General features: G+C 46.3%; 2 protein-coding genes across 3 annotated transcripts; one reads left to right on the top strand and one right to left on the bottom strand.

The window, feature by feature from the left end:
• Positions 1 to 23085: 23085 nt before the first annotated feature.
• Positions 23086 to 66934, bottom strand: MIS12 (MIS12 kinetochore complex component). Of its 2 annotated transcripts, none has more exons than XM_069226679.1 (2): positions 66802 to 66934; positions 23086 to 23941 (listed from the first exon to the last, which is right to left on the bottom strand). In XM_069226679.1, exon 2 carries the CDS (start codon positions 23906 to 23908, stop codon positions 23231 to 23233), a length of 678 nt encoding a protein of 225 aa, XP_069082780.1. In that variant the 5' UTR covers positions 23909 to 23941; positions 66802 to 66934; the 3' UTR covers positions 23086 to 23230. The 2 variants fall into 2 exon arrangements, with proteins under 2 accessions (XP_069082780.1, XP_069082779.1); XM_069226678.1 differs by lacking the exon at positions 66802 to 66934 and adding an exon at positions 66395 to 66504.
• Positions 66935 to 67041: 107 nt separating this feature from the next.
• On the top strand, positions 67042 to 140689 carry DERL2 (derlin 2). Its single transcript, XM_069226677.1, has 7 exons — positions 67042 to 67241; positions 71825 to 71890; positions 123506 to 123579; positions 128530 to 128623; positions 129356 to 129551; positions 134038 to 134128; positions 140209 to 140689. The coding sequence occupies exons 1-7, from the start codon at positions 67149 to 67151 to the stop codon at positions 140312 to 140314; spliced, it is 720 nt and encodes a 239-aa protein (XP_069082778.1). The 5' UTR covers positions 67042 to 67148; the 3' UTR covers positions 140315 to 140689.
• The last annotated feature ends 3490 nt before the right edge of the window (positions 140690 to 144179 follow it).

Genomic DNA, 144179 nt, shown 5'->3' with positions numbered 1-144179 from the left:
GGTCTCTGTGATGAAGTTAGTGGAGCATATCACGCGGAGAAGGTGAGCATGCAATTCATGAGGCGGAGCGAAAAAGGAGTACTGCTTGTCATGAGAGTGTTGAGCTCTCCATACGTCCACTAAGGACCAGGGCTGCAAATAGTCTGTGAGAGCCTTCGCGTTGCGAGTTGCCAGGGAGGCGAGGATGTGACCTGTCCAGTATTGGGTCTAGGACATAGTTAAAGTTGCCTCCCACAAGCCAGCAGATGCCCGCCCACTGGGCAATGAGAGTAGAGAGAGAATACAGCAACACGTGTTGGTCCGTATTAGTGGCATATAAGCTCTCCAGCACTATCAGTTGCCCATCTAGTCATCCCTGTAAGACAAGGTAGCGCCCATTTTTGTTGTTAAGGGACTAATCAGCAATGAAGGAAATCCCTGTTGGGGGCGTGGCTACCTAAGCCAAGGTGGCGGACGCACTCTGAGGAGGCTCCGCTAGTAACCCCCGTTATCTGTTATTAATCCTCACAACTGGGGCAATCAATCAGCAGTCTCGCCTGCATTGATTCCATTCCAACAACTGCCCCTGCCCTCCTTTTCCCATTACACAGTACAGAAGAGCTGCCTTGGCTGCCGGAGCGTAGCAAGTGGATGAGGCCCCCCAACCGGGATGCGCCACAGCCTGTCTGGCCCAGATTCACAACCTGTGGTGGCAACATCGTTTCTGATGGTGGGTGGCTGAGTTCTGAGACTCACTGACATCGTGTCACTGCAGCCTTCAGTTGTAGGGCACCGTCGTTGGAGCCTGGAGGCCCGAGGACCAGGAGAGGAGCGGTGAGGCCCGCCAGTGCGGTGCTGGTGGGCGTGGGACACGGGGGGAGACGAACTGCTGCTTTGCGCACCCCAAACTGCCTCACCTCTGCATCGAGGGGACTGCTGGAACTGAGCCCATGCACCGCCTTGTCGCCATCTGCCTTGGACTTTCTACAACTGGGCCTCGCTGCCCCCTCCACCCTGGCTGCGGGTGGGAGCGCCTGCAGTCCAGCTTTATATGGCTCTGCCACAGTGCCGCTGCTGCGAGGGCAGCGCTGGACCCGGGGTCCATGTCGGGCCTAGACCAGTGCCACCACAACACCCTCTGTGCGCTGCCCTTGCACGTTGCATTCATGTGGCTGGAGTGAAGACCGAGAGGCCATAACAAATAGAGACGCAATACCCCCCAGAGTCAGGCTGAAAGTGCACTCTGGGCCAGAGCAGCCATACCCTTGGGCCTTACTTGCCGCTGTACTGAGCCGGGGACATTTTATATGTTCTAAAATCTGGACCACACAACCAAGACATGCCGGCAGACCCGCGGCGAACACCTGACACTTAAGCGGTGCTAACATCTGACAGGTCAACAGGTGGCATGACGGCGTGGTGGGCCTAGGCCATAACATTACTAAAACATGGCAGCTCTGCTCCTGAATTATCACGGTAGTCTCTAACTGATATGATCTTTGACTTCGAACTACACATCTAGACCACTCAGCGGTGGATGATGTGGTCCTAATTGAATTGAAGACACATCCATTCCAACGCTGTACTGTCTGGCTTTGTGGACCATATTCTAGCAGATTAGCGGAGGCCACAGTGTTGGGTGGTCAATGTTGTGCCCCCCCCCCAATACGTTTCTAAGACCCCTCGATGTAAAGACAGCTCAGTGACCTCCGGATACAGGGATACCGAAGATGGTCGCCTGCGAACAAGTAGGCAGAACGCGCAGCCTTGCCCTGCGCTGCTATCCACCACACCTGGCACAGAGGTGATGACACCCACTACATAGGTTCCTCTTACGACAATAGAGGGCAAACGTGACACAGTGCTTGCTGCAACTGAACACTCCAGAACATAATTGGAAAGTCGATCATCGCAAGCTAGTGGACTGGGGTGCCCTGGTGGAGCAGATTCTCATGGATATACAACCATAGACTAGGGATCTTTCCTCCTCTCTGCAGACACTGCCTGAGCATGTCACTGTCCAGGAGCATAGGGTTGAAGATGCTGAAGGGCGGTCCAGAAGGAATAATTTACATGTTGTTGGCCTACCGGAGGGCAAAAAAGGCTGTGATGCTGTCCAATACATGGAACAATGGCTGAGGGACCTACTTGCTTCACATACCCTCTCACCATATTTTTCCATTGAGCTGGCACACTGCAAGAAAACCTCCACCCAGATCTCAATCCCACCCAATGGGACTGAAACTAGATCCAGATAGATAATGCTCACATTATGTTTTTCCCTGATTATACAGTTATAGTTCAGAGACAGCAGAGCTCTTTTGTGGCTATCAAAAAGCAACTCTGAGAAATTTATATGAAATACTCGTTGCTCTTTCTGGCAAACCTCAGGGTGATTGCTGGGGGTGCCATGCACTTCTTTGACACCCCTGACAGTGCCTGCCACTGGCTGTACATATGCAGTCCCCACAACCTTTGGGCTTCCTTCCTCTAAGGCGCTGGCAACCACGGGTAGACCGTGCAGAATGTGCCACCAGAAGCGGTTTATGCCACACCACTCTACTGCACCTAAAACTGCACCAGACCTGGAGTCAATTATTGCAGAGCGATCCTAGGCACTGCAGCATGCTGCCACTCTCACTGATGGAGCGTGACTCTCTAGCCCAGAAAACAACAAGCCTTACCCTCTTCTAGTGATGAGTTCAGTTGCAACGTGGCCCTCACAGGCGGAGATAGGGCCCCCACTGGGGGTGACCCCACAGACGGCTGATGATCTCATATGGCCTGTACATAACTCTGATACCACAATCGAATCCCTACAAAAAGTGAGCTTAACTCAATGTTACTGGTTATTTTATACTCTACTCCAGGGACTCGCTCATGAGTAATGTCACCATGCTCTTTAACTTTACTGTCAACTGTATACCAATGCCGTTAATGACCGTACTTCATTGATCTTGCCTTAAAGAGACAAAATGATGTCCTGAGATGTTGATATATTGTGGGATTTGTTGCCGCTAGTGGTGATGCACTCCCCCCGCACAAGTGTACTTCATAGCATGCTTATATTTAGTTACAAACTGGTTTGGGCGGGTGCCTAGTTGGTGCATTGCTCTAATGGCATTTTAGTTACTATATTAATCGTGTTGTGTTATGCTGCCCCACACCAGCTACACTCCTCACTCATGATTGCTCTCAACGTTATTATGCTTATACTCTCAGGTGTCTGAATCCATATGCATTGGGCGGGGCATGCGTCAGGGATGCCCGTTGTCTCTGCAGCTGTTAGGCCTGGTGGTGAAACCTCTGGTGGTCTATCTTCGTACCTTTGGCCATGATTGGGGAATCCCCCTAGGAGATGGGATTCACTCAATGTCGCTATATGCTGACGACCTACTAATATACTTAAGAGATGCGTTGGCCGTACCTCATATGGAACACCTCCAGAAACCAAGTTGCACTCCATAAACTGTATCAAACAACGGATAGAGGGGGACTGGCGATACCTAACTTTGAGCACTATTACCTAGTGTCCCAGCTGTAATGGGTGGCACTGTGGCTTGTCACAGCTTCCTGATACTGCTATTCTCCTGCCGCCCTAGAGCACGTATAGGGTCCTTAGACTGTTTTATCCCTGTACTCGGCTACCACCACCCCACCCGACCCTACTGAATGTGGCATATGACTGTTTCAGGCGTAGTCTTACTCTGACAAAGTCGACAACTCCTTATGCTCCGGCTTTGGCACTGCTGAGCACACCGAGTGGAGGCCACTTCACCACGGCGGTAGATCTAACAGTGTAGAGTGCAGTGGGAATCTACTCATTGAGTGATCTTTATGATGACGGCTCACTTTTACCTTATGAAACACTGGCGCACAATGCCGGGCTCCCCAATGGACAGTTTCTCCTACACACCTCAGTCTTGGCCTCACTTCGACACAAATGGGAAGACATCACAGATGACCCCCCCATGCATCTTACCATCCAGTATCTCCACATCATGGGTCAAGGTCGCCACCTGACACGTTGGCTGGCTGCCTCGCTGTGATCACACACAGCGCTATTGCATGTATCCATGCATGGACGTTGGGAGACACAGATCCAACATCCTTGTTCAAACAGAGACTGTTCCACCCTACTGGAAAGCCCCGAGCAATATATCGTGAAACACGTGGTTCCATTTGATACAATTATATATTGTGCACCAAGCCTATCTCACCCTGCACAATATAAACAGATATTTCCATTGCACTACTACTACCTGTCCCCGCTGCACACTAATAGACGCGGCCATCGTGCACATGCTGTGGGCATGCCCACATCTGGCGTCCTACTGGACTGGCGTTACCCAACACCTTGTTCACTGTACAGACAGAGCACTCCATAAATAGATGGGAGGTGTGTTCGGTGGGTCTCTACTGCAGGAGTAAGAAACACAGGCCCATATTTATACTTTTTGACACAAACCTGTGCTCCCCTGGGCATGGCCATTGGGCACAGTGGCATGTAGGGGGGCCCAAGTTAGGCCCCCGATGCCACTTAAAAAAAAAAAAAATTAAACTTACCCCAACTGTACCTACCTGGGATGGGTCACCCCCATCCATGGGTGTCCTCCGGGGGTGGGCGAGGGTGGCAGGGGGCGTCCCCTGGGGGCAAGGGAGGGAACCTGTGGACTTCTTCCATGGTTAGAGACCATGAAAGGGTGCCCACATGTCCCTTAAAGCCTGCCCTCACCCAGGCGTTAACAAACGGCGCACATCAGGCTGGGCGCCGTTTTTTAAGGCCCGCCCCCTCCTGTGCGTCAAAATGACGCGGGAGTATAAATAAGGCGCACAGGCCTTAAAGTCATTTTTTGGATGGGAACGCCTACCTTGCACGTCATTAACGCAAGGCAGTTTTCCGCATCCAGAAAATGACGCACATGGAGGGATTTTGACGTTCACGGGGTCGGGCATCATTGTATAAATATGGGGCAAGGTTTGAGCTAAATGTGCGTCAAAATATTTGAGGTACATTCTGCGCAGACAGAGTATAAATATGCCCCCCCAGTCACTTCTTGATTCATAGACCTAGGGTTAATCGCGGCTAAACACCTAATAACATGCAAATGGAAATCACCCACTCCTCCACACCTTGTGGCATGGATATGTTGATTTGCGAATTGGGCACAGGCGGAGCGGGTGGCCATACACAGGGAGGATACAATAGGACATTCAGGCCCAGATTTATACTTTTTGATGCAAAACTGCGTTTGTGCAGTTTTGCGTCAAAAGTATAGCGCCGGCATGCACCGTTCCAGGACGCCAGCCAGGAGCCAAATATATGGAATGGTGCAATCCAGCACAAAGGGTGGGCTAGCTTAAAAAAAAAATTACGTTAGCCAGGTGGGGGTGGCAGGATGGGAGAAAGGGGTTTTACACCAAAAAATTACGTTAGGCTGAGTAGAGTGAATGCAAAGCCATCTATACCACACGACTCCCGTCATAAAAGGCAGGAGTCATGCCCACCACTCCAAAGGCCAGCAGAGGGGACAGGGGTCCCCTGGACATGGCCATTGCACCCAGTGCCATGTAGAGGGGCCCATTTTAGGGCCCCCAAGGGCACTTTAAAAAAAAATTTAAATACTTACCTCTACTTAACTATACTTACATGGGATTGGGTCCCCCATCCGGGGTGTCCCTCTGGTGTGGTGGGGGTGTTCCTGGGGCTTGGGGAGGGCACCTGTGCACTCTTTCCATGGTGTTTGACCATCAAAATGGGTCCTCAGGTCCCCTAATGTCTGCCTAGGCCCAGGTGTTAAATAATGGCACTAAGCAGACTTAGGGGGTCATTCCGACCCTGGCGGTCATGGACCGCCAGGGCCGGGGTTGGAGGATGCACCGCCAACAGGCTGGCGGTGCATCAAGGGCAATTCTGACCACGGCGGTAAAGCCGCGGTCAGAAAAGGGAAACCGGCGGTTTCCCGCCGGTTTTCCCCTGCCCCTGTGAATCCTCCACGGCGGCGCACGGCATGGGCACTGCAGGGGCCTAACAGGGCCCCACATTGATTTTCAGTGTCTGCCTAGCAGACACGGAAAATCGCGACGGGTGCCACTGCACCCGTTGCACACCAGCAACTCCACCGGCTCCATTCGGAGCCGGCTTCATCGTTGCTGGGGCTTTCCCGCTGGGCGGGCGGGCGGCCTTTTGGCGGTCGCCCGCCCGCCCAGCGGGAAAGTCATAATGACCGCCGTGGTCTTTTGACCGCGGTAAGGTCTTCTGGCGGTTCCCGCCAGGCGGGCGGCTTCCGCCGCCCGCGGGGGTCAGAATGACCCCCTTAGCGCCATTATTTAGGCTTGCCTCCCTCCTGTGCACCATTTTTGCACAGGAGGATAAATAAGGTGCTAGGGCATTAGAGTCATTTTGTGGATGGGAACACCCACCCTGCATCTCATTGACGCAAGGTGGGTGGGTTCACACATCCAAAAAATGACTTTAACTCCAATATTTTAACGTTAGACTAGTCTAGCGTCAAAATGTAATTATGGAGTTAAGTTTGTGCTGAATTAGCATAAACAAATACCCTAATTCAGTGCAATCTGGGCCTCAGTGTGCTGGCAACCGCTTGGGGGGGGGCGAGAAACTTTTGCTGTTGGAGCTATATTTCATTAGTAAAATAGGGCCACAGATTCCGCAAGAGGTAATGACCAACATAAGGTATAGACCTGCTGACAAGGCCTTGCAAATCGCTGTCCTGTGTGACTGAGTACTTCCATGTCCACTGTGTCCACTTATGAGTTGGCATTTGCAGGACCTAATGGTGTCTGGGCCCGTTGCAGCAGTTAAATTAGTTTGTTTGCCGTCTGTGGCGCCACCTGCAGCTTTTCACACAGGGGCAGTGACATGTCTAAGCCAGACTATCTTGGGGGTGCCCATCCAGAGATGAAGTCTATGTTGGGCGAAGGGTCGCTGCCCACGGTAGGGCCACCCTCCTGCTCTCAGACGCCTGGTCTGCAGTAGCAATCATTGCAACCCTTTTCTGTCTGCGGCCACAATGGCTGTGGCCCAGACATGCCCAGCGTCAAAAGGAAGCAGGGTGGCGGTTGATTTCTCCGGGCTCAGTTGACCACAGGAATACCCGCAGTATCACGCCCAGTACCGAAGACACCCTCAGCGCCGCTGAACACCTGCACTTCCAGATCCACACCGATCCAAACACCACCCTCAGAGGGACCCTCGTTTACAGACCCCCCTGGACCCTGACAGCAGTTCAGCGACTCCATCTCAGACGTCATCAGCACGCACGCCCTCGCATCCACAGACTAAATACTACTTGGGGACCTGAACTTGCACCTCGAGAACACCAACAGCAACTCCACCACCCTGCTCGACAACCTCGCCAACATCGGCCTTAAGCAGCTCATTAAGACACCCACCCACTCTGCTGGTCACACGCTCTACCCCATTTTCCCCACCAGCAAACACATCTCCTTCAGCCACACCACCAAACTCCACTGGACCGACCACGGCTGCATCCACTTCTCCTTCAAGAAACCCACAACACACCATCTCCCTCAGCGGATTCCCCACCGCAGATGGAACACGGTCAACGAAGACCAGCTGATCACCACCCTCTTCCGGAACCCACCTATTGACCCCACCGACACATCAGCACGCAACCTCAGACAATGGATCGACGACTTTGCCAACATTCTCGCCCCGATCAAGAAACCTTCTAACAGATGCACTGACAGAAAGGCCTTCTGGTTCATTGGCGACCTCCAAGAATCCAAGCAAACATGCCGAAGACTCGAGAAAAAGTGGCGACAAGAACATACCCCGGACAACCACACAGCCTTCAAGAACGCCATCCGCAGACACCAATTCATCCGAACTGCCAGAAGAACCGCCTTCAAAGAACGCATTGACAACAACGCTCACAGCTACAAGTAGCTCTTCAACATTGTGAAGGAAAAGACATCTGCAACTCCCTAGCCATCTTTTTCTACCGCAAGATCACAGACATCCATGACAGCTTCAATACCCAGACCCCCCATCAACCACCAACACCACAGACTCAGCGCCCCCCAGCAACACCAGCCTCCTGCTCTCCAGGACCCACGTCAGTGACGACGACACCATCAAAATCATGAACACCATCCACTCCAGCTCACCATCCGATCCCGCCCTCACCACATCTTCAACAAAGCGAGCTCCATCATCACACCCCAACTCCGGAAGATCATCAACAGTTCCCTCGAGACCGCCACCTCCCCGGAGAGCTGGAAACACGCCAAGATCAATGCCCGTCTCAAGAAACCCAAGGCGGACCCAAAGGACCTCAAGAACTGCCGACCCATCTCCCAGCTCCCCTTCCCAGCAAAAGTCATCAAGAAAATTGTCAACAAACAACTGACCCGCTTCCTCGAGGAGAACAACACCATGGACCCATCCCAATCCGGATTCCACAGCAGCCACAGCATCGAAACCGCCCTCATCACCGCCACCGACGATATCAGGACCATACTTGATAACGGCAAAACTGCGGCCCTCATCCTCCTGGACCTCTCGGCCTCGTTCGACACCATCTGCCACCACACCCTACGCACACGCCTCAACAACGGAGGGATCCGCGACGGAGCCCTGGACTGGATCACCTCCTTCCTTACCGGCAGAACCCAGAGAGTCCGCCTCCCTCCATTCATCTCTGAAGCCACCAAAATCATCTGCGGCGTACCCCAGGGATTGTCTCTCAGCTCGATCCTCTTTAACATCTACATGGCTCCGCTCGCAAACATCGTCCAATCTCACAACCTCAACATCGTCTCACACGCCAATGACACCCAGCTGATCCTCTCCCTCACCAAGGACCTCGCCACCGCCAAAACCAACCTCCACAAAGGAATGAAGGCCATCGCCGAATGGATGGAGAACAGCTGCCTGAAACTGAATTCCGCCAAGACTGAGGTCCTTATCCTCGGCTCCACCCCCTCCGCTTGGGATGACTCCTGGTGGCCTGCCACACTGGGAACTGCACCGAAACCCACCGACCACGCACAAAACCTGGGATTCATCCTTGACTCATCGCTATCAGTGACCCAGCAGTCAACGCAGTCTCCTCCTCCTGCTTCAAAACCCTCTGCATGCTTCGGAAGATCTACAAATAGATCCCCACTGGAACCAGGAGGACGGTCACCCAAGCCCTTGTAAGCAGCAGACTGGGCTACGGCAACGCCCTCTACGCAGGAACCATGGCCAACCTCCAGAAAAGTCTGCAACGCATACAGAACGCCTCCACACGCCTCATCCTGGACATCCCCGGCCACAGCCACATCACAGCCCACCTCAGAGACCTGCACTGGCTCCCCATCAACAAGAGAATCACGTTCAAACTCCTCACCCACGCTCACAAGGCACTGCACAACACCAGACCAGAATACTCAACAGATGTTGTCCTTCTACACTCTGACAGCTTCGCTCTGCTGACCTTGCCCTCGCCACCATCCCATGCATCGACAGAACGACCGCCAGCGGCAGATCGTTCTCCCACCTCGCCGCCAAGAAGTGGAACACTCTTCCCACCCACCTGCGACAAACACAGAACCTACTTACCTTCAGGAGACACCTCAAGGCTTGACTGGTTGTTCGAGCAGTAGCAGCCCCCGCAGCGCCTTGAGACCCTCACGGGTGAGTAGTGTGCTTTACAAATGCCTTGAATGACTGATTGACCCAGCCGTCGTTCCAGCCAGACCCATGTCTCTGAAGGGTCTCCAAAGAAATGAGTTCAATCATCCGCCACCATTCTCAACTGTGGGGGGAAAAAGAAAGCATACTTGAGGCCCAGATTACGAAGCTCCTTTTCACACTAATGGTCAGTTGTCTGTTGCTAATTTTTACCATGATTTTTACAGGAAGGGGAAGCAGCGAGAAGGGGCAGAAATATTGCTTATGTCATGAGGATTGTCAGTAGGTTATTTTTTTAACAGGGGGATTACCCTGGTGGATTTCCACTCCATTGAGACACTACAGCAGCTAATAAAGTTGTTGTAGACTTTTTGCAGAGATTCATATAATGCAGATGCAGTAACTCACCAGACTACTAAAGGGTCTGCTGGCAAGCCAGAAGAAAAAGAACTAGCTACCAATTAAAACTGTTCTGAGGAAAAAACTGGGATATCATTGCTATTCGAGTGTAGAGATGGGATAGTCACAGTATTGGCCGGACCCTCGCTCCCATTTGTGAGCCCCAATGTAATTTTTTACACATTATCGCTGAAGAAAGTGCCTAGTTTATCACATAGTTCTTGGGAGGGCTCAATTGATTGCGAAATGTAAGTAGATATCATTAGAAATTTAAATATCACAAAAGCTTCCATCAAGGCATTCCTGGCAGTGACTATATGTTCTGCAAGTGGGGCTTGCATTAATATCCGCACAGAATCCTGCCATCCATTAACGAACATTGTGATAAATACCTCACCATAGCACTGGCTCACTCGGAGCCACCTGCAGACCAAGTTTTGCAGCCCGGTGATCCATGGTGGGGTACGAAAACGGCAGAGGAGCAAAGAGGTGCCTCACGATAGCCTGCCTGCTGGGGAAGTGCTGGGTGCTGGACTGTGGGGGCTGTCCTGGAGGCGGCGCCCGGGGACCCCCGGCATCGGAAAGAGGTACGGGCAGAGAATGGGAGTGGCTGTGAGGGCAATGGGGGAGGCTGGCCCGCAGTGGGCACAGCTCCGGCAGCACGGGCCTTTGCCATGCAAGGAAGCGGCATGGGCCACACATGCTTAATACCTGCTTCCGGAAGACACCCCGCGGCTGGGAAGCCGAGCGAGCAGTGTCTTGGAGAATGGGAGAGCCGGCAGCAGCCTTGAGAGAAATAATCGGCAAGCCTCCTGTCGGGCCAACGATATGAGATGAGAGGATCGGCAACCACATAGCCCACAATGAACTGAGGCAGCCTCTTCCGCACACTGTGCACTGGGCAGCACACATCTTACGCTGCAGAGCTAAAAGAAACACAACGGTGATGCCTGGGGCATGGGGGCAACCAGTGGCTAGTGGGCCTGTGACTTACTGGAGTGGGTTGTGGCGGGCCCCAATGGAGCAGCGCCAGCACAGAGGCCTAAGTTGGTGACCCCTGAGACAGTACACATAAGGGATTCAACAGTAAGCCGAACAGTCCAGATTGCTCACCACCTCGAGTGAGACCGGGGGTCCTGCAAAAGGAATAATGCCCATGAACTGTTAGGTGGAAATAACTATATTGCATCTGGACCACGCAGGGTGGCGCGGACCTTGGCTTTCTGAGCCTCCGCCTGCTGAGGTCTCCTACTAGGCACTAACTGCGCACAAATCAGATTGCAATATTGGGGCGTACAGGTGACATCCCCAATAAACAGGCCATGCTGAGGTGGTGACACTTAATGAATAGACAGCAGGGCTCAGGAAGATGCAATTTCTCCAGCTTCGGTGGAGCAAAGGCCATACTCCCCAGAAACCTAGCAGGCAGACAAAATGGGGAAAATGGACAAACAGCAAATGCGATTGAATTTTGAATCAAGGAGATCCGTGAGGCACACGCCGGACTCTGCATTAATAGCCACGTTACTGGCTATGTAAAGCAGTCTCCAGTCCATAAACAGGAAGATTGAAAATAAACCCTAAGTGTGAGAATGGACAAAATGGCAGTGAAGCTCAACAAGCAATCCTCTTGGCTTACAGAAGTGGAACACAGAATTTTCACTACAGAGGATGATGTAAAAACTGTAAGTGATAAATGCCTTGACATGGTACGAGTCCTGCAAAAAAGAGGACCTGGAGGCAAGATCACGCATAAATAATTTGCCTGAATCTACGAACACGGGGAAGATGGAGTCGTATGTTGAGGACATGCTGACCACTGTGTTCGGCGCTGAGAACCTGTCTCACCTGCTGGTGGTGGAAAAAGCGCACAGGTCCCGCATGGTGCGGCCACTCCCGGAGCACCTCCGCACCCGATCGTTGCAAAACTCCTGAACTACCTTGACAGGGACACGGTTCTCCAGCTGGCACATGAAAAATTAGAGACTATCAGGGCAACTGAACCACTTTCTATCTAGATTTTACATTGGCAGTGCAGGTGGCCTGGAGAGAGTTCCTGCAGTTAAATGAAACCTCTTGAAACCTGGAATTCAGTATGCCATGCTATATCCTGCTCACCTGCGTACAGATTTTCAACGGAAGCAACGACACCTAAAGCAGCCAAGAGTCGCTCAAATCTATTGGCTCACGCAAGCGAGGACAATTCATGATGGACTCAGACATTCGGGAAGCTTAGATGCTCTGACCTCATCGCTTCTACCCATCAAGGTCCTGCTGCCCGCCTACATCGCGGGACAGTGGGATCCTCCCCCCTTCACATAGGGGGAGACATGACAGTTTTGGTTATAAGCCCATAGGGTGGCACTATTGTACCACGTCACCCAGCCACCTCCGTCCACCCAGAAGATACCGGGAACGCGAGACCACCTCCCTCCCCTCTCAGACAGAAGCCCCCTACATGGGATTACTAAGTGTAGTAGATTTTTTTAGTTCAACTGGAATGTTTTTTCAAGGGTTGGAAAATGCCCTTAGCGCTGATTATAGTCTGAAGTGGGAGGGGGTTTGTTGGGGGGATGTTTACATTTATGTTATATACCGCATATTCATAGCACCTGTCATTAGATATCCCTTAAGTCCATTGTTACATATCCAAATAGCTGTGTCACATTTTCACTCATAAAATGGTTAAAGACGCAGGAATGATCAATTTAATCACATGGAACATAAGAGGACGTAACCATCGTAAAATCAGGTTGGTCATTAGGCACAACATACATAGTTTTTTTATTTTTTTTTACAAGAAACCCACTTGGCGCGCTTCAATGAGTGGAGCATCGGCATTTAATGGGCAGCACATTGGATAGTATTGTCGTACTCCACACATGCTAGGGGAGTGGTAATCTTAATTAAATGAGGGTCTCCTTCATGTCACTAGATTCTTTTGTAGGCGGCCAGGGAGGAATCGCAATTGCACGGGGCACCCTGCATGGCTTCCCCATCACACTGGTCACCATGTATGCACTTAATATAGATGACCCTGCTTTATGACTACATAGTCACACATACATTCTTAAGCCTCTGACATTAATCTATGGGGTGGGGATCTGGATACATATCTGACTCCCATCACAGATCAGTTAGATTTGACGGACTGGCAAGGGAAACAGACAGCGAAAGTGATCCGGGAGGGACTGCAGAACTATGGAGGCTTCATAAAGGCACGTTCACATCGTCCGTACATGGCACGTGGTCCCGCCTGGACCACTGGCTCATATCGAATGCAACGTGCTCATGGGTGAGTGAGATCAGGCACCTATCTAAGACACTGTTATACCATACACCAGTAGTGTTATGCTTAACCCCGCCTTGGACGATCCCCGCTCCATTTATATGGAAATTCCGCACCACAGTACTGTAGGTCCGAAAATCAATCACAGAGTATTTTGAACAGAACAAGGGAATGGTGACTGGGAAGGACACACTATGGAAGGCCTTTAAGGCCACCATCAGGGGGATCTGTATTGCCATTTGGGTCAGAGTTTTAAAATCAATACTGGCACAATTGCAGACAATTGAAGACAAATTGAGCCTCATTATGACTTCGGCAGTCCTTTCATAGGACTGCCTGAAGCCGCAGCAGGCAAAAGACTGCCAGTATTGGAGGTCTTTTGCCTGCCATATTATGAGTTTTCCGCTGGGCCAGCAGGCGAAAACAGCGTTTTGTCCCGCTGGCCCAGCGGAAAACTCATCACAACATTGACCGGCGGCAATGTTGTGGTGCGTCGGGTGCGAGAGCACCTGTTGCGCATTTTACTGCCCGTAATTCGGGCAGTAAAATGTGCGACAGGACTGTTGATTGGGGCCCCTGCACTGCCCATGCCAAGTTCATGGGCAGTGCAGGGGCGCCCATGGGGCCCCCGACGCCCCCTTTCTGCCAGCCTTTGCATGGCAGTGAATCCGCCAGGCAAAGGCTGGCGGAAAGGTGACTCGTAATCCCCAGGGCAGATTGCGACCACCGAGACCGCCAGGCTGTCGACAGGCAGGAACCTGGCGGTGCTGGCGGTCGGACTGTGGCCCATCTGCCACGGTCATAATAGGGCAGTTGGACCGCCCTGTTTGAGGCAGTCCGACCACCAACGCGAGTGTGGTGGTCTTGAGACACTAGTAAGGAGGGCCATTGTACTCTGTAGAACATAGTTGCAAAATAAATCCTGATGCGGGCACGTTAGCGGCAATACAAGACCATTCTACAGATTTCATGACCTGGCTTCATAGGAGGCGCATCATTTGTCCAAGAGACACGTTGCCCGAGCATTTGGCGAGGGAGGTAGACCTGGCCACAGTCTAGTCAACAGACCGCAGCCGCTGAAGAATCTAGACCCTATTCTTAAAATTAGAGATGGTGAGGCACATACTACACCTTATTTACTCTCAGCTTTCAAGGATTTTTAGGCCACATTATACGGTGTTTGCGAAACTGCCACACGGGGGGGAAGTTGATGAATATTTGCAAGATGTAACCGTGACTGTAACAAGGGCAGCAGGAATACCTCCTGCAACCCATAATGATAGATGACATTAAAGGTGCCATTTGCACCCTTCCAAATGGCAAAGCCCCTGGTCTAGATGGGTTGATGGGGGAATTCTACAAGATCGCAGATCTCCTGGGCCTGCACCTCCTAGCTGTATATGAGGACGCTTATATGAAACAAATGCTGCCCCCCACGCTGAGGGAGGCTGTCATTGTGACCCTGCTGAAAACAGATAAACCCCTGAAGTTTTCTGAATCATATCGACCATTATCGCTCATAAATGTAGATACAAAAATTCTAGCTGAGATCCTGGTTCTACACCTCCAACCTTTACTCTGAAATCTGGTCTTATCAGATAAGACCGGGATTATCCCTTCCAGTTCCACCACACATAACATGTGCACTATATTTCCTCTGTTGCATCAGGAGGACCCAGCGATTCAGGCGGAGGAGGTCCTGGACGCTGCTAAAGCCTGCGACTCTATTGCCTGGAAATATGTTTGCAATCATGCTGCGCATGGCCTTCCCAGAGCTTTTCCTCCGTTGGATCAGATTATTCTATAGTGCCACAATGGCCCGGGTTAGAGTACCGTATTTTCCGCACTATAAGGCGTAGCTAAGAGCCTTACATTTTTTTCAAAAATTGCCCATGCGTTTTATAATCCGGTGCGCCTTATGTGTGCACTGAGTTCCAAAATCTGTATAAATGTTGTTGTGCGACTTTGGTAAGCGATTTGCTTAATTGACTGCCGGACCATTTTTCGCTGACACAGGGACGTAATACGTAAGCTGGCAGTGATAAACCAATCAGAGAACATTATGTAATACGTACAGTACGTACGTTTACCTTCTCCACTCCTCCGGTAGGTTGACTACCGGTATGTTGCAAAACAACATTTGTTTGTCTAAGGACCCCCCAAAATGGCACCACTGAAGAGACATGCTTACGAGGCACAATTCAAACTACAGGCTATCAGTTACGCGGTTGTAAATGGGAATAGAGCAGCTGCAAAAAAATTCAACATCAATGAATCTATGGTTCGGAAGTGGAGGAAGCAAGAAAATGAACTGCGCCAAGCTAAGAAGTCGAAACAGAGTTCCCGCGGGAACAAATCGAGGTGGCCACAGTTAGAAGACCAACTTGAACAATGGATTATTGAACAAATAACCACCGGGAGAAGCGTCTCTACAGTCACCATTCGACTGAAGGCAACAACGATAGCACAAGACATGAAGATCGAACACTTTCAAGGAGGTCCGTCTTGGTGCTTTCGTTTTATGAAAAGGCGTCATCTCTCCATCCGTGCAAGAACTACCGTGGCGTAGCAACTGCCGGCGGATTACAAAGAAAAGCTGGCCATCTTCCACACCTACTGCAGTAACAAGATTACCGACAAAAAGATCCAGCCCAACCACATCACCAACATGGACGAGGTCCCCCTCACTTTTGACATCCCCGTGAACCATACTGTGGAGAAAAAGGGGACCAGCACGGTATCGATACGCACAACGGGGCATGAGAAGTCGGCTTTCACTGTTGTTCTTGGTTGCCACAGTAATAGACAAACTACCACCTACGGTCATTTTTAAGAGGAAGACGCTGCCAAAAGAAAAGTTTCCAGCTGGAATCATCGTTAAGGCCAATCAAAAGGGCTGGATGGACGAGGAGAAAATGAGAGAGTGGCTGAGAGAGGTGTATGTAAAGAGACCGGATGGTTTTTTCCACGCATCTCCGTCCCTGTTGATCTGCGACTCCATGCATTCCCATCTTACCGCTACTGTGAAAAACCAAGTGAAGCAAATGAATTCGGAGCTTGCCATCATTCCTGGAGGATTAACAAAAGAACTCCAACCACTGGACTTTGGTGTTAACAGGGCGTTCAAAGTGAAGTTGCATACAGCGTGGGAACAATGGATGACAGACGGCGAACACACCTTTACTAAGACTGGGAGGCAGCGGCGGGCGAGTTACGCCACCATATGTGAATGTATTGTGGATGCCTGGGCTAAGGTATCTGCCTTAACTGTTGTCCGAGCTTTCGCGAAAGCCAGCATCATTGCTGAACAGCCACCTAGCAACGAGACTGACTCCGACAATGATGAGAGAGAACCCGGCATGTTTGATGACGAAATTGCCCAGCTGTTCAATTCAGACACAGAAGATGAGGACTTTGATGGATTTGTGGGAGAAGATTGATTAAAAAATAATGTGAGTGTATTGTTCAATAGTAGAATAAAGATCAATTAAACTAACTGTTTTGCTTCCGTTACCTTTTTACAACACTATGAACACCTTTTTTTGTAGACCCTATGTTTTAGCATGCGCCTTATAATACGGTGCGCCTTATGTATGGGTTAAGTACAGAAATAGATCCCTTAATTGAGACTGCGCCTTATAATCCGGTGCGCCTAATGGTGCGGAAAATACGGTAAATGATTGTGTATCAGATATCTTTACTAATTCAGAGCGGAACAAGGCAGGGCTGCCCGTTGTTGCCCTTGCTCTTTGCATTGACGCTGGAACCCCTGGTGAAGAACATCAGGCAAAAACTGGCAGACTCAGCCCTGAGGTTCAGACGACTCAGCATCTCCCTTTATACTGACGACATGGTCCTATACGTTTGAAACCCGTCCCTGCATCTGTCCCCTATAATCTGAGAGTATGTTCAATTTGAATACTATTCGGGTCTATTGATCGACTGGTCGAAATCGGTCATTCTCCCAGTCACACCTACTACATAGCAGTGTGCGCTGGAATTTCCGCTACAGTAGGATACACATGCAGTTAAATACCTAGGTATCTGGATACATAGGGATCCAGACACAGTGATGCGAGTGAACTATGGCAGGGCTGTCTCCAAGTTAGAGGAGGGGGGTAGGTAGATGGTCCAAATTGCCACTGTTGCTAGCAGACAGAATAGCTGTTATAAAGATGGTAATATTACCTAGCTTTTTATACCTCTGTAAATATTCCAATAGTCCTGCCTGTGCACTTCTTCATAACACTATGGGGTCTACTGCTTACACTAGTATGGGCTGGGAAGCATCCAAGGATTAGCTGGGATATGCTTACCCTATCATATGCTTCTGGAGGGTTTAATGCACCAGACTTTTATTTATACTAAGTGCCCAGGCGCTCTTTGCCCACTATTGGTATGTAGCTCATGAGTACATTCTGCACGTCGCCATCGAGCATTACGATGCACACCGGATTTCCCCTATCTGCCATACTGTCTTATAAGCGAGAGGGTATCCCTTGAACCCAAACTAACACATTTCAGTCCACTTCTGTAGCGTGACGCTGCCTGGCGATATGGGCAGGGAAACTCCCATTGTATGCTCCTGCAATACCCCTGAAACATCAGTTTCTCAGGAAGATAAGGGATATCACACATTGGTGGGGATGGGCATAAGGACAATGGGCAATGCTTACCCAGATGGTAAATTCATAACCCTCATGGACATCGAGGAACCCTGGGGGAGATCCTCGTTGTCGATATTCTCCTATTACCCACTACGTGCGCTCCTTATACCCGCAATTTCCAGAGGAGCCACCTCCACTATAAGTCACACTAACTAGCACCACGCAGCATCACCTCATTACTAAACTAAATAACGCTGCACAAATTGATAGAGAGTGGGTAACCAGGAGGGCCCTAAAGGGCTGGAATGCAGCTCTCCCAGAACCCATAGCAGAAGCAGACTGGAACTATTGCTATCAGCAGTTACACTCAATCACATCTAACTGCAATCTGTGAATTACACATTTCAAATGTATGCATCAAATGTACTACACCCCTGCAAAACTGTATAAATACGGACTAAGAAGCTGATGCAAATTGCATGCAATATGGTGTTGGAGGGCTGACTTTCTACAGCTGGCCTGGTCTTGCTCTGCAGTACTGGCATTCTGGGTGAACTTAAAGAAAACTCACTGACATGGTACTGAAAACGTTTCAATGTGATCCATCTGTATGCCAGCTAGGGCTGATTAAAGACCTCCAAGTTGTGCACCAACGATTTGTGTCAATGGCCTTGCTGTTAGCCAAGAGAAGGATTGCACTACGTTGGGAAAGCAAGATCAAGCCCACCACCAAAGCCTGGTTGGCGGATATGACATATTGTCAAATCACAGCTAAATCTATATGCAGAGGAGCTGCTGAAGGCATTGCAGCCCACAGACATTTGGAGCCCTCTGACTACATACTTACTGTTGCAATCTGAACACACCCACGATTTCAATGACACTAGCTCTCTTTAGCGGGTTGGGTGGCGGGACAATGGGCGGAACAGAGATAAACGCTCTTTGATACGTAGGTGATTATTATACGTGATCATTTATGGTGGAAATGCGGATAAGGTTCTTTTGTGTATTTTCAATATTTCTATAGTTGCTTTGTTCTTAATGTCAAATGTGCTGTAACATTTGAAATACCTTCAATAAAAAATGTTTAATATAAAATATGTTCTACAAAATAGCTGGATTTGGTTACAGACATTTTTGGTCTATAGACTGTAAGCTCCTGTCTTCATTTATGCTTCTCATTTACATCATAGTGAAGTCTCCATACATCATCTTGACGTTTCCACCAGTTTTGCTTCGTTTAGAGCAGCATTATACCAGAGTGCACATGGTACCATGGGTTTTGAAATGTAAGGTGATAACAGAAGGGAACTGTCCAGGGCCCTATCTATCCATGCAGTGTATTGTCAATAGTCTTTGCTGTTGGATAATGCTGGTAAATTGGTGCATATGAGTATATTGCCTTCAGGAACAATTCCAGGGGTAGCCTGGACCACTGTTCTGCAGGGAAGGTTCACGTACCTGGTACACAGTATGCCATCCTGTGTCTTTTAACTTAACAACAAAATAGATAAGTGATCAGTCCAACCCATCTGATTCAACTGGGACGCTTTTGTCAAACTGGGAGTGGAAAAGACTAAGTCCAGAGTGTGGTTCACAATGTGGGTGAAGCCAACCACTAACTATGTTAGTTATAGTGATTTTATCCCATTTAAGAGGGCTAGTGTGACCAAAGAGCCCTTCTCTTCTGCCCAAAGGTTAAAATCCCCTAGAATCATTTACCAAATAATGTTTTACTGGAGGAGGGAGCAGAAATTCAGCAAAATTGACTGCAAAATTTGCAGCAGCGCTGGGTAGTTCATAACAAACTACACACAAAGCAGACTGTTTTGAGAGATATGGAAATCATAAAGCCTACCAATTTTTGAGCATCTGATATACTTCAGCTTGACCTGCCTTAGGTCCATCATTTCAATCATATGTGATTAATAAACATCCAGCCGGTCCGCCCGTCCTGGCTAAATGTATGGCTTTAAAACTAGGAAGACAACCCAAACAAAGCTCTGGCCTAGAGGACTCATTTGTATTTTTATTTGATAAGCTATAATCAAATTGTGAACTTAGCACAACCAGGAGCATGTCTGGTGCTGTCAGCAGGACAGTGTACAGACGGGTTTGCCTTTGGTAAAGGGCTAGCTCCTTCTTTTTACACCTCGAGTCACTGAGTAAAATCAACTATTTCCAGGATTAACAATCTTTAAGGTAATTAGTTCCCTGCTATATTCAGGGACATTCCAGCAGCTGCAAGGCTGTCTCATGTCTGAGGCGCAGATACAGATACCTGTTTGGCAGCCACTTTGACGGTATGTGTACTCTAAGTTCTTGTCACATTATAAACTGGATGTTCAATTTTAGAATCTATCATTTTTTGGCACTAAGATTCTGTAAGTTGCATCTGGTTGAGAGTTTTAGTGAATTCATTCAAATCCATTTAAATCTTCCATTCTCCTTGTCTGGACCGCTGTGTTTTTTATTTTGTTTTTTCATTCAAAGCTATATCTTGGCTTGGTAATGTTCTCTAACTTAAGGCCTAGGGACAAGGAAAATAGTAATGTTCAGATACTTCGGGTAATGTCATTATTCCGATTTTCTGTTCTGCATTCTAAGTCTTACTCCTTTCCATCCTCCCTCCTTTGCACAGCTTTGTACCTAGGCTTGAGCATTTGTCCCACAATGTGGGATGGGCTATGTGTCTTTTTGTAGGGCAGTGTATAGGAGGGTTTCTGTATGTTCTCTTTAGTTGGTCGTAATTTAACTGTGTCAGCAGGGAGGCAAACCCCCCCGACCCCCCCCCCCCCCAAAAAAAAAGAGGCCTGGGGCGAGAAGAGAAAACAGTAGTACTGGGATTACCTCAAGTAATCTGGACAAAATAAATTGCTACAAGGCCTACTTGGAAAAATGTGCATTTGTGGTACATTATGAAGGCTGGGCCTTCTTTAGGGTTTTAAATTATTAGTGAACGACCAAGTGCAATTTCTTGGCAGTTGAAATTATTATCATGATTGGGTTAAAAAAAACATATAAACACTTAAATTGTGGAACGCATTAGAAAGTACAATAAGCATATACTACATTCTTATGACAATGCAAAAACAAAAATCAATAACTGGGCAATAATTTGTACTATGACTACCACAAGACGTTGAGTAGGTGTTACGGTGTTTCACAACACCCCCTCACGAACTACTGTCCTCACACTACCGAAAATATAAGCCTGTGAGCTCTTGCCGGTTTGTAACTGTTATCATAATGCAAACTCTGTATGTTAAAAGTAAATTGCAAACCTCTCAATAAGCTACCTGTGTGGTTTCCCAAGTTAAGGAATTTGTGAATAAGTAAAGAAAACGATGTCTCCTTTAACAGAGAATTTTGGAGTGTGTAGACTGCATGAGGCCTAGTGGGAAAACTCACTCTACATGTCTAGCCTACACTGCGCCAAGGCTCTAGTTGCTAAAACATTCAAAATTACTTGAACGAAGTTCATTACATTAACAGGAACACTGTATGCGGCTTTGCTTTTTTTAAGCATTATGAAGTCAGTCAATGTGACAGACATGTATATGAAAGCCATATTTTATAGCCAACAAAATTAATTACATTTTTGAGATGCCACAAATAACTAACATTTTACCTAGGTGGTTAAAAAATGAACATAATTTCCCTTAAAAAATAACGAGAGGAGGCAAATAAAAAGTGTATCTATTACTCTATGTTTCTAAAGGAATTCCGAGATAAATGCACTTGATAATACAGGTAGTAACATTGGTCGCCAGCGCTGTGCTATAAATCAATTGCTCAAGTGCACGTGCCTTGGAAGAAAGCATTGCCTGTACAGGCATCGGAATGGTACTTGATTGTATAGATGTTACCATATCACTGTGCTGAAGCTGGAGAAAGGAAATAAATGTTGAGAGAGAAGTAGGCGGCACGTGAGGACGAAACTTGGCTAAAAGGCTAAAACATAAAAACTCCAGATACATGCAATAAAAAAAGATAGCTCTAGGGGTGGATCATCTGCTGCACAGACTTGCATGTAACTTAAAGCTCACAAGTGCAATGCCACCAGAGGTGACTAAGCCATCTCAACCACATGAAAAAACGTATTAAAACTGTGTGAAGTACTAATAAAACCTATTATTTAAGCAGCAAGATTATATGGTGCGCACTATGTTGCCATTATAATTTACAGTAAACAAAAGGCTATTCTGAATTGCTTTACCTTTTCTACAATGCTTACCAACTATAGTTTTTTTAATCAAAACTAGAGTTAAACTAATGAAAACCTTGAACTCCCCTGAATACGTATTTGTAAAACAGACATTACATTTTTGAATTATTACTTAAAGACCACTAACAATGTAACCACTTACGTAGTACCCGTGGCCACAATATAAATGGAATTGATGTGTGCCTGTCTTTCTAACATAATCATTGTTCATGATAGCAAAGTTTCTCCTACATTTGGCAATTCAAAAACCTAAAAAGAAAGAAAAAGGAATGTGTACAGCGTTACTGATACTATCAGTGTTTTCTATGAACGGGATGTACTCTCAGGATAACACAATTCCATCATTTATTTTCTCTTGGACATTTGACAAATGCCTGCAGCTGTACCTCCAGCTTACTACGCATAATATTTATCAAAAAGTGCCATTTCAAATGTGTACAAATAGTATTTAAAATAACTCTGTAGCACGGGTTTGGACACAAGCCCACAGCAATCATTTTCTGGATTGCACAACCATATATATATACACATACATATAAACGTGAAAACATTTTTGTATTGGAATGTTTCAAAACGCATTTCTTTAAACAAATTTCACATTAACTAAAAATTTGTTTTGTTGGACGGCCATCATCATGCAAGATTCAAATATCAACAAACCTATCTACTTCAAATGAGGCACTGTGGCTGAAACTAATTTTCAAAGCATGTTATTTTCATTTCTTTGTTCCACTGTGAAAAGTGATTCTCTCCAATCACATACCATCAGACGTGCATTAAATCTTGAAATATTAATAATGAATTTAGTTTCCCTGTCCCAAACACTAAAATGCACAGTGCAGGCGGAAACAATACAAATGTTCTTCTCATGATCCTTGTTTTTGCATGTTCTTTAAGTCAAGAAAGCACTAGGTCATCAGGGCATCACTCATGCTATACGCAGAAGCAAGATGACTGACAAGCTTTGGTTTTGCGACATTTCTTTTCCACTCTTTCCAGGGGCTGGCTAGTGATGCACAGTATTCAAAATAAAAATAAGTTTATTGTAACTCAAACACCAAAGTTCACTTTTTACAATCCTGTCTCAGATGCCTCGTTTGTATGCTCATTTGGCTGGACGAAGATTCGTTACTTTTTAGTCTCTTGTTTTTTATGTTAACCTCTTCTCGTTTTTGTTTGAGGCTCCTCGAGGTTTCAGCCATTAAGAGTAAGCTTTCTTTCAAACTGCTCGTGCCATGCTCTCTGCACACAGTGTCCAGTCCATCCATCCACTGCACCATCTTTTCTAGTTCAGCCTGAACCACCCTCTGCTCTTCCAATTCAGCCAGAAGGGCCTGCTTTGCCAGCGTTTCGTTCCTACATTGCTGCTGCAGTTGCTCGGTCTCTTTTTGGAGACGCTCAACCTGCTCCTTGGTATAAGGATACCGCTCATGAACCTTGTCACTAGGAAGGAGAGCATTTTTAGGAATGCTAAGCAGATTCAAAAGCGCATTTTCTAACTTCTCAAATAAGTGATTAAAACAATCGTTCATGAAGCAAAGATACTTCTCTGTGCTTTCCCGGACCTGGAAAGGGCTAATTTTACTGCTCGGGAAACCTTCCAATTTCTTCAGGATCACCTTTTCAACCACCAGCATGGTTTCAAAAAGGTAGCCCTCAAAGGCAACATAGATTCGATAAACACATGTTTGAGGTGTAAATCCAAAAAACTGAGCTTCATAACACATTGGATTCACAGACATCGCACTCAAAAATGGAATCAAATACAAGGAGACCTGTAAAGAAAAAACAGGAATACAATGAGTTTTCACAATAAGCCAGCAATCATTTCACAGTGTACGTGTTCGTCTATGTAACAGTTTATGAAGAGCAAAACATGGAAACAGAAATTGCTAATTTCTACTAAATAACAGGGATGCACTAATATAACAGACTAGAGGTCAGATTTTAAAAGGGAATTTTCAGAGAGAATCATCAGCATCTATGTTTTCTTCGATGGCTGGCTCTGGTCAGACTGATCAACAGCTGCAGGACAATTTATACTTATACTGGATAAACCGTAGCCAGCAATCTCTGAGGTGCAACTTACCTCTAATGCCTTATACAGCGGTGTTTGCGAATAAAGAGCACTGGAAAGGAAGGACTTTTCTGAATGCACGTGTAATATATTGTAGAATCGTAAATTCTTGCTTACTTTTGGTCAGTAAACAAGCTATAATCAAAACTTTAGTCTTAGCATTGAAGCATGTAGCATTCTTACATTTTAGAACTCTGGTCAGTCTTGGCATCATACCAAGACTGAGAATGTTAGCGATGCCAACACAACGTTTGTTTTTGATGAAAAATCTTTTGTCGTACAGGTTCACCTCACAAGTGTATGCCTACTCGTCCAAGACCTGTTTGTTTATCTCCTAATTGGAGACATGACACTGAATGTAGGTCCTCTCGCTGTTCAGCTGCTTAAAGCTCAAAATAAAGTTACATAGTTTTTTGATGTAAAGATCCGAGCAGTCAAGCACAAGCTGGTGACTTCAGCAGTGACATATAGTATGACAAAGTAATAATGGTCTATGATGCAATTTAAGGGTCAAAATCAGCATGGTTGTCTCCATATTTTATCATTTAAAATTAATAAACAAGTTTTGGAAAAGCCAACGGATCTGGGATTGACTTCTGTCTAGGCTTGTTTCAGAGCTGCTTTTGGAAAACATCATTGATGTGGGAGGTGCTGGGCCCTCGCCAATACTAGAAAAAAAAAAATAGAAAAAAAAAAAAAGAAGTGTAAAGGCAAACATATTGTTTTAGTCTCAAAAAGCACACCTTTCTCTAACACTCCTAGTATTAAAGGATGTGTTTTGTATGGATGTGTTCCTCACGAAAGATGAAAATGCTACCACACACAGTGGAATTGGCCAATGGCTAAAGTGGGCTGACCAACAGCCCCAACAACAGACCAAAGGATGAAGTGAATGATTAAATAACAATAAAACACAAAATGAGTACACGTATCATAGTGTATAATTAAGGCAAAATCACAACTCACCCTCCAAAAACGTGTGCTCCTCCATCGACTTCAATGCCACCAAGCTAAATGGTTTCACTATTCGTAAGGCTACGTTTTAGAAAGGTGTTACTGGTCTTGGTGCAAACAGGCATTTCAAATGCTCTTTGTATGAAATTGGAGTATTAGTTGAGGAGTAGATGCCTACCTCAAGTAATAACCACAATCCTTGTTAGGGCAAATTACTAAAATCACTAAACTAACCTGAGCTCAAACCCCTAGTAGCGATGGCACAGGGCAGCCAGGTTTAACTTAGAGGCAATAAGTAAAGCATTTATGCAGTGCTAAAAAGTAACAAGGTCAAAACACAAGCACTAAATGATGAGCTATGGTAAACAACATTCTTAGAGGCACTATGTAAAGTATTTATGCAGTGCCATAACAGTAATAAGGTCAAAACACAATACAAGAAAAATCCCAAACCAATTTAGAAAAATAGAGAATAAATTGTAATAAATAAAATGACACCAAAACAACAAATCAAATAAGGAACACTGGAGATACACATCTTTAAACTTTACTTAAAACAAATAGCACCAAAAAGAGTTAAGCACCGACTGCGGTAATCTGGTTGGACTTGACTTGTACTTAAGCGCAAGTTAAGGCTGATGGAGACGGAGCAAGGGTTAGATACGGAAACCAGGTTCAACTCGGTTGGAAATGTATACCTTCTGACTAAGCCTCATGAGATCGAAATCAAAAATCCTCAGTGGAGGATGGCAGAAGGCTGTGGCCAAAGAGAGCTCTACGACATCGGACAGCAGCAGGACGAGGACCCGGTGAAGCCGTTGACTTCTGACAACTACAAGCAGAAGACATTTGAATTTTGCGCCAAAGGAAGGTCCCTTGCCAGCCAAATACTTTTGACACCTTCGCCTGATGAAGATTTCTACGTTTGGACTTGGTCACTTTTTTGGAGCTCAGATTCTTCCATTGGAGCAAGACTGTAGCTGAAAAGGGCTCCACGAAGCCAGATACCGTCTCTTCGACGTCCTGCAGAATCAAATTTGCTGCTGCGGAAAATCTTTGGATGGGACCAACTTGAATCTTCAGCCCAGAGGGAATGCACTTTCGTCAGATCAACTTGGCAGGTTGGTCCCAGTCCTCCAGAGGACTTTGAAGCCACAACGTTTCACTGTCCCATGTTGCTGGATATGTTAAGAATACATTTTGACACAGCCAAGGGTACCAGGACCTTTTGGGACGTGGGGTCAAAACTCACTTCAGCAGAAGCCACCGGCAGGGTCCAGTGGAGGTTCAGTCAGATCTGGTCAGTTGCAGGAAAGGCCTTTTATAGATTGTCTGACCCTGAAGTCTGAGCAGGAGGTAAGCATTATGACCCCTGAAATCCACTTCTGGCTCCAAGAAGGAGAGCAGATCCAGTCTTCTAGGTTCTTCTCAGATCTCAAACAGCAGGTTTAATCCTCTTCCAATCTTCCACAGGGTTCTAAGGAGGAAACTGTGGGTGCCACATTTATGCCTGGGACCAGCATGGTGATGTGGGTGACTCCTGGCCCCTCCCTAACCAACATCGGACAAGTTGCTGAAGGTAACCCTGCCCACTTTTGTAGCACGTCTTTGTGCCCTAGAGCAAACAACCCCACAGTGTCCCTCTATGTCTAAATCCAAGATTGCAAAACATTTATTCCCCTTTGTAGAGCCTGTGTGCCCCCTCCCCAGAGGTGGAGCCCGGGAAATGAGCCCCCTCTCCTCTATGATCACTCTAAACCTGTTGTGGGGACAATCCCTCCCCCACTGGGATTGGTGCTTGCCTAAATAGGGCAAACGAAGAAGTGCTCTGCCTAGGAGTCAGGTTGCATTTCCCTGTGATAGTGTAGGCCTCTTTGAAGTTAATCAAAATACTAGTCACCACCCAAATGTTCATCCTGCCAGAGGAACAGAAACATCTTCCCATTCACAAAAAAGACATTTTCTGTTATATTTATTAAAAACACAACTTTGCTTATAAATATTACAAACAGTTAAAGAATCAAATTTGTGGCTGTTTCCTAGCTGGAAATAACATTATTATTGTATACTGCATACCAATGCTTTCCTACAGAACAATTAGTTAGCCTTGCTACAGTGAAAAGAGGTTTTGAGGCTTTCATGCTGCAAAGACGTGCAACATTACATTTCTACATATCCTACTTCTAAATACCATGCACCCTGCCTTATGGGCAGTGCGACCGACTTAGGGGTGACTTATTAGTATTTAAAAGGAAGGCTTAGGCCTGTCAAAAGGGGTTATTTTGACAATTCAGGTACGCAGTTTAAAATTTCACAGCGGGCTACACTTGGGAGGCTTCCAGTCATGTTGCACTGTTACTGCAGTGGATGATTCAATGGGTGCTGTAGTCCACTAGTGGCATTTAACTTACAGGCCCAGAATACACTTTGTGCCAGTGGTTCTTAATCTTTTGATTTCTCTGGACCTCCAAAGAATCATTACTGAAGCCTGGAAGCCTCCACTGAGGGATTAATGGAAGCTGGGGCCCACCAGCCTAAGCGATTCATACAATTTAAACCTTCAAACAATAAACAAAAATACAGAAACATATACATCAAACAAATGCACAAATATTGAAATATTTTCTTTAATTCACATACAGAAAAATTACAAAAATTAATTTTAATTTAAAGTTTGGAGCTCTTCTAAATTAATTTAATACCCTGGAAAAAATATTCAGAGCCTTCCAAAGTGATGTCAACTCCTTCCAGTTCTATTACTGGTGTTTCTCCTTTATTGTGCACTTCTGCACAGTTTAGTACACTAACATTGCCCCCCATTCTATCAAGCTGGCATCTATGGTTAGCATATAATGAGGATCAAACCTGAGAAGAAATCACCTGGACAAGGAGTCTGTTTTTAGACACCACAGAAATTGAAGTGAAATGTACTCAGGTGGTGGTTTGGGCACCAAAAGAAGTTTGGAAACTTTTTCAAAACCTTTCGCTCCAGAACTACAAGGAGCTGACGTTGAAAAGTATCCAACCAGCAGTTCCTTGGGATCTGATTGCATTATGTTCGATCCAGGAAAGAGTTTTCCAGCTGTATCATGCATTTTACTGTCCGGTTTGCGATGGGTAAAATGCAGTTTAGTGTGTATGAATTCCAAATTGCGATTCGGTACACGTTACCGAATCACAATTTAGAATTGCAAATATATACCCACTTGGTATACCGGAAGGGGTATGTTCAGGACGACCCTTCCTAAAACTGAATCACAGCGGTATGTAAGAATGTTTTGTTTACAATATGCGGTCACAAAACATTTGCATTTTACCACATGGTAACCCATTCGCAAATGGGAAGGGGTCCCCAAAGGGACCCCTCTGCCTTTGTGAAAATATTTTTAAGAGCAGGCAGTGGTCCCAGGGACCACTGCCGACTTTAAAAAAATGAAAAGTAAACTTTTTATTTTTTTAAACGCATCCAGTTTTCCTCCAAGGAAAATGTGCTACCTTTAAAATAAAATAAAAAAATAAATTGCTTTATTTTAAAGCAATCACAGACATGAAGGTCTGCAGACCCCAGGCCATCATCCCTGTGATTTTTCCATTTCCTAATGGGTCGCAAATTGCAACCTACCTCATTCATATTAATGAGATAAGTCGATTTGTGACCCATTAGGAAACGCTTAATGAAATTCAATGAGTTTCATACATTAGAAATAGCGATTACCTAATTGCAATTTGCATAGAATCACAATTAGGTAATCGCTATTTCTAAAAATGATACATCTGGCCCAAAGTCGCTTTTCAGATTGGGACTTGGGAATGTTTTCAAACTTCCCTACTTCCAGGCCCTAGCAGAGCTAATCTACTTAGTGTATATAACCCATGTTCCACTGTGGTTGGCCTGAAATTTCTTCTATGTCATGGTCCACCGCAGGCATAGGCCATCATTGGTGCTTTACGCTTATTGGCACTTTTTCTTCTTAAATCTTTAAAAATTCATATATATATATATTGTTACCCTTGGGGCATTTTTGTCATTTTGCGTATTAAGTTTTTATAAATTGAAGGGTGGACTTTTACTGTATAGTGGTTTCAACTTTTTAACTGTTATGGCACTTCTAAAATGGTTTACCTGTCTGCTCTGTGCCATAGCCACCAGGGTTTGATCTCAGGTTTAAATTAAAGAACGTCTGAAAGGGCCTAGCAAGACAGTGACTTTATTACTTGTGGCAGACACCCAGACACTAAACCATTTTCTCACAGATAGTATATGCACCATATAGACACGCTCTCAAAGCCATGTTAGCTCAAACATAAGCCTCTTTCACAGCAGATTCTGTCTTTTTAGCCGTAGGATCTTTGTTCATACTTTCCTCAACCATGGATGTACCCCCTGAAAACTGGCTACTAAGGAGTCCATTGATACTAACTCTGGGATTTGTTTCATCCATCTTTCCCAACCGATACATTTTGGACATGAAGCATGAAACTATTTTATCTGTATTGTTCCATTCCATAAAAATAACATCACTGCAAAGTTGATGACTAGGTCATCTAGGTGTCTGCACCTTAACAAATTGTCTCAACACAGGTTCAGAAGAAACAGGGGGCATTTCTTCAGAATGAAAACCCATATTTACAACTAACTGTTCAGAATCGCAGAAACAGATCTCTGTCAAAGTATTTCCCTTCAAGTCCTACACTTTCCTACATTCATGCCAGCCAAAGTTTCCAAAAGAACTCTCCCAACTTTCTCCTCAAAAGACTCTTTATTAGTTCTTTTTCAAGCCTCTGCATGAAAAACAGACTTTAGAAAAAGACTTACTTGATTGCTGATGAGCTCAGGGGACAGAGTACACCCCCATGCCCTCTGTTACTGCTCCCATAATGAAGAACCTTTCTCTGCCCCCTGCACAGAGAGGTACTGAGCTGTTTAGATAGATGTCCAGGCCCAGCAGGGACCCCTACTCCTACCTTCTACTCTCATTCACGAGACATAAAACAAGGTCAGACAAAGCCTATAGGATGCACCTTTATAATGCGAGAACTCAGCTGTTGGCTTTGACAATGTTTCGCTGTAAAGCACTTCTTCAAATAAGTAAAATCAAAATACTGGAGAAAAAGCAAACACATATCTTCTGATATCTTAAAAAACCTTTCACTCAAACTCTGAACTGAATATTGAGAAGAATAAGCGTCAGAATTTAAAGGGAAACACTTCATACGGCCTAATTTACTTTCCAGGGAGGCGATTTACTGGTCTCCAGGACACCAGCTGAGTACAGCTGGTGGCCTCTGCCCCAATGTCATGAAAGCCTTTGTGAGTCAAATGCTGTACTTTCACACAACATTTGGTGTACAGGAGATAAAGGAAAAACAAACAACCCTTAAAGTCTGCTTTTCAGCCATACCAGAGCAACACTATTCATTGCTGTGCATTTCCAGGCAAGCTGCTGGGAAGAACAGTGTGGGAGAATATTTGAGGGATGATGCAGCACATGAGAAAGAGAGCTATCAAACACATGCACTATCACAGAATGCTGAATGAAAAAGGAAATAGTTCCTTAAATAGGGGCACTGGAAGGATACAAGACACTCAAACAAAGTATTGTAAAGAGGACATGCTCTGGGAGGGAAAAACACTAGAACAGGAAGGCAAGCCTTAGAATAATCAGCAAGCAAATGTAAGTGACTCTTAAGCCAACCACAAGTAAGCAATGGGTGGGATCTAAGCCCGTTGTAAGCTTACAATAGGTCTTTAGCAACCAGCAGACTTGACATAAAAAAAATAAAACTGTGAAGATTGTGTATGAGCTTTGCCTATACTACATCTGGGTAGTGAGGAGGACACAGGGGTAATGCTAGTGTTTTCAGAACTGTAAATTGAAATTTGTGGGACTGAAGAAGTGTTTCAACAGCATTCGTAGGGGAACCAAGATGGCCAACAGGACATCCTTAAGAAGCTCTTTCTCCCCATCACATCATCCCGCAAACTCCTGTTGCATCCTGCTATATCTGGGGATCTCCATGCTTGTAGAGCCTCCTGCAAACACTGCAGTCGCCCCTGGGGGGAGACGGGGGAGAGGAGCCCCCACCATGGCCCGAGGCCGGAGCTGTCCACTGTAGGAAGCTGGCTCTTTATCTGGTATACCAAAATGAGAAGTACCATGCAAAGAGACCAGGGGTTCCCTTACAAGTGGACAAAGGGTTGCTCTAGCAATCCCAGTGTGCTCTTTTTTAGGGGGTGAAGTGGTTGCGCAGCCTTGGGCTTATCAGAGAGAAGTGTTAGACATTTACCATAGGCACACAGTCAACAAATGAGACACATGACTCAATAAAGAGATCCACACCAGTTTACAAAAGTAACAAGTATCTTTATATATATCTATTTAGGCACCAGAATCAATACAATTAGTTAAGTTATGCAAAATAAATACTTTCAGGTTTCAAAAGTTGACAGTGCATTTTTCAGAAGCTGCAATGTTATCCTAGGGAGCAAAAATGAACACTGCATACAGGTATAGTACAGCGACGTACAGGACCAATCTTCTGGCCTTAAGGTAAGTATGGGGTGGGAACTAGGCAGCACCAACAGGTCACCTCAGGCAGCACTGAGGCAACCAGGTGCAGTACAGCGATGGGTGTCCAAAGTTAGTCTATAGGGATTAGTCCGGTTAAAGAGAGGCTGCAGGTTTGCACTGGGAGGCCAGTCGGGCTGAACCAGCACATGGGCTTAGCTCCCATGATGTTCGAGGACACCTTAGGGCCTCTTCTTGACGATCCAGTTGCGACAGGTGCATGTAGAAAGCAGGCATGTTATGTGGTGAACACCTATGGTGTCACCTTATACCAGGTCCAGGTATCCCCTATTAGTGAAGTGTAGGCTGGGCCTAGGAAGCCAGGGCTCTCTAGGAGGAAGCTGTGAATGAGCAGCCAAGACTTATCTAGGAGACATGAAAAGCGTATGCAATACCACTATTGTCACACAGCACTTACACACATGAAAGAACCACACAGTGTTACAAAATTAAAGGTACTTTATTAATAGTAACTCAATACTGAATAGGCAATCCCCCAACTGGAGGTAAACAAACACACTATTATATACACATTAGCAATCAGTAAATATCATAGAAAGCAATAGGCACTGGTAAAAGCAATAACAAGTAATGAGGGCCCTAGGAGAAAGCCATACCATATACTAAAAAAAAAGTGGAATGTGAAAGGCAGTCCCCCACCCAAGGAAGTGGAATCAGTAGAAGGGAGCTGGAGGAACTAGGAATCCCAAGTGATGAGTACCAGAGCGACCCCCAGCGACCAGGAGAGCAGAGGTAAGTACCTGGTTTTCCCTAAAATCAACAGGAGGACTTTGGAAAAGGATTATGCAAGACCCAACCAAGAGTGGAAGAACCCAAACGTGGATCCTGAGAAGGAAGGGGACCAAGTACGGTTCGAGTTGGAGTGTCCAGTTGTGGCAGTAGTCACTACCCACCTTTCTGTGGATGCAGGACCAGGTCGACGGCGGACGAAAAAGGTCAGCAGTGCAGCACAGGAGCTGAAGAGGAGTCCCAAAGGTGATTCAAGTGATGTCCCACATCGGAGGTCGAGATGCAGTCGGTCAGTGGTGCTGGAAAACCACCAACAAGCTTAAGACAGAGAAGGTTTGCAAGGCTGAAGGACCAGCAAGGTCCAGGGGACTCAACACAAGGAGGGGAGTCCGGGGTGACCCTCAGCAGCTAGAAGAGTCACAAAAGGAGAAAGCAGCCCCCACAGGCAACCCACTGGCAGTAGGCACAGGAGTCGCAGTGAGGCCCAGTCAGCACAATTGAAGAGGAGTCCCGCGTCGCTGGAGCAGCAGGCAGGAAAGCAGTGCTGGGAGCCGGGGCTACACGGAGCCTGACGATCCCTTGAAGGAGGAACAAACAAGCCTTGGCAGCTGCAAGAGTCACGTGCACCGGGGTACTATCCTGCAAGGCAAGGCAAGGGCTTACAGTCTCCCAAGTTGGACAGCTGGTAGAGAGGACCAAGGGGATCACTTCAGACCACCACCTGTGATGCAGGATCCACGCAGCTCTGTAGTAGAGAAGATCCACGCAGCCGGTCGTCGTTGCAGTTGGTACCTGCAGATGCAGAGGAGTGACTCCTTCACTCAAAGGGAGATTCCTTCTTACTTCTTGTGCAGGCTGAAAACTTCAGAGGATGCACAGCTGGGGAAAATGTTGCAATTGCTAGAAGGAGCCAGAGAAACAATGTTTCAGAGTGAAGTTGTCGCTGAAGTTGCAGATTGTCGGTTCATGGAGGGTCCAGTTGCAGTCCCAGAGGCCAAAAGATGAAGAAACGACGCAGAGGAGGAATCTTGCACTTCAAATCACAAGACCCCACCCAAGAGGGAGACCCTAGATAGCCCAGGAGGGGGACTGGTCACCTATTAGGGTGACTACCCATGAGGAGGAGGCTGTGAGGTCACCTATCTGACCTGGCCACTCAGATGCTCCGAGGGGCCTCTGCAAACCTTGGATTCAAGATGGCAGAAACAACTGGCCGCCTGGAGGAACTCTGGGCAACACCCCAAGGGTGGTGATGGACAGGGAAGTGGTCACTCCCCTTTCCTTTGTCCAGTTGTGTGCCAGAGCAGGGACCAGGGGATCCCTGGACTGGTGCAAACCAGTTTATGCAAGAAGGGCACTAAATGTGTCCTTTAAAGCATACTGGGGGTCTTGGGGAAGCCACCCTTCACAAGCCATGAAACACTTATTTCCAAGGGAGACAGTGTTACCTCCCTCTCCCACAGGAATTCCTTTGTTCTGCCTTCCTCTGCCTAGACTGGTTAAGCAGCAGGAGGGCAGAAAACTGTCTGAGGGGTGGCAGCATCATGGACTGCCCACAAAAACCCCAGAAGGCTGGTAGGAGCAATGCTGGGGGTTCCCTAAGGAGCTCCCAGAGTGCATGGAACCATACAATCAATACTGGCAACAGTATTGGGGTGTGATTCAGACATGTTTGATACCAAACATGCATATGTTCGGAGTTATGTAGGTCACTACCTGTGTCCAGTACACAGTTAAAATGGCTTCCCCGCACTTACGAGTCCAGTTTAATGGACCTGGCGTTTGTAGGGGCACATCTACTCACGCAGGGGTGCCCTTACACACAGGTACCTGCACCCTGTCCTCTGAGTTAGGAGGGCCAGCCATAGGGGTAACTTACGGTGACCTGTAGTGAAAGAGTGCATGTACCTTTTCACGCAGGCTGGAATGGCAGGCCTGCAGACACATATTTCATGGGCTCCCATGGGTGGCACAATACATGCTGCCGCCCATGTAGAACCCCTAGTGCCCCAATGCCCTGGGTAACTAGGTACCATATACTAGGGACTTATAAGGGGGCACAAGTGTGCCGATTGTGGGATGTACAAAGCCCTAAGCAACCAAATTTAGAGTGAGAGAGCACAATCACTGGTTAGCAGGATCCCAGTGAAAACAGTCAAAACACACTTACAGCAGGCAAAAAGTGGGGATAACCATGCCAAAAAGGGGAGTATTTTCCTACAATGCAGAGATGTCTTGAGGTGTTGGTTTTCTCCACTGGGAACACTCGGGGTTGAGGGAGCCTGCAAACAGGGGCTGCAGGCAGTGTCTGAGTCTGCGTGGACAAGTCCAGGGTGGGCTTTGTCTCTGCATGACCACACAGGCACAGATGGCCCACTTCAACTCAGGCTAAGCGGCACGGTGCAGTGGTGCTTTCCGATGTCGGGTTTTTGCAGTCCAATGTTCTCTCAGGTCTCTTGGGGTGCCTGCAGGATGTGGGGAAGCAGCTCCGCTGCTCCACAGTTCCTAGGTCCTTTGTTAAAGGCAGGCAGTCAGTCCTCCCAGGCCTTTGGAGGCACAACAGCTTGCAGGACGAGGCGACTTTGAAACAAATAGATGGGAACAGCAGGCAGGCAGGGCAGGGACCAAGTCAGATGCTTCTTCCTCAGTCTTTGCTTTTGTGGCTCTTTGTGTCCTTCTTCTTAGGTCAGCAAGAATCTGCTTTACTGGTGCCAGGGGCTCCCCTAAAATACTGAATTTAGGGGTGTTTAGGGGAGTATAGGGTGGCGGCCAATGGGCTACTTACCCCTGGTGTCACTACACCACCTATATGATCACTTTCTGTGGGAAGTGGTCATAACTCTCTCCTAGAGTTCCTAGTTCTACCATCACCAAGATGGCACACTGTGAAAAGTTGTGTCTACATCAGGCAGCGCACCTTAGGGGTGGGACTGGCCTGAGAGGAGGATACGTATCTCTGACTACTCATTTTCCCACCTGTCCAGGTGCCAAATGGGCCCTGTGGCCGGGGGGGGGGTTGGGTTGGCATCCCTCCTTTGGGCGAAGCCAACTCTGCACACGAAGGGTGGTGGGCTTCTTTGAAGCACCCTGCATTGGAATACAGTTTTGCAGGTCATCCTGTTGGGTGGGGTGTGTAAACACCTCTCCCAGAGCAGGCTTTGTTCCTGACCACCCGAGAGCAAAGGCCCACAACACTTGGGCTTCAGAAACATGTCTGTGGTGGCAGGCTGGTTAAAACTAGTCAGTCAGCACACCAGTAGCTGGCAGGTTTTCAGATGGCACATCTAAGGTGCCCTCTGGGTGCATTTATTAATAAATCTACCACTACCACTGGCATTAGTGAGGGTTTATTAATAGGAGATGTTATATACCAAACATCCCTATGTTCAGTGAAGCCATCATGTTGCAGGGGAACTCGTACTGACCAGTGTCCAGCACATGTACTTTAAATGGCTTCCCTGTTCACTCACTATGTATAAAAAACGAAAGACATAGGGGGGCATATGTGTTGTTGCAGGGTTGTCCTAACATCTAATATAGTGCAGCCTGCCTTAGGGCTCTAAGGCCTGCTGTAGGGGTGACTTACATATATTGTGCACAGTGTTAGGGGAAAGGGAACAAAAGGCTGTGTGCCATGTTGTGTTTTCACTTTTAGCTACACCAAGACAGGCATCCTGCAATGGCAGTCTGCATGTGCTAGGTGAGGGGTCCCGAAGGATGACACAATACACGCTGCAGCCCTTGAGGACCCTCTTTGGTACTCATGCTGTGGGTACCAGGGCTACCACTTAGTAGGGACTTACAGGTGTGCCAAAAGTACAGCCAACTGGGGAACAATTGCATAGTTGTAGGGAATGAGATATTGCACTGTGGACCTGGTTAACAGGAACCCAGTGCACTTTTAGTCAAAATTCCATCAAATACCAGGCAAAAAGTGTGGGTGTCAATAAGGGTCACTTTCATACACAACCCTCCCCCCCCCAAAAAAAAAATAGACTATCCTTTCCCAAGAGAGTCTTTATTGTCTAAATGGAAAAACCTGGAAAGTCCATCTGCACTGGCATGGCCAGTTGCAGGTGTGTGTTCCACTGTAAAGTCCATTCCCTGTAGGGAGATGGACCAGTTTGGGGTTTTCACCTTCCATTTGTATCAGCCATCCGAGAGGCCTGTGGTCAGTTTAAACAAGGAAGTGAGAACCAACCAGGTATGGCCTCAACTTCTTCAGGGCCCGGCCACAGCAAAGGCTTCCCTCACGATGACACTCCAACGCTGTTCTCTGAGGAATAACCTCCTGCTAATGAAAGCAACAGGTTGGTCATGGCATTCACCACTGGTTTGGGCTAGGACTGCTCCTATCCTATGTTCAGAGGCATCAGTCTGCGATCTGACCTGCTTTGAACTATTTAGAGCTTTGAGAATGGGTGCTGAGCACATTGCTTCATTCGGAGTGTCAAAAGCCTTTTGACAGCTCACTGTCCGGTTTACTTTCTTTGGTATTTTCTTGGAGATCAATTCTGTGAGGGATGCTACAATGGTAGAATACACCATCACAAACCTTCTGTAGTACCTAGCCAAGCCAAGGAATGCCCTGACTTGGGTCTGGGTGGTTGGAGCTTCCCAGTCTAGAATGGTCTGGATCTTGGGTTGTAGTGGTTAACCTTGGCCTCCACCTACAAGGTGACCCTAGTATACAACCTTGCCCTGTCCTATCTAGCACTTGTTTGCCTTGATAGTGAGGCCTGCACTTTGCAGAGCGTCAAGAACTTTGCCAAGGTGGATCAGGTGATTCTGCCAAGTGAAGCTTTGATATGCTGCACTAAAGGCTTCCAACCTAGCAAGGACTTTATTCACCAATCTTTGGAAGGCGTAAGGGGCATTCTTCAAATTAAAGGCATGGCGGTGAACTGGTAATACCCATCTGGGTCGAGAATGTTGATCTTTCTTTTGCTCTAGGGGTCAGACCAATCTGCCAGTACCTGATCAAAAGTACTGAGAAAGGTGGCTGCCCCTAACCTGTTAATGTGTTCATCTACTCCTGGGACAGGGTGTAGATCTGTCTTGGTGACAGCATTGAGATCTCTATAGTACATGCAAAACCTCAGCTCTGATTTACCTCCCTTGGAATGAGGTTTGCAGACTAGTGGCCTGATGTACACCAGGGATCATCCTGGAATCCAGACTCAACATGGACTGCCAAATCAGCTCAGTCACATCCACCTGCTTCCACACCCTCCGCCACCTATGCAAGACATTCAAATGGATCCCCCTTGAACACAAAAAGACCATCACACACGCCTTCATCACCACCAGTTTGGACTACAACAACAGCTCTACGCCGGGATCAACAAGAAACTCACCCACAAACTACAGAACATCCAGAACGTCGCCGCCAGACTGGTCCTCGACCTGCCCAGACACTGCCACATCTCTCAACACCTGCGAACACTTCACTGGCTTTCAATAGAAAAAAAGAATCACCTTCAAGGTCCTCATCCACGCACACAATGCCCTCCATGACACTGGACCAGCCTACCTGAACAGTCGACTCAACTTCCACGTACCCCCACAGGACCCTTCGATCAGCCCAGCTCTCTCATGCCGAAGTACCCCGCATCAGGAAATCAAGAACAGGGGGATTCTCTTTCTCCCACATCGCAGCCACAGCCTGGAACCCCCTACCGCTACACCTCAGACAGCCTCCCCCCCCTCAATTTCATGAAGGAGCTGAAGACATGGCTTATTGAAGAACCAAGTCACTCCTGGGTGCTATACAACACCCTCTCCCCCAGCGCCTTGCAACCCTTTTGGGTGAGTAGCCGTGCGTGATAAGCCCTGATTGACTGATGTACTAAAATGCAATTCTGAATTTCCTAAATAGCATCTTCATGGAAATTGCTATTTAGGAAATGCCAAATGATATGTATAGAGATACTGATTTCCTAATATTGATTCCTACAAGCAAATCGCAAATAAGGAATTACATTACATTTGTGTCAATGGGCTAGTTTTGCATTTCCCAAATAGCGATTTCCTATTTGGAAAATGCAAAACCAAAGATGACAACGGACAACAAAATATTGGTGCACATGTAGAGCACATATTTGCCCAAGGGGCATGTGTGCTCTATTGCAATTTAAAAAGCATTTGGGGTGCTTTTATTTTTTAAATATTTTTTTTAATTGCTCATGTTTACCATAGACTTCAAGTCTATGGTAATTTCACTTCCTAAATGCCCAAATCACATTTAGGAAATGCTTTGTACATCAGAATGGGAATCACAAATAGGTAATCCCTGTAGAAATCGCAATTTGCATTATCCTAAAGGCCTTGTACATCAGAAAAGGACGTTTTGCATTTCCTAATGGCCCGAAATACAGATTCGGACCGTTAAGAAATGCAAAAGGGCTTTGTACATCTGGCCCTAAGACCACTGGGCTGGCCCAGGGACTGTCAGAGGGCTCAATTACCCCTAACTCCAGCATCTTGCTTACTTCAGCTCTGATGCTATCCTTCACTTGGTCAGACTGTAAGTATATTTTGCTTTTGACAGGCATATGGACACACCTGATAGTCTGATCAGGAGTGAGGGAAAAGAGTTCAGCATACTGCTGAAGGACCTGCCTGCAGTCAGCTTGCTGCTGTCTGAAAAGACCACTCCATCAATTGACCCATCTTTGGGGCTGTGAGAGAGGAGGACCAGGAGAAGCTTATTATCATCTTCCTGACCCTCATTAGTAACCATTAGCATGGCCACATCAGTCCTGTCATAAAAGAGTTTTAGGCGGTTTACACTGATGACCCTGAGAGAGTTACTGGGAGTGCCTTGATCAACCAGACAGGTGACCCCACTCTTCTTCTTAAGGATAGGGTAAGGGTCACTCTATGTGTCCTGGACGGCCCTGGGAGCCACAAGCTCATGTACCCACACCTTCTGCCCTGGTTGGTACTCCACTATGACAGCCTTGTGGTCAGACCAGTGGTTCTGGAACTCTAGACTGGCCTCAAGGTTTTTGGATGCGTTCTCAATGTACTCAGCCATCCTGGAACGTAGGCCAAGCACATATCCACAATGTCTTGCTTGGGCTCTTTGAGAGGTCTTTCCCAGGATTCCCTCAGTAGACACAATGGTCCCCATACAGGATGACCAAACAGACTTTCAAAGGGAGAAAAACTCACTCCTTTCTGTGGCACTTCTCCATACGAGAAAAGCAAGCATGGTAGCAGGATATCCCACCGTCTGAGTTGTTCAGGGAATCCTGCAATCATGCGCTTCATGTTTTGTTTTTTTAAATCTCTCCACTAAACCTTGCTTGTGGGTGACAAGAGGTAGTGAACTTATAAGTCACTTCACATTCATCCCAAATTGTTTTAAGGTTTGCAGGCATGAAGTTACTATCTCTCTAGGATACCACCTTGTAGGAAGTTGGCTCTGTATGTGCTATTTCAAAGTAAGGAATAGCATGCACAGAGTCCAAGGGTTCCCCTTAGAGGTAAAATAGTGGTAAAAATAGATAATACTAATGCTCTATTTTGTGGTAGTGTGGTCGAGCAGTAGGCGTATCCAAGGAGTAGTGTTAAGCATTTGTTGTACATACACATAGACAATAAATGAGGTACACACACTCAGAGACAAATCCAGCCAATAGGTTTTTATATAGAAAAATATCTTTTCTTAGTTTATTTTAAGAACCACAGGTTCAAATTCTACATGTAATAGCTCATTCGAAAGGTATTGCAGGTAAGTACTTTAGGAACTTCAAATCATCAAAATTGCATGTATACTTTTCAAGTTATTCACAAATAGCTGTTTTAAAAGTGGACACTTAGTGCAATTTTCACAGTTCCTAGGGGAGGTAAGTATTTGTTAGTTTTACCAGGTAAGTAAGACACTTACAGGGTTCAGTTCTTGGTCCAAGGTAGCCCACCGTTGGGGGTTCAGAGCAACCCCAAAGTCACCACACCAGCAGCTCAGGGCCGGTCAGGTGCAGAGTTCAAAGTGGTGCCCAAAACACATAGGCTAGAATGGAGAGAAGGGGGTGCCCCGGTTCCGGTCTGCTTGCAGGTAAGTACCCGCGTCTTCGGAGGGCAGACCAGGGGGGGTTTTGTAGGGCACCGGGGGGGACACAAGTCCACACAGAAATTTCACCCTCAGCGGCGCGGGGGCGGCCGGGTGCAGTGTAGAAACAAGCGTCGGGTTCGCAATGTTAGTCTATGAGAGATCTCGGGATCTCTTCAGCGCTGCAGGCAGGCAAGGGGGGGGTTCCTCGGGGAAACCTCCACTTGGGCAAGGGAGAGGGACTCCTGGGGGTCACTTCTCCAGTGAAAGTCCGGTCCTTCAGGTCCTGGGGGCTGCGGGTGCAGGGTCTCTCCCAGGCGTCGGGACTTTAGATTCAAAGAGTCGCGGTCAGGGGAAGCCTCGGGATTCCCTCTGCAGGCGGCGCTGTGGGGGCTCAGGGGGGGACAGGTTTTGGTACTCACAGTATCAGAGTAGTCCTGGGGTCCCTCCTGAGGTGTCGGGTCTCCACCAGCCGAGTCGGGGTCGCCGGGTGCAGTGTTGCAAGTCTCACGCTTCTTGCGGGGAGCTTGCAGGGTTCTTTAAAGCTGCTGGAAACAAAGTTGCAGCTTTTCTTGGAGCAGGTCCGCTGTCCTCGGGAGTTTCTTGTCTTTTCGAAGCAGGGGCTGTCCTCAGAGGATGTCGAGGTCGCTGGTCCCTTCGGAAGGCGTCGCTGGAGCAGGATCTTTGGAAGGCAGGAGACAGGCCGGTGAGTTTCTGGAGCCAAGGCAGTTGTCGTCTTCTGGTCTTCCGCTGCAGGGGTTTTCAGCTGGGCAGTCCTTCTTCTTGTTGCAGGAATCTAATTTTCTAGGGTTCAGGGTAGCCCTTAAATACTAAATTTAAGGGCGTGTTTAGGTCTGGGGGGTTAGTAGCCAATGGCTACTAGCCCTGAGGGTGGGTACACCCTCTTTGTGCCTCCTCCCAAGGGGAGGGGGTCACAATCCTAACCCTATTGGGGGAATCCTCCATCTGCAAGATGGAGGATTTCTAAAAGTTAGAGTCACCTCAGCTCAGGACACCTTAGGGGCTGTCCTGACTGGCCAGTGACTCCTCCTTGTTATTCTCATTATTTTCTCCGGCCTTGCCGCCAAAAGTGGGGCCTGGCCGGAGGGGGCGGGCAACTCCACTAGCTGGAGTGTCCTGCTGGGTTGGCACAAAGGAGGTGAGCCTTTGAGGCTCACCGCCAGGTGTGACAATTCCTGCCTGGGAGAGGTGTTAGCATCTCCACCCAGTGCAGGCTTTGTTACTGGCCTCAGAGTGACAAAGGCACTCTCCCCATGGGGCCAGCAACATGTCTCGGTTTGTGGCAGGCTGCTAAAACTAGTCAGCCTACACAGATAGTCGGTTAAGTTTCAGGGGGCACCTCTAAGGTGCCCTCTGGGGTGTATTTTACAATAAAATGTACACTGGCATCAGTGTGCATTTATTGTGCTGAGAAGTTTGATACCAAACTTCCCAGTTTTCAGTGTAGCCATTATGGTGCTGTGGAGTTCGTGTTTGACAGACTCCCAGACCATATACTCTTATGGCTACCCTGCACTTACAATGCCTAAGGTTTTGTTTAGACACTGTAGGGGTACCATGCTCATGCACCGGTACCCTCACCTATGGTATAGTGCACCCTGCCTTAGGGCTGTAAGGCCTGCTAGAGGGGTGTCTTATCTATACTGCATAGGCAGTGAGAGGCTGGCATGGCACCCTGAGGGGAGTGCCATGTCGACTTACTCGTTTTGTCCTCACTAGCACACACAAGCTGGTAAGCAGTGTGTCTGTGCTGAGTGAGAGGTCTCCAGGGTGGCATAAGACATGCTGCAGCCCTTAGAGACCTTCCTTGGCATCAGGGCCCTTGGTACTAGAAGTACCAGTTACAAGGGACTTATCTGGATGCCAGGGTCTGCCAATTGTGGATACAAAAGTACAGGTTAGGGAAAGAACACTGGTGCTGGGGCCTGGTTAGCAGGCCTCAGCACACTTTCAATTGTAAACATAGCATCAGCAAAGGCAAAAAGTCAGGGGGCAACTATGCCAAGGAGGCATTTCCTTACACAACCCCCCCCCAAACGAAAGAGGATGAGACTAACCTTTCCCAAGAGAGTCTTCATTTTCTAAGTGGAAGAACCTGGAAAGGCCATCTGCATTGGCATGGGCAGTCCCAGGTCTGTGTTCCACTATAAAGTCCATTCCCTGTAGGGAGATGGACCACCTCAACAGTTTAGGATTTTCACCTTTCATTTGCATCAGCCATTTGAGAGGTCTGTGGTCAGTTTGAACTAGGAAGTGAGTCCCAAAGAGGTATGGTCTCAGCTTCTTCAGGGACCAGACCACAGCAAAGGCCTCCCTCTCAATGGCACTCCAACGCTGCTCCCTGGGGAGTAACCTCCTGCTAATGAAAGCAACAGGCTGGTCAAGGCCATCATCATTTGTTTGGGACAAAACTGCCCCTATCCCATGTTCAGAGGCATCAGTCTGCACAATGAACTGCTTAGAATAATCTGGAGCTTTGAGAACTGGTGCTGAGCACATTGCCTGTTTCAGGGTGTCAAAGGCCTGTTGGCAGTCCACAGTCCAGTTCACTTTCTTGGGCATTTTCTTGGAGGTGAGCTCAGTGAGGGCTGTCACAATGGATCCATATCCCTTCACAAACCTCCTGTAGTACCCAGTCAAGCCAAGGAATGCCCTGACTTGAGTCTGGGTTTTTGGAGCTACCCAGTCCAGAATAGTCTGGATCTTGGGTTGGAGTGGCTGAACTTGGCCTCCACCTACAAGGTGTCCCAAGTAAACCACAGTTCCCTGCCCTATCTGGCATTTGGATGCCTTGATAGAGAGGCCTGCAGATTGCAGAGCCTTCAAAACCTTCCTCAGGTGGACCAGGTGATCCTGCCAGGTGGAGCTAAAGACAGCAATATCATCAAGATAAGCTGTGCTAAAGGACTCCAAGCCAGCAAGGACTTGATTCACCAACCTTTGGAAGGTGGCAGGGGCATTCTTTAAACCAAAGGGCATAACAGTAAACTGATAATGCCCATCAGGTGTGGAGAATGCTGTCTTTTCTTTTGCTCCAGGTGCCATTTTTATTTGCCAGTACCCTGCTGTCAAGTCAAAGGTACTTAGAAATTTGGCAGCACCTAATTTATCAATGAGCTCATCAGCTCTTGGAATTGGATGAGCATCTGTCTTGGTGACAGAATTGAGCCCTCTGTAGTCCACACAAAACCTCATCTCTTTCTTTCCATCTTTGGTGTGAGGTTTGGGGACTAAGACCACTGGGCTAGCCCAGGGGCTGTCAGAGCGCTCAATGACTCCCAATTCCAGCATCTTGTGGACTTCCACCTTGATGCTTTCTTTAACATGGTCAGATTGTCTAAAGATTTTGTTCTTGACAGGCATGCTGTCTCCTGTGTCCACATCATGGGTACACAGGTGTGTCTGACCAGGGGTTAAGGAGAAGAGTTCAGGAAACTGTTGTAGGACTCTCCTACAATCAGCTTGCTGTTGGCCAGAGAGGGTGTCTGAGTAGATCACTCCATCTACTGTACCATCTTTTGGGTCTGATGACAGAAGATCAGGGAGAGGTTCACTCTCTGCCTCCTGATCCTCATCTGTTACCATCAACAGATTGACATCAGCCCTGTCGTGGAAGAGCTTAAGGCGGTTTACATGGATCACCCTTTTGGGGCTCCTGCTTGTGCCCAGGTCCACCAAGTAGGTGACCTGACTCTTCCTCTCTAGTACTGGGTAAGGGCCACTCCATTTGTCCTGGAGTGCCCTGGGAGCCACAGGCTCCAGAACCCAGACTTTCTGCCCTGGTTGGAACTCAACCAGTGCAGCCTTTTGGTCATACCAAAACTTCTGGAGCTGTTGGCTGGCCTCAAGGTTTTTGGTTGCCTTTTCCATGTACTCTGCCATTCTAGAGCGAAGGCCAAGTACATAGTCCACTATGTCCTGTTTAGGCTCATGGAGAGGTCTCTCCCAGCCTTCTTTAACAAGGGCAAGTGGTCCCCTTACAGGATGACCAAACAGAAGTTCAAAGGGTGAGAACCCTACTCCCTTCTGTGGTACCTCCCTGTAAGCGAAAAGCAGACATGGCAGGAGGACATCCCATCTCCTTTTGAGTTTTTCTGGGAGCCCCATGATCATGCCCTTTAATGTCTTGTTGAATCTCTCAACCAAGCCATTAGTTTGTGGATGGTATGGTGTAGTGAATTTATAAGTCACTCCACACTCATTCCACATGTGCTTTAGGTATGCTGACATGAAGTTGGTACCTCTGTCAGACACCACCTCCTTAGGGAAACCCACTCTGGTAAAGATACCAATGAGGGCCTTGGCTACTGCAGGGGCAGTAGTCGACCTAAGGGGAATAGCTTCAGGATACCTGGTAGCATGATCCACTACTACCAGGATATACATATTTCCTGAGGCTGTGGGAGGTTCCAGTGGACCAACTATGTCCACACCCACTCTTTCAAAGGGCACCCCCACCACTGGAAGTGGAATGAGGGGGGCCTTTGGATGCCCACCTGTCTTACCACTGGCTTGACAGGTGGGGCAGGAGAGGCAAAACTCCTTAACCATGTTGGACATATTGGGCCAGTAGAAGTGGTTGACTAACCTCTCCCACGTCTTGGTTTGTCCCAAATGTCCAGCAAGGGGAATGTCATGGGCCAATGTTAGGATGAACTCTCTGAACAGCTGAGGCACTACCACTCTCCTAGTGGCACCAGGTTTGGGGTCTCTGGCCTCAGTGTACAGGAGCCCATCTTCCCAATAGACCCTATGTGTTCCATTTTTCTTGCCTTTGGACTCTTCAGCAGCTTGCTGCCTAAGGCCTTCAAGAGAGGGACAGGTTTCTTGTCCCTTACACAGCTCTTCCCTTGAGGGTCCCCCTGGGCCTAAGAGCTCAACCTGATAAGGTTCAAGCTCCAAAGGCTCAGTTCCCTCAGAGGGCAGAACTTCTTCCTGAGAAGAGAGGTTCCCTTTCTTTTGCTGTGTTGCAGTTGGTTTCCCAACTGACTTTCCTGTTCTCTTGGTAGGCTGGGCCATTTTTCCAGACTCCAGCTCTACTTTTTCACCCTGTGCCTTGCATTGTGCTCTTGTTTTCACACACACCAGTTCAGGGATACCCAGCATTGCTGCATGGGTTTTTAGCTCTACCTCAGCCCATGCTGAGGACTCCAGGTCATTTCCAAGCAGACAGTCCACTGGGATATTTGAGGAGACCACCACCTGTTTCAGGCCATTGACCCCTCCCCATTCTAAAGTAACCATTGCCATGGGATGTACTTTTCTCTGATTGTCAGCGTTGGTGACTGTGTAAGTTTTTCCAGTCAGGTATTGGCCAGGGGAAACCAGTTTCTCTGTCACCATGGTGACACTGGCACCTGTATCCCTCAGGCCCTCTATTCTAGTCCCATTAATTAAGAGTTGCTGTCTGTATTTTTGCATGTTAGGCGGCCAGACAGCTAGTGTGGCTAAATCCACCCCACCCTCAGAAACTAGAGTAGCTTCAGTGTGGACCCTGATTTGCTCTGGGCACACTGTTGATCCCACTTGGAGACTAGCCATACCAGTGTTACCTGGATGGGAGTTTGGAGTGGAACCTTTCTTGGGACAGGCCTTGTCTCCAGTTTGGTGTCCATGCTGTTTACAGCTATGACACCAGGCCTTTTTGGGATCAAAGTTTTTACCCTTGTACCCATTGTTTTGTGAAGAGGCTCTGGGCCCACCCTCCTGTGCAGGTTTTTGGGGGCCTGTAGAAGACTCTTTACTATTTTTAGTTTTGGTTGTCTCATCACCCTTCTGCTGGGGAGTCTTTGTGACCCCTTTCTTTTGGTCACCCCCTGTTGAAGTCTTGGACACCCTTGTCTTGACCCAATGGTCCGCCTTCTTTCCCAATTCTTGGGGAGAAATTGGTCCTAGGTCTACCAGATGCTGATGCAGTTTATCATTGAAACAATTACTTAACAGGTGTTCTTTCACAAATAAATTGTACAGCCCATCATAATCACTTACACCACTGCCTTGAATCCAACCATCTAGTGTTTTCACTGAGTAGTCAACAAAGTCAACCCAGGTCTGGCTCGAGGATTTTTGAGCCCCCCTGAACCTAATCCTGTACTCCTCAGTGGAGAATCCAAAGCCCTCAATCAGGGTACCCTTCATGAGGTCATAAGATTCTGCATCTTGTCCAGAGAGTGTGAGGAGTCTATCCCTACACTTTCCTGTGAACATTTCCCAAAGGAGAGCACCCCAGTGAGATCTGTTCACTTTTCTGGTTACACAAGCCCTCTCAAAAGCTGTGAACCATTTGGTGATGTCATCACCATCTTCATATTTAGTTACAATCCCTTTGGGGATTTTCAACATGTCAGGAGAATCTCTGACCCTATTTATGTTGCTGCCACCATTGATGGGTCCTAGGCCCATCTCTTGTCTTTCCCTCTCTATGGCTAGGATCTGTCTTTCCAAAGCCAATCTTTTGGCCATCCTGGCTAACTGGATGTCCTCTTCACTGGAGTTATCCTCAGTGATTTCAGAGTTGTTGGTCCCTCCTGTGAGGGAACCAGCATCTCTGACTATTATTTGTGGAGTCAGGGCTTGAGAAGCCCTGCTCTCCCTAAGTAGGACTGGAGGGGGGGAATTTCCCTCCAAGTCACTATCTTCATCCTCTGAGTTGCCATCCTCAGAGGGGTTGGCCTTTTCAAACTCTGCCAAAAGCTCCTGGAGCTGTACTTTGGTAGGTTTGGGGCCCATTGCTATTTTCTTTAGTTTACAGAGTGACCTTAGCTCTCTCATCTGTAGATGGAGGTAAGGTGTGGTGTCGAGTTCCACCACATTCACATCTGTGCTAGACATTATGCTTCTAAAAGTTGGAATACTTTTTAAGAATCTACAACTGGTTCTAGAATCTAATTCAAACTTTTAACAAACTTTTAAACTCTAAAAGAAATGCTAAACAGGATCTAACACAAGGCCCTAGCAGGTCTTTTAAGAATTTAGAAAACTTTTCAAATTGCAAAAATCAATTTCTAATGACAATTTTGGAATTTGTCGTGTGATCAGGTATTGGCTGAGTAGTCCAGCAAATGCAAAGTCTTGTACCCCACCGCTGATCCACCAATGTAGGAAGTTGGCTCTGTATGTGCTATTTCAAAGTAAGGAATAGCATGCACAGAGTCCAAGGGTTCCCCTTAGAGGTAAAATAGTGGTAAAAATAGATAATACTAATGCTCTATTTTGTGGTAGTGTGGTCGAGCAGTAGGCGTATCCAAGGAGTAGTGTTAAGCATTTGTTGTACATACACATAGACAATAAATGAGGTACACACACTCAGAGACAAATCCAGCCAATAGGTTTTTATATAGAAAAATATCTTTTCTTAGTTTATTTTAAGAACCACAGGTTCAAATTCTACATGTAATAGCTCATTCGAAAGGTATTGCAGGTAAGTACTTTAGGAACTTCAAATCATCAAAATTGCATGTATACTTTTCAAGTTATTCACAAATAGCTGTTTTAAAAGTGGACACTTAGTGCAATTTTCACAGTTCCTAGGGGAGGTAAGTATTTGTTAGTTTTACCAGGTAAGTAAGACACTTACAGGGTTCAGTTCTTGGTCCAAGGTAGCCCACCGTTGGGGGTTCAGAGCAACCCCAAAGTCACCACACCAGCAGCTCAGGGCCGGTCAGGTGCAGAGTTCAAAGTGGTGCCCAAAACACATAGGCTAGAATGGAGAGAAGGGGGTGCCCCGGTTCCGGTCTGCTTGCAGGTAAGTACCCGCGTCTTCGGAGGGCAGACCAGGGGGGGTTTTGTAGGGCACCGGGGGGGACACAAGTCCACACAGAAATTTCACCCTCAGCGGCGCGGGGGCGGCCGGGTGCAGTGTAGAAACAAGCGTCGGGTTCGCAATGTTAGTCTATGAGAGATCTCGGGATCTCTTCAGCGCTGCAGGCAGGCAAGGGGGGGGTTCCTCGGGGAAACCTCCACTTGGGCAAGGGAGAGGGACTCCTGGGGGTCACTTCTCCAGTGAAAGTCCGGTCCTTCAGGTCCTGGGGGCTGCGGGTGCAGGGTCTCTCCCAGGCGTCGGGACTTTAGATTCAAAGAGTCGCGGTCAGGGGAAGCCTCGGGATTCCCTCTGCAGGCGGCGCTGTGGGGGCTCAGGGGGGGACAGGTTTTGGTACTCACAGTATCAGAGTAGTCCTGGGGTCCCTCCTGAGGTGTCGGGTCTCCACCAGCCGAGTCGGGGTCGCCGGGTGCAGTGTTGCAAGTCTCACGCTTCTTGCGGGGAGCTTGCAGGGTTCTTTAAAGCTGCTGGAAACAAAGTTGCAGCTTTTCTTGGAGCAGGTCCGCTGTCCTCGGGAGTTTCTTGTCTTTTCGAAGCAGGGGCTGTCCTCAGAGGATGTCGAGGTCGCTGGTCCCTTCGGAAGGCGTCGCTGGAGCAGGATCTTTGGAAGGCAGGAGACAGGCCGGTGAGTTTCTGGAGCCAAGGCAGTTGTCGTCTTCTGGTCTTCCGCTGCAGGGGTTTTCAGCTGGGCAGTCCTTCTTCTTGTTGCAGGAATCTAATTTTCTAGGGTTCAGGGTAGCCCTTAAATACTAAATTTAAGGGCGTGTTTAGGTCTGGGGGGTTAGTAGCCAATGGCTACTAGCCCTGAGGGTGGGTACACCCTCTTTGTGCCTCCTCCCAAGGGGAGGGGGTCACAATCCTAACCCTATTGGGGGAATCCTCCATCTGCAAGATGGAGGATTTCTAAAAGTTAGAGTCACCTCAGCTCAGGACACCTTAGGGGCTGTCCTGACTGGCCAGTGACTCCTCCTTGTTATTCTCATTATTTTCTCCGGCCTTGCCGCCAAAAGTGGGGCCTGGCCGGAGGGGGCGGGCAACTCCACTAGCTGGAGTGTCCTGCTGGGTTGGCACAAAGGAGGTGAGCCTTTGAGGCTCACCGCCAGGTGTGACAATTCCTGCCTGGGAGAGGTGTTAGCATCTCCACCCAGTGCAGGCTTTGTTACTGGCCTCAGAGTGACAAAGGCACTCTCCCCATGGGGCCAGCAACATGTCTCGGTTTGTGGCAGGCTGCTAAAACTAGTCAGCCTACACAGATAGTCGGTTAAGTTTCAGGGGGCACCTCTAAGGTGCCCTCTGGGGTGTATTTTACAATAAAATGTACACTGGCATCAGTGTGCATTTATTGTGCTGAGAAGTTTGATACCAAACTTCCCAGTTTTCAGTGTAGCCATTATGGTGCTGTGGAGTTCGTGTTTGACAGACTCCCAGACCATATACTCTTATGGCTACCCTGCACTTACAATGCCTAAGGTTTTGTTTAGACACTGTAGGGGTACCATGCTCATGCACCGGTACCCTCACCTATGGTATAGTGCACCCTGCCTTAGGGCTGTAAGGCCTGCTAGAGGGGTGTCTTATCTATACTGCATAGGCAGTGAGAGGCTGGCATGGCACCCTGAGGGGAGTGCCATGTCGACTTACTCGTTTTGTCCTCACTAGCACACACAAGCTGGTAAGCAGTGTGTCTGTGCTGAGTGAGAGGTCTCCAGGGTGGCATAAGACATGCTGCAGCCCTTAGAGACCTTCCTTGGCATCAGGGCCCTTGGTACTAGAAGTACCAGTTACAAGGGACTTATCTGGATGCCAGGGTCTGCCAATTGTGGATACAAAAGTACAGGTTAGGGAAAGAACACTGGTGCTGGGGCCTGGTTAGCAGGCCTCAGCACACTTTCAATTGTAAACATAGCATCAGCAAAGGCAAAAAGTCAGGGGGCAACTATGCCAAGGAGGCATTTCCTTACACACCTCCTCAGGGAAATCCACTCTAGTAAAGATACTGAGTAGGGCCCTAGCAATCGCAGGAGCAGTATAGTCCTATGGGGTATAGCTTGAGGGTACCTGGTGGCATGATCCATCACCAGAATTAATCTGTTCCCTGATGCTGCTGAGGGGTCTAGGGGGCCAAGAATGTCAACCCCTAGCCTTTCAAAGGGAACCCCAACCACTGGAAGTGGAATTAAGGGGGATTTGGGTGGCCACCTGTATTGCCACTGGCTTGACAGGGGACATAGAAGTTACAAAACTCCTTCACATTCTGGGACATACCTGGCTAATAGAAGTGAGTTAACAACCTACTCCAACTTTTGGTCTGGCCAAGATGCTCAGTTAAGGGGATGTCATGAGCCAAAGTCAGTAGGAACTATCTATACACCAGAGGAACTACCATTATCCTAGTGGTACCAGGTTTGGGGTCTCTGGACTCAGTATGTAGGAGTCCCTCCTCCCAATATGTTCTGTGGGAGTCTCTGACATCTCCCTTTTCCTGATCAACAGTTTGCTGTGGCAGGCTCTCGAGAATGGGACAGATCCTCTGTCCCTGGCACAGCTCTTCCCTATAGGGTCCCTTGGACCTAGGAGCTCTACCGTGTAAGGCCCAAGTTCCCGGGGCTCAGTTCCCTCAAGGGCTGATAGGGCTTCTCCCTGAGGAGAGGGGACCTGAGATTGTGTCTTATCAGACGTCCTGCCTTCTTTTCTCTTGGAGGGGTGGGCCATTATTCCAGCACTAGGCTGACTACTGCAGCAGGAGCTGCAGATGCACTAGGGAGATTATTTTTGGAACAGGCAGGTCTCTAGTTAAGTTCAGTGCTCATAGGCTTTGCAAATGAAGCACCAAGCCTTCTTGGGATCCCAGTTCTTACCGTGGTACCCACCCTTGCTGTGTCTTGCCTTAGGCCCACCTCCTGAACAGGTTTTTGAGGGCCTTAAGAATACTGTTATCTTTAGAATGGTCACCATCTTTCCCTTAGGGGGGCTTAGCAACCCCTTTCTTTTGGTCACCCCCACCATGAGTTGCCCTGGATACCCTGGTCTTGACCCTGTGGTCTGCCTTCTTTCCCAATTCCTGGGGAGAAATTGGCCCTAGGTCTACTAGGTACTGAAGCATTTTTTCAGAAACACAGTTACTTAACAGATGATCTTTCATAATAAGAGTGTAAAGCCAATCATAGTCTTGCACCTGGTTCCCTTTTAACCAGCCACCCAGTGTATTGACTGAGAAGTCAACAAAATCAACCCAGGATTTACTAGAGGTTTTCTTAGTCTCCCTGAACCTGATCCTCTATTCCTCAATTGTGAGTCCAACCCCTAATTCAGGGTATCCTTCATGCGGTCATAGAACTGAGCATCTGCCTTAGTGTCCCCATACTTTTCTGAGAGCAGCTCCCAGATTAGAGAGCCCGAATACTTTTGGCTAAGTTTCCTCATTTTACAAGCTTTCTCAAAGACTGCAAACCACTTGGTGAGATCATCACTTTATGTATTCTTGGGGAAAATCCCTTTGAGGATCTTAGGGTCAAAAGCTTCTCCTTTATCCCTATTTAAAATGTTGCTGCCACCACAGATGGGTCAAAGGTCTATCTCTATCTCAGCTTTTTCTTATTCTATAGGTAAGAGTTTAGACTCCAATTCTATCCTCTTAGCTACTTTCTGGAGTTCAGCATCTTCGATGTCTCCGTCTCCTAAGGTACTATAAGAAGTGCACCCTGTGGTGGTATGGTCAGAGGAGTTGTGGAGGGATTCCTCATTCCTCTTACTCCTCACTCTCATGGGGGGCTTCTTTACTTGCCATGGCTCTATCATTTTATGCAAGCAGCTGCTGCAGATGTGCTTTTGTGGGTTCCGACCCCATGGCAAGTTCCCATGCTTGGCAGAGGGCCTTAAGTAGGGCCAACTTAAGGTTTTGTTAGGGGCCGAGGTTGAGCTCCTGAGATGAACATGCTACCTCAGTCATGGTTTTAAAGAAGTTGGGACCTTTTTAGAAACTTAAAGAAATCTATGTATACTTCTAGAGGGCCTAACTAACTAAAGTATATTTACATTCTAAACAGTTTGAAGCAGAGGACTTAACACAAGGACCTGACAGTAAATTTTAAACAATTTAGAAACATTGAAAATTGGTGAAAAAAATGTTTCCTAACTAAAGACAATTTTGGATTCCTTAATGGTACAACAGATTAACCAAGTGGTACAGCAAATGTCAAGTCTTTAACCCCACTGCTGTGCTACCAATGTACGAAGCTGGCTTCATTTGGTATACCAAAATGAGGTATGCCATGCAAAGAGTCCAGGGGGTTCTCTTACCAGTTATCATGGGTTTGCTCTAGCAATCGCAAGGTGCTCTTTTTTTTACAGGGTAGTGTGGTCAAGCAACCATAGGCTTATCAGAGAGGAGAGTTAGACATTCACCATAGGCACACGGAGAGATCTACACCAATTTACAAAAATAACAAGTACCTTTACACACACACACACACACACACGAATCAATACGCTCATGTAAGTACGGTTCGCAAAAGAAATTCTTTCAGGTTTCAAAAGTTGACATATTAGCGCCTTTGAAAAAATGCACTGTTATATGGAAGAAAAACAAATACTGCATACAGGCATAGTACAGTGACTTATGGGACTAATCTCAGGGACTTAAGGTAAGTATGGGGGTAAGGTCCAAGGCCACACCAACAGGTCACACTGGGCGGCACTGGGCAGCCGAGTACAGAGGAGCAGTACAGCACTGGGTGCCCAATGTTAGTCCATGGGGATCAGTCTGGTTAAAAAGAGGCTGCTGGTTTGGACTGGGAGGCCATCTGGGCTGAACCAGCAAGTGGGCTCTGCTCCCACAATGCTCAACACGTGGGACAGCTTAGGTCCTCTTCTCCACAGGTCAGGGGTGATGCATGCAGAGGTGTCTCGAGATATCAGGTTTTCTCCACTGGGAGCACTTGCGGTTGAGATCTGCAAACAGTATGCAGGGGTCAGTAGGTCCACAGTGGGGAAGTCCAAGGTGGGCTTTGTCTCTGGAGAGCCGGAGGACCACGCTGACATTGTTGGCCCACTTCAGCTCGGTCTAGGCAGCACGGGAGCAGTGGTGCTTTCCAATGTCATTTTTTTGCGGTCTGGAGTACTCAGAGGTCTCTTGGGGTGCCTGCAGGATACTGGCAAACATCTCCACTGCTCCAGAAGAGTTCCTGGCTCTTTGTTGAAGGCAGGCAGTCCGCCTAGGCTTTTGGAGGCACAACAGCTTGCAGGATGAAACAAGTTTGGTGCAAATCGACAGAAACACCAGACAGGCTGGCAGAGCTGGGGCAAGTGAGGTGCTTCTTCCACAGTCTTTGCTTTTGCAGCTCTTTGTGTCCTTCTTCTTAGTGGGTCAGCAACAATCTGCTTTCCTGGTGCCAGGGGCTCCCCGTAATACTGAATTTCGGGGCATTTATGTGAGTGTAGGGTTAAAGTCAATAGGCTACTTACCCAAGTCACTACACCCCCATATGACCACTTCCTATTGGAAGTGGGTGTAGCACTGTCCTAGAGTTCCCAGTTCTACCGTCACCAAGATGACAGACTTTCAAACGTTGAGTCCACATCAGGCAGCTCAACTTAGGGGTGGGACTGGCCTGAGAGTAGGGCACACCACTCTGACTACTAATTTTCCCACCTGTCCAGGTTTCAAATGGGACCTGGGACAAGGAGAGATCGGCATCCCTCCTTTGAGCAAAGCCAGATCTGCATACCAAAGGCAGTGGGCTTCTTTGAAGCCCCTTGCCTTGGAATGGAGATCTGGAGGTCATCCTGTTGGGTGGTATGCGTTAACCTCTCTCGCAGAGCAGGCCGTTCCTGGCCACCTGAGAGCAAAGGCCCTCACCATTGGGGGTCAGAAACATATCTGGTGGTGGCAGGCTGGCTAAAACCAGTCAGTCAGGACACAGGTAGTTGGTAGGTTTTCAGGGGTACCTCTAGGGTGTCCTCTGGGAGCATTTATTATTAAATCCATCCCTGGCATCAGTGAGGGTTTATTAATACCAGAGGTTTGATAGCAGGCATCCCTATGTTCAGTGAAGCCATCATGTAGCTGGGGAACTCTTACTGACCAGGGTCCAGCACAGTAACTTAAAATGGCTTCGCTCACTGACTAAGAATCGACAAAGACATAGCAGGGGCATCTCTGCTTTTGCAGATATGTCCTCACATGTAGTATAATGCACCCTGCCTTAGGGCTCTAAGGCCTGCTGTAGGGGATGACTTCCATATATTGCACACAGTGTTAGGGGGCACGCCACACAGGCTGTGTGCCATGTTGTGTTTTCACTTTTAGCTGCAGCAACACATGCATCGTCCAATGGCAGTCTGAATGTGCTAGGTGAGGGGTCCCTGAAAGTGGCACAATACATGCTGTAACCCTGAGGAACCCTCTTTGGTACCTGTGCCCTAGGTACCAGGACTACAATTTATTAGGGACTTACAGGGGTGCCAAAGGTATGACCAACTGGGGAACAATTGCACAGTTTTAGTGAAACAGATCTGGCACTGGGGACCTGGTTAGCAGGAACTAGTGCACTTTCAGTCAAAATTGCATCAAATACCAGGCGAAAGGTGGAGGTGACCATGTCAACCAGGGGCACTTTTCTACATCAACATGGTGTGCTAGCTGGCCTACCTCAGCTGTGGCCTACATCGTGTCCAAGAGCCCTAGGTCATCAGAAGTCCTAAGTCGTCCAGTGGGGCCCAGTGTCTGTGTAAAGGGGCCCGTTCGGAGTCCAGTGCACTTGCCTGGTAAACTCGTGGCCTAGCCACCGACCCTTGGGCAGCCAGATCTGGGGTGCCCGGCTTCAATCTCTTTTAGCCCGGTGGTGAGCCCAGAGGCCCCATTCTGGGGCTTCGCCAGAACAACCCTTGTGCACTTCTCGCTGGCTGCACACCTCCCCCTTCCTGGCTGCTGCGCAGGGGGCATCTTGATCCTCCTGAGCCCACCCGACACAGCCTGCAACAGCCGCAGAGAGTGCACCCGTGGTATGGAGGTGGGACACAGAAGGAGGATTTGGCAGTCACCAGCACTGTGTGAACAGCACTAGGTGAGCTGCGCCCACTGCTGTGGTATACTAAAGTCATTGGTTTCTCAACAAGGACTGGAGGGCCAAGCCGGCACTGGCAGGACCTTGCCCTAAGAAGCACCACGAGTGTCACGAGACAAACACCATGAGTGGCATGTACCTGGGTCCTGTGGGTATTGCCCATTGAGATTAGGGTGCATGGGCATTCAGGAGGGTGAGGTCAGAACTCTGTGCAGGTGGACTAGGCTGTGCCTGAACATTTGTTGACGGGGCTTCAGAGGGACACTGTGCATCCTTCCCTGTGAGCGACTCCTTCCTCCCCGGTTCCACTTCTACAGCAGACATTGTCCTGTGAAAAGGATTCCTGCAACAGTGGGCATGATCCTCTGGCCCAATACTGTGTGATTACTGTGGGGGCACGCACACTGAACCTCAGATGGCAGGGGTGACCGGGGACTTTGGCAGTCCCCCTGGACAGTGTTCAGGGGTGTGCCAACTGGCCTCCATTCATTGCCTGGGTGCATTGTTCTGCTTCTTGGTGGGCCCCGCTGCATTGGGGAAGGGACCTTGCAGAGTTCCCTACAACCGGCCGGCCTGCATTGGGGACACTTCCTTATGCATCCCCTCGTCTCTGTAATATGGAGAAAGACAGACCTGAGAGGCAGCTGCAAGAAAAAATTATCACCCAATATACCACTCCTTGCCAGCCCACCCGGACTCACTTGTCAGGAGCACTCTTGTTCACCAAAACGCCAAGAGGAGCCCTCGCATGCAGCAATCTTAGAGGCCGTTCAAGGGCAGCAGTGGAGAGCTAAATAGTAGGGGTGTCTATTGAAGTGAATTTGCTCGGGCAGATTTCCATAAGATGCCAGACAAGATGGTGAATGCAGAACCCAACATCACCACCATGCAGAAGAAAGTACGGCAGCTCAAACAATAGGTCTCTCAGCTGTAGGTCGTCACCAGCACCCTGGGTTAAAGATGCAGACAGACGATAACAGTGAAACAATGTGTGCCTGCTGGCTTTCCCCGTGTGGGTGGAAGGCCAATCAGCAGAGTGCTTCCTGTCCCACTTGGTGAGACACACACTTTGCCCCAAAGATCTGCAAGATTTCTTTGTTACTGAGAGGGCGCACAGAGCACTGCTGCATGCTCCTTCTATGGGTGCCCCTTCAAGGGCCTTCATAGCTAGAATATTGAATTACAGAACACGGTCCTGAGGGCAGGCAGAGAGGCACCCATCCCGAAGTTCGAGAACTGTACCATTGCAATTTACCCTGGTTACTCCCAGAGGGTCCAGGATCAGTGTACGTCTTTCATGGAGGTGAAAAGGAAATTGTGCACCATGGACCACCAGTACATGCTCCTTTATGCGGTTAAGCTTTGTGTCATCACAGGGAGGAAGTCACATTTCATTGAACTGCCGTAAGATGTTTGGGCCTAGTTGGACATGTCGGATGGACTCCTGGTGTGCCCCAGCACCGATCCGGAACCTTTCACACTTGTGCTGGGTGGCACGGATTCACTGCTGGGAGGCACCATGGAAGCTGCCGACCCAGCCTCCCAGCAGGGGCTATAGGCACTTATGAGTGGGGTCTCACTTGATAGTGAGGCCTCAGACACTCCTACCCAAACTAATGATGTTGTTCCTGAGATGGTGCTGCCTTGAGGTTGGGGAGTTTTTTTATTCTTGACCCCTTTCAATGTCCAGTTATAGGCTAACAGTTGGGGGGTGGTCTCTCTCTCATTTTCTCTCTCTCCTGGTCATGTTGGTCATTTTGTGGGTGCGTTGATAGCTCGCCCCAAATGATGGCTTTTCTTTTACACCACTCCCAGATAGTGGGATATGGGAAATTTATGGATGTGTCTATTGCCGTTGGTGGCTTGCTCTATGTTTGCTGGTGAATACCAGCGTTGGTGCAATTGTTATACCGACATGGAGGGTGGGGTTTGTTGTGTTATGTGACTGGGAGAATTCGGTTGCAATGTTGTACGTCCTGACATATCGATCTTTGTGGACCTGTTTTTGGTGGCGATTTACTCTTACAAGTCCAGGGTGGGTGGGGTTGGTTCATCACAGGTTTTGTTTTTTTAGTTGTCATTGTTGCCATTGTGTCACGGGGGGAAGATATGGCCTTTGTCACTTTCCTCATACAATGAGTAAGTTTGGGTCTTTTAAATTCCTCTCTTGGAATGGTAGGGGGATGATAAAAAATTATACAGGGTCCTCTCCTTCCTTAAGTGGCGCAAGAAAGATATTGTCGGTCTCCAGAAGACCCATCTCTCAGATGGAGAAGCCGCTAAGCTAACCAAAAAAATAAAAATGAAGGGGGCAAATGTATTATGCTACTTACTTGATGTTCTCCCGGGATGTTCTTATTTGGTTTACACTGGGAGTCCCCTTTGCGCTCTCTAACTTGAAGGCCGACATAGAAATTGGTTACCTTCTGGTGCAGGGAAAGCGTGATGGGATGGAAGTTACGGCTGCCAACTCGTAGGGGCATAGATGGCAAGGTTGTTTGTCCAAAGGTGAGGGATGTTGTCTAGCCGGCCTTGGACTCCCAGGTCCTGTGGGTGTGAGCCTTTAACTGTCTATTAGATGGTACCCTCGACAGGCACCCCCCTAGACTTAACACCAAACCGCAGATGACTGAACCTTTCAGAAGGTCATGGACCACTTGGGGCTTTGTGGCATTTGAAGGCCTCTCCACCCAGCATCGAGGGAATATACCTGCTATATACCAACGCACGGTACACACAGCCGCCTAGACCAAGCTAACTGCTTCCCTGGGCCCCGCGTCATTACGGTGTCACACCTGACTCGCTATGTGACCGATCACTCCCCTGTTTACTGTGAGTTGGGATGGGGAGGTTGACAACTCAATTACCATTGACCTGGAGGCTATCCCTGGAGATCCTGCAGGATACTGACGGTAGGAAGGTTTTGGTGAGTGCAGTGACAGAATTCTTTAGGATTAATTGGACTACATCCAACACTCGTCCAATAAATAGGATTCAATGAAGGCGGTGATCTGGGGTCTTTGTCTGGGACTCGCCTGTGGGTGTGGAGCATCCTACAATCTGAACTCCTGTTGGTGAGGATTGGTTGGCACGTGTTCAAAGCTTGCCGCCTGTTGAGAAACAGGAGCAGTGGGATAAGCACTGGCCCTGTGGCGGGTTACTGAGGCAAGGGACAGGATGAAGAAACATACACTCAGATCTTACCTGCAACTTCTGCATCTGAAAGGTGAAAGTTCAGGTTGGATCCTTGCATGGATTCTTTGTCAGGAGACCCCTTCACCCTTCAATCTTCACTTGTGATCTCACTGCAAGCGTTAGCTCACATTTGGAGCAGGTATATCGTAATTTGTCCCCTCCTGAACCAAAGCATATTCATGTCTTCTTGGCCTCCTCGCTGCTTCCACAGATGGTATAGGTCACAATTAATGATTTGGATGCTGCACTCTTCCTAGAGGAGATTCATACATCCCTGGAGATGCTTCTCAGAGGGAAAGTACCAGGCAGCAACAGCTTTCCTGGACAGTTTTACCAGGCTCTTGCCCTCCCCCTTTCTGAAGACCTACTTTACAGGTTTACATGGGGGCTGGGGACCTGGGAGTGCCCCCCCCCCAATCGATGCTGAAAGGCTCAGTTTCTATAATGCTAAAACCAGGGTCTGATGCCTCGGACCCATCTATCAGCCGTTCACTATGATCAACACAAATAGTAAATTTCTTTGCACAGCGTTGCAATGCAGTTGTGCCAGGTGATCCCACAATTGATTCATGATTATCAGTGTGGTTTCATACCTCGGCGCAGTACTAGTAGGAATTTACTGGCACTTAATGCATGTGCTCCATGAGGTGGAGGGCAGGGATGAGGAGTTGGCAGTGGTCTCCATCAATATAGCCAAAGCTTTTGATACTACTGATTTGCCCTACCTCATGCATGTGTTGGAAGCAATGGGCTTCAGAACAAGCTTTTGCACTTGGATGTACATCCTGTACACGGGTTCCACCCCCAGAGTACATGTCGATAAGTTATGCTCAGCTGCCTATGAGGTGGGTAGGGCCACGCCAAAGGGCTGCCCACACCCCCCACCCCTCCATATTTCCCACAGCACTAGAGGCCCTGGCTGTCCAGATCAAAAAGTCCATGTCGGCATGGGGATTCAAGGTAGGGGAAGTAACACACCTAGTATCCCTGTATGCTGATGACACACTTTTATCTTTCAGCTTTTCTGTAATCGCTTCCTCTTTTGCTTATCCATCTAACAGCTTTCAAGAGTTGTCAAGGCTTAAGATTAACCACAGGAAGTCACTGGTGTTTCCATTAAGATCTCTGGTTGCTCGCATCCCAGCTTCTCTGCTGTCCATCCCACAAATTTCAATATCTAGGAATGATGGTGGCTCATACTCCACAGAAGTGTTTGCCATACAATATTGAGAGGGTTACGAATGCTCTGTAGTCCTTTGTGAAGTTTTAAAATTTGGGCCCTCTCTTGGTTATGAGTCAGGTGGCCATCTCAAAGATGGTGTTCTTACCAATATGCCTGTACTCCACGCAGCACTCGTTTGATACTCTGCCCCTTGCAGTGTCCACGAAGTTGCATTCCCTCCTGACCTCACTGGCATTGGCTGGAGGACGGAGTAAGGTTGCAAAGGACTTCTTGTTTTGGCCTACAGAGGAGGGAGGACTGGCGGTTCTCTATCTTGAACAGTACTATTTGCCCTCCAAGGTCCAACATACTACGCATTGGCTGGTGGAGGGGGCAACTGGGAGAAGTCGCTCTTAATAGACAAAATGAGGGGCTTTTCCCCTTCCTCAACTTTTGATGTTGGGGGGGGGGGGGGGGGGGAAGAGGGGAGGGGGGGTTGGGGGTGCATTACGTGATGGTCCTGTATCTTATTCAACATACTGCCTACCTGTGGGAAAGGACTGTCTGTGTGGTTCTGGGGGCACTCCATTTGCTAGAGTTCACTTTCTGGGATCTGCCAGATTTTCAGACACTTAAGAGTCTGTAGATGTCTCGACCTGGTGGGAAGGCAGCTGCAAAATGCTGGGGACTTGTTCCTTAACCAGGAATTTATCACTTTTGAGGCAGCCCAGGATACCTTCCTCAGATGGCTGGGACAGTTCCTGCAGAATGCTAGTATTGCAGCTTTAGTTAGGGACATTTGGCCCTCTTTACTGGATGCTCCGGCCGTGTCCCTTACGTTTAAGCACCTGTTAGAGCTGGAGCTGGTGGCATCTGGTCTCTACACTGTACAGGAAGATTGCACTCGGGTTCAGTTTCCTGCTTGGGATGGGGATTTGGGGTGCGACTCAGGGACGCTCAAGGGATGATGTGTGCATTGGTAAAATCAGTCTCAGACAATGCTTTATTTAAGTTTATCAATTTATTTTTTTGCACAACACCTATTTTACGCCAGTACTGTTACATAAGATGAACCCAGGTAGACCAGTGTACTGTCCTAGATGTCGGGCACCAGTGGCCACTTTCCTACATTTGGCTTGGGAATGCTCAGTGATGTCTGCATTTTGACTGAAAGTTTTGAGTGAGACCTGTGGTGTGGATACCTGTGGACATGACTCCTGCAGTGTACCTGTTGGGTGACATCTGTCGACGAAGAGGCCACAAGAGGGCATTAAAATTCTATGTAAGGACCGGAGGGTTCGGATTATGCTTTCTCTTTCTTTACTGTCAACACACAGAAGCCAATAAAAAAACAACACTATATTTCCCAAAGGCTTTGAAGCCTCGTTAGGACCTCCAGTCAGGGCCCTCCATCTAGTATATAGATCGTACACACTGAAGTCCGTCCCCTTTCTTTGCTGCTTCAACGCAGAGCTAAGTACCTTCATAGTTTTTTTCTTCACGCTATTGTGGTTAACAATTCTTCTTTGGTTTACACGGTTGGTGCGGCTTATTGCCTTCAGGCACCTCACCTTTGATGTTTGTTTAACGCGCTCGAAGCGCAAGTGTCAAATTTACATTGGCGTTGTTTTAGCCCATTTTTTTGCTGCCACCGGTGAGGAGTGATAGGGGAAGCGGCGCGAAGGCCTGGAGCAGTGTTCTTTCTATTGCTGCTCTCTCGCATGCGCACAGACCCGTTTTTGGAATCTGTGAGAGTGCACTTCACTGACAGACGGAGGTTTCCCCTTTTGCTCTGTGCGCTCCCCGCTTTACGCCCGGAGGGGCTGAAATAAACGTCACAGCTTTGCTCTAGGGTATTTTCTGGTGCTTCCTCCTCAGTATATTAATTGAAAATACCGGCAGGGACGTTTTTAAACTCCCTTATAGCACCTGGGTGCCCCCCCTTTGATCATAACTGTGCACATATATTTGTGACCTCTACTGTATTGTTTGTATAGTGCACTGGATAACATGGCACAACAATATCCAGATGAGGTTCAGTATGGGGATTATGAGGCTGGGCATTATGAACAGCGCATGGAAGAGCACCTTGTGGAGGCATTAGACTTCCACGTTCAGGATTCAGTAAACAAAGATTTAGTGAAAGCCCTGCGCCCGTTTGCACAACCTATTTTCAACTATGGTAATAGGCGCTTAAGCGCAGGCTCATGTAACCTCACCGCTGTAGAGTTCAATATGAATGAGCCTGGACGGTCATCTTATGACCCTTTGGAACAGACCATTAATGCGGTCCTGAATGATCACAAATATGATGCTTCTAAGAATCTCAAATCTACTCCTGCCTTCCAAAATACGACTGATGAGTCCAATTCTTCTGATTCGGATGTTGATTCAACACGTGACAAAGCCCAGGGCAAGTGCAAACGTAAGGCTCATCCTGCTGAGGAACCTTTGATTACCCCACCTAGTAAGAATTTACAATTTGATCCTGAGGCTATAATACACGCCAGGTCCACGGAATGGACCCATGTCAGGAGGTGGCAGGGTATGTTCAGCCAAGACTCCGAAAGAGTTTTGAGAAAGACATTCGCAACACCCTGCGCATCTGAGTGCCCTCACCCTGAAGAAATATATGCTAAGAACCCCAAAAGGGCATTGATAGAGACTGGCGGAGATGTCAGGACAAGCTATTGGACATTTCGGGGCTCCTCACTAAATTTTTAGATTTAGCGGTACAGGCCAAGGAGACACAGGAGGTAATAGACCCGGATGTCCTGTTAGAATGGGCCAAAAGAGCTGTCTGTTTATTAGGGAACAGCAATTGTTCGATTTCCATGGAACGTAGGAAGTCTCTTCTGCTACACATTGATCCAAAATTGGCAGAGTTAGCGCCATCTGATGCAGGTCCAACCACTAACGGACTATTGTTTGACAACAGGTTCATCAAAAACCTGGCCAAATATGCCTTCACTGCTTTGGATAAGGCCCAAACTTCAATCGCAAAGGTATTTAACACTGGTATTTTTCTCAGGGCCGGAAGCTTCGGAGAACAAGCACCTGGCAGGTTCAGTCCCCCGGCCTCCTGTCCATACTATAGAGGCAGGGGGGCCTCCAGCTATCAAACCAACTCCAATTTCTACCCCTCAAAAGGCCGAGGCTACAGGGGCCACAATCCCAGAGGACCTCACTGAGGAGGACAGTACAACCAGACTTCCTCTCAATCAGGTAACAATTCTTCCTTCTGGGGAGGTAATATTGGGGGGGCAGAGTGAGTATGTTTGTACACGACTGGTCTTTGATCACACAATATGTATGGGTGCTAAAGACGGTAACAGGCTACCATCTAGAATTCGATTGAACTCCTGAGCAAACGTTTATTCCGCCTCTTCTCAGTTTTTCCCATCAAGAGAGTGATTTTATAGATCAAGAAGTAGAAGCTCTTCTTCAAAAGGGGCCATTGTTCCTTCTAACCTCAACCCAGAGAGTTTATCAGTACAGTCCTTCTGGTCCAAAAGAAGGGAGGGGGTTCTTGCTTGGTGCTCAATCTTCGTCCGTTCAACGCGTTGTTTGTGTACCGACATTTCAAAATGGAGGGCATTCATCTCTTCTGAGATCTTTTGTTAGAAGGAAACTGGATGGTCCAATTGGACCTCAAGGACACCTATCTGACCATTCCAATTTTCGCTCCTCATTGTCGTTTCCTTCAGTTCTTCTGACGGACAAGTTGTTACGAGTTCTCAGCTCTTACATTCGGTCGGTCTTCCCCCCCTTAGTGTTTCACCAAGGTCATGCGTCCTGTTGTGCAGTGGCTCCGAAAAAAGGTGTGCCTCTCACAGTTTCTAGACGACATTCTTATCATGGCGCAGGAAAAGCGTCTGGCACGTCTACTCCTTTCCTGGATGATTCAGCTTCTTCAGGATTTAGGTTTCAATATAAACACAGTGAAATCCCAGTTAGATCCCTCCCAATAGATAGATTTTTTGGGGTTCAAATAGACTCCATTTCGACCAAATAGAAACTCCCTTTGACCAAGAGACTGGCTATCAAGAAGGAGTTAAAGAAAGCATTGTCTGTTCCTTCGATTTCCTTGAGGGTACTCCCCCAATTGGTAAGCCTGCTGGCTTTATCCATTCAAGCCATCTTCCGGGCCCTCTGCATTATCGCGCTCTTTAGAGATTGAAGATTATGCATCTCCGCAAGGGCCTATCTTATTCGGAACTAATTGTTTTGTCACAGGAAGCCCGAACAGAGCTTCAATGGTGGTTGACTCATATGAATGCCTGGCAAAGCAATTTTTGCCTCTGTTCCGGAGATTGTCATAGAATCAGATGCCACCAGATGGGGCTGTGGAGCCAGATGGAGACGGGGGCGGGTCACTGGTCCCCGGAGGAACTTCAACTGCACATCAATTGTCTAGAGCTTCTAGCAGGCTCATTTGCTGTAAAGACACTATCTCCAGTCAGGTCAAAATGTTGTACCCTCTTGAAAATGGACAACATATCGGCAGTGAAGTACATCAACAATCTTGGGGGAATTACGAAGGACTTTTGGCATTTCTGTCTAGCTCACCAAATTTCAGTCACAGTGGAGTACATGCCAGGCAAGGTGAATGTAGTAGCAGATTGGAATTCTCGATACCTCCGAGATGTCAGCGATTAGTGATTACATCCCTGAGTATTTCAGTTTCTGAATCTCCTTTGGGGTCCTTGCTCATGGATCTGTTTGCGTCCCGCCTGAACGCTCAACTTCCACTCATTTACAGCTGGAGACCGGATACAATGGCTCTCCGCTCGGATGCCTTCCTTCAGTCCTGGATGGAGGAATTGAATTACACCGTTCCCCCCTTTTTTCCATGATTCACCGGGTTCTCTCACAGGTCCTTTGTCAGAAGGTGGAGATGATCTTAGTAACCCCATGCAGGAAAGCTCAATCGTGGTTTCCAGTGGCATTGTCCCTTTGTTGTGCTTTGGACCCGATGGGGCAGCCACATCCTCTCATTCTAGAGCAGAGGTCTTCAAACTGGGGGGCGGGCCCCCCTAGGGGGGCCTCAAGTGGTCCCGGGGGGGGGCGTCAAACTCTGGCCAAAAGAAGCATTATACAGATAACAGGCCTTTGTTTTAAACAAAAGCATGTTATTGCATTTTTAAAAAGGTAACAGCACCTGACTGCAATGTTTAAATAGGTCTGGACATACTTAAACATTGCCATCTTCATAAAATATTTGTGAAAAATTCTGAGGGGGGCCCATAGATTTTTGTTTTTCAACTGGGGGGGCGCGGCATTAAGAAGTTTGGAGACCACAGTTCTAGAGGAACAACTGTCGCTCATGGCATGGAGAATTTCGGGTGATCAAATTAAACCTCAGAGGTTTCGGAGGACACTAGAATCTTCCTCTCTCAATTCCTGGCGCCTAGTACACATAAAAGATGTGCCTCAGTCTGGAAAGGATGGTTGGATTGGTGCGGTCAGGGGAATGCAGATCCCTTGGGGGCCTCAGTGCAGATGATTGCTAATTTCTTACCCCAGTTAGCAGCTCAAAGTTTAGCCTACAGAACGAGTAACAAGCATCCTCGAGTTGAGGGTAAGTCTGTTGGGGGGGAGCATCCTTTAATTTGTAAGTTACTACTTGGTATTCGGTTGGTACGTCCCCCTCAACCAAAATATTCATCCTTGTGGGATGTTATTATAATTTTGAAATTCCTTGTAGCATGGCCAGCCAATGAGAGTTTATCACGAAAACAATTAATCGGCAAAATTAACTATGTTACTTTGTCTGATTTCATGCCGGAGAGTGTCTGACGTCAAAGCAGTGGACATTGCAGGTAGGATTTTTACTCCTACAGTTTAGATTCATCTAAGGAGCTGTAAGAGATGACAGGGCTAAGGAGGTTCTGGGGTGCTGGCTGACTTTACAGACCCCGAGAATAATAGTGTACACTCTTCCACGGATGGGAAGGGGGTAAGTAACACCGATGGGGATAGTAACTAACAAATTTCAGTCCACTCATGGACTCCATTGAGGAGTCTCCTTAATGTTTTAATTTCGTTCTTTTCTGTATCATTATGAAAGCGATTAAGGCATATTTTTGTGATGTTATGGATTTGCTTGTGATTTACGTACCTGCTCTAGCCGTGATATGGCTGAAGATTTGTGTAACCGTTTATAGAGTTTTTACATAGGTGAAACGCTAATAAAAATGTGTAATTAAAAAAAAAAGCGTTCGTAGAGATCACGTTATCTTCGACGAAGATAGAAAATAGAGGATTATTTGGTCAAACCCCTCGCTGGACGGGCTCGAAATGGGAAAAATATAAAAAAAAAAATGGGGGGGGGGGGGGGGGGGGGGGGGGAGGCGGGGTGACTAGAAATCAACCAAACCCCAACATACTAGTACAACCCCATTTGACAAAAGTATGTCTCAAGTAACAGAAAGGCGGGACGCAGAGATATAACATACTTGTGGAATGGCCAGCGTAACCGTAGTACAACAATGAAACCCCATATCTGCCACTACACAACGAAAACCTACAACCACCGGTAACACACTTCTTTAGACTTACCTGGCTTCAGGAAGCTTACTTTTAGAAGCTCGTTTAAAGGCAACTTCCGACGTCCGAGCTGAGCGCCACTGCGTTCTACGTCGAAGGAAAGCGCGAGGATTAGGCCCTCGCCTTCGGAGTATACGCTGCGGCCATATTAGAATGAAATGCAGCTAGCGAGATCCGTGAACCTGACTACGTGGCACCAAAATGAAATCAGAATATGTTAAGTAAGGCACACTGCGACTGGAAATAGCTGCCTAATATCTAAATGTACCCCTCGAAATACCTATTTTGTTATTGATATTACAAATACAACATATTTTGCGCATTCATTTTTTAAACATAACTGTTTTTGGATAATTTTATGTAAAAATAAATTATACTGTTCGTTAAGAACCTATGCAAATTTAGAACAGTTTTCTCACCTTTGTATGTTAGTCCTATCTCCGGGTCAACGCGGTGAGGCCATTTTAGATTGGGAGTGTTGTCTAGTGAAGTTGACAATCATGAAGCCTGACTTTTTCTGTAACATGACAAGCTCTTCTTTTGACAGCGACAGTATCCAATCAGCAGCCAGAAATGTAGCTCGTTTACAGCCTTGAAGAACACGCGGCCCAATCGTCAGTTCCCAACATGTCCTGTTCGAAAGGCTCAATTTGCACGATAGACTGCTTTGTACGAAACCACGCCCTTTGACTCAGACTGCCAGTGAGAAACGTTGGCCCTAGAACTTTGGGAATGGAGCGCCGGAAGTAAGGGTGACGTGCCCAAGATGGCGTACCAATCGCTGCGGCAAGAGTACCTGGACATTCCTGTGGTAACCAGAGCCTACACTACAGCTTGTGTGCTCACCACGGCGGCCGTGGTAAGAAGCATAAGAGGGGGAAGACCTGGTACAGCTGAACGTGTTGTCGGTTTTGTGCCTTGGACACCTGTGACACTGGAGAGCACTGGTTTCCTCATTCAGAAGACAGTTAGATGTGCGATCTAACTGTACACCCTGAGAGCCACGTATGACCGATTCGGTTGTGCATTATTGTTCGAGGGATTCCAAATTACATCCCGTATGCTAGCTCTGTTTTCTGGGCAACCAGGTATCACGTAGCTTGCTTAAAGACGCGTGCTACCTAAGTGCCGCTTGGGGTAGATGAGAGAGAATCTGCAGGGTTGGCCCTGCGTGAAGTGTTAGGATTGTCATACACCACCCAACTTCTATTGGGATGTGACGTCGTGCTTAGTGTGGCATTGCCGTCTGTGTGTCTGAAATTCTTCCTGCTGTGGTGGTATGGGATGACACGATGTAATGGATCACCGTCCGTGGAAGGTTCAGTCTGTAATGGCAGAGAATTGAAAAGTGTGAAAGTGGTGGAGGAAGCTATGTAGACAAGATTTGTATTTATTGTGCTTTACCAGATTTTAAACTGAATGTTGACAATTGTCCTTAGCAGTAGATTGTGCTCTAGTTTTCTGTGGTGGAAACATTTATTTTAGACACCACATTTTGTCTGTCAGCCAAAAGGCATAGAGGAGTGGTTGATTCGCAGCATTGGACTAGGAGTGGTGAACTTGCAGAAGCCTCTTGTAGATTGGACTGTCAGTGCCATTCAGCAAGGTAGGACAATTCGAGGCAAGAGCCCAATGAAGAGCATGGCATTGAGGTGCCAATCGCTGATGATTTTTTTCTGCATTCTGTCCATCACCTGTTGTTTTTGTATTTGTCGCCCCAAATGGGAAGGGTGTGCCCAGACGTGGGTCCCGTGCTTGCTATGCCATCAGCTTCAAGCTAGCCTGGCTGATGAAGAGTGATACCCTGAAACTGGTCCCAGGATGCTTGTTTCTGGTTCAGGGAGGACCTGGCCTGGCAGTTCGGGCTGGACCATTCCCATGAGACACAGGGTCAAGACTGATTTGCTTATGGCTGAGTCCAAACTGAAATGGCATGGCAAGCAAAAAAAAAAAGATGATGATGGATGAAACCCACATTTATGACTGGGGGTTAATGATTTGTTCTGCATTCCGTCCATCATCTGTTGTTTTTGCAATCGCCAATGGATAAGCAGCATGTGCAAGAGCTGTTTGTTTAAAGTCATGAAATGAGTGGGGAAAGCCACAAGCAGATTAGCAGGAGTGCATCTCATAGCGTTTTGAGGCAGCAAGATGTATTGAGGCACGTATAGTATGCCAGAGACGAAGGGAGAGATGCAAGAGGGCTGAGCAAGCCACGGATGATTATTACCCAACCGAAGGGTACAAGTAGGATGTGAGTGGAGGGGAGCACGACTGTCAAAGGATAAACTGGGAAAGTGTAGTTGTTCCTTTTTATGCTAACTGTACAAGCAATACAGGAGCAATGGAATTTGTAGAGCAAGGGATAAGTGAGAGCAGTGTGTCACTGAGTGTGGCATCAAGCTTGAAATTGCTAGCGTAGCAGGTTCATGGATTTACATGGCATGGGCACAGTCAGTAGACATAAGGCAGTAAAATGGACAAGCCAGTTGCAGATAATGTATCAAATGCACAGTGACGGGAGCACGTCGGTAGGTTTTTTGCTTAGGCGTCCCCCTTTAAATGGAAATGTATGTTTTACATTTAAGAAAGAGCAGAAGAAAGCCAGTTGTTGTGGTGTCCCAAAAGAAGAACTGTGTTTGAATAAAAAAATAATACAAGTTTACCGTAAGAGGCGCTGAATAATGTTCGTCTACAGGTCAAAACGGATAGCAGTGGTTGTGTAGCACGGAAGTTGGTCAAATAGTTGAATTCAGTTCTTATCGCTAGCATTTCAAAAGGCAATCTAGGACCCAAGAATTGTTAGCTAATTAAGATGACTGGCTCATACCGGAGTGTGCTCAGGCAAGGATTTTTGAAGAAACGTGAATACTGTGTCGTTTGTCCTGAATGCGATTGGGCAAAGTATTGGACTGCTAGTCATTCATTGTTTTGCAGCTGGGTAGGAGGGACTTGTGAAGTTGCTATGCCTCCTTAAGCTGCTCACATGTGAGCTGTTCACCAGAGCACGTGTGTTTTTGTAGGAAGAGATGCACATAGAACAGCTGTTTATTGTTGAAGAGTATCGAGTGTAAGAGAGTATGTTATTTGTTTTTTTCATATTGGCGCTTGCTACTTTGAGCAGTCTACGTCATAGGTAATTGATGTTCAAATTATGTGGTGAGAAATGGCATCATTGATAGGTCAACTACTAAGTGTTTTTGTCAATGATAATTCGTTAGTCATCTTTACCATCTAAATTGACTCAATACTTTATTTCATTATCCACTGATTCTTATCTCAGTGTCATATAGAGATAGCTCCCCTTTCTTCAACCGTTGTTGTAGGGTAGTAAATATAATAAGCAGTATCACAGACATTTCTTTCAAATTTTCCCTTTTAAAAGTGCCCTGTCCATTCCTACCCTAAAACTCCCGCCAGCATCTTAAGCCACCACCCCAGAAGCAGACAACGCGCAGTCCAGCATTAAAACTGCACATCCAACAGAAGAGTGGGGAAAGAAAATGCTCACTTTCAGTGAGTGGCCGGACCGAGCAACATGCTTGTCCATGCAGTTACTGCCCTGTTTGTGAGGGAAGCCTGTAGTGTTATGTTTTTGCATGTGTGTGATAACACTGCACGCCTAATTTGTAGTATGTTTGTACAGAGGTTGCCTTGCACTTTGCCTTTGATTTATTTGTTCCTTGTTTCCAAGGGGGGATTACGCTGACATTTATATTAAGTAAGTTGGCGCATCAATTGCTAGCAATGTAACTGTTCTGCATGTAAGAGGAACTCTTGAACCTCTAATACTCGCGTTCTGCATGTTTTGTGTGACTTATTTTACACTGCTGCTTCTCGCGCAGTACCTTTTGTATAGAAGGAAAACCCACGTTAATGGTGCCTTTAATTGTGTGTCTGAGTTGAGCTTGCAGTGCTGCTTCACAATGTGGTGTATGAGGGAAACGTGCACTGATGCTGCATGTACTGCAGTTGTCCCGTGAGGTGGGGGTGCTATCCCTTTGTTTTCCTGTTGGCGATATTATAATGAAGTTTGCTCGCTTACTTGCTGTTAAAATGTGAGGGAGGGACGTTTGCAGCTTTGAAGGGGGCCTCGACAGTGCAGAACCTCTGTAGTGTGACTGAAGCTTACAATTCTTAATTCTACGCTGGGACGTCTACACCAGTGGTGCATGTATTGATCTCGTGTGTGTGTGTGTGTGTGAACCACACAGTGCCAATACCAGCCCTGTGTTTGTTCAGTGTACCTTTCTGAAATCACTATTCTTTCTTTCTAAGCTTTTTCTCGTGTGTTGTTTCTTGTCTGGTAATGTGTGCGTTTTCTGGCTTCATACACCAACGTGATTTAAGAAACTGCCTTGTTAAATACATGGCAGCACTGCTGAAGTGCGAATAATGATATTTCAAGTGTGTGGCAGCTAAAGTCTGTTTAAACTGTGATTTGTGTTAAGTTGGCCATAACTGAACTCCAACAATACTTCCATGTAGGAGACGGAGAGCCACTAGAAAGGGTGTATTTTAGAAAATGATTGATATTCCACATCCCTCTCACTTTCAAAGAGTTCACCTATTTGAAAACTTCAAAATACACTACTTATAAAACTGTATGGTGATACAGAACCGATGATAACATAAAAATATTTCTATTTCAAATTGTATAGAAAAAATCATGCAACTCTACTGAAAAGCTCATTCTGTCTCTCTGTAAGTTTATTGTGTCTGCTGAGCACAATCAAAACTAAACGTTTAAACGCTTGGAAACTTCTGAGCTATTCTTACACTTACTTCTTGAAAACATCAGCAATTTGAGAAGTGCTCGTAGTGCTGGACAGGTTATTGCTGTCACTTTTAAAGTATAACATTTGTGCTAAGAAATGCATTTATGGAGCAATACATTATTTTTGTTTACATCACTAACTTTTAGCAGAACTACTGAGACATGTCAGCATTGTCCATTACATTATTGCAGCCCCGATGAGCGGCACTGGAAGTGTGCAATAAACTGCAGCATGCCTGCAAAGAAACACCTCCAGCTTCCGAGCCCACCTCTATCATCTGTGTGTATGGCACCTGCTGGTCCAAGAGAAAAGGACAGCTGAGACTGAAATTATATTTTTCTTAGATCTGTAAAATTGACTTCTATAAATAGATGTTTACCGTATAGATGAAATGCTGCAAACAAACACTTGATTTCCCCTCTGCCCTATCTGTGTCTTGAGCTTATCCCGACCCCCCATTCATAGAGTAGATATCTGGCTTCTTTTTTAGAAACATAGTTTGCGGATTGTTTATTTAGAATTTGTGTTTAGTATGTGTTAAACTAAACTGTTGTCTCTTTGGAGCTCAATCAAGCAATGTTGAGAAAATGCAGGAATGAATCACTATGCTGTTTGAATAATGCTATTTAAAGCATAAGTAATATACTTTCCTTTTTTATTACAGCAGTTGGAGTTAATCACACCTTTCCAACTCTACTTCAACCCTGAATTAATATTCAGGAATTATCAAGTAAGTTTGCACGTGTTTCTCCATCTATAGAAACAGCAAAATATATGAAATTAAGTTCTGCATAACCAGGTCGTTGTTTATATTATTGCTGTATTTGTCGATTTGTTTGTAAACATCACTGTGACCATCAACGTTCCACATGTATTATAGTCTCGTAATACAGTACTCCTACTCGTTAATTTGACGTTATATATTTGTGCACATTAACAATGATGTATGGTCGGTCATTTCTCTGTTTTTCAGTATATACTAGTTTGGCTAGGTGAATTTTTTTAATCCTTTAATGGTACATAGCCGTCTGCTTTATGTGCCAAGGTGTAGCAAATTGTTGTTATCAATCTAACATACTCTTCTGAGGATTACTGTCTTTAGTGGACTGAGATAAGTAGTGAAAGAATGGATAGAGGACATTTTCATGGGAAAGCCGGTGTGAGGCTCTCTTCTGCTGGCAGAAATAACAGGTCCTGTACCAGCTCCCCTCCTGCTGTACTTCTGGTCCTGCAGCCCTGCCTGCTCTGACTCACTGCCCCCTCCGCTGTGCCGCATTGCTCCTGTTGCATTGTTCCTGAGCCTCTGTCCTAGTCATTGCTCTTCTGCCTGTTTTACACTGTTTCCTCTGCGCTGCGAGTTGTCTCAGTTTTCCCTCGTTGGTCACTGTTTTCACTGTTTGTCTCGCTGCTCATTTTTGTCACTGTTTTCACTATTGTTGTCTTTCGTTTCACTGAGGCTGTTGTTTCCCCTACTGCTGTCTTTTCCCGCTGTTTCCCTTCTTGCTTGATTCCTCCACCACCAGTACCGCCAGCCCGCCCACCCAGAAACTCCCTTTTCCCCTCAGGACCTACTGAATGGAGGCCTCAGCGTGTCCCTGTTGAGCCAGTCCTGTAGCAGCTACCCTCCTGCTGCACTTATGGTTTTGCTGCCCTGCCTACGCTAACCCGCTGCCCCATCTGCTGTGACACATCGTTCCCTGTGCATTATGCCTGAGAGCTTGTCCTAGTCACTACTTCTCTGCCTGTTTTCCACTGTTTGCTCTGCTCATTGTCACAGTTTTCACTAGTTGGTTAATGTTTTTGCCTTACTGCTCATTTATGACACTGTTTTCACAATTTGTTTTTTGTTTCCCCTACTGCTGCCTTTTCCCGATATTTATTTTTCCTCCCAGCTCCACCCACCCTGTGCCAAAACCTCTTGTTCCCTCTTTCTCCCCCCCCCCCCAAGCACACCCCCCAGGACCTACTTATGGATGCCGCAGCAGGTACACAAAAGGTGAACCCGTCTGCACCCAGTACCAGAACCTTGTCCCTCCACCCACTCACCAGTACTCTACCACCAAGCTCTGTGTCCTGGAACCTAGACACCACAACAGCTGCCGAATCGCCTAAATCCCGCCACTGCCCCTACCCCCGCCTCCCCTGCTCGACCGAAGGACTCTTCACCTGCCGACACTATTGCTTCTCCTGCAACACAGGAAGGCTCACCTGGAAGACCGCAAACCCACCTGACGTACATCAGTGCATTCAGCTCAACGCCCAATCCCTATGGAAACATGCCAAGGAAATCTGGGAAACCATCACTACCCTCTCCCCCAATGTAATCTTCATCACCTGGCTTAACCCCTCCTCGACCTGTGAGATCACTGCCGCAACACCAAGCTGCTACAAGACAGTTCACCAAGAATGTTCAAACCGGGGGGAGGCATCGCCATTATCCACAAGGAAACTATCCAGTCCATTGCCACCAAAGACGATTCCACACATCATGAAACACCTCAACTTCCAACTCCTAACCGACACCAAGACGACTATCGGAGGCACCCTCGCCTACAGACCCTCCCCCGCCCCCCAACCTACCTTCTGGAATACCATCTTCAACTTCATCACCTTCTAGCTATCGACTCCAAGCACTAAATACTACTCGGTGACCTCATCCTCCACCTCGAGGACCCAGATGACACCAACTCCGCCAGTCTCCTGGAAAGCATGAGCCACAACGGCCTCACCTAGCTGGTCACCAACCTCACACACAGTGCAGGACACACATGAGACTCCATCTTCACATCTAGCGACAGTCAAGTACAGCCACGTCACCAAACTCACCTGGACCAACCACACCATCATCCACTTCACCAATGCAGGCTCCCAGGGCACCTCCACCAAGCCCCGCAGCTCCTCTCACCACAGCTGGAAGAAGGTGACGGAGACCCAGTGGACACAAGCCCTCAACATCATCCAGCCCGATGCAGCGTAAAACCTGGAGCAGGCAGTCCAGAATTTCACCAACTGGATCACCAAATGCACCTACACAGTCGTTCCCATGAAGTCAGCCAAAACCAACAAAGCCTCAAGACAAGCCAGCTGGTATACCATTAAACTCAGAACCATCAAGCACTCCTGCAAATGGCTATAGACGCAATGGCACACCCCCAAAAAACCTCTAATTAAACTGCCTACAAATTAGCCCTCAACAAATACAACCACACCAATGAATCAAAGAAACCAAAAGAACAGCCCTCACAAACCGTATCCAGTCGAACACAACCACCCAAAGAAATGGTTCAACATAGTCAGGGAATACTCCTGCCCATTAGCTACTGAGAACACCATTTGTCCATCAGAAGAGCTCTGAGAAACCCTCTCAAACTACTTCCACAGCAAGATAGCGACCAACTACAACAACTTCGACCCCCTCAACCCTTCTGCTTCAACCTTATCACCTCCGACCAACCCACGCACACCAGCCATGCGATCGCAACATGGATGCCGCTCACCACGCAGACCATGTCAGCCATCATGTCCTCTATCCAATCTGGAGCACCCACTGCCCCCTGCCCCCACCACGTCTTCAACCTCTGATCCAAGTAAATCAGTGCGGAACTCACTAACATCTTCCAACACCTCCATGACCATGGCGGCCTTCCCTGACAGATGGAAACACACCAAGGTCAGACCCCTCCTAAAGAAATCCTCAGCCGACCCCAGCAAACTAAAAAACTACCCCCTTCCCTCCCCCCCACTCACTGCTCCTGTGCCCCTTCAAAGTCATTGAGAGCGCCATCAATCACCAGCTGACCGAACACCTGGAGAAAAACAACCTGTTTGACGCCTTCCAGTCCGGCTTACATCCCAACCATAGCACAGAAACTGCCTTGATTGCAGCCATCAAGAACACAATATCCCTCCTCTACCACGGTGGGAATGCAACCCTGATCCTCCTCAACTTATCAGCCGCTTTCAACACCGTATCTCACCATACCTTCATCAAAAGACTCAACCGCATCGGCATTCAGGGTAACGCCCTCAAGTGGATTGCATCCTTCCTCACAGGACAAACGCGGAGAATCCACCTGCCACCTTTTACCTCCAAACCAAAGAGCATCATCTGTGGCATACGCCAAGGATCGTCCCTCAGCCCCACCCTATTCAACACTTACATGACTTCTCTCGCAAATATCGACAGAACCCACAGACTCCACATCATATCCTATACAGACAACACACAACACAACTCATCCTCCCGCTCACTTAAGACCCCTCCACCACCAGAGCAGCCTTCCACAAAGCCATGAGCATTGGCAAGTACCTCAAGCTGAACTCCGACAAGATGGAAGTACTGATCTTTGAGAAGAATACCTCCCCTTGGGACAACAGTTGGTCACCCTCGGAGCTGGAACCCACACCTACTGACCACACCCGCAACCTCTGCATCATCCTCAACTACACACTCATCATGAAGCGCCAAATCGATGCAGTAACCTCCTCTTGCTTCAACACCGTCTACATGTGCCGTAGAATCTTCAGATGTATCCCCATCAACACCAGAAAGACCGTCACCCAGGCCCTTGTCACCAGCCGGATAAATTACGGCAACACTCTCTACACCGGCATCTCCACCCGGCTCCTCAAGAGACTCTAAACCCTAGACCATACAGAACGCTGCAGCCAGACTCATACTTGACTTTCCCAAATGATCTCACAACCCCCCCTCCACTTACACAACCAAGCACTGGCCTACCTCAATCACTGCTTAAACTTCCACCAACCCGACACACCTGCACTCCTGCCCTGAGCCTCGCACACCCTCTCCGCATCCATTGTAGCCTCAGTGGGGATTGGTCCTTCTCCTTCATCACCACCAATACGTTGAACAAATTGCCCCTCCACCTGCAAACAACTCCCTCCCTGGTGGACTTCAGATGCAGGCATAACACCTGGCTCTTTGACTAAGACCTGCAAATTCACCCTTGCCGTGATACCCTAAGGAAGAGGTCTTCAAACTGGGGGGGGGCTCAAATGATCCCATGGGGGCCCCAGATTCTGTCTAAAATAAGCAATTGTACAAATAACAGGCCTTTGTTTTAAGTAGAAGCATGGTATTGCATTTTTAAAAAGGTAACAATACTTAACTGCGAGTTTAAATAGGTCTAGACATATTTAAACATTGCCATCTTTATAAAATAATTGTGAAAAATTCTGAGGTGGGCCCAATAATTTTTATTTTACAGCTGGGGGGCACGGTATTAAGAAGTTTGGAGACCACTGCCCTAAGGGGTGATTGAGCTGCGCCATACAAATACTGTTTGAACTGTGTGGAAGAACGGACCAAAGACCTTTGCTACCTCAGCTTGTGGAGCTAGATTTTCTTTTGTAACCCCTCTGCTCTTGCTGTTACCACTGGGCACCATTCCATATTTCTGTAATATGATCCTATAACTTAATAGTTTGAGTGTGATGTCAGAACTTGTATCTGGAGGAGCAATGATTGGCAATGTAAAGAGATTTAGTTTTATTGTGCTAGCAGATGAAAACATAGGATTGCTCAAATGTAAAGGGACTATCTGTGGCATACCAATGAGTAACCTGCATGAAAACACTAGGGCACCCTTCTTTACCACAGAAATAAGTAATATGTTTTTTCAGGAAACCTCAGTTCATCATGGTAATATAGGCACAAATCAAAAAGCTTTTAGATGTCTTCTCTTCAAACCTATAAGAGCACAAGAAAGCAACAAGAGGAATGGCCCAAAACACCACGTGGGGTCTTTCACCTGTAACACCACAAACGCAGTACATCTAATGTTGAAGAGTCAGAATTTGTGCATAGGTGTGCAAATTAAATACAAGGAATTCACAAACTGCAATACACAGCATATGGTGTACACCATTTTGTGCCTATGTAACCTGATTTATGTAGGAAAAACGTAACAAAAATCAAATTATGCAACACAAATCCAGGAAAAATGTAATCATACCAAATGCATCCCTACAGCAACACTTAATGTTTGCAAAATGTAACGAACAGGACATCAAATGGTTGGTCTTGAGATGGCACAGAACTTGAGGAGCAGATACCGAAAGAAAAACTGGAAGCTTGCGCTTTTCCAACATTTAAACCGCATGTCTGATTACTGCTGAGGAAAGGCATAACCACTAATAACTCATACACAAGGAAACACGTATCTATAAAAGAAAATTAATATGCCTGATTAATTTCTTGTGTTTCCTCGAGTTATTTGAAATTAAATAAAATCTGTCCATAGACCCAAGAGTTTCCAATCACACCGAGTGTACGTTTGTGAAAATATAAGTTAGTGTAGTACAGGGGTCCTCTTCTTAAACCTGTGAGCAGAATGTCATGTATAGATAATAGACAGAATTGGAGCTTTTCAATCACATGCATATCTCTAAACATTGAAAACAAAAGTCAAATAATTGTTCTTCCTGAAGTGTGGCATATCTGACACACCTTTACTTTTGTGAGGATGCTTGTAACTGCAGGAAAAGTATCATTAGCTTCAATGGAAAAAGATACTCTAGCAGCTGGACCGGATTGGGTCTTGTGGTGTGTTAATTAACTGTTGGGTGAAGGTTACTCCAATCTAGAACCATTCATCTCCATTTGTTCGCCATTGTCTGTTTTTCTAGCCAAGATTTTAAGCATAGGATTGGCACAGTGCCATCCATGCTGAGCTAGAAAGTGACTAAGTCTTTTGCCATTTGTACTGCAAAATCTTTAAGCATAGGATTGGCCTAGTGCCATCCTTGCCGAGCTGTAAAATGACAAAAGCCTTTCACCACTCCAGGCACAGTATTACAGCTTTGGACTGGTAAATACCAACTAAGCCAACCTGGAATGAGGAAAAGCAATCCCTGACATTTGAGGTGAGCAAATCTAGAGTGTCACTGGTGTTGCAGGGTGCTCCTTTCTGGAGCTGATCTCCACCTAAATTTGGGAACTAACCAGACTTCTGGGGGGGAGGGGGTTATGGTATGTCAGAGTTTTTTTTTTTGGGGGGGGGGGGGGGTGTTCTAGTGGGCTTGAGACCCATTGCAGGTTTACACTGGAGTCACATTGTGCACCACGGTGGATATGCGGCGTATGGGACAATAAAATAGACATTAAGCAATTTTTTACCTTTGGTTGGTCCCTCAGAGACCACTCCATATATCCTGTGGGGTCTGGATATCTCTATTCTGACCCCTTATGTGTGATTTGTTTTTTGTTTCCCAGGGCCCAGCCAAGAAACAAAATGGCGGCCGCAACTTTCCTTTCTGGCTTCGGCCAGCCAGTCAGGGCCTTGCTTTTCACCTGGATCGACAGGTAGGCACGGATCCATGTCCCTAGGCATCTAATCTATATTTTTCTTTCTTTAATAAGTCCAAAACTACTGAACAGTTTTACACCAGATAACAAAACCAGATCTTTCCGGACCAGGATCTAGCTCCTGACAAGTTTGTTGTAAAGCCATTCAGCAGTTCGGGATGTAGTTGTGTTAACAAAACAAAAAATTCCAATAGACATTGCATAGGGAAAAATCATTCTGGACCATCCCTTTTTCTTGGCCCCCACTTGAAGAATGACCCCCCAAACTTCCTGGACAGCAGCTGAAATAACTAGCGTACAAGTTTTGACAATTTCGTCAAGATTCTTCATATGACGCCACAGTTATCAGTAAAACAAAAAACGCTTTGTCAATGAAAAAAGTAGGACCTAACTATAACTACCTACTAGAGGGATGTGTATATGTATGTATATGTATGTATACAGGGAGTGCAGAATTATTAGGCAAATGAGTATTTTGACCACATCATCCTCTTTATGCATGTTGTCTTACTCCAAGCTGTATAGGCTCGAAAGCCTACTACCAATTAAGCATATTAGGTGATGTGCATCTCTGTAATGAGAAGGGGTGTGGTCTAATGACATCAACACCCTATATCAGGTGTGCATAATTATTAGGCAACTTCCTTTCCTTTGGCAAAATGGGTCAAAAGAAGGACTTGACAGGCTCAGAAAAGTCAAAAATAGTGAGATATCTTGCAGAGGGATGCAGCACTCTTAAAATTGCAAAGCTTCTGAAGCGTGATCATCGAACAATCAAGCGTTTCATTCAAAATAGTCAACAGGGTCGCAAGAAGCGTGTGGAAAAACCAAGGCGCAAAATAACTGCCCATGAACTGAGAAAAGTCAAGCGTGCAGCTGCCACGATGCCACTTGCCACCAGTTTGGCCATATTTCAGAGCTGCAACATCACTGGAGTGCCCAAAAGCACAAGGTGTGCAATACTCAGAGACATGGCCAAGGTAAGAAAGGCTGAAAGACGACCACCACTGAACAAGACACACAAGCTGAAACGTCAAGACTGGGCCAAGAAATATCTCAAGACTGATTTTTCTAAGATTTTATGGACTGATGAAATGAGAGTGAGTCTTGATGGGCCAGATGGATGGGCCCGTGGCTGGATTGGTAAAGGGCAGAGAGCTCCAGTCCGACTCAGACGCCAGCAAGGTGGAGGTGGAGTACTGGTTTGGGCTGGTATCATCAAAGATGAGCTTGTGGGGCCTTTTCGGGTTGAGGATGGAGTCAAGCTCAACTCCCAGTCCTACTGCCAGTTCCTGGAAGACACCTTCTTCAAGCAGTGGTACAGGAAGAAGTCTGCATCCTTCAAGAAAAACATGATTTTCATGCAGGACAATGCTCCATCACACGCGTCCAAGTACTCCACAGCGTGGCTGGCAAGAAAGGGTATAAAAGAAGGAAATCTAATGACATGGCCTCCTTGTTCACCTGATCTGAACCCCATTGAGAACCTGTGGTCCATCATCAAATGTGAGATTTACAAGGAGGGAAAACAGTACACCTCTCTGAACAGTGTCTGGGAGGCTGTGGTTGCTGCTGCACGCAATGTTGATGGTGAACAGATCAAAACACTGACAGAATCCATGGATGGCAGGCTTTTGAGTGTCCTTGCACAGAAAGGTGGCTATATTGGTCACTGATTTGTTTTTGTTTTGTTTTTGAATGTCAGAAATGTATATTTGTGAATGTTGAGATGTTATATTGGTTTCACTGTTAATAATAAATAATTGAAATGGGTATATATTTTTTTTTGTTAAGTTGCCTAATAATTATGCACAGTAATAGTCACCTGCACACACAGATATCCCCCTAACATAGCTAAAACTAAAAACAAACTAAAAACTACTTCCAAAAATATTCAGCTTTGATATTAATGAGTTTTTTGGGTTCATTGAGAACATGGTTGTTGTTCAATAATAAAATTAATCCTCAAAAATACAACTTGCCTAATAATTCTGCACTCCCTGTATATATATATATATACACACACACACACTCATGGCCTAAAGTAACTATAACTCTCGCCCCCTCTATACAGTTACATTTTCCAATCCATAATTTCACTACCGATGTTAGAGTGATATTATCATTGATGTGATGTCATGAGTAATGTAATATGCCACTTGAATGCCTGACACAAGTTAGTGGTTGGGAATGACTCCTGGGGAAACCCTAATCAATGGGGTAAAAGTTCCTGATGCCAATTGTACCCACTTTCAGCATTTTCTTTTTTATTTAGCTTTTATTAATAATTTTTCATAGAAACGTACATTAACATTTCTTAACTTTGTACCTCCATAGAGCTCACTTCCCATCCAGCACAACTTGTTACCTTGCACATATAGTTTTCAGCTACATATATATGCAGACTGTCCATTCTTATTAGTCACTTCTTTACTGTGTGTCACACTGGTTAACAATTAGCATTTTAATTTAACTAGCCATCCCACATTTCCTTATCCGAAGGTTATTGTTCTGGCCCGACCAGTATCATATCCCTTTCCATCCTGCTTCCCCACTTTGGGCATTTTCAAGACAGCGGAAGTCTTTGGCCACCCTAAACTTGGTCTCTGATTGATGGGGTGTTTGTTTGGGGAGTTTACTATAGTGTACTCCCACATCTAGCACTAAAATCCAATTTGGGCAGTACTGTGCCCCCCCCCCCCCCCCTCCCCCCCCCCCCCCAATAAACCCAGCAGAATTTTGCAGCAACCTGACAGTGGTAACACAAGAGTTGCTTATGCACTCAGCTTCCTGACCCTTGAAGTGCACACCATGTGTACTATGTAAAACCCCAGCAGGCCTGTCAGGCAGGCTTTGACATTCAGTCCGCAATTACCACTAATGTCAAAGGTTGCTCACAGCCCCTCTTCATATTCTGTTAGGTTGAGCGGGGTCATCTGTGCCCATTCTGGTCAGCCCTATTATTGTCTCCTAGGAGACATTTCACACCTATTCAAATGCTAAATAGCGGCTGACAGGAGCGGGAGAACAAATATAAATGGGCCTCCATAGGCTTTAGGCAGGGAAATAGTAACATTCTAAAAGTCATTTTAAATACCATGCACTCTGCCTTTTGGGCAATAAGGCCTGCATAGGGGTGACTTATAATTATGTAAAAGAAAGGTTTACACCAGTCAATAGGTGACAGTGGAATTTATGCTTTAAAGCCACGCTACAAATGGCAGGGCCATTTTCCTGATGGCAATGTCACTGTAGTGCAGAGGTCTTCAAACTTTTTGATGCCGGGACCCCCTCTTAAAAAAATGTAGGTGTAAGGACCCCCTCCTGATAAAAATTTCTAGAACCTGGTACTCCTCATCATCAACAATAATAAACATCCCCATTTCGCACAGCAAATCATTTTTACTGTGAGGAAATAATATTTTTTTTTTTTTTTATTGATTTTATATCAAACATATAAAAGTAAAGCAACAGTCCCTTCAGAGCAGCATATCTAAAGAGCAATAGCACCCACTGCAATATTAACATACATTCCGTGTAGGAGAAATCAGACAGGTACACATTGATCCTTCCAGTCTAGTTTGTTCTTCTAAATTCCCATTCATTAATTGGGGACAAGATCCGTACGGAATTTCCACGGGCAGCTTTCTACCAGAGATGCTGTAGTGATAACATACAGTTAAATAGGGGACATCAACAGATATGGACGAAAGGAGCAGGTGGGGAACACAGCCATACATCTACAACCATTCACCTTTCCTGGCATAGATGCCAGAACATAGAGGGGTCAGTAACTCAGTCCGGGCTTCTTTGGTTATATCACTCATTCGTCTTGGGCCGCTAAGAAGTTATTCAGCGGGGCCCAAATGTCTTTGGGTCTAGACCCTTCAGGCATCAGGCTCCAGAAGACCATAAGCTGATCATGACAGAAAGCAGCATCTCTTAGCCATTCAGAACGGCGCGGCACTCTCGTCCCGCCCCAGCACATGGCCACTCTACGCTTGGCCAACAACAATAGTAGACCCACCAAGCGTCTGTGTGTTGCCCTGATGTCCTCCACACACCCAAGCAGCGCGGTTCTAGGAGTGGCAGGGATTTCTATTTCGACCATTTCAGAGATTGCATTGAAAACTGCCACCCAGTAGGCGTAAACCTCCGTACATTCCCACGCCAAATGTAAAAAACCAGCCTCCGGCGTCCGGCAGCGCACACAACGCGCATCTTCGCGCAGCCCCAAGGAGTGCAACCACACTGGGGTATAATATAGTCTGTGCAAAAATTTTAAATGCAGCAATCTGAACCTGTAATTTGGTGTCAACGCTCTCATATGCGCACAGCAGGCTCGCCACAGAGCCTCCGAGATGGACTCTCCCAGATCCGCCTCCCATGCTAGTCTAGATGGCTCCCGGAGATTATTCCTCTGTTCCTGCATACAGTTATATAATTTAGTGACCAGCCTATTAGGCGACCGCGCACAGCAGAGAACCTCCAGCGCGCGGAACTCCACCAGGGCCTCCTCCAAACTCCACAAGCGGTTCCGCAAAAAAGAACGAACTCGGATCACATACATACGCTGGAGCGCCGTGCACTCGCGACCAGCCAGTATCTCAGATACATCAAGCAAGTGACCATCCATCATCCAATCTCTCAGCTCGGTTAGGCTGGCATCTCGGAGAAACCCGCGTACTCCACCGTCACGGTACAACTGCCCGTCCGCTATCGCCATTACCGGTAAAGAGGGAGCGCACGGGGCCGCAATCCCGGACCGCCGCATCAACATACCCCACGCCCGCATCGTACATGCCACCGTGTCAATTCCCCGCACCCGGGATGGAACACGTCTACCAAATGCCCTCGCCAGGTCGTCCGGCCACACAGTCACTCTCAGGCACCAGGTGCGGCAGATAACGGATAGGATTCAGCCAGTAATACGCAAAGTGCGCCTGAGCGCATAGATAGTACAGCTCCATATCCGGCGCAGCGAGCCCACCTAGTTCGAACGGCAACGTCAGCCTCTCCCATGAAATACACGCGCGTCGGCCCGCCCACAACAGGCAGATCAGCGCTGAGCGCATACGCCTCAGGTAACTTCTCGGAAGCGGGAGAGGGAGATTCACAAATAAGTACAAAAATTTCGGTAGAACTACCATCTTTGCAATAGCAATACGTCCTATTAATGACAACGGGAGGGTTCGCCAGGTCTCTACCTTCCCCTCCAGCCACGTCAGAGCAGCACCATAGTTAGCCAACCACAACTCCTCTACATCACAACTCAGCTGTATACCCAAATACCGCACCGGCCCATCCGCCCACGTCAAAGGGTATCGAGAGTCATACCGCGGCACCTTGGGGGTCAAAGGCAGCACCACCGATTTAGACCAATTAATAGTAATGCCTGAAAAGGTACCAAAACGCACGATCTCATCAAGTAGTATATCCAGATTCTGGTCGGGATTCCGTACATATAATGCAATATCATCTGCATACAGAGATATCAAAATTGGTTGCTGCCGGAATTGCAATCCTCTTTCGTTATCATTCTGTCGGAGCCGGGCCGCCAGGGGCTCCATTGCCGCAGCAAAAAGGAGAGGGGACAACGGGCATCCCTGGCGCGTGCCGCGCGCAACAGGGAACGGGGCAGACACATTCCCATTGAGGCGCAATCTAGCAGTGGGCAATGTATACAGCAATTTAATCCAGCGAAGGAAGCGCGCGCTAAGTCCCACCCGACCCAACAGGGCAAACATATAGTCCCATGTCAAGGAATCAAAAGCTTTAGCTGCGTCCAGGAAAACAGCTGCCGCATTGTCATCCTCTACTAGTGTTCCCGCCACCGCGAAGAAGGTGCGCAAATTGTGGCCCGTAGACCTTCCCGGAACAAAACCCGACTGATCCGGAAGCACCAAACTAGGGAGAAGAGGCTGTAGCCTCGCCGCAATCATCTTCGCTAGGATTTTGTTGTCAATATTTATCATGGAAAGCGGGCGGTACGAGTCGCATCGAGTCGGATCCTTTCCAGGCTTCAGGATCGTCACTATCAGTGCCTCCCGGAGCGAGGTCGGAAGCAACCCAGTCTCCAGGGCTTCTGCATAGACCTCCAATAGTTGAGCGGCTAATATATCCACATACTCTTTATAGAACGCAGAGGTTAGGCCATCCAGACCGGGAGACTTCTCTCCAGGTAAGTCACGTATGGCCGCAGCCACCTCCTCTGCTGAAAATGGTTCATCTAAGTATTTCCTATGCACCTCATCAAACCATATTAGCGCGATATCCTCGAAGGGCATCTGTGCATCAGTCACACCAGTTCCCGCCGGAGTCGCATAGAGCCCAGCGTAGAAATCAGTGAACACCTGCATAATTCCTCCCGATCCCGACACACACTCACCCCCTCCATCCATGACCTCGGAGACATAGTCACTGGCCCAAGGTTTACGAAGCAAAGATGCCAACGTACGTCCAGCCCTTTCTCCCTCCCCATACTGACGTGCGCGAGCCTCCCTCCTGAGGAAGCAGATTTCCCTAAGAGAGACCTCCTCATACAGCGATACCACTTGACGGATCTCCGCAAGGACTTCATTAGACCAGTTAGATTCCAGTCGCCTTTCCAACTCAGCGAGCCGTGACTCAATTTCAGCCATCTCACGTCTCAGAGTTTTAACTATACCGTGTTGTTTCGAGATACAGACCCCTCTGATAACAACTTTAAATGCCTCCCAGAGGGTTCCTTGGGACCTCACCGATCCCTGATTCTCTGCAAAGTACAGTTTAATCGGCTCCCGCAATTCCTCACGGAAGGCCGCATCGCAAAGCGCCCCCCTAGGCAGCCGCCACATAACAGATCTACCAAGTTCAGTCGGTATCTCCAATTCCAGACACACCGGCGAGTGATCCGACAGCGTACGAGGAAGATGTTCAACCGCCCTAGTCCAGGCTAGCATATCCCTGGAACCCAGCCAGCGGTCAATTCGAGACCAGCTACCATGCACATAATTCAGACATGTACCCTCTCGCGCCACTCCATGCCGCTGCCGCCACAGGTCAACTAGTGCGCCATCACGCATCACGGCCTCCAAGGCCTTAGCCGCCGCAACATGTTGTATCCTGGCCTTGCTCTCCCTGTCCAACTTGGCATCAAGTACGACATTAAAATCTCCCCCCCCAAAGCACCGCACCAACGACTCTACCAGGCGCCACAGCTCCAGAAAGAAACCTGGATCATCAACTTTCGGCCCATACACAGCAACTAAGCGGCACGCCTTGTCCAGTAACACACCACTCATCAGTACGTATCTGCCATTTGGATCCACCAGAACTTCTTTCATTCGCCACTGCAGACCCTTGCGGATAAGGACTGCGACTCCACGGGAGTAACCCGAGTACGTGGAGCAATGCATCTCACCCACCCACCCACCCAGATTTAAGTCTGTGTGTTGTGGACCTCACTAAGTGCGTCTCCTGGAGCATACAGACATCAATTGCATGTCTCTTAATATATGCAGCCACAAGTCGAGCTTTCCTACTATCATTAAGCCCTCGTACATTCCAAGTCAAACATCTGATCCCAGATACTTCCTCACCCCTCGGCCCCATCCACAATCAGCCAGTATTGCATGCATAGGCCAGCCACCACCTGCCATAAAGTTCGCCAAGAAACAAATAGAACATCTATACATAAAAAAAGGGACAATACCCCACAAACATGTGAGAAACCCCCCACCCACTCAGGCCCCCCAATCGGACCCAACCAATTACCCACCCATCTTGACCCCAAAACCCTCCTCGAGAACAAGAACAGTGAATAATAGGACTCATCCCAGGGGCTATGACCGGCCTAGTATCTCTCCGCCCAGATGGCATCGGGAGAGAGAGGCCCGTGGGCCAACCACCAGTCAGTAAGCAGACGGGACCAGGCGAGGAGCAGCCAGCACGCCCAATCAGTTCCAACAGTGGGTATCCGGTCGATCGGAGCATATTAGTCATTGTCACTCAGGGCAGCGCCATCACTGCCACGTCCATGGCGCTCTGCGGTCTCTCGCTCCCTTGGCAGCCGCCGAGCAAATTTGGTCGCTTGTTTCAAGTCCGTAAAGTAGTGCATCTTACCCTCATGGCGCACCCTCAGCTTAGCAGGGTATAACAGGGCAAAGCTCACTCCCGCCTGAGACAGCAGTCGCTTAACCGGCAAGAAGGCACGTCTCTGGGACTGCACACCAAGTGTATAGTCTGGGAAGAAATTTATTTCGGAGTTCTTATAAAGTAACGGACGTCTCTCCCTTGCCAGGCGGAGTACAGCGTCACGATCACGGTAATTTAATAGACGTGCAATAATTGGACGTGGGGGAGTCCCCGGAGGGGGTCGGGGTCCCAAAGATCTGTGAGCTCTCTCAACCACCAACATCCGAGAGAGCTCACCAGCGAACAACTCAGATAACATCTGCTCAATAAAGTCTTCCATTCGCCCCATATCGGTCGCCTCCGGCAGTCCCACAATTCGAATGTTATTGCGGCGGGATCTTGATTCCAAGTCCTCATTCTTGTTACGTATGACCTCGAGTATTCGATCCATACGAGCAACCTGATCCCTGTCACCCTGGCGTGCATCCTCTATGTCAGATGTACGTGACTCCAAGGCCTCAAGCCTGGTGTCGTGATCATCTACACGCGCCCTAATGCGATCAAGCTGTTCGGTGACATGGTCCAGCTTAGCGTCGATGCCAGCCAGGCTGGCCTTAAGTTCCAAAAACATGGATTTCACCGATGCCTCAGGGCTATCCTCTCCACTCGGCTCCTCACAGGGCTGGGAGCTGGCAGCAGCGTTCCTTTTTTTTCCCCCCCTCGAAAGTAAGTTTGGCCTGACGTTGATCAGCCTTTCCCATCGTTCCACCCTGCTTCAACACCTCCGACCTGGTCCAGGTAAGTAGAGCCAAGTAAAGGGAGGCCCAGACTCCAGTGACCCCTCCAATTAGCGCAGAACTCACCGTGGGCCCTCACTCCAGCAGCAGGGATCGTCAAGGAGCGGGATCCCAGAACAACAGCCTATCCTCACAGGCCCAATCAGCCCACGCTGCCCAGCCGGATAGTCGCCACTCGTGCACCCTTCTCAGGCCACCGCAGTCACAGCCTTCGCCGCCCTCCGCCGGGCCTCACTTCATATCCTTGAATTAGCGGCCCGAGGGACCCACCTGAATATTCGGCCGATTTCTCCTCAGAGGCCAAGTAAGAGCAGCTACGAACCTCGAGGGCCCCTTCTAGGCTTTACCTCGACGGCTTGTCTCCGTACGGGCCTCCTCCTCGCCCAATTAAGCCGTCGGGCCCAGAGATAGCTTCGGTACCTATCCGAGCCTCCTCCGCGTCAGCACCATCAGAGCCAAGCGTGCTGTAGGGCCGCGACGCGACCATGTCGCCGAGTGGCCCCCAAGCTCAGCCCCGCACCCGATTACGTACCTCCGGGAGCAGCCGCGGGCCTCACGTCCGCCCGCCCTGCACCTTGCGTAGTTCCACGCCCGACCACTCCCCTCAGAAGCTGCCGAGGACCTCCGCGCTCGTCCGCCCGCTCCACGCTCTAGCGCGGCCGTCAACAGGCCCGCCCGCGTCCCTACTCAGCTGCTCCAATCGCTCCGCTGCTCCCGAGCCGCCATAGGCAGCTCAGGGACTCCTCTTAACAGAGCACGCCAGGTTCACGCCCGCCAGCGCCGTCTGATGAGACAATAATCGGATAAACGGCCCCGGGCCAGGCAGAGCCTCACGAAGTGACGGCCATCTTGCCCGGCGGTCAGGCCACGCCCCCCCCCCGAGGAAATAATATTAAACAGTGTTTAGCAAATCAAAGATCAGTGAGTGTGGGGGCGTGGTCAAGGGTGTGGTTAAAACAAAGGTCCTCATTTATTAGGAATTGACATGGGGCAGAGATGCAAGGCTTCTTGCTACACTGCCACACTCCAATACAAAAGGGCAGGAATGGACCGTATTTATGAAATACAGTACATTTCTGTCCTTTCCCCCTGCGCTGGTGCACAATTGCTGCCTAGTGCCAACATAGGCAGGATTGTATTTGTGCAGGAAGGGTCACCTTCCTGCACAAAAACAATCCAGAAAGGCACTGTACCTCTTTCTACATGTGTGGCAGATAGCAGCACACATGGAAAGAGAAAAAAACAAGGAGAAATTAAAACATTTCTCCTCACTATGCGTGCTCTAGGGAGACTTAAGGTTTTGGTACTGCTCCAGTTTACGTGATTTTGTCAATCTCGGGTAGTGTCAAAATCCATCTTTGTTGCAGAGGAACACCCACCACTACGCCCGTGGAACGCCTCCTTGACGCAATGCAGCAACACGCACTGCCTTGCCTTACTCCATATCTACAAGGCCATTCAATCCTCTCAGGGTGGCTTTGAGTCAGCTCATAGGTACGATTGAGAGGCTTGAGATGCTGGAGCATCAAAAAAAGTGATGCTTCAGCAGCGCAAGCCTCTCATAAATAAACCCCAAATATTCTCTACATTTTTTAAAGTCTTTCACCGCCAGGTAGCTACATATAAAATAAAAGCCAGCTGAAATTAAAAATAAATAAAATAAATTGGGAAATGCACTGTAGTGCATTATGAAACCTCTATTAGTTAATGCACTGTAGAGGTCTGTGTTTAACCGGAGAGCAACAGAACGAAATCTTTGTTAGTACAGTTGAGAATAGTGACTTGTGTATTTTTAGTGCCATGAGGTCATAGCCTGTGACAGAAAGCACTGTGAATATATAAAAAGGCATTATTTTATACTTGCATTGCACACAGTATAATATAGGCCACTACAAAAAGGTTTATTATAAAACTGTGCTTCCAAAATGTGGATTTAAGTAATATCAGAGCATATACATTACCTTTTTTTAAATAGCTGTCCCTTCAACACCTCCAGGTGAAGTGAGCGCTGTGTAAATACAATTACAAGCATGCACTTCACAGCTCAGTTGTTAACTCTTCGCACTACCCCCTTAAAAAATAAATGTTTGTCCTCACAAAGCTTTGATCATTTAAAGCTGCTCCCAAGCACCCTTTACGTTTGCAGATCAGCTCGTAGAGCACATTTGCTTTTCATTCAGGAAGCAGAAGCCCTGGGCTGAAAGTCTCCTTAGCTGCCTGTGCGGCTTTCACAGCACAGGAGACTCAAATCAAAGTTCAGCTGAGGCATTTTAAGGATCAGCTGGGGTAATGTGCGACCCCCCCCCCCCTTTCCATGTCTCCATGGCCCCCCTGGGGGTCCCGACCCCCCAGATTGCAGACCTCTGGTAGTGGATGGCACAATAGGCTCTGCAGTCCATTAGTGACATTTAACTTGGAGGCCCTGGGTACTCTTTGTACCATATACTAGGGGCTTAAAGGAAAGATAAACATGCCAACCAGGAGTGTGCCAGTTACCTTGTTAAATGGGGAAGCACTGCCAATTTGTGCACATTACGTCTTCTAACCAGTGATAGTTCTTCAGCTAGCAAAACAATAGGGTACAGCAAAAAGCAAAAAATCCTGGGGGACCCAGCAGATAGGGCATAGTTCATATGTGTTTAAAGGTTTATAATAATTTGTAGCATGTGGGTGGGTGTTGTAGGAAAGTACAGTCTTTTTGGCATGGTCACCCCCCACTTGTTGCCTGCTGTCAGTGTGCTTTGACTGTTTTCACTGGAAACCTGCCAACCAGAACCCCAGTAATTGTGCTCCCTCCCCCTAAATGTTGTTGCTTAGGACTTTGCACACCCCACAATTTGCATACTGGTGCCCCCTTATAAGCCGCTAGTATATGGTACTCGGGTACCCAGGGCATTGGGGCACTAGGACTTCCCCATGGACTGCAGCATATATTGTGCCACCCATGGGAGCCCATGCAAAATGTGTTTGCAGGCCTGCCATTGCAGCCTGCGTTAAAAGGTGCATGCACCCTTTCACTACAGTTCACAACACCAGGTCACACTGAGTCACCCCAGTGGTAGGCCCTCCGAGCCTAGAGGGCAGGATGCAGGTAACTGTGTGTGAAGGCACCCCTGCATGAGCAGAGGTGCCCCTACGAACTCCAGCTCCATTACACTGGACTTCATAAGTGCAGGGAAGCCATTTTACCCATGCACTGGACGCAGGTGTCCAGCTGCATAATGGTAACTCAGAACCTGGTCATGTTTGGTATAAATCATGTCGGAATCATACTGCAATACTGTTGCCAGTATTAGTTGTATGATTCCATGCACACTGGGAGCTCCTTAGAGCAGTGGTTCCCAACCTTTTGACTTCTGTGGACCCCCATTTTATCATTACTGGTACCCGGAGACCCCCACTGAATCATTATTGGAAACCGGGGACCCCCAATGAGTCGTTACTGAATGCTGGGGACCTAAACCGTTAATATTATTTAATTTTCTGAGCAGTTGCGGACCCCCTGAGGAGGCTTCGCGGACCCCCAGGGGTCCCCGGACCACAGGTTGGGAACCACTGCCTTAGAGGACCCGTAGCATTGCTCCTACCACTCTTCTGGGGTTTTCTGGGCAGCACGTGCTGCTGCCCACCCCTCAGACAGATTTGTGCCCTGCTGCTGCTTGACCAGCTCAGGCAGAGGAAGGCAGAACAAGGGATTTCCTGTGGGAGAGGGAGGTGACGGCCTCTCCTTTGAAAATAGGTGTTACATGGCTTTGCAGGGTTAGCCTCCCCAAGCTACTGGTATGCTTTGAACGGCACATTTGGTGCTCTGAATGCATAGACCGGCTTGCACCAGTCCAGGGACCCCCGGTCCCTGCTCTGGTGCAACACTTGACAAAGGAAAGGGGAGTGACCACTCCCCTATTCATCACTACCCTAGTGATGGTGCCCAGAGCTCCTCCAGGTGGCCACTCGATTCTGCCATCTTGAATACAATGTGGGCAGAGGCCCTGGGAGCATCTGAGTGGCCAGGTCAGGTAGGTGATGTTACAGCCCCATCTTGCTAGGTGGTCACTTTGCTAGGTGGCCAATCCCCTTTCCTGGGCTATTTAGGGTGTCCCTCTTGGGTGGGTCTTCAGATGCAATGTGCAAGACTCCAGCAGGACTTCTCTGCATTGTTTACTTCATCTTCTGGCCACTGGGACTGCAACTGGACACTTCAAGAACCGACAATCTTCAACGACAACTCCTCTCTGCAACATTGTTTCTCCGGCTCCTTCCAGCAACTGCAAGATTTCCCTGTCTCTGCATCCTCTGATGGTGATGAGTCTTTAGCCTGCACAAGAAGTAAAAGGAATCTCCCTTGGAGTGAAGGAGTCACTCCCCTGCATCTGCAGGCACCAACTGTAACAACGACCAGCTGCGTGGATCTTCTCTCCTCCAGACCTGCGTGGATCCTGCATCACAGGTGGTGGTCTTGAGTGGTCCTGTTGGTCCTTTCTACCAGCTTTCCAACTTGAGAGTTGGTAAGCCCTTGCCTCTCCTTGCAGGACAGTACCCCTGTGCACCGCGACTCTTGGAACTACCAAGGCTTGTTTGAGCCTCTTCCAAGGGATCTTCAGGCTCCATGTAGCCATGCCCCCCAGCACTTCTTCCTGCAAAGCACAGTCTCATGTCTGTTGCTCCAGCGATGTGGGACTCCTCTTCAGGTGTGCTGACTGTGCCTCACTGCGACTCCTGTGCCTGCTGCCACTGGGTTGCCTGTGGGGTCTGCCTCCTTCTTGTTACTCTCCCAGCTGGTGAGGATCACCCTCCGTGGATCGAGGCCCCTGGACCTTCCTGGTCCTCTTCAGCCTTCCAAACCTTCTCCGTCTCTTACATTTGCCAAGGGTTGTTGGTGGTTTTCCAGCACCACTGAACCGCCGACATGGGACATTGCTTGCATCACTTCTGGGACTTTTCAGCTCCTGTGCTGCACTGCTGACCTTCTTCGTCCACCGTTGACCTGGTCCTGCATCCACAGAAGGGTGGGTAGTAGCTCCTGCCACCACTGGACACTCCAGCGCAAACAGGACTTGGTCCCCTTCCTTTGCAGGTCCTCTTCTGTCAGGATCCACCCTTTGGGTTCTTCCAGTATTGGTTGGGTCTTGCATAATCCTTTTCCAAAGTCCTCCTGTTGGTTTTGGGAAAGAACAGGTACTTACCGCTGCTCTCCTGGTCGCTGGGGGTCACTCTGGTACTCGCCTCTTAGGGTTCCTAGTTCCTCTAGCTCCCTTCTTCTGATTCCACTTCCTTGGGTGGGGGACTGCCTTTCACATTACACTTTTTTTTATTATATGGTTTGGCCCTCCCCTAGGGCCATCACTATTTGCTATTGCTTTTACGTATGCCTATTGCTTTCTATGCTATTTACTGATTGCTAATAGTGTGTTACTTACCTTTAGTTGCGGGATTGCCTATTCAGTATTCTAGTATTTGTGTTACTATAGGAAGTACCTTTATTTTAGTACCACTGTGTGGTTCTTTCATGTGTGTAAGTGCCGTGTGACTATAGTGGTATTGCTTAAGCTTTGCATGTCTCCTAGATAAGTCTTGGCTGCTCATCCACAGCTTCCTCTAGAGAGCCCTGGCTTCCGAGAAACACTGCCTACCCTTCACTAATATGGGATACCTGGAATAGGGTGATAACACCATAAGTATCCACCTCACACCAGGCCAGCTTCCTACAGGTGCGTTGTGGGTGGATGGGGAATTCCTATAGTTTGAGACATGTTAGTCTCATTGGGGGCTAGAAGATGTAATTTCTATTTTGTCAGAAGGACAAATAGTAAATTGAAATAAACATGGCAGAACTGTGGAGCGTTTAGTGATCTGCCGGATTATCAGTGTGCAGCAGTCTTTCTGAGGAGCATACATTTTTTCACAAGGTGATTGGGAAAGAGACCGTAAATACAATAAAACATGTTTAGAAAACATTTTTCTTTGATCTGACGCATTCTTTACAGCACCTAATTGTTAGGATCAGTCATTTGCACACATGCACTGAAACGGCCCTAAACCAGAAGAAAATTGCCGTAAAAACAGGAGGGTACTGTCTCACAGCTTTCAGTGTAGCTTGCTGATTTAAGTTCATTATTTAATGCACACGCTATTTCTATAGTTAACAATAAAGAGAGCATGTGTGAAACCTGACCCTTCAGTATTTCCCATTATATAAAAATAAATTACCTCACTCAGCTGTTCATTGCTTCATACACTTAAGCAGGTTATGAAGCAGTATATCATTTCAGCAGGCCGTTCTACCCTCTCAGTCTTATACTGGCTGCCTTGTGTCCTCCACCAATCCAAGCAGCAGCCTGTGCCATTAGGGAGGTTGAGTTTCCTGAAGGGTAGGCCTGTATAAAGTATACATTTTTCTATCCATAAGAATGCTCAGTATGTTTACGTCTTCAGATTATGTTTTTGTGTGAGTCTGCTGGGTCTTTGTGTGGCAACAAAAAGGGGGTAAAGTCTTGAAAAGCAGCCTGTCAACTCTTAAATTTATTGTTTAAGAACTCTGCCTCAAAGAAATTGGCAACAAGGAGAAACGTGACATGCACATCTGTTCTTGCTGAACTGGTTGCCAAGGCTGCATTTTAAAATATCTTATGGGATTAAGGCATCCAGTGCAAAGAGCTGTGTGCCCAGTAAAGCATAGGAAATAATAATAATAATAATAATACTAATGATAAGATAACTCTTGTGGTTAATGCAGTTGCTGCAGATGTGTGTTTTGCCTAGTCACACCTTTGACTCATAAAGTAGCACAAAAGATTAGTTTGTCTCCTGTAAAAAAACTAAAAACACATTGTGTAACATGCAGATGACATCTTTATTTTATGTAGGTAGGAAAATGGGTTACTGCTATTGGCACAGATCCTTTTATTACTTGCAGTTCATAAACAGTCTTTCTAATATAGCACATTGAGCAATGAACCTGCATGAAGGACCTCCATGCAAACTTCAAGGCATGGATTTAGAGCACTGTTTTAAAAAAAAATCTTTTGTCATAATAAGGCTGCTAAAATGGTTTCTTTGGGTAGTAGTAAAGTCTTACAAGATACAAGCTACCCCAATCACTGTCTTACAGTTAAACTCCTGACTTTGTGTTTCCCTCGGCTAAGCACTCCAAATAAAATCCCTACTTGTAAAGGTAATGTTTGACTCCTAAACCTTGAAACTGTGTCTTATGTAACATCTTACATTCATATATACATTGTTTCATAAGACAATGAGGATATGTATATTGACTTACACCCTAGTCTGATTATTGTTAATGTATAATGTGTGTGTGATGTAAAGCATTCGGACACCCTACATTGGGATTAGTAGTGCTGTAAAAGATAAAAAAAATAGTTAATACTATTTAAATTGTTATTCATGTACATACTTGTGCAAACCGATAAATCTGACATTATTACAGTGCGTTCATATCTCATACATACAGGGATTGAATAAAGTCAAAAGCTTGCCTCCACATTGAAGTTTGTCTTAAGTACTTGTAAACCGATTACAAGCTGTGTGCCTTTGTTTCCCATTTATTACATTGGCATCTAAGTGTTAGGCTTTGGATCAGTCCCCGCCAGGAATATACTCAAAGAAAACGAGGGCCTTTGCATTTTGATCTTTGTTTTAGGCCCAACTGAATCTAAAATAGAAAAGCACCCTCGCCGCCTGCATGTTGCTGCTCCGGACAGAAAGCTGACAACATGCAGGCGCTGCTGAATGGAGTCCCGGTGATGGGGAATTACACTGGGCCAAGTTCTGTGCATTACACTGAGGCCAGATGAATCCCTGTCCCGGCTCAGTAATAGCTGCCAGAACCAGGATCTGGCTAGATCCCTGTTCATTCCAGCACTGACCAAAAGTAAACGCTTGTTAGCTAAGTGCAAAACAAGACTGATAGTACAACTTTTATGTTTTTCAAGAGATTTATGCGTATTCTACAGTACATTGAAATGAATTCAAATGCCAGTAGCACACCAACAAAGCTTGTGCAGAATATGCTTTGCTGTGCAAATTTATGAGCACCCACCCATTTGAGCTGCATAGTTCTGTACCACCTAAAGAACAAACATAAGCTTTTTTCCAGACCAAGATGAAGTCCATTACCATAATCCATCCATCCATAAGCCAATGTCAGCAATAACTGCAGAATGCCCGCCTTCAAAACGGGGGCACAAAAGAAGACTGCTAACAGCTTTAGATGAAATAAGCAGGCTGAGAAGATTGCAATGATCTGAGATGTCAAATGCAGATTTCCCTCCGTGTTCTCAAGTTCTTGCCTGATTTTACAGGCTTTGGGCCCTCACTCTTTTGGTCACACTTTGAGCCCCAGTGGCCCACACGATTACCAGCCATCATTATTTCAGGGGTACTTAAAGTATTCAACCTCAGCCAATGACTAACTAGCTGACACCAATCTTCATCATAACATTTCTAAAGGGGGCTGCTGAAGAACCCATTATAAAGGTGAACATAGAAACCATGTGACTGGATGAGGTGCCCTAGAGTTTCAGTATAAGTAATACACAGACTTGGTGATATTGCAGAAGAGTGAGCAACACCACAACTCAAGGTTTATGCATATCTGATAAAAAATGTACGGAAAGCATTTGAACCCGCTGCAACAACAGAAAACGCTTCCACTTGTGATCCTTTGGAGAACAGTGGCATTTTTTTACAGTATCAAAAGCCCTTGACTGAGCTAGAAGAAACAGGGCACATAAACAGTGGCCAGTAGATGAAGGATATTTCAAACCATCACCCAAAAAAATCCAGTGCTGTGTTTGTGTTAGAAATGGGGTCTCTAGTCGGCAGTGGTTTGGGCCCTGTCCAAGTAAGGACCTCACTCTAGTCACTGTAAGCGAGTCATAGAGCTGAGATAACCCCTTGCTGGTAGCTTGGCTCAAGCAGTTAGGCTTTTCTAGGGAGGCAATATGTAAAGTATTTGTACACACACACACACAGTAACGAAGTGAAAGCACCACAAAAGTACACCATACCAGTTGTGAAAAATAGTCAATATTTATTTATCTGATTAAAACAAGACCAAAATGTCAAAAATCCAACCTACACAAGGCAAGATATCACTTTATAAAAGCTGAATCAAGTCTTAATCCATAGGTATCAATGGCTGTATCTGTTTAGCACAAAGTACCTGGGATGCGTCAGAATCAAAGACTAAGTGGGCTACCGGGGCAGTGAGCTGCTGGAAAAGGAAATCAATGCTTCAGTTCCTTCCTGCGCAGGGGAGGTGATGCGTTAATTCTTTCCTCGCGGGAAAGGCGATGCTCCGATTTCCGGACACGCGACCACGGTTCCTTACTGCGGTATGGGTGTCAATGAACAATTGGCACCCAGGTACTATGCGTCGAAAATCCAGACGCACTGTGTTGGTCTCCAGCAGTGAGCAAGTGTTACGTTGATTCGTGCAGCAAGTTGATGCATGGGTTTTCTCCTTCAGATCACCATCTTCCACTTCCGAGGGCCTAGGGACTGGAGTTGGCACCACTTGGCAAGTCAGGACTCTTGGCAGAAGAGCCCACACACTGGCAGATTAAGTCTTTGATGTCCCTGAGACTTCACAACAGGAGCCAAGCTCAGTCCAAGCCCTTGGAGAACCTTTGGAAGCAGGATGTAGAAAGCAAAGTCCAGTCCTTTCACTCCCAGGACAGAAGCAGCAAGCAGCAGGACAGCACGGCAAAGCAACCGGTATAGTGGCAGTCCCTCCTACAGCATCCAGCTCTTCTTCCTTGCAGAATTTCCTCAGTCCAGAATGATTTGAACTATGTGGTGTGAGAGGACTAGTACTTATACCAAGTTCTGTCTTAAGTAGGCAAACTTGAAAGAGAAGTCTTTGTAGTGCACAAGACTCAGCCTTGCCCTGCCCTAGCCCCAGACACAGTCCAGGAGGTTGGGGACTACTTTTTGTGAGGACAGGCACAGCCAAATTCAGGTGAAAGTGCCAGCTCCTCCCACCACTCTAGCTCAAGAATACCCATCAGCCTGGTGATGGGCCATCAGGATATGCAGGGCACACATCAGCTCCCTTTGTGTGACTGTCTAGAGTGAATGTACAAACAGCCCAACTGTCATCCTGACCCAGACGTATATTCAGCAGACGGGCAGAGGCACAGAATGGTTAAGTAAGAAAATGCCTACTTTCTAAAAGTGGCATTTTGGAACTTACAATTCAAAAACCAACTTAACCAAAAGATGCATTTTTAAATTGTGAGTTCAGAGACTCCAAACTCCTAGTCTCTGTCTGCTCTCAATGGGAAATTACACTTACAAGCTATTTCTAGGCAATCCTAATGTTACCCTATGGGAGAGATAGGCCATACAATAGTGAAAACTGAAGTTAGCAGTATTTCACTATCAGTACATGTAAAACAGACCATTACATGTCCTACCTTTTAAATATTCTGTACCCTGCCCATGGGGCTACCTTTGGCCTACCTTAGGGGTAACTTACAGGTAGTAAAAGGAAAGATTTGGGCTTGGCAAGTGGTTCACTTGCCAGGTCAAAATGGCAGTTTAAAACTGCACACAGAGGCACTGCAGTGGCAGGTCTGACACGTTTGCAGGGCTACTCATGTGCGTGGCAGAATCAGTGTTGCAGGCCCACTAGTAGCATTTGATTTACAGACCATTGGCACACCTGGTGCACTATACTAGGGACTTAATAGTAAAACAAATATGCCAATCGTGGATAAACCAATCCCCAGTAAATTTTAGACAGAGAGCAAATGCACTATAGCCTCATGCAAAAGTTGAATGGCTTGCACTTGAGAAGGCTCTCAATCAACACCTTGTTCTTTTCAAAGATGGTGCCCCTAGAATCGACATGCAGATTGTAGGAATTTTCCACTGCTTTTTGAGTAAGTTACTAAGCAAAATACAGACCTAAACGGAAAGCAAATGTGTCAGGCATTGATTGAGCGGTGAACTTGATTTGAGACTAAAACTGCAACCATACTCAGTTGACAGTCTAGTGGAATAAATTTAAGAATCTTGTTGATACTGTAGTATTTAAAGAAAAGGAAAGGGCAGAGAGTGTTTGCCCAGAATAGGATTTCTAATCTTCATCTGAAAAAGCACTTAATTGTGTATCAGTTAAAATAATTTAAATCCATTGTAGAAACGTAGTTTATTTTAATGAAAATATCAAGTGTTCACACACACAAAGGTTACTCAATGCTCAGTTTTCAAACCTTCCTTTGTGTTTTTTTTGTTGTTGTTGCATATTAGTACTGCAGTGACGTGAATAGCCATACGATGCCCCATCTGTCATAAGTGATTGACACTCATTCTCCGTGTATTGATTCTTACTGCAGTTCCTTTCCATGCAAAGGAGCTGCCCCTTCCTTTATGGGATGACTAAAGTACAGCACCTGAAGTTCATTATTCAACAGTTTTTAGCGTTATGTCTCACTACTTGTTGGGTGAATAACAGTAATGTCACTTTTACAGTACAAAATTACATTTTACCTTTGAATTGTTGCAAAAGCATTTTGGTCAGTTTCATCAAGTGTAAATAAAAACCTTTTAACTTTTGTGTCCCGACCCATATAATTGATTTGCAGAGCAAGTGGGAAAAGTGGATTTCTTTACAGGACATGTAGATTTTTGCAACACTTTGTTCATTAAAAAAAAAAAAAAATATATATATATATATATATATATATATATATATATAAAAATAACCTACTAGATAAGACCACTTTTTTCCATAGACGGAGTGTTTTTTGTTTCGGCAATAACTTTGGCACCGTTTGACGAATCTTCACAAATTTTTCAAAACAATTATGACACTCCATTTAGCTCGTGTCTTGAAAGTTTCAGGGTGATCCGTCAAGCGGGGGCTGAGAAAAAGGGGGCCAGAGGACCCAAAATACTTTTTCCCCAGTCTGTCTGTGGAATTTTTCAAATTTAGAACACAACTGTAGCCCGAACCGCTGAACTGAATTGCAACAAATTTGGCAGAAAGGTCCTGAAAGCATACTTTTATAATTTGGTGTAAATCCATTCCGTAGTAGTTTTGCAGTTATTTAAGGTTAAAAAATAGAGATATTTAGTGATACTGATCCTCTGGATTTACCTGCAGATCCAGGAAACCTGGAGGGTTGGTCACAGGGCCTGGTCTATGGCCAAGCCCTGCCGCCCACCGCACCACGCACGGCCTCTGACCATGCTTGGCGCCGGTTTATATTAATGTGTGCGTTACAAAAAAAAAAAAAAAAGACATTCAATGAAAAAAAACAAAGGTTACAGGGAAGTTATAGTTAAGTTGACATTTTACCCATACAAAACCATAGAAACTCAGCAGTTGTAGTTATACTTATAATTATACTCATTTGACGAAACTATAACGTGTGCCAGAAAGTAGCTATAGGCAACGAGTGATAGTTTCTTAACAGAAGTATAAGTAAAGCCGTAACTGCTGAATTTCTATATTTTTGTTGTTGTTTTTTTTTTTTACAGGTAAAATGTCAGCTTAACTGTAACACCCCTGTAACCTTTGTGTATATATATATATATATATATATGTATATATATATATATGTATAATAGAAATCTTGCAAATGCACTGAAAAAAAACAAATGTTAAAGTAACGTTATAGTTAGGTATTGAAATGAGATCAGAACTAATATTTAAATAGTGAAAAACCCACTGAAATTCACTCAGAATATGTGAGATCAAACAACGTGCATGACAGGACGCAAGGTACAGTTAGCTCACTAAACTATAACTGGCAAACTTCAATGTTTTTTTTGGTTTGAATGGTTACCTCATTGAAAAACCTAACAAAAACTTCACTTTTAGCCTTTGGCCAGGGTCTGCTCTCATCCCCCCCCCCAACAGTCTCCCACAAGCGACCAATCCCCTCTTAGCTCATGGCCGTCAGCTGTGCGTAACGGGTCCTGCACTCAATCTCCCTAAGGCTGCCTACAGCCGTCCCCCTTGTGCAGTGTGGGGTTGAGCGCAAGTCCTGGTGTCTGGCCAGTCCCTTTCCCCAACTCTGTGTAGGCCGCCCACCTCACCTCTGGGCATTGACTTTAGTTGTGCGCTGCTGAAGGATAGCTGTAGCACACTGTGTGCAGCTAACCTCCTCACCCTCTTTAGCCATGTTTTCCAGGAGATTGACAGCAGGGAAGGCTGAAGTGCCCAGAATTAACCTCTATAAGCCTTTCCCGAGCTCCTTTTCAGACTTGTTTTGCAAGCTACTGAGCTAATATACACTGTAGGAAGTTGGCTCTGTATGTGCTATTTCAAAGTAAGGAATAGCATGCACAGAGTCCAAGGGTTCCCCTTAGAGGTAAAATAGTGGTAAAAATAGATAATACTAATGCTCTATTTTGTGGTAGTGTGGTCGAGCAGTAGGCTTATCCAAGGAGTAGTGTTAAGCATTTGTTGTACATACACATAGACAATAAATGAGGTACACACACTCAGAGACAAATCCAGCCAATAGGTTTTTATATAGAAAAATATCTTTTCTTAGTTTATTTTAAGAACCACAGGTTCAAATTCTACATGTAATATCTCATTCGAAAGGTATTGCAGGTAAGTACTTTAGGAACTTCAAATCATCAAAATTGCATGTATACTTTTCAAGTTATTCACAAATAGCTGTTTTAAAAGTGGACACTTAGTGCAATTTTCACAGTTCCTAGGGGAGGTAAGTATTTGTTAGGTTAACCAGGTAAGTAAGACACTTACAGGGCTTAGTTCTTGGTCCAAGGTAGCCCACTGTTGGGGGTTCAGAGCAACCCCAAAGTCACCACACCAGCAGCTCAGGGCCGGTCAGGTGCAGAGTTCAAAGTGGTGCCCAAAACACATAGGCTAGAATGGAGAGAAGGGGGTGCCCCGGTTCCGGTCTGCCTGCAGGTAAGTACCCGCGTCTTCGGAGGGCAGACCAGGGGGGTTTGGTAGGGCACCGGGGGGGACACAAGCCCACACAGAAATTTCACCCTCAGCAGCGCGGGGGCGGCCGGGTGCAGTGTAGACACAAGCGTCGGGTTTGTAATGGAAGTCAATGGGAGATCTAGGGATCTCTTCAGCGCTGCAGGCAGGCAAGGGGGGGATCCCTCGGGGAAACCTCCACTTGATCAAGGGAGAGGGACTCCTGGGGGTCACTCCTCCAGTGAAAGTCCGGTCCTTCAGGTCCTGGGGGCTGCGGGTGCAGGGTCTCTCCCAGGTGTCGGGACTTAGGATTCAAAGAGTCGCGGTCAGGGGAAGCCTCGGGATTCCCTCTGCAGGCGGCGCTGTGGGGGCTCAGGGGGGACAGGTTTTTGTACTCACAGTCTTAGAGTAGTCCTGGGGTCCCTCCTGAGGTGTTGGATCGCCACCAGCCGAGTCGGGGTCGCCGGGTGCAGTGTTGCAAGTCTCACGCTTCTTGCGGGGAGCTTGCAGGGTTCTTTAAAGCTGCTGGAAACAAAGTTGCAGCTTTTCTTGGAGCAGGTCCGCTGTCCTCGGGAGTTTCTGGTCTTTTCGAAGCAGGGGCAGTCCTCAGAGGATGTCGAGGTCGCTGGTCCCTTTGGAAGGCGTCGCTGGAGCAGGATCTTTGGAAGGCAGGAGACAGGCCGGTGAGTTTCTGGAGCCAAGGCAGTTGTCGTCTTCTGGTCTTCCTCTGCAGGGGTTTTCAGCTAGGCAGTCCTTCTTCTTGTAGTTGCAGGAATCTAATTTTCTAGGGTTCAGGGTAGCCCTTAAATACTAAATTTAAGGGCGTGTTTAGGTCTGGGGGGTTAGTAGCCAATGGCTACTAGCCCTGAGGGTGGGTACACCCTCTTTGTGCCTCCTCCCAAGGGGAGGGGGTCACAATCCTAACCCTATTGGGGGAATCCTCCATCTGCAAGATGGAGGATTTCTAAAAGTCAGAGTCACCTCAGCTCAGGACACCTTAGGGGCTGTCCTGACTGGCCAGTGACTCCTCCTTGTTGCTTTCTTTGTTCCCTCCAGCCTTGCCGCCAAAAGTGGGGGCCGTGGCCTTAGGGGGCGGGCAACTCCACTAAGCTGGAGTGCCCTGCTGGGCTGTGACAAAGGGGTGAGCCTTTGAGGCTCACCGCCAGGTGTTACAGCTCCTGCCTGGGGGAGGTGTTAGCATCTCCACCCAGTGCAGGCTTTGTTACTGGCCTCAGAGTGACAAAGGCACTCTCCCCATGGGGCCAGCAACATGTCTCTGGTGTGGCAGGCTGCTGGAACTAGTCAGCCTACACAGACAGTCGGTTAAGTTTCAGGGGGCACCTCTAAGGTGCCCTCTGTGGTGTATTTTACAATAAAATGTACACTGGCATCAGTGTGCATTTATTGTGCTGAGAAGTTTGATACCAAACTTCCCAGTTTTCAGTGTAGCCATTATGGTGCTGTGGAGTTCGTGTTTGACAGACTCCCAGACCATATACTCTTATGGCTACCCTGCACTTACAATGTCTAAGGTTTTGTTTAGACATTGTAGGGGTACCATGCTCATGCACTGGTACCCTCACCTATGGTATAGTGCACCCTGCCTTAGGGCTGTAAGGCCTGCTAGAGGGGTGTCTTACCTATACTGCATAGGCAGTGAGAGGCTGGCATGGCACCCTGAGGGGAGTGCCATGTCGACTTACTCGTTTTGTCCTCACTAGCACACACAAGCTGGCAAGCAGTGTGTCTGTGCTGAGTGAGAGGTCTCCAGGGTGGCATAAGACATGCTGCAGCCCTTAGAGACCTTCCTTGGCATCAGGGCCCTTGGTACTAGAAGTACCAGTTACAAGGGACTTATCTGGATGCCAGGGTCTGCCAATTGTGGATACAAAAGTACAGGTTAGGGAAAGAACACTGGTGCTGGGGCCTGGTTAGCAGGCCTCAGCACACTTTCAATTGTAAACATAGCATCAGCAAAGGCAAAAAGTCAGGGGGCATCCATGCCAAGGAGGCATTTCCTTACACAACCCCCCCCCCCCCCAAACGAAAGAGGATGAGACTAACCTTTCCCAAGAGAGTCTTCATTTTCTAAGTGGAAGAACCTGGAAAGGCCATCTGCATTGGCATGGGCAGTCCCAGGTCTGTGTTCCACTATAAAGTCCATTCCCTGTAGGGAGATGGACCACCTCAACAGTTTAGGATTTTCACCTTTCATTTGCATCAGCCATTTGAGAGGTCTGTGGTCAGTTTGAACTAGGAAGTGAGTCCCAAAGAGGTATGGTCTCAGCTTCTTCAGGGACCAAACCACAGCAAAGGCCTCCCTCTCAATGGCACTCCAACGCTGCTCCCTGGGGAGTAACCTCCTGCTAATGAAAGCAACAGGCTGGTCAAGGCCATCATCATTTGTTTGGGACAAAACTGCCCCTATCCCATGTTCAGAGGCATCTGTCTGCACAATGAACTGCTTAGAATAATCTGGAGCTTTTAGAACTGGTGCTGAGCACATTGCTTGTTTCAGGGTGTCAAAGGCCTGTTGGCATTCCACAGTCCAGTTCACTTTCTTGGGCATTTTCTTGGAGGTGAGTTCAGTGAGGGCTGTCACAATGGATCCATATCCCTTCACAAACCTCCTGTAATACCCAGTCAAGCCAAGGAATGCCCTGACCTGAGTCTGGGTTTTTGGAGCTACCCAGTCCAGAATAGTCTGGATCTTGGGTTGGAGTGGCTGAACTTGGCCTCCACCTACAAGGTGTCCCAAGTAAACCACAGTTCCCTGCCCTATCTGGCATTTGGATGCCTTGATAGAGAGGCCTGCAGATTGCAGAGCCTTCAAAACCTTCTTCAGGTGGACCAGGTGATCCTGCCAGGTGGAGCTAAAGACAGCAATATCATCAAGATAAGCTGTGCTAAAGGACTCCAAGCCAGTAAGGACTTGATTCACCAACCTTTGGAAGGTGGCAGGGGCATTCTTTAAACCAAAGGGCATAACAGTAAACTGATAATGCCCATCAGGTGTGGAGAATGCTGTTTTCTCTTTTGCTCCAGGTGCCATTTTTATTTGCCAGTACCCTGCTGTCAAGTCAAAGGTACTTAAGAATTTGGCAGCACCTAATTTATCTATGAGCTCATCAGCTCTTGGAATTGGATGAGCATCTGTCTTGGTGACAGAATTGAGCCCCCTGTAGTCCACACAAAACCTCATCTCTTTCTTTCCATCTTTGGTGTGAGGTTTGGGGACTAAGACCACTGGGCTAGCCCAGGGGCTGTCAGAGCGCTCAATTACTCCCAATTCCAGCATCTTGTGGACTTCCACCTTGATGCTTTCCTTAACATGGTCAGATTGTCTAAAGATTTTGTTCTTGACAGGCATGCTGTCTCCTGTGTCCACATCATGGGTACACAGGTGTGTCTGACCAGGGGTTAGGGAGAAGAGTTCAGGAAACTGTTGCAGGACTCTCCTACAATCAGCTTGCTGTTGGCCAGAGAGGGTGTCTGAGTAGATCACTCCATCTACTGTGCCATCTTTTGGGTCTGATGACAGAAGATCAGGGAGAGGTTCACTCTCTGCCTCCTGATCCTCATCTGTTACCATCAACAGATTCACATCAGCCCTGTCATGGAAGAGTTTAAGGCGGTTTACATGGATCACCCTCTTGGGGCTCCTGCTTGTGCCCAGGTCCACCAGGTAGGTGACCTGACTCTTCCTTTCTAGCACTGGGTAAGGGCCACTCCATTTGTCCTGGAGTGCCCTGGGAGCCACAGGCTCCAGAACCCAGACTTTCTGCCCTGGTTGGAACTCAACCAGTGCAGCCTTTTGGTCATACCAAAACTTCTGGAGCTGTTGGCTGGCCTCAAGGTTTTTGGTTGCCTTTTCCATGTACTCTGCCATTCTAGAGCGAAGGCCAAGTACATAGTCCACTATGTCCTGTTTAGGCTCATGGAGAGGTCTCTCCCAGCCTTCTTTAACAAGGGCAAGTGGTCCCCTTACAGGATGACCAAACAGAAGTTCAAAGGGTGAGAATCCTACTCCCTTCTGTGGCACCTCTCTGTAAGCGAAAAGCAGACATGGCAAGAGGACATCCCATCTCCTTTTGAGTTTTTCTGGGAGCCCCATGATCATGCCTTTTAATGTCTTGTTGAATCTCTCAACCAAGCCATTAGTTTGTGGATGGTATGGTGTAGTGAATTTATAAGTCACTCCACACTCATTCCACATGTGCTTTAGGTATGCTGACATGAAGTTGGTACCTCTGTCAGACACCACCTCCTTAGGGAAACCCACTCTGGTAAAGATACCAATGAGGGCCTTGGCTACTGCAGGGGCAGTAGTCGACCTAAGGGGAATAGCTTCAGGATACCTGGTAGCATGATCCACTACTACCAGGATATACATATTTCCTGAGGCTGTGGGAGGTTCCAGTGGACCAACTATGTCCACACCCACTCTTTCAAAGGGGACCCCCACCACTGGAAGTGGAATGAGGGGGGCCTTTGGGTGCCCACCTGTCTTACCACTGGCTTGACAGGTGGGGCAGGAGAGGCAAAACTCCTTAACCATGTTGGACATATTGGGCCAGTAGAAGTGGTTGACTAACCTCTCCCACGTCTTGGTTTGTCCCAAATGTCCAGCAAGGGGAATGTCATGGGCCAATGTTAGGATGAACTTCCTGAACAGCTGAGGCACTACCACTCTCCTAGTGGCACCAGGTTTGGGGTCTCTGGCCTCAGTGTACAGGAGTCCATCTTCCCAATAGACCCTATGTGTTCCATTTTTCTTGACTTTGGACTCTTCAGCAGCTTGCTGCCTAAGGCCTTCAAGAGAGGGACAGGTTTCTTGTCCCTTACACAGCTCCTCCCTTGAGGGTCCCCCTGGGCCCAAGAGCTCAACCTGATAAGGTTCAAGCTCCAAAGGCTCAGTTCCCTCAGAGGGCAGAACTTCTTCCTGAGAAGAGAGGTTCCCTTTCTTTTGCTGTGTTGCAGTTGGTTTCCCAACTGACTTTCCTGTTCTCTTGGTAGGCTGGGCCATTTTTCCAGACTCCAGCTCTACTTTTTCACCCTGTGCCTTGCATTGTGCTCTTGTTTTCACACACACCAGTTCAGGGATACCCAGCATTGCTGCATGGGTTTTTAGTTCTACCTCAGCCCATGCTGAGGACTCCAGGTCATTTCCAAGCAGACAGTCCACTGGGATATTTGAGGAGACCACCACCTGTTTCAGGCCATTGACCCCTCCCCATTCTAAAGTAACCATTGCCATGGGATGTACTTTTCTCTGATTGTCAGCGTTGGTGACTGTGTAAGTTTTTCCAGTCAGGTATTGGCCAGGGGAAACCAGTTTCTCTGTCACCATGGTGACACTGGCACCTGTATCCCTCAGGCCCTCTATTCTAGTCCCATTAATTAAGAGTTGCTGTCTGTATTTTTGCATGTTAGGCGGCCAGACAGCTAGTGTGGCTAAATCCACCCCACCCTCAGAAACTAGAGTAGCTTCAGTGTGGACCCTGATTTGCTCTGGGCACACTGTTGATCCCACTTGGAGACTAGCCATACCAGTGTTACCTGGATGGGAGTTTGGAGTGGAACCTTTCTTGGGACAGGCCTTGTCTCCAGTTTGGTGTCCATGCTGTTTACAGCTATGACACCAGGCCTTTTTGGGATCAAAGTTTTTACCCTTGTACCCATTGTTTTGTGAAGAGGCTCTGGGCCCACCCTCCTGTGCAGGTTTTTGGGGGCCTGTAGAAGACTCTTTACTATTTTTAGTTTTGGTTGTCTCATCACCCTTCCCCTGGGGAGTCTTTGTGACCCCTTTCTTTTGGTCACCCCCTGTTGAAGTCTTGGACACCCTTGTCTTGACCCAATGGTCCGCCTTCTTTCCCAATTCTTGGGGAGAAATTGGTCCTAGGTCTACCAGATGCTGATGCAGTTTATCATTGAAACAATTACTTAACAGGTGTTCTTTCACAAATAAATTGTACAGCCCATCATAATTACTTACACCACTGCCTTGAATCCAACCATCTAGTGTTTTCACTGAGTAGTCTACAAAGTCAACCCAGGTCTGGCTCGAGGATTTTTGAGCCCCCCTGAATCTAATCCTATACTCCTCAGTGGAGAATCCAAAGCCCTCAATCAGGGTACCCTTCATGAGGTCATAAGATTCTGCATCTTTTCCAGAGAGTGTGAGGAGTCTATCCCTACACTTTCCAGTGAACATTTCCCAAAGGAGAGCACCCCAGTGAGATCTGTTCACTTTTCTGGTTACACAAGCCCTCTCAAAAGCTGTGAACCATTTGGTGATGTCATCACCATCTTCATATTTTGTCACAATCCCTTTGGGGATTTTTAACATGTCCGGAGAATCTCTGACCCTATTTATATTGCTGCCACCATTGATGGGTCCTAGGCCCATCTCTTGTCTTTCCCTTTCTATGGCTAGGAGCTGTCTCTCTAAAGCCAATCTTCTGGCCATCCTGGCTAACAGGAGGTCATCTTCACTGAGAGCATCCTCAGTGATTTCAGAAATGTGGGACCCTCCTGTGAGGGACTCACTATTTCTGACTAACACAGTTGGAGACAGGACTTGAGGGGTCCTGTTCTCCCTATTTAGGACTGGAGGAGGGACATTGGCCTCCAAGTCACTAATTTCTTCCTCTGTGATGTCATCATCAGAGGGGTTGGCTTTTTCAAACTCTGCCAACAGCTCCTGGAGCTGAATTTTGGTAGGTCTGGAGCCAATGGTTATTTTCTTTATATTACAGAGAGACCTTAGCTCCCTCATCTTAAGATGGAGGTAAGGTGTGGTGTCGAGTTCCACCACCTGCATCTCTGTATCAGACATTATTCTGCTAAGAGTTGGAATACTTTTTTAAGAATCTAAAACTGTTTCTAGAATCTAATTTCAAACTTTTAACAAACTTTTAAACTCTAAAAGACAATGCTAAACAGGGACTTAACACACAAGGCCCTAGCAGGACTTTTAAGAATTTTGAAAAATTTCAAATTGCAAAAATGAATTTCTAATGACAATTTTGGAATTTGTCGTGTGATCAGGTATTGGCTGAGTAGTCCAGCAAATGCAAAGTCTTGTACCCCACCGCTGATCCACCAATGTAGGAAGTTGGCTCTGTATGTGCTATTTCAAAGTAAGGAATAGCATGCACAGAGTCCAAGGGTTCCCCTTAGAGGTAAAATAGTGGTAAAAATAGATAATACTAATGCTCTATTTTGTGGTAGTGTGGTCGAGCAGTAGGCTTATCCAAGGAGTAGTGTTAAGCATTTGTTGTACATACACATAGACAATAAATGAGGTACACACACTCAGAGACAAATCCAGCCAATAGGTTTTTATATAGAAAAATATATTTTCTTAGTTTATTTTAAGAACCACAGGTTCAAATTCTACATGTAATATCTCATTCGAAAGGTATTGCAGGTAAGTACTTTAGGAACTTCAAATCATCAAAATTGCATGTATACTTTTCAAGTTATTCACAAATAGCTGTTTTAAAAGTGGACACTTAGTGCAATTTTCACAGTTCCTAGGGGAGGTAAGTATTTGTTAGGTTAACCAGGTAAGTAAGACACTTACAGGGCTTAGTTCTTGGTCCAAGGTAGCCCACCGTTGGGGGTTCAGAGCAACCCCAAAGTCACCACACCAGCAGCTCAGGGCCGGTCAGGTGCAGAGTTCAAAGTGGTGCCCAAAACACATAGGCTAGAATGGAGAGAAGGGGGTGCCCCGGTTCCGGTCTGCTTGCAGGTAAGTACCCGCGTCTTCGGAGGGCAGACCAGGGGGGTTTGGTAGGGCACCGGGGGGGACACAAGCCCACACAGAAATTTCACCCTCAGCAGCGCGGGGCGGCCGGGTGCAGTGTAGACACAAGCGTCGGGTTTGTAATGGAAGTCAATGGGAGATCTAGGGATCTCTTCAGCGCTGCAGGCAGGCAAGGGGGGGATCCCTCGGGGAAACCTCCACTTGATCAAGGGAGAGGGACTCCTGGGGGTCACTCCTCCAGTGAAAGTCCGGTCCTTCAGGTCCTGGGGGCTGCGGGTGCAGGGTCTCTCCCAGGTGTCGGGACTTAGGATTCAAAGAGTCGCAGTCAGGGGAAGCCTCGGGATTCCCTCTGCAGGCGGCGCTGTGGGGGCTCAGGGGGGACAGGTTTTTGTACTCACAGTCTTAGAGTAGTCCTGGGGTCCATCCTGAGGTGTTGGATCGCCACCAGCCGAGTCGGGGTCGCCGGGTGCAGTGTTGCAAGTCTCACGCTTCTTGCGGGGAGCTTGCAGGGTTCTTTAAAGCTGCTGGAAACAAAGTTGCAGCTTTTCTTGGAGCAGGTCCGCTGTCCTCGGGAGTTTCTTGTCTTTTCGAAGCAGGGGCAGTCCTCAGAGGATGTCGAGGTCGCTGGTCCCTTTGGAAGGCGTCGCTGGAGCAGGATCTTTGGAAGGCAGGAGACAGGCCGGTGAGTTTCTGGAGCCAAGGCAGTTGTCGTCTTCTGGTCTTCCTCTGCAGGGGTTTTCAGCTAGGCAGTCCTTCTTCTTGTAGTTGCAGGAATCTAATTTTCTAGGGTTCAGGGTAGCCCTTAAATACTAAATTTAAGGGCGTGTTTAGGTCTGGGGGGTTAGTAGCCAATGGCTACTAGCCCTGAGGGTGGGTACACCCTCTTTGTGCCTCCTCCCAAGGGGAGGGGGTCACAATCCTAACCCTATTGGGGGAATCCTCCATCTGCAAGATGGAGGATTTCTAAAAGTCAGAGTCACCTCAGCTCAGGACACCTTAGGGGCTGTCCTGACTGGCCAGTGACTCCTCCTTGTTGCTTTCTTTGTTCCCTCCAGCCTTGCCGCCAAAAGTGGGGGCCGTGGCCGGAGGGGGCGGGCAACTCCACTAAGCTGGAGTGCCCTGCTGGGCTGTGACAAAGGGGTGAGCCTTTGAGGCTCACCGCCAGGTGTTACAGCTCCTGCCTGGGGGAGGTGTTAGCATCTCCACCCAGTGCAGACTTTGTTACTGGCCTCAGAGTGACAAAGGCACTCTCCCCATGGGGCCAGCAACATGTCTCTGGTGTGGCAGGCTGCTGGAACTAGTCAGCCTACACAGACAGTCGGTTAAGTTTCAGGGGGCACCTCTAAGGTGCCCTCTGTGGTGTATTTTACAATAAAATGTACACTGGCATCAGTGTGCATTTATTGTGCTGAGAAGTTTGATACCAAACTTCCCAGTTTTCAGTGTAGCCATTATGGTGCTGTGGAGTTCGTGTTTGACAGACTCCCAGACCATATACTCTTATGGCTACCCTGCACTTACAATGTCTAAGGTTTTGTTTAGACACTGTAGGGGTACCATGCTCATGCACTGGTACCCTCACCTATGGTATAGTGCACCCTGCCTTAGGGCTGTAAGGCCTGCTAGAGGGGTGTCTTACCTATACTGCATAGGCAGTGAGAGGCTGGCATGGCACCCTGAGGGGAGTGCCATGTCGACTTACTCGTTTTGTCCTCACTAGCACACACAAGCTGGCAAGCAGTGTGTCTGTGCTGAGTGAGAGGTCTCCAGGGTGGCATAAGACATGCTGCAGCCCTTAGAGACCTTCCTTGGCATCAGGGCCCTTGGTACTAGAAGTACCAGTTACAAGGGACTTATCTGGATGCCAGGGTCTGCCAATTGTGGATACAAAAGTACAGGTTAGGGAAAGAACACTGGTGCTGGGGCCTGGTTAGCAGGCCTCAGCACACTTTCAATTGTAAACATAGCATCAGCAAAGGCAAAAAGTCAGGGGGCAACCATGCCAAGGAGGCATTTCCTTACATACACCAAACAAGCATTTGCAATGCAAGGGTCTCTCGTTTACTCAACTTATAGCTATTAGCATTGTAAATTACTAACTGGACTTTTTTTGCGACATACATTGAAAATTAAAAGTAAAACAGTTGACATAAGCAGGTCAATTCAAAGTGCCACGGCCCCCATCAGCCTGAGCGCAATAGTTATTGGCTCCCTGCGTGAGTGTCTACAAAAGATCGCGGCTGTGATGAAAGGCAAACTGAAACCGGAGAAGGGGCCATCACACGCTGTAGCGGGACGTAGTGTGATGGCCAACAAAAATGTTCATTTAGTGAAATTGTCTGGGAGGGAACTCGGCACACAAAGGAGGGACATTCCACAAAATGCAGCAATAAAAATGAAGCATTTAAAACGAGCACAACAAAGAATGAACAGCAAGAATGGGCGTGGTTAAAAGCCCACAGAGATATTATAACAAGCCAGAGCACTTGCACACTCGACCCTAAAAAATTACTGAATTTTTGGCCCAACATAATATTACACAGGTTAAAGTTGCTCTATATTTTCGATCTTCAAATGGGCTGGTTGAACTGTAAACAAATTCATTAAAGAAGGAATTCAAACTGCGTTAGCAATGGGTCAAGATGTTAAAAGCTTATTAAGAAAAAAATATGGTTATATTTAATAACTCCACACAGTACTACTGGTGTATGTCCATTTGTGTTGCTACATAAATAGTTCCCAGTATGCGCCATATTACCGGATCGAGTGAGGGAAATGAACAAAAAGAAATTTGAAGACTTATCAGGAATTACATCTATGGTGCTAGAAAATCTGAAAAAGTCAAACATATTTTTTGATTTAAAAAGACATAAGGTGAAAATGGTGGATGTATAGATTTGGGGACTGGGTGATGGTCAAAATTCCCACACAAATAAAGAAAGGTGACCTTGTCAAGTAGAAAGAGTGACCCGGTCAGTACTGCTCATAATAAAGGATTGTGGAGCAAAAGAGATTTAGTACAAACTACAGAAATATAAGCTCAGAAGATTGTATTACAGAAAACTGCTGAAAGCGGGCAACAGTACAATTTCTTGGGGAATCTACAAGCTAGTAGCCTCACTGGACAAGAATATCCGATTGCTATGTATGAGGTTGAAGTAAATAATAATAATACTCCCAGTTGTCAAGAAGTTGTATCTGCAGAAGAAATTTCACAGAGTATCAGTCATATGTAAATAAGCAAAGAACACATCGGAATGTGGGCATGCCCACTAAGTTTAAAGATTATTATGTGTAATAGTTTAGTTTTTTGCGGTTTTTTTTTTTATGACAGTGTTTTTATTATTAGTAGCTCATGTCTTTCGTTTTATTGAAAGAGGGTATGTTGTATGATATACACTTACATTACGCGCACTCCAGTGTTAAGGGTGCATGTGTTTTCTTAACAATTTAGATTTGTTATTACTTCAACTGTGTTCACAAGCCTCATTTGTATGTTTACCCTCAAGTGCAGGCGAGTTCTTTTGGGCGGTTAGGTTAGCTGTTACGGCAGTGGACCCTTGACTTCCCTTAGTGCTCAACATACTTTCTGTGGGATCTATGGGCCAGATGTACTAGAATGCAATTTTGCATTTTTTAAATGGCGACTTCATAGAAATCTCATTCCATTTGAGTCAATCGTCCGGTTTTGCATTTCCTAAATAGTGATTTCTTATTAGGAAATCGCTGTTTAGGTAATGCAAAACCAAGGATGGCAATGAGCAAAAGGCCCCCCTTGGTGCACCCCAAAAATAGGGGTGCACCTGTAGAGCACACAAATGCCCATGGCAATTAAAAAAAAAAAAAAACACTTTGGGGTGCTGTATTTGAAATTGCACCTGGTTACCATTGACTTCAAGTCGATGGTGATTGCATCTCCTAAATGCCCAAGTCGCATTTAGGAAATGCATGGTACATCAGAATAGGAATCACAAATAGGAAATCCCTTTTTGCGATTTCCTATTCTGGGAATCACAAATTGCGATTTCAATAGGGTAGAAATCGCATTTTGTGATTCCTTAAAGGGTTTTGTACATAAGAAAAGCCCATTTTGCATTTAACGGCCCAGAATAGCGATTCGGACCATTAAGAAATGCAAACTGACTTCGTACGTCTGGCCCTCTATGCTTTATACTTAAATATCCTATACAATTGTATGGGTCACTGTTCTGGTTTATTTTGAAGAGGCATACTTACAACAGGAGGCCGTCTGCACCCCATTGTGGCCATGGCCCAACACCTTAATTGGAACCTGGAGGATCATTGTCCATGCTTATAGGAAGACGGTACCCCAGCTGCACCATTGAGTGTGTCCCGACGGTGGACGACTGAGTCCACAGAAAATTCTCTGGCATAGGGGGTGGCAATGAGGGCTGCATAGATGGGCACAGGGGGCGGGCGTCACCTGGGCAGGGTTCGGGATAACATGTGCTTCGCTTGACATTTCCCCATTTGGGGGAGGTGGGGTGGAGATGCAGTTGAAGATGTTTTTAGTAATGCATCAACCTGGCTAAAGCAGGCGAGTTTTAAAAATTACCATGTCCGTGTTGTTGCCTCGTGGCGTGGCCTCAGCAGACAGTGAACAGCATCAGCTAGTGTGCAACGCAGCCTTGGGACTTTATTACCTCACAGTCTTACTGGCGGCATCCTCTTTATTTTTCTTAACTGCGAAGGAAGGGCCAAGAAGAGCAATTCTACACGTCCATCAGTTAAAAAAATACAAGTTACATTTTCTTTTTTGTTGTTGCAGTTTTATAGCGCAAACTTGTTTCAAAGTATTGGAGCGCTTTCCATGAGCACGAGTTACATTACACAAGGACACATTTATTTTTCGTAGGCCCGGGTAGATTAAGTGATTTGCCCCGAATCACAGGATGGTGAGCATACATGGAGCCTAGCTCCCTCAGCGCCAAGGTGGGCAGCTCTGGCCATTTGCGCTGCATCTTTTCCCTCGCTTCATGCTGGAATCCGATTATAAATGGTGTCGTTTCTGAGGTCAGTTACAGTTTTGTGAAAAACATACATTTGCTTTTCTTTTATTTTTAAGAATATTTTTTCATATTTCAAATTACATGTATATGTTTTTAGAATATAAAATGTTATTGTTGATTTCTCAACATTGGAGACAACACACCACCACCACAAACTTAATGCTCTAAGTTATCTTTTTTAATTCTTGCACAATTTATCCAGTAATTCATATCCTCTCTGATACCAACTACTTTCCAAATATACATGCCAATTTTAGTGCCGTTTATCTAACTACAGTGCGGTTCTACGTAAAATATATCTGCACAGTAGATACGCACATTTGTCATTTTTTCATGGTAGAGACTGATTCTCATCTTTGGCAGGAAAGTCCCCTTTTAAGTCGGAGCTATGCTGTGTATATGACGTCACTATACTGGGGTCAGAAAAGTGCTCATAACGAATTAGCTCTGCTAATTAATCCCTCACTATTTCTTTGGTTTGTGTCAGGTATTTACTCTGCACAGGTGCTGATTTTGGAACTAAGAGAATCGGGTTTGAGTCCCAGCGTCGACTCCATGTCCTGTAATTTTGTGCAAACCAATTAAACTCTCCCTGGTTAAAAAAAAACAAATGAATCTGACCTTTATGTAATTTCATTTTGTACTTTTTTAAGGGGGTCTAATGTCCTTTGGCCATGTTCGCGCTATATTCAAAACTGCAAAATAAATACAAAATACTTTTTTTCTCTGAATTCATTAGTTTATATTGGAGTTTTTGGTCATTTTGGTCTGAGAAAGGCTGTCGGCGAATGCAACTCATACTCTCACTGACACCCCGTGCAGCACAAAGCTGTCAATGCACTGAGTAGTTTACAGGTGCCGTTGATGAAACTACCAATCTTTTAAGTATTACATGAAAAAAACGGATGTCCTGATAATTACAAGGTTTAATTTAATTGGATGATGAGTAGTTTATCCAGGGCTGATTGAGACAGTAGTTTTTTTTTTTTTTAAATTAGACCAGATGCGTGGTTGTAGGTTCCGAATCACTTCTCCAGAGATGTTCATTGTAAATACCAATCTTAATAAGCATTTTTGCCTCCCATTTCAACAAAGCTATAATGAAGTTAGCAGAGCAGCCTGAGAAGATTTATTGCACCAATAAAGATAAGTAATGCCCTGTGTGCACTGTCATGAGTGCTGGCAGGGAGGGGCCCTAGAGAGAGAGCTAGGAGGACAGCACTGGAATAAAGCCAAAACAAATGTCAGGGACATGAGAGGAGGTGGGAGGAATGGAATGCTGCAATAAAACGCAGGCAGCTACCAGCCTAAAACATCCACAGTGAATGGGAGCATCAAAGAAATGGAAAGAAAATGTCCGTCACTGCAACAGATAAAGAAACCAAAGTGGAATGATACAGTGTAGGTCACTGCTCTGAAACTGAAAAAGGAGGGAGAAAAAGGCAGAACTGACCACTAGCGAGCAAGAATTTTTAAAGGGCACTGCAACCAACAAATGAAATCGCTTCCTTCCACAGTATAAGTATACTTAAGTATACACCAGGTTGAACTAACGCTCAACCTAAAAAGAAAAACACTTTCTGAACAAAGTTGTATTTTTTTTCTGCAAAATTTGGTTTAATTCTGTTCATTTGTATTTTCTGAATGCCAGAGCAAACTTTCCTAGGAGATTTAAAATGGGAAACCACACTTTTAGGACACTTCCCCCTTGTCTAACATTTCTTTACCCACATTTGACGGATCACCACAAAACATTTAATTAAGCCAAAGAGGATAGAAAAAACAAAAAATGCCTTTTCTATGGGATGTGAGATTTAACTCTAACTACACTGGCACTATTGCTACAAGTGTGATGTTAAGAAATAAATATAGTTATTTATTTGTTTATTTTTGATCACGTCAATTCTGGCAGAAGAGCTAGTCCTATAAACAAGCATAAGCAAAGGCAGCAGATCTGTGTTAAATGTGCTAGCACATGCAGCAAGCCGGACCTCTTTAAACACCTAAGGCACAAAAAAGACTATAGTGAAGGAAAGGGATCCTTCAATACAGTTGTTTGTCTCTAGGCAAGCCCTGAAGGCACGTGGTAGCCACTTGGGTGCATAGCCTCCAGGAGAGGAAGGGAAGACGGTGGAACCAGGATGCACAGGGACAAGAGGGAAGAGGAATGAAGGGTAATGGCAGACAGTGGTGCAAAGGGGCACAAAGTGAAAAAAGGGAGAAACATATGGGTATGGCAGGCGGGTGAAACAGAAGCGGGCATCACAAATGGGAAAGAGGGAGGGCCAGAGTTCCAGTAGGAGGAAACACCACAGTGAAATGTGGAAGGGACAGGACTGAGCACCAACAAGCTGACAGGCTCCTATATATAAAGTAGCAACTTGCGCATTTCAATGCAAACACTGTATCTGAGATGAAAAGATACATCTTTGCAGCTGATAGCATTCGTTGAAAGAGAAATGTTCCTTTGGGCTGAGCCAAGAAGTGATTGACAAAGTGTTAAGGCAGTGGCTGAAAAAGGCTTGTCAAAATAAGCCAGTGGTCAAAACGCACAGGCTGAATGCCCATCCTAGCTGCTAGAGACGTCTAGTTGCAGATTCCTTACCTTAGAATTTCCCCCAGGCATCAGACTGGATCCGGAGATTTTTCTTCGAGCAATACCATTGCCCCGTCAGTAGGTGGCGTTGGTCAACTCCGCGCGTGTCGTAGTCGCTGTGATGACGTCTGGAGTAGTACATAGACGCCGTCTCAGGGCGGTGACATCAGTTCTTTTCTTTCTGCACCATGCGCTGATCCGGAGAGAGCTACCCTAGTCTCTTTTTGACCAAATTCGACCATTTTGTAGAGTTTTCTAGTGAGCTTTTGGTGCATTGAGGATTTCCCCGAAGACCAGGTTCAAGCCGTGCAAGGACTGTCACCGCATGATGTCAGTGACACATCCGCTTCAGGTTTGTTTGTGATGTCCCAAGCGTGACCACAAGTGCCAGGCCATGCACCCAAAGGCTTTGAGGGAGTGGACCCTCAGGCTCATTGCAACCCGGCGCTCGACTCCGCGTAGGTCCCGGTCTTGCTCGAGAGGAAGGTCTTGAGATTGTTTGCGGAGCCATCACCACTCGTCGTCCTCCAAATCTTTGGGTATAGGTAAGAAGAAGAAGTCAGAGGTCTCATCGCTCTCCGGCTTCGCCGCGTCGCTTGGCTGGCGTGATGCCGGATGAGCGTCGACGCTCAAGGCCTCCGTCCTCTGAGCCTGCATCTAGGTCCGCTCCGCGCTTCCCAGAGTTTGCAGGAGCCAGTGCGACCCCCTCCCAACTTAATAACTGACAAGTTGTGTGCCACGTATTTTTCATAAAATCAAGTTCTAGGTTCCATTTCAATTGACAGTGGTTGCTAATTTATAATTTGCTAAAACATGTTTTTCTGCTCAATACATCTACCAATGGATTATTCTTCCCCTTAAGAATATTCCTTAGACTGGCCCCAGAAATACTTCCCCAGCAGTAGCTCTCAGCACCGCCAGGTGGTGCATGTTGCTCCAAGCAAGGCTATGCTTACTGGACATACCATCATCACCATGTAATGAGCGCCAACCTCTGCGCTGATGTCAGTTCCTGTTTTCCTAGCCACAGTCCAGAGCTGTGTCTCAATGACTTACTGATGAAATATTCCACGTCAATAGCAACTAGGCCAAATTTCTCCTTTGAATGTTTTGGGGTTAAACCCCTGTCAAAAGTCCAGCAAATAGCTGTCTTTATCACAACTACATGACATTTGAATGTGGAGTGTGACAAATTGCAATATGATCTGTGTCTATAGATGTGCAGCTTTGTATATACATTCATATTAAATCAAGTCTCCTTGGGTAAATGAATCGAACCAAACAGACCCAGCATCTATGTTTGTTTTCCATTCCAGCTGTTTAATGTTGTGGGATTATTGGTAGTTTCAAAATCACAGTAATGCACGCTTGAGTTATTGGCTCTAATGCATGTCAGGGTTAATGTGTTCTCTTGGGGAGAGGGGTGGGGGGGGTTCAACATTCATGTGTGTGGTAAATGCCCTTTTTGTTGTATCCTGTAAACTTCAACAAGGCAGAATAGTGGGTGTGTGTTTATGGCTACAGGAGCTCATCGTTTGCACACTGCAACAAAGGTGCATGTGAGTTGCTGGCTGTAGGATGCACTTAACCAATACAGCCTCCTCACTCAATGGTCAATCAAGTGGCTCCTGCTGCCTAAGCCTAGAGCCATCATGCTTGGGCCATGACGCAGCTGCCTAAGATTTGTGCTGATGCATCTGAAGGCCATCAGAGAGTGGGAGTCCAATTAATTTTTTTACCAAGACCTATAGGGACATGCCACTTCTATAAGCAAGTGTCCACTGAATGATTGATCTCCCCAAAGGTCTTCTCATAAAACGCATAAAAAGTGCCATAGGAAAGAGAAATCTTTTCTTCCCTGGAGGAAACAATAGTGTTCCCTGGACATGTTGCTGTTCCATTGACGCCGGGCTATTCCTTGACTTTTGAGCTGATTCTAAACCTGCAGAAGATCCAGCTGGCATTCTCTGCTCCATTTGCCATCCCCTTGATGGTTGAGGTCTTGGTGGATCTGGCAGCTCTCAACTTTACATGACTATGAGGTGCAGCTCCTAGAAAACATTTGCATACCACTGCCTCACCCCAGAAGTGGTCTCAGCATCAAGTTCAGACTCTTTTCCCGCACCTACCTCCGAGTCAACCGAAATTACCTAGTGGCACATGAGAAGGCCAGGTCCATCCTTAATGAACCGCGTCTTCCTAGGGCACAGAAATTCACCCAGATGAAGGAGATTTTTGGATCCAATTCAGAGGTCATAACCATGTCTGCTATAGATTATAGTCATATAGAGGACAAGGACTCTTAAGGCTAATAATCTACTAACTTCATGTTGCACTGATGATGTCACAAAATTAGGAAAGACCAGCAGCCTGACTACCTCTCCAAAAGTGGACATACCTTCTGAGGCCCCAACATAAGAAGTCTCCTCATTTACTACAGTGGTGCGTAAAGCTGCTGCGACTCTAGAGTTGACCTTGCCTTTCGAAACTTTAAAGTATAATATTTTGACTGAGAATTTGCAACCTTTTTCTTGCTTAGTTGCCTAGCCCTTGCGTCCATATAATGAGGCTCTGCTTGAACCTGTTCTGGCTGCCTTGGAAAAGTTCTTCTCCAGCCACAGATAAACCACCAGATGCTATAGTCCTGCTTCAGGTAACCCAAAGTCATTGGCCTTGATCCATCACTAGTGAGCCTATGGGAGCAGGCTTCATTCTTCCAGATGAACCTCAATGACTTTATCATCCCTACAAATAGAGAGGCAAAATGGCTGGATGTCTTGGGCCGGAAGGTTTTTACATCTGGCAGTTTTACTATCTGCATGGCAAATGTCACTCTAATATTAAGCCAATATGTTTATGCCATGAGGGATTTGGAAAGATTAACAGATGTGGGCCTACTGAATATCATGAAGTAGCCATTATCAGATATGAACAATGATTTCTTCGATGCTTCAAAGCAAATCCTGAATTGCACCTTGGTTTCTGCAAATAGAGTGTGCAGCAGCAATGGGCACCACTGTCTCACTGCTCCACGATGTCTTAATGTGTTCTGTAGGCTTTGTGGAACTGTCCAGACTGCCCTAATGGGCAAGCCCTTCCTTGAGGGGTGACTCTCTGGTAATAAGTTTGACTCCTCCCTCAAACACTTCACGAATAGTAGAACTACGGCTTGCTGCTGGACCTAGCCTAACTAGTGAGGTACGCATTTCCCACATCTACCTAGTGAAATAGTTCCATCATTAATATCTAAAATACAGGTGCTGCTCCAAAACTCAGCAATTCCTGCAGGGACAACCTTCTCAACTGGTCCAGACACCCCTGCAAATGTATCTCTTCTTTTGATTCAGGGTGGATCCAAGAGGTGCCATAAGCAGCAAGAGCAGATCCAGCCCATTCGTCCACTGCTAGCTCTGCTGCCCCATAACCTCTCTAACTCTCCCATCCTCTGCTTTTACATCACTTTCTTTCAGTGAAATTGGATGGTCTTCCTCTATTTCACCATTTGGATTTGATCCCAATGGATTGCTGGATTATCCAGCTGACCATAAGGACTATATCCAACTCTTCCTGTCCTTCCCTTTTGTTCTGCTTTCCTTTTGGCCAGGATGTGCTATCAAAAAACACTTCTCGCTTCTGTAGGCAGAATTCCTTGCTCTCTTGGACAAAGAGGTCATGGAAGTGTACCTCTGGAAGAAAGAGACACAGGATTCTACTACTTTTACTTCTTGATCCTCAAGAAAGATGGAGGTCAAGTCCCATTTCCAGTCATTACCTTCCCAGATTGTTACTTCACCAGGACAAGTTCAAGATGCTATCTCTGAGCCAGTTCATGCTTGACTTGAATGGATATTGGTTGGCAACCCTGAATCTCCAGGATGTCTACGTTCAACTTCCAATTCTTCCCTTTCACAAGCATTACCTGAGATTCAACATGGGAGCACAACACTATCAGTTCAGATTTGTCATATGACATGAAATTGCACCTCTTGTTTTCATGTGACTGCTGGCAGGTGTGGTGGATTAACAGATGGTCGGAGTTCATTTATTTCCATACTTGGGCGATTAACTGGTGAAGACGAAGCCCCTGCTGTTGGTTTCGAGGCAGCTCTGGCATACAGTGACTCATCTCCACAACTTGGGCTTTACTATCAACTCCCAAAAGTTTCACCTCACCCCAAGCAGAGGTTGACTGACGTTTGTAGGTGTACCACTGGACACAAACTGAATGAAGGATATTTAGTGGAAGAGGAGGTCTATCGATATTCGAGAGAGGATTCCAAGATATCTGACTCAAACGGACCTCCTTTTCTGCTTGGCCCGAGGGACTTGTGAATCATGTTGGTTCCACCTGCCTGATGGTGATGAGGGTCTTCCAGTGGCATTATTGATTACAGTGGTCCGACATCAGGAGAACCTCTTGGCTCATTTGTAGATCTTCCATTTGGTCTACTTGGACCTTCACTGGTAGATGGTCCTCCTCATCCTGGAGGCAGGTTGTCCATTTAGCCTTCCGCAAGTGCAAGGTACAGGGGTTATGGATGCTTCTTCTTTCTACAGGTGCATCCATGTGGGCTACATGATGGCATGGGGCCTTGGGTCCCTGTCTGAGTACCACTGGCACATACATTTGTTAATGCTGCTGGTGGTTAGCCTTGCCTTGAAAGTATTTCTCCCTTCAATATTAGGGAGCACCATTTCACAACCTGCCATAAAACTCTACTACGATCCATAATATATACAGACAAGGTAGTGCTGGGAGGCAATTCACATGTTGCAGTGGGCTCTGCAACAGAGAAGTTTCCTGGTTGATGCCCATCTGGCAGAGTCCCTCAACATGAGGCAGGGCACGCTCCCTCATCTCTCATTGAGAATTAGATGCCAAAGCAACAGAAATTATCTTCTCCACATTGGGATGTCCATATGTGGATCTATTTGCCAACGTCCAGAACAGGATTTTCCCTTGGTTTTTATACCATGCACTTCCCTCCAGGTGGTTCCCTGGAATATGACTTCGGGTTCAGCTGTGTCAGGGAGCACTGTATGTGATTTTATGGATTTCACTTATGCCAAACGTGCTGGAGTATCGGGCACAGCTGATCCTAACCTTCCCAGATTGGGGGCGGAGGAGCTGTTCTGTCAATCTTTTTGCACTTAACATTATGCAGTCGCCTCCACACATGACTGAACTACTGTCAAATCAGTATGGTCATTCCCCAAGTGCTATGATTGTATGCATGGAGTCATAGATGCTATCTTGGCTACCCCAAACAAATTGCTACAAAATCCTTTTAAATTAATTTCTGGAATAAATGTGTCCTGTGGTGTAAACCAGGTGGCTACGAATACACCTTTCTGGTGCCCTGTTTTTACCACAGGAGGGACTAGCAATGGCTACATTCAGTTGTTAACTAGCTTCTCTGTTGGGGTTTCACGCGTCTCCCTAATCAGTCATTTAGTCACCTTTCATGGCACTTTTTCTGAAAGTTTGCTTTATTTTTTTCCTACCACTCCTCCATTGTTGTTGAGGGGAATATTAATCCTAATCTGACTTTTTTATGGCATCCCCTGTCGCAGTTATGCACCATTGTCCTGTTCAACTTCTTACCAGGAATGCTTTCTTACTAGTAGCAATAACTTCAGCTTGTAAGGTCAACCCCTCTTAGTTCTTCCTCTCTTCTAAAGTGTACTGCCCAGGCAAGTTGGCCCTGCATACCTGTTCAGCCTTCTTGCACAAGGGGATTTCAGCTTCTCACATGATGCTATCACTCTGCCATCTTTCTCCCCACTACAGAGGAGGAGTGACTCCATAGACTTGATCCCAGTTGTGCTGTGTCATTCTACAGCAACCACATTCGGCATGATAAAGTGGATGATCAGTTCTTTGTGTGGTTTGCTTGAGTCAAGAAAGGCAAGATAGTGACCAAATGTGCCATTCTGCGTATCAGGATCTAATATGCCTTCACCAAGAAGGAACCACCAGAGGGCATTTGTGCCTTCTCCACTCAAGCCACTGCTGATGCCACTGCTCTCACCAAAGTGGTTCTAATATCTCACGTGGACTAAGCAGCTGTGTGGTCATCTCTGCATATATTTACTAAATAATATGGCATCATTGTGCAAGTTTGCAGTGCTAGATACATTACCAGGGTTGTGTTGCATAAATTCCTTGGTTATTTAGCAGTACTTTTCCCCACCTCCTGGGTACTGCTTTTAGACTACTTCTTAAAGTGAGGAATTTGCATGAAGAAGTATCCATCAGAAGTAAAGGTTGCTTACTTACTGTAACGGTATTTCTAGCAGATACTTAATCTTCCTGCAGATACACAGCTTCCACACCTCCTTCCATGAAGAGTCAACGTTGCAGATGATAAGATTCCAAAGTATGCAAATGTTTGTGCAGTTACTGTCGCCATTGTAGATGCTGTTTGTTTTTTCCATCTATACCTTATTGTGGCACAGCAGAAGACTCTGGCCCTGATGTCATTATGCAGGTTGCCGCATCTTACACGCTGGTTATGTCTGGTAGTTAAAGACATGAATGGATCTGCATGGTGCTAACAGGCGGTGCTGGAAAACTGTGGCTATTGGAAAGCTCTCCAGTCCAGTCTGATGCCTGGGGAATATTCTTAAGGGATGAATCAGCAGGAAGATTATGTACATATTAGAATTATTGTTACTGAAGGTAAGTACATTTTACGAGGTAGGTCAAGCACTCTTCTACATGGTTGACTGTCTTCTGTATGTTTTTTAATGTGTTTTATTTTCTCTTTATTTTGTAGGTATGGCGGTTAGTTACAAACTTTTTATTCTTTGGCCCTATTGGATTCAATTTTTTTTTTAATATGATTTTCTTGTATCCTTTGTACAATCGGTATGTCTTCTATGGGGGTAAGATACTTTTATCAGCACTGCCTGTTTTGCCCAATGTTTAATCTTATCTTCTGGATAGGATTGCGGTGTATTTTATGATGAAGTTTAATCTTGCATGGTATTTTGTACTAATGATAAAATTTTGTAGCTCTGTTCATTTGTGTGCACTTGACCCCAGAACTTGCTTACCTATTTTCAATTCACAAAATGTCAGAATTTAGCATCACAATTGGTTACCATTGTTATATTAAAGGAATAGGTGTTTAAATGAGCCTGATGTCCAAGGGATGCATTTATATGCATAAAATGTAAAACCAAAAATTACTAAATCTGTTTGCATAAGGAAAGTACTGCAAAAAGACATAAAATGCTCTCCTTTTTGCGTGATCGGTTTTCAGGATCTTTACATCTGTATTGCTGTATCATGCCCTGATGCCTCTGAAGATGAGGCCCCTTCTCTGCTCCCTGTAATATGTATTTTACATACAGACTGATGTTGCCTAAGAACATTTTCACACATATATATAGAAATTTACCTCTCATTCTCACCTGTTCCATATTCCATGTAACTGTCACTGGGTTTGTGTTAGCTATAGCATACCATGTTTAACAACTGCCCATAGATCTTCTCTCAATATACTGAATCCTCCTAACCAGTGGATGATAATATCCTACCCAGTTATTTTAACCCTCTCTGTCAACATTTGGGGGATGGTAATTATTCTCCTCCTCTCTCTTAGTATCCATGTAATCTTACTCTCCTCGCTAGGCTGCCCTGACTTTCCATCCTTAGGTGTTTGGTATATTAAGCAGTGTTATATTGTAAATCTTGTTTTTCACAGCACATGTTTAAAAGTGCGTCATGAAGAGCTGCACAAACATAAGCACCATAAACATAGCATATTAAGCATATACTGTTTCCTGCTTAACAACGCTGCAAACTTCAGGTGTCACTAATATATCTTCTAGTACATAAACACACAACTGATACTAACCCCATGTGAAAACAACGCTGTTTACTAAAGAGCAACCGTGGTAGTATTCTTTTGTAAAACCGCTTTTTGACTAAACCACTGTGTACAAGCAGAAGTGTTTACTGTTGCAATAATCTAAGAATATTAGAGTGTGGGCTAGGAAGGCAGAAAAGTAGAGATGGGCTCAGATGCAACAAAATAAGCTATTTTTCGCAGCATGTGTTGTCAACTCTGGACAGTTTTCTTCCCACTGCTTTCCATCTTGGGTTCTCAGGATAGACTTTATTTCACGGTTGGGAGACCCACTGTAGTGCTGCATGTAACGTCACATAAAAGGGAGGGTGTCAAAGATCATCTGATTGCGTCTAATATTTATACACCTCAAAAGGCACTGAATAAATTAGCTGGTGCACATATTAAAATCCGACAAGCACATCAGGTAGTCAAACTAGTTCTTTCTCAACCTCTATCTTTTTTGTAAGTGACACCCGTTACTCCCTGGGCTGGGGGTATTCCACTACTTCTAGATATGATAATTCATTGTTTCTTGGAGCTGGTTGTGTTTTTTTCTCTGCCTATGCCTTGTAACTAATCCATGTACTGAAGCTCAGGGCGTGGCACATACTTTATATGTTTTTTTTCTGCCGGCTCATTTGGTTGAGCGGCACAAAATGGAGTCTTTTCACGAGATGGAGTTAAGTTTCTGTTTCCTATCTTACAGTATGTAAAAAAATGGCACTTGTGAAGTGTATGTGTTTTTCATTCCTTATCTCCAGAATTACCAGGGTCCTCTTGCTCTTTTTATCACTGAAGAACACAGAAATTAAAGATACTTCAGTGCACAAAGAGGATGGTGTTTACCAGGGCTAAGGCAGCAATCTAACATGGTGCAGTGGAGCTATACTTCCTTATCCACAATAGCTCCAACAAGTAAGGGGCAAGGCATTAAGGCCAGCAACTTTGTCTCTCTGCAACATGCTGCGAAATGTTACCACACATACACTCTGATGCACACCATGGACTGTGGGGCTTGACTGCTAATCTGTTGGCCAGTCATTATGTTGCTTAGAGAAAGGGGTGTGTGATTGCCCCTTGTGTTGCTGACTTATATATCAATGAATTTGACATGAGTGATTATGAGGCTTAAAGTGAGAGTGCTTGCAGTGGAGACTGAGTATTTACAGTTTATGTGCAAGTATTTGCAAGCCTGGTTTGGCAGAAGCACTGATTGCACCATCAAAGTGATGGACTCTTTGATGGCTGCTTATTAAGAGTTGGGAAGAAATGTTGCCCTTTCTTCCTTTACAGTCCTCATCTTGTTCATGCCAAATATTTCATTCCTCATCAGGCCTCGAAAAATCTACTCGCCCACTTGCTATGGCGAGTCATATTTTATCAGTTCGAGCTATTTATAGGACCTACTTGCCCATTCTTGCGGGTTGACAAAGAACAGGTGTTCTGTTCAGTCAAAAAGTGAAGGAGCAATAAAGACACCTTTAAATCTTTTTATCTTGACACATTTGCTCTGTGTTCAGAGACAAGATCAAAAATCAGTCTTCTTACAATTACCTTTCGTTCTCTGACTCAAGAGTTCCAGGATTTTGTAAAGTGAACTGTCTGACCTGCTGAACAAAGAGTGTGAAATGAAATGCTGTTGGGTTTGAGATGTTTCCTAACACATTTAAATACCTAATAAGTCAACTGTAGAAACATTTTAAAATATTTCGGTATTTGTGAAAGTTGATTTTTGTACTGCTGAGTGATTAAAAAAATATTTTAATAGGATGAATACAAATCAGAACACTTTCCTTAGTGATGTGCAAATGATAAATAAGTTTTCTGAAACCCAATTGTCACAGATTATTGTTAATACACTATCTAGTTTTATCAGTAAAGCTGCAGGTTGTTGGGGAAGTTTTTGTCCATTTCTTGGAAATGTACTGTCTGTAAATGACCGTGTGCTACCACATTATGCACTAGTAATGTATTTATTAAAAGTGAGTTCTTAAACATAAACTGAGAAACGCTCCTGCCCCTTCCCTGATGACAATGCTATTAGTAAACTAAGAGGCACGTTGGGGATCATGTGTACCCTATATGTGGGCTAAATTCTTTGGGCCTCATTTACGAGGAAGTCACACTGTGCAGCAAGTCGCCTTGCTGGACTACAGTGGGTAACAGGGAAAGGGCAGGAATGTCTCGTATTTAGGGCAATATAGCTCGTTCCTGTCCTTTCCCATGCACTGGCGCACAATGGGCTGCCTAGCACCAACGCAGGCACCCTTGCACCACTGTGCAGGGGTATCTGCATTGCATGCAGGATTGTTTTTTTGCAGAAAGGGACACTTTCCTGCACAAAACAATCCTGGGAGTCATATCCCTCTTTCTACTGCAGCACACATAGAAAAAAGAAGAAGCAATGAGGAGAAATAGAGATATTTCTCCTTGTTACGCCTTCCCAATCGAAGGAGTAAGATGTTTGTGCATCCCAAGGATTATAAGTTCTTGTATATCTAGGGATGTGTCAAAATCCATGAGAGATGCGTGGGAACATCCATGCAACGCCCGTGGAACGCCTTCCCAGCGCAGAGTAACGCAACACAGCGATATGCTCTGCATTGTTTTACTTCGGTTTTTTGGAGCCACTCAAAAACAGGCAAAGTGAGTTTGCATGGCTTATACATTTGTCTTAAGGTTTGCGCCTCTCTTGCAAAACGTTGCTTGGTGCAAGAGTGATGCAAACAGCATCACAAATAGGCCCCACATTATACATGAAGCAAACGTTTAGTCTAGTTAATCAAACAAAAGGTTTTTTTTGTACTGCGGAAATGCTGAACTCACATATTTGAAGGTGCACTGCTATATGAGAATTAAGAAAAAGGTGACTGTAAAATTAATATTTGCCTAGGATCCCAGTTTGGGACCTGCTTACTGGTCAAATACATTACAGTTAGGTCGAGTAGATTATTCAGGGTACTCGACCTGCAGGTGTAGTAACGTTTTTATGATTTTTTGAGGCGTGCTCATGTAGGCACGAGAAAAGACAGAGCAGCTGCTAAAAGTGTAATTGCTGTTGGAGAGGTACTGGGAAACCGCCCAAATCCTTATGTTGGTTTTACAGCGTAAATGGCCCAGTCACTGCAGTGGAGACTGTGCAATGTATGACCTTTCACAAGACCCTTTGCTACCTTACTGGCTCTTTATAAATCTGACCCCTTTCTTGCTTGATTCAACTCCCCAGGATCTTCCATGACCTCTGACCTGAATACCCACTTCTTCTCTGAATGTACAGCATTTCCTCAAATGCTGGTGATCAGCGCTGCTGAAATGGCAGCACTGCAGTTTTTTCAGACAATGAACGTAAAATGAAAACTTAGTGGGTAGATTAGCCACGGACAGTGGCGGTAACCTGAAAGGCGAGCCCACTCAGAATTGTTACGTCACGGTTCTTGCCATTTCTCTTAAGTGGAGGTGCCCCATAGTTTCATCTCTTGGGCTCCCCCTTCCTTCTCAGTCTAAAGACGACCGCAAGGACCAAAGACATTGTACAGTGTGGCACGCAACCTCACAAGCTGTGGCGAAGGGCAGTGCTTCCTGCTGATAGATGTGTAAAATGGAATGTACTTGTGATACTGCAGATGGTATTACCTGCTCTTCTAGAAAAGTCTATGATCGCACTCCTTTCAGAGAGAGAGGACCCGAGCACCACCGCTACCTGGCATTTAAGGGCCTTTTGATTTTGACCTGGTTTACACTGTATGGTATTATTTTCGCCCCTCTAGAGAATAGAGAGGACAGCCATTAAATGCATCATAAGGTACAAAGCCCACAGCTTCAACCATATGCGCCGTACAAAATGTGTCATACAAAACATTATGACTATTTGCTCTTTCATGAAACGTGATTGTGAATTTCCTGTTCAAAAACACTGCTCGTTTCCTGAACCAGTTTTCCTTCAGATATCGTTACTGTCGAATGTTGGAGGAAGGCTCTTTCCGAAGTCGGACGGCAGATTTTGTATTTATGTTTCTTTTTGGCGGACTTTTAATGACTGTATCCTTTTGGTATTTTTCGTAAAATCGGAATACAGGCAGAGCAGAAAATGTCTTGTCTTCAAAATGTTTGTATTGCATGGGTTGTATATATTTTCATTTTACTGTAAAAACCTACAAGTGTTGCATACTAATTCAGAAAGAAATTCCTTATGTTACCCAATGATAGTTATCTGCCCTCACTAATACACTATTGAAATTAGCACATGTGCAGGCTAGATGTTCAGCTCCAAACCATTTTATGTGGCAAAAAAAGAGTTCCAATGGGTATCACTTGAGCTTATTTTATGTATTTTAATAGGTTTTATTTTTTTCTCGTGCTTCACATTGCTCTAGCACACCTTAACAATATCACTATATGCTGTATGTAAATTGGTATGCTCAGTCATGGTTTATTCTCTAGAAATATAATATTTGAGCTTACAATTAAAAATAATAAAACTCTCAAAGGTTGTCCCTGGTGACGCCAAACTAATGTATTTATAGAAGATGTTTCTGTGTGAACTAAATATTGATAATCTTAGATTTTTGGCAATTATTAAGGAGGAAAAACGTATCTCCTGCTCAAAAATTCAGTGCTTATTCTTTGACATGCATACGCTTTTGTCTCGCATGCCCAAAATATGTGTAGCCAAGTATGAAAACAGCATAAACACATCAATAAATAATTTGGGAAGGAAGATTTTAAAACTTTTGTTACTGTTATGAAATATTCTTTAACTGTTTGTATCAGATTTTTGGTTTGTTTGTTAGTTTAGTTTTCTTGGGCCAAGCGTTTACGATAATGCTGGTCTATGTTTGGAGCCGAAGAAATCCTTACGTTCGTATGAACTTCTTTGGCCTTCTCAACTTCCAGGCCCCTTTCCTGCCCTGGGTTCTCATGGGCTTTTCTTTGTTACTGGGAAATTCTGTAATCGTGGATCTTTTGGGTAAGAAATTATATTTGTTTTGTTGTATATGTTCATGCCATGTAAAAACTAAGGATGTTGAATCGTATTTCTAGGCTTATACTTTTAACATGTTAAAGACTTCTTAAAGACACTATTTGAAACTGTATTTTCAGTATTTCGCAAATTTAAGACGTTACTGAATTGCATTTCCTCTGTTTGAGCATTTCATGTGTTGGTTTAGCATTGTATATTTTGTTACAAACTGATTATTTGCCTCTTTTTAAATATGCTTTTATTTTTTCTTCACACCATTTCAACATTTTTGCAGATCCTATTCCAAACTGTGGCTGTCTTGCTATTCACTCACAGCAGCCTATCTTTCCGTGGTCTGATTTGCCTATCCACTTTTGTCCAGGCAAAGGGCTCTGTATAGATAGGTATTACATTTTCTTCACTGGGCTATGCTAAGCAACTCTTGCATAGCACATGTGGGTCCTGGGAAAATGTTTTCCAGATTTCCCTAGCTGTCTGAGCCATGTGAGCAAATTGTAAATGTATTTTGCTCTTCTTCAGATGTGTTGAAAGTGCCATTGGGGTACAAATCCCCCACATTGGGGCACATGCCCTCCCACAAGCAGGACCTTCAATGTGGCCTACCATTTTAATGGACCTAATGCTCCAAAAGGGCAAACTCGCCTCAAATGGAGACCACTACTGTACTACTATAACCACCCTCTTCCACACCTTCATAACCTCCCATACAATACAGGTGTGTCTTCCAGCATGTACGTCCCCACCACTAATAAGCCTTGCAGCCCATTTAATTTTTGCAGCAAACTCCTCTCCCAATTGCTATCTTCGCCAAACCTTTGGACTGGATCTTGTGTTATCATGTAGTATAATTTTGTGTCCGGGTAAGTCCATTTACCCTTGTCCTGTGGCAGATTCGGGTATCGAGCTTAAACGGGTGACACCATGAGCTTATCCAGTACCTTTAATTCATGCAACAGCATGGATTTCATTGTTCTCTGTAACTTGTGGAGATCGTACCGGAGAAAGCACCATCTTCAGAAGTACAATCTTAGCAAAAATTGTCAATGGTAACCTGTTTAAGAAGTCCACCTACTTCCTCAAACACTACAGTATGTGTCCATATTTAGGAAAAAGCTAGCACATATATATATATATATATATATAATATATATTATTTTGTTTTACACTGTTTATTCATTTTAAGTTGCAACACTCTGGTACAACTTCAACAAGAGTGTGATACATCTCAGTGTAATATGCTTCAACTTGTTTACATAATATGCACCAGTGTCCTCCCTCCAGACTGACCTGTCATCCCAAGGGAGACACTTATTAGGAAAGAATCCAAACAACCATGTAGCCCTAATGAGCTGACTGTGCCTGCTGTTTTCACATAGTTCTGCATTGTGAACTTATTAATAAATCATTAGTTCAGTCTCATCTGGTCCAGCTGAAAGTCTTCTTGCTTGCGCTCATGTCCTTAGTCACTTGAACTCCCAATTATTAAAATGTTTCCATTTGCCTGTGCAATTCCAACTCAGTGAGATACACCCTGTCCATCCATGTCAGGTGTGCTAAAGAGGACCATCTTGATTTCTCCCAATTAGTTCAAAGTCCCAATATTTCCTCAATGGTATTAGGCTTTGTCAATTTGGTGGACACAGAGTTGGCAAGGTCTCAGATTTAGCAGTGTGTGTGCGCTATCCATCCCACTGGTTCTCTTCCTACATACCAATGGACCCTCTGTCAGTGCGAACCGCATCAGCAACAAGGGACATCCTTGTCTCATTCCCCTTTGGATTGACTATCTGTCCCGTACTACACCACCTGTTGTAACTCTCACTGTTGGAAAAGAGTATAATCATTTCCCTAGTTACTGTAAATAGGTCAAACCCTTGTGTTTCAGACCCCACCCTCAAAAGATATCCCATTCCACTGTGCCTAAGACCTTCTTAAGGTTCAGCACCCCAACACAGTTTTCCTCTCACACCTTAATTCTGTGCATAATATGTGTGGGACGCAGGTACTCAATTGTGGGCAAACCCACAATTATCATCATGGATCAAAGTCCTGAAGGCTATCACCAGGCGTCTGGGTGGGTCTTTGCTAAATAATTTCACATCAGTATTTATTATGGAAGTGGAGCCATTTGGTCTTCAGGAACCGCTGTCTCCCTCTTTCTGGTGGTATGTTTCACATCTCGTTTACCTCCTGAGACACTTCCAAAAGTTGATCCTACAGTCATCTGCCAAATTCCTGGTAACATTTGGTTGGAAAGCAGTCACATTCTGGCGACCATTTAAGTACCAACTAACGTCTCTCTTATACTGCTGAGTGTATACCTACTCAAAGTGCATCCTTCATAGCTTATTAATTCCTTTGTCCCCAAAGTTGCCTTATCATTTCTGCTACCAGTTGCTTCAAATCCTTTTCTTGCTTAGTAAATATTTATTGCGGCAAAAGCCTAGTACCATACACATTAGTTAAGCATTTGCCTCTTTACACCACTTTGAATGCCTCCCATTCATTAGCCCATACTGTGCTTGGTAACAGTAATTGAAGTGCTGTATTATGAGGGTTGTGGGTGGGGCCCTCATGGGAAAGCTCATTCAAACACAAAAGGGTGACAAGATTAACGACCATTGGTAATCCAACTTTCAAGAAACAATAGTGCTGACTGCCCTTCCACCATTTCTAGAAATCCATCAAACTGCAGATTATGCCACCTGGAACAGCCCTCTACCTCTTATGCTTTTCCCCCCAACCCTTGCATCCATGACAACAGTGCTGCGACCTTCTCCTGTAGTGCTTGCATTTCTGATAAAATGGCTTCCACGTTATTCCCCATAACCCATATGCTTGCTTTTAGCTTTTTCATATTTGTATTCAGAAGATTTACTTCAATAGACTCCGTGAATCTTAAGTTAGAGGGCTTACCTGGAAGTCTGTATCACCTTCATGGTCTGTGGGAGTAGGTTGATCACTTTCTTTTGCTCGGTTAGCTGAGCCTGACCCGAATAAAGCTAGTCTGTAATTGAGTATATTGTGTGGTTTTGTTGCCCAGCTTGTCTTTTGCCATTTGATTGAAAACATCAAGTAAGACACTGTTGTCAACAACCAGCATTTTTGCACACACGGCTCAGTCTCTTGCTCTCACCTGTTCCTTGCCTTCTCCACATGCTCTATTCTCCGTCTCACTTCCTAATCTAGCTAAAGGACCTTCTCAGTCCATGCCTGCCCCAGTGCACAGCTCCACTATATCACCGTACTTTTGTCTGTTAGTCGTTCTAAGCCCTCACAGTGTCCAAAGGTAGCCCCCCTTTGACTCTGTAGGGAGCACGTCTCAGTCAGGATCCCACAAAGCTGATATGTTTTCTGTGCTCGGCCCTCACTCTCTGTTGTGGGATATACCTTTCGGGCCCGCACTGTTGAACACTAATTTTGTTTACCAGGACTCAGAGAGAAGCCAGTTCTCCCAACTCCAATGTTTTACCAGTGCAGACCTCTAGATTGCTGCATGCATTTATTCCAGCCCAGTGGCAGTCTTTCACCCTTCTACTCTTTGAGACAATTCCCTCCTCCACACTTCCAGTGCCTCACTCAAGTGGGCCTCTAGGTTGTTGCAGGTGACTACCCCAGTGTTTGTCTCTCATCATTTCAATAAGGTAGCAAGCACCTCCGCATCTCCTTTTGCAGTGGAATGTGCTTCTGCTTGGAACTTGTCTAACAAGGCAGAGAATCCTTTTGCAGATTCCCGTCCTTCCAGTGTTGGAAGCTCAGCATCAGAAACCCAGCCTCTACACTGGGATGTGGAGTTGAGGATCAGCAGCCTGTTCTATAGATGCAAGTCTGTTCTAATACTATTCCGCCAGCACTGTGGGCCCACTCAGGACTTTCAGGCCTTGCCTTGGCCAAGGCCGTCTTCTTAGCTTCTGCAGCCAAATGTCTTTCACACAGAACAGCCCTCCATAACCGTTGACTTTCTCACCCTTCCTCTGAGGGGTTCGGGCACATGATATTTGGCCCAGTCTTGGCAAGCCTTGCACCAAGCAGTTACAAAACAAGAGATCTAACCGCCCTCTGATGATGCACGGCTAGCTTGTTTTCTAGCTGAGTATTCAAGGTAAAAAATCACCTCACTACTGCGTCCTGGTGACGTGAAGGGGTTCTGGCCTGATGTGTGCAGCTGCAGGATTCATCCGATTTAATACAGGGTGTCAGAATAACCTTTTGGTTTGTGAGTAGACGGCCATCTTGCTCAGCCACACCTGCTTTTTTTTTTTTATACATATATATAATTTGCCATTTTCTTCTCTTTAAGGGTCGTTACACGTGTGTTTAAGAAATATCCTTTAAGTTTTTAAATTTTTAAATCTTTTGTTCAAGTCTTTCTAGTAAGTGGTTTATGTGTACCAAATAAATGTTTTAATCCACAAAAATGAGTAGCATTGCACGAATCTGTGTTAACCGCAACATTATTTTTGAATTTTAGGAATTGCAGTTGGTCACATCTATTATTTCCTGGAAGACGTGTTTCCCTTTCAGCCTGGTGGAGGAAGAATCCTGAGAACGCCAAGTTTTTTGTAAGGATGCTATTTGTATTTTGGATGATAGTGCATATCATGAGGCTCTTGGATTCACATATTGCTCACCCCACAAGTATTTAATCTTCAAAACCAAAATGGAAACGTAACCAAAAAAAACTGATGTTTGTAGACAATTTGTCAATATTTAAGACTCTGGGTCAGACATTCACATCAGTTTTATCCTAGTGATGGTACAGAGACCACCCATTGGCAATTAGTTGATTAAGGCTATCAGCTTGCTGAAGTAGGCAATATTTCGGCCCTTTTATTGTTGACTATCTCAATGCCCATTGGCACTATTGACCATATAGTGTACTGTAGTGTCTGCTGGAGCTGGCTAAGTGTGTAACAGAGAAGCCTTCTATTTGTCTTCATGAGCCTGTAGTTGGCCATGAATTTCCTATATGCCACTTTTACATTTGGAGTTCAATATTGTTAATCCTTCAATGCTTTGAAGCCACTGGGAGGGATGAAGAGTGAGTATCCAGATGAATGCTTGGGGTCTGCCATTATGGTTACAATCTGCAAATTTGTGCCTTTCTCAGACGCACCCTCTTTTCTACTGGCATTAGGATGCAAGGTCCAGCTAGTACAAAATGCAGTTCTTCAATCATCAAGGTGCGGTTCTTACTTTTGTCACACAATTGGTGTCAACCCATTGTGACCTACATAGGTTCTGAATTTATTGGGACCTGATATTTACCGAGAGGTTTGTCCTACAGTGATTGGCAAGTGTCTTCCATCTTCACAGTTGTGCCTGTGCACTCTGTCCAGATTTTATCTTCCAACACTAGTGGTTGGGGGCTGGGAAAGTGTGAGGGGCAAATGCAGCCTCTCTTGAATGCACTAAAGTGAGTTTGACACTTCTTTAATGAGTAGTCGCAGGTTCTCGTTTATGAATCTATGGAAGACTCACTACTTTCTTTTGGCTCTTTTTGTGACTACTTGTTTTAAATTATACAATTGTTCATATATGCCACTGGAGTATGACTCCTACCCACCAAAGGCTCCCAGGCACCATGATCCAGGTCCAGTATTCAAGTTTAAAGGACGATCCTCTTTGAAAATTGTATTAGTGATGCTATATATGCCACACAATTCAGATATTGCATGCATCAGACCTGATGGATAGAAGATGACCCTATATACAAGTGCATGAGTTATATACATTCCAATTTGTATAAATATAACGTGTAACTGCTATCATGTCACCATGATTTTGTAGTGTTTTTTCATCTCCTCTACTTCTTCCTCATTTCACACCTCCCACATTCAAGTAAGCCATCAATCAATCCGGATTTGTAGAGTGCGCTAATCACCTGTGAGCACTGTGACTCCCAAGTCCTCCCTGCTTAGTCACCACTGATTCAAACAGTCAGTCACCCCCTGCCCAACACAGACACATCCTCATTAAAAAAAGAAAAAGGCTTGGATCACAAATCAGACAAGGCAAGCTTAGCTTATACGTTTTATGTTTGCACTATATCAGTCGGGGCAACTGGTCTCGCACAGTGCATTGTGCCTCAAATTTGACATGGACTACACAGGACTGCGGTGCCACACTAAGGGCAATAATTCACAATAAAAATTCCAAGACCATACCAAACATCATTGCAGATATCATCACGTTATTTCAGACCAAAAAAAACTCCACCACCCTACCTCGCAGACCATGCATCAGTGTAACCAAAATCACCACACCACTCGCAACAACCCCACTGAAGGTAATTAACCGCACACCTCACCATTGCGTTATTCAAATACACCACACCTGCCTCCAGCAAAACATGCCAAACAACCCATACAAAAGCAGAACAGCCACCATGTGGTCAAAGCACAACCTGACACCTTTCAGCACCACCTCACTTTCACTTCCAAACCAACCACAACTGCAACCCACAACTCCCATTAAGAAGGACAAGGCCAAGTGAATACACCACACCACTCCCTCTTAAACATTCTCATATCCATCCATATAGGACACCACTCCCAAAATCAAACACCTTACTACGCCATTCTACATCTGCAACAATACTCTGTAGCATTTCACACTGCTCCATTACACAGAACATTAAACCACAAGTGAGACACGTAGCAAGGTCTATGTGTTATGGGGAATATGGCATCTTTTTCTTAGCATTTTACCGATAGAATGTTTTTTTTTTTTTTTTTTTAAATGAGTAGTGGTGTATTTCAAGCGTGCTAGGTCTGGCAAATTGAATAAAACTGTATAAATGGTTGTATGGGAGTAGGCTCCTCTCAACTGAAATACAAATGAGACTTTCTAGAGCATGATGAAACAGTAACTTTGGTGAAAATTGGATGTGGCTTAAAGAAAGCCTTTAAGTATTATCTCAAGATGTGTGCTGTCATATTCCGAACATATGTAACTCTTTACTGGAGAAACCGAAACTGCTCTGTATCTTACCGTCTCAGGAGAGTCTTAAATCACCTCACTTCAAAACTATTCCCAGCAATTAACTCCCTCTTTTCTTTATGGTGTACACAATCTATCGATTCTTCATCTTTTTATGTATTTTAATTTTGTTACAGTAGTTGTCTGATGCCGCCAGTCTTGGTAATTTTTAAAAACATAAATATAAGAAACGTAATAGTAGGTTTGGTGCTCCTCTACTCTCAAAATCCCACCCCACCTCAAAGGACTTTTGGAAGACGCGTGTCAAATGGTGTGTTATGCAAGCCACACAGCTTAACATTGAATAAAAATGAAGTATCAATATTTGTGGATTAATCCCCAAGAACGTTTAGGGGAAATAAATAGCAAATTGTCTTTTACAGCACACTGGGTAATTAACTTGGGTGAACCCTAAATGAGGGCAAATGGTGTGCTCTCATCATTAATCCATTAGCGTTGGTGAAAAAGTGAACGATCTCCCCCAACAATTGTTGAGAACAAGTCTGTGAGCATAGAAAGTGTAGGGGTGTGCACATTTAGGGATGGAAGAACGTGCTGGACCAGGCCCACGCTGCCAATCAAAACCAGCTCCGAAAAAAATGTTGAATGGGGTGAGGGTTCTCCACATTAAACAATCGGAAAACATGAGGCCTAAAGGTGCGTTTTAAAATATGTTTTAAATGTAGTGGCTAAATAGGTATAGCAAGCTAATCTGAAGGGCAACAGATGAAATTCACAACACCCAGAAGCACTGTTTCAAGGCGCTCACGAACACTATTTCGTGCTTCTACAAATTTTATGGAAGTCCCAGCGACAAACGTGTGCATCTAATAAAAAAACAACTCCAAAGCAAATTGTTTTGTGCCACACGAGAAGCAATGCCTATTTAAAAAGCTGACTATTGTATTGAAGAAAGAACACACACATTTTAAATACTGTACCGGGCCACAAGACTCGTAGCTTTTCCCTTACCATATAATCGCCCAGAGACATTTACATACAAGAAATCAAAATACCCTTATAATTTATGCAGTTAAGAAGAGTGTAGTGCGGCCATCATATGCCACAGCACATCCAAAATATGTAACGTGGTGAAATATTTGAATGTGCTGTTAATAGCGCGTCATCCTACCGCGAGTGCTGTTTCAAGTATGTCAGATGTGTGCTCAATGTGCCAGCCTTGATCACTAATATTTCAGAGGTGCTTAATGTAGAAGGAGTCTGCTTCGTGTGTAGTCGTAGTGAGCCCGGTGTGGATCAGAGCTCAGGATGCCGTGTATTCTGTTCAAAGTTCCTGGGCAGGTGTAGATTATGTATTACCATCAAGTTACTGATCGTACAGGCTCAGGCTTGAGTCGGTAGAGTTACTTATCAGAAGTCCTTTACTGCCAGGATGCTCGAGTATCTAAACCAGATTCAGATACTGCCCTACCTTTAGTAACACTTCCCCATTAAATGTAAAACTTATGTTGTCATGTAGGTTTCATTTCCGCTTTGACCTTGTATTGTAAAGCATATATGTTCATGCTGCTTTGCACATGCTGCAAGTATTTAAAGCTCCTAGCCTGTAACAAACTATTGCCATAATAGTTTGTTTCCACAATGGTTCGAGTCTGTAAAGTACTTCTGTTATCTTGCTACTCGTTATCCTTTTACTCTGTCTTCTCCTCCCCTTTCACTGTCTCCACTTTATCCTCCTTCGGGTGTGTTTCGGTAGCAAAAAAATAATTTAAAGAACTGGTAGTTACTTGGGCGTGTTCTTGACCATCATTTTTCTATTTTTGCCCACCTTGCCACATGAGAGAGGAACCAGCCATACACAAATTAGCCTTGGTCCTGCTCCAGTAGGAACAGTCCAGTCTGAATTGGTAAGTTAGGTCCCCTTTGGTAACGTAAGCAACCCCAGAAGATCCCTTCAGACAACAAGTATGCTCCCGGAGGGATCCTGTGCTTTGACCTGCAGGACACAAGCTAAACCTGATAGTTTAGGCCAAAACTAATCTAGGGGTTGCCTGTATTCCCATCTGAAGGAGGCTGGCCCTGTGCTTGTGGTTACTAGTGCAGGACCAAGACTGATTTGCATATTCTTGGTATCTCTCTACAGTTCATTTATTGATGCAGTGTCATATCATACCCAGTGGGGAATCAATGTCATTGCTGTGATAGATCTGTGCTTCACTTGTAACCCACGGACCAGTGTGCGTTTGTTGTATACGTTGACTCTGGTTCTAGTGTGGGTATATGTGTCGGTCCTTGAGTTTTGTTTTTTGGTTGCATGCATGACAGCTTGTCTCCCAGAGGTGAGGAAACATCACCTCAAGTCTGTGCAGCTTGCTGAAGAAACAAAAGATCTCCCTTGAGCCAGGAACCTGCCTACTTGCTCGGCAGGCAAAGAGATTTTCCAGGAGGAGAGGTCCGGCAAATTCACAGCATGTGGAACACCCAGAAGTAGACCACTAACAGTGGGGCCAAAGCTGAGGAAAACCTAAATTGTGAGGTGTCTCCCAATGCAGTTTCCATAGTGAACTACGTAAAGAAGCCAACAGCCAATACGACAAAGTGCATCTGGTATCCATGCAGCACCTGCAGGTTTGGTGCTGCAACTGCCTGAGGTGGTGTACCCATTAAGAAGTCGCTGAAGACCTCAGCTGATAGACTGCAACTGCCGAAGACGAGCAACCATCTACACCCGGACCAGAGGCACATCCTTCTGTACTCTGCTTGACTGCAACTATTGATGACAAGGACCTATCTGCACTCAGCCCAAAGTCCCCAGTTGTTGAAAATTAACACCCATCTACACCTGACCTGGAGGCTGCCAAAGGCATGAGATCACAGACCTCACCACCTAGCACCTTCGGAACCTTGTCTCCATTAAGCAGTTAACACTGGACCTGAACTCGGAAAGATGGTCTTAATCGTGCTAAGTTGAACCTACTGTCAGAAAGCTAACCTTTCTTAGTGCAAACATTTGGCTTAAAGAACTATTGAACAGAACTACAAACTATCCAGAGAGAAAACAGCTAGTAATCCGCACATGTGCCTTATCAGTACTTGTCCCAGTACCTTTGTATACGTTCCCATAGATGTTGGCAAACTTCTAAGAGAGGAAGGTTGCACCATAGTTGTTGTGGAGCAACACTAGAACCCCAGGTGAGGTCACTGTCCTGTAACTCCATGGAAGTGCGTAGTATTTTGTTTCGCTGTAAGATTTATGTACTTTTATTTTACTTAAAATAGAAGCACTGGGCTGCACAAGGTTATTGAGTATGTTGGTTGACTGTTCAGTTCGAAGTCATTGTCCTCCACTGTGTTGTTTTGGACTGCTCACCCTCACCACCCCGATTGTCGAGCTCAAAACGGGTGTACTTGGCCCAGTTTGGAGAACTATAGTAGGACTTACCCCAGAACTCTAGAGACAACCCCAGCCACCAAGGTGGGGGACCATAAGCCACTGTCTACCACGTGCTACTGTCCCTCCTGCACCATGAACGGGGTCTGACACATGCAGTCCTATCTGGTAAAAACTCAACAAGTTGCTCAAAGAGAAGAAAGTGATTAGAATGAGCAAAAAACTCAATCAACGTAATGATTGGAAAAATGTAACTGTAGAAATGTTTTGAAATGATAAACGAATACATGTACGTTTTTTGTCTTCCAGGAAAGCAATTTTTGATGCTCAAGAAGAAGATCACAATTATGATCCATTGCCTGAAGAGCGTCCTGGTGGTTTCGCCTGGGGTGAGGGACAACAGCTTGGAGGATAGCACAGTGCCAACAGTCAGCCAGGAGGGACTAAATGGAATTTGCCCTGTTGGATTCACAAGCCCTTTTTTGCAGGATTTGTGAGAGCTTTACATCTGTCATTCCAGAAAGCACTTTATGGAAACTGTTCACTTACTGAACCAACAAAAACATTTCCAGCAGGCCAACAGTGCCTCTTCTGTGAGCTTATTCTCCTGGAGCCAAAAACTGGACGACAAAAACTTGATTTACTTTCAAGTCCTTTAAACATGATGACAAGCTCTTCTTTACTGTCTTCAGGTGTTTGGTGTGTGTATGTTTTAAGTCCTTTGGTAGAGGACACAATGTACGTATGGATTTCTTTAGAAAAGAAACAAAATTAAAACATTTTCCATCTACATGGGTGAAACAATTAGGATTTTAAAGGGGGTGGGGTGGGGTGGGGGTGACAACACATTATCTTGCTTTTTCTACAGGTTTCCCAAGAATCTGCAAAGGCATTACTGATTTCGTCTTTTTAAAATGTTACTGCAGTGACAGCTTGCAGTCAAAGTCTAGGTGTTCACAGCTGGGGCCTGCTAAACATTCAATTAATTAAATATCTTGGCAAAGAAAAACTTGTGAACAGCATAGGTCTATAGAAAATAAATGGAGCTGCACCTTCAAGACTATCTGGATGTGAGGCTGTCAAAAGGGGCATAATTTCATCCTGAACTAAAACCAATCTCAATATTGGTTTGCAGTTTGATGAACACTTTGTGCGTTAGCTTCAATTGGGGGTGCAAGGTGATAGAATGAAACCTCTGAGGCATTCAATTACTTCCATTTGAATCAAGGGAATATGATTTGTAGGATTTATTTGTCCCAGCACGATCTGATAATTGAGACCCCAGGAGAAATTCATAATGATGAATGTAACATATGATCTTGTGGAATGGGGGTCCTGTATTTGGGTTAAAGTTAGCTGTAATGATAATCTATGCTTATCACCTAGTTGTAAGAGAGATAATATTTGGAGGCTTCGTTTGGGGAGCAGTTGATCAGAAATCTATGTGCAACTCTTGGGATTAGAATTGTCAGACCTAAAATACCTCTATAATCCTGTCCATAAATTCTCTGGTAGGAAGAAGATCAGATACTCTCATCCATACATTTGGGGATTTCTCCATTTATGTCCTTGCTGGGCCGTGGATCAAGTAGCAACTTTAATCTGATAGAGACTTCTAGCTGCAGATTCCTTACCTTAGAATTTCCTGGCGTCAGCTTGGAATCCAGAATATTTGCTGAGCAGTACCCTGTGCATGTCGTCTGGTGGGGTCGTTCAGATCCACATGGCATCGTTGGAGCAGTCTGTGAGGTCACATTCCCCTATAAAGGTACCAGCCCGGTGCGCATGCGTCAGTTCTTTTCCTTCCGCGCCGGTTAAGCACAGATCCGAAATCGAGCTACCCTCTTGTCTTTTTTGACAGGCCCTTTTTTGATCTTTTTTGTCGACTCTTTTTGAAGTCTGTGCAGGATGACATGGAGGAAGACTGGGTTTAAGCCGTGTGGCACCTACCATCGCACCATGTTGGTGACGGTCCCCCATCAGTTATGTCTCTGGTGCCTGGACCTAGACCACGACTCGAAGTTGTGTTCCGACTGCTAGGCCATGGCCCCGAAAGCTTTGAGAGAGAGCAGTCTCTGAAGCTCGTGGCTGCCTGGCAGTCGACATCGGTTGGCACCACTCCTAGGATGTCATGATCCCAATCAAGGAGGAGGTTGCGGGACCGCTCCAGGAGTTTGAAGTCCTCTTCTTCACTTTCGAGGTCCTCCGGGCACTCGGGGAAGAGGCACAAGAAGTACAAGTCCAAGCAGACTTTGACTTCGGCCCAACTGATGAGGCGAATCTGGAATGCAGACGTTCCAGGCACGATTCCGCGGAACCCATGCCAGGGCCAACTTTGAGACGCCCTTCCTCCCCTAAGGAGTTTTACGAGGCCATGCGTCTTGTATTCAAGCGGGCTGGCCCCGCTGGTGTGCTTTCGGGACCCGTGGAGTCAGGAGGGGCCCCCATCAGATTCCACACCAGCGGCTTTGGCTCCAATGATGCCTCTTGAATCTGATACTGAATCCGGAACAATGCCAAGTTCACACAGTCAGACTTCTCCAGCATCATTCCCGATGTCGACGCTCCCGGCACCACTGATGCAAGCCCCATCGTCATACCTGATGAGCCGGAATGTCGTCGTACGACGCCAATTCTGACTTCAACAGGGCCCAGATAATTACCTGAGTGTTGTTATGAGCAACTAGGCACACGTGAGGAATGGGAGGGGTCTTAGGATCCTTTAGTGTATGGTTTGGAGCAAATGGACGGGTATGAGGAACTAGGGCAAGCTAGCGGACTGGACACCTCTCCAGATGCTGGCATGCTCTCACCTCCTACAGAGAGCTTTGTATGCTATGGTGGTGCATAGGGCAGCTGAGGTCTTGGACCTGGATTTGCCTACGTGCCGGTCAGGACTAACCTCCTATCTGAGGTGCTTCAGCCATAGGTTTCCACATCGGAACCGATGTTACCCTTTAACGAAGCCCTCACTGATGACCTGCTGGGAACGTGTTCCTAACCCAGCACAGGGGCTACTGTAAACAGGACAATTGGCCGCTGCCATCGCCCGGCTCCAAATGATCCTAGTTTCCTCACCCAACACCCCACCCTGGAGAGCTTGGGGGTCCAGGCCTCCACCTCTCTTGGTACCTTCCCTTCTGCTCCCCCGGATATGGAATCCAAGAGGCTGGATCAGCTTGGAAAGAAAATGTTTTCTTCCTCCAGCCTGGCATTGAGGTCTGTAAACTCCTCATGCCTATTGGGCCATTTGTCCCATACCCGGAGGGCGTGCAGGACACTCTCACACAAGCTGTTAAAGATGGAAGAGATGCAGCCAAGTTTTCAATAAGGTGTGGTTTGGACACAATCGACTCTGGATAGGGCAATTTCATTGACCGTGGTCCTTAATCGCCATGCCTGACTATGTACATCTGGCTTTTTGGGGGATATCCAGGCAAACTTTATGGACATGCCCTTTGATGGCTCACGCCTATTCAGTGAAAAGGCAGATTCGGTGCTGGAGCACTTCAAGGGTTTTTGAGCTACGGCCAGGTCCTTGGGCCTCTCGGCGCCTCTTCACCAGTAGTCTGCCTTTTGTCCCTTTCGAGGCTTCGGAAGGGGTGGGTTACCACGTCATCCACAGACCAGCCACTGTCCTCCGCCAGGTCAGCATCCTGTTCGAGGACAAGGTTGTGGTCCTGAGGGTCTGGCGAAAAGTCTTCCACCGCTCAGCCCCCCTCCTCCTCAGCGCCCCAGTTCTTAGTATTATTCTCCAAGACCACACGCATCCAGTTGGAGGGAGGATTCAGGTTCATCTCCCTCACTGGCGGTCCATAACATGGGACAAATGGGTCTTTCAGATCATAAGATGGACTATTTCCTTCCCTTCTAGTCTTTCCCTCCTTCTATGCCTCCAATTAAAGAATGGCTTATGTAGGATTATTTACTCTTGCTCCGCAAGGTAGTTATGGCTGTCTTGGCCCAGGGAGCCATAGAAAAGGTCCTGATGTCAGAAGCAGTCAGTGGTTGTTATTCCCGCTACTTTCTGATTCCCAAAAAGAACAAGGGTCTTTGTCCCATTCTGGATTTCTAGGACGTCAATCTCTTCCTCAAAAAGGAGAAATTCAAGATGCTCACTCTTGCTCAGATCTTGTCTGCTCTAGACCAAGGAGTCTGAATGGTAGAGCTGGACTTGCAGGATATGTATTTTCACATCCCCATCCTGCCTGCCCACAGGCGTTACTTGCGGTTCAAGGTGGGCCACAAGCACTTTCAGTTTACTGTGCTTCCCTTTGGTC

This window comes from Pleurodeles waltl, chromosome 3_2, assembly GCF_031143425.1.
Source record: "Pleurodeles waltl isolate 20211129_DDA chromosome 3_2, aPleWal1.hap1.20221129, whole genome shotgun sequence".
NCBI lineage: Eukaryota > Metazoa > Chordata > Amphibia > Caudata > Salamandridae > Pleurodeles > Pleurodeles waltl.
The sequence above is the reverse complement of the archived record's forward strand: the minus strand, read 5'-3'. Positions and strand labels throughout refer to the sequence as shown.

Coding starts and splice junctions, on each gene's coding strand:
- MIS12 (XM_069226679.1), bottom strand. CDS start 23,908: ATGTCTGTGAATCCAATGTGTTATGAAGCTCAGTTTTTTGGATTTACA.
- DERL2 (XM_069226677.1), top strand. CDS start 67,149: ATGGCGTACCAATCGCTGCGGCAAGAGTACCTGGACATTCCTGTGGTA. Junction 128,624..129,355: donor TTGGCGGACTTTTAATGACT/GTATCCTTTTGG, acceptor TGTTTGTATCAG/ATTTTTGGTTTGTTTGTTAG. Junction 134,129..140,208: donor CTGAGAACGCCAAGTTTTTT/GTAAGGATGCTA, acceptor TTTGTCTTCCAG/GAAAGCAATTTTTGATGCTC.